The sequence below is a fragment of the Brienomyrus brachyistius genome, chromosome 12 (assembly GCF_023856365.1).
Source record: "Brienomyrus brachyistius isolate T26 chromosome 12, BBRACH_0.4, whole genome shotgun sequence".
NCBI classification, from domain to species: domain Eukaryota; kingdom Metazoa; phylum Chordata; class Actinopteri; order Osteoglossiformes; family Mormyridae; genus Brienomyrus; species Brienomyrus brachyistius.
The window spans coordinates 27,561,888-27,706,066 of record NC_064544.1 but is presented as its reverse complement, the minus strand read 5'-3'; the positions used below and the strand labels follow the sequence as shown (position 1 = coordinate 27,706,066).

At 42.8% G+C, this 144,179-nt stretch overlaps 1 protein-coding gene across 9 annotated transcripts; it reads right to left on the bottom strand.

The window, feature by feature from the left end:
• Nucleotides 1-59,963: 59,963 nt before the first annotated feature.
• On the bottom strand, nt 59,964-143,953 carry dysf (dysferlin, limb girdle muscular dystrophy 2B (autosomal recessive)). 9 transcript variants are annotated; one of them, XM_048970251.1, is made up of 58 exons: nt 143,532-143,953; nt 132,712-132,767; nt 131,314-131,405; nt 128,583-128,688; nt 126,165-126,279; nt 125,144-125,355; nt 124,174-124,302; nt 123,937-123,999; nt 123,240-123,290; nt 122,993-123,023; nt 122,421-122,536; nt 122,068-122,194; nt 120,902-121,005; nt 120,734-120,802; nt 120,613-120,656; nt 120,334-120,416; nt 118,215-118,247; nt 116,868-116,983; nt 116,544-116,657; nt 115,640-115,817; nt 114,777-114,901; nt 114,568-114,674; nt 114,224-114,419; nt 112,375-112,521; nt 112,010-112,141; nt 111,545-111,711; nt 111,287-111,401; nt 110,469-110,574; nt 109,033-109,175; nt 107,210-107,383; nt 105,676-105,763; nt 104,609-104,686; nt 99,173-99,354; nt 98,393-98,533; nt 97,678-97,707; nt 95,990-96,025; nt 95,625-95,666; nt 92,593-92,694; nt 92,057-92,218; nt 90,626-90,791; nt 90,259-90,332; nt 80,741-80,800; nt 74,855-74,866; nt 73,324-73,422; nt 72,637-72,765; nt 72,381-72,536; nt 72,016-72,107; nt 71,167-71,337; nt 70,911-71,053; nt 68,284-68,423; nt 67,497-67,585; nt 67,291-67,386; nt 67,031-67,172; nt 66,780-66,879; nt 65,103-65,275; nt 64,357-64,466; nt 64,093-64,240; nt 59,964-62,258 (listed from the first exon to the last, which is right to left on the bottom strand). In XM_048970251.1, the coding sequence occupies exons 1-58, from the start codon at nt 143,617-143,619 to the stop codon at nt 62,205-62,207; spliced, it is 6,354 nt and encodes a 2,117-aa protein (XP_048826208.1). In that variant the 5' UTR covers nt 143,620-143,953; the 3' UTR covers nt 59,964-62,204. The 9 variants fall into 9 exon arrangements, with proteins under 9 accessions (XP_048826208.1, XP_048826203.1, XP_048826200.1 ...); XM_048970246.1 differs by lacking the exons at nt 74,855-74,866; nt 80,741-80,800 and having other exon boundaries at nt 143,532-143,952; XM_048970243.1 differs by lacking the exons at nt 74,855-74,866; nt 80,741-80,800; nt 143,532-143,953 and adding an exon at nt 138,933-139,198.
• Nucleotides 143,954-144,179: the final 226 nt, after the last annotated feature.

The following is a 144,179-nucleotide window of genomic DNA, read 5'->3' as shown; positions in this document are numbered from 1 at the left end:
GCCACTGAATTCAAGCTTTAAACCAGAGCTAGCCAATTTTATTCAGAATGAGCCGTTGGGTATGCAGATTTTCGCTGTAACGCCATAATTAAGTTACTAATTAGAGTATCTGATTGGCTGAAGAGTCCTCACACCTGGGTTTGAACAGCTTACCTAAAAGTTATCCCAAAATCCTGCATACACACTGGCCCTATGTGGATACGATTGACCACTATTCACTGTATCACTGTATCCCACTCTAGCAAACAGAAACCCTGTTAATCTGAATGCTGGTGATTTGATGTTATCACTAACATCATGCATGCATTGTGTTGCTTTTCCTCTGATGTGAATAAGAAATATTGATTCTCTGGTTTTACCTATTATACACCTGAATGCTAGCTGGAATCCATCCATCCATCCATTTTCCAAACCGCTTACCCTACAGGGTCGCGGGAGGTCCGGAGCCTATCCTGGAAGCAATGGGCACAAGGCTCACACATGCACACCTATAGGCAATTTAGCAAGTGCAATTAGCCTCAGCATGTCTTTGGACTGTGGTGGGAAACCGGAGTACCTGGAGGAAACCCCCAACGACATGGGGAGAACATGCAAACTCCGCACACATGTGACCCAGGCGGAGACTTGAACCTGGGTCCCAGAGGTGTGAGGAAACAGTGCTAACCACTGCACCATCATGACGTCCCAATTAGTAAACCAATCACTATAATGCATTATAATATATATAAGACGTAATTAATAATACTATGAATAATTTATATTTTTTTGCAAACTGCAGCCTGGTTCTTCTCTTTCTTCCTTGCTTTATGGGACTTCAGTCCTAGTCCTAGATATGAACTGTCCTACGAGTAGCAGTGCACTTTACACCACTTAATGCTTCCCATTCCCTTTGAAGGTCACTTGATGTCTTCCTCTGATTCATGAGAAACTGTTGGATAAGCTAATGGTCATCTCTCGCATTAGGAAGTCACTTCTGCCCTTTACCTAGATGGTTTCTGGGAATTGCTAGCCACAGACTATTTTTCATATTAGAGACGATGACTTGGATCATAGTAGGATGCTTGGCAGGTATCTATTTTTCAACCTTTCCAGGCATTAGACAGTGGTATACTATATTTTGGCAATATTTTAAAAAGGAACACTATTGTATTTTGAAATTTTCCCCCATGATGCAGTTTCACAGAAAGGAAATACAGCAGTATGCTAGGCCTAGTTCTACTAATAAATACATTTTTGATTTGTAAATGTGAATATAATATCTTCAAGCACAGAAATGTAAGCCGAATGTGTGGGAGCTGTTCTGTAAGTGCGGGTGATTTTTCACATTTAAAAACATATAATGCATGGTTTGCTGTGGATTCATTTCTGCATAATGCACATTGCAAAAATAAAAATTGTTAAAAGTTATTTTGGGACATCAGTTAAATTCCTCTTTTCCTTCAGAAAGCAAAGATATGACTGAATTAAACATCGATACTGGTTTGATGAGGCAGCTGTGAGACAGTGATGAAAAGTGTTCTCTACGGAGATTGACTTCCAAACAGGATCCAATGGCATGTTCCTAGCTTCTTCGAGCCAATGGGAAAGATCTCCTGAATTAACAAACAAACACAGCTGTTTCACAGGGAAAAAAAAATTACTTCTATAAATATTATCACTGCTTAAAAGTAACTGTCACCGCAAAAATGGCTATTCAGAATTGATTTATCAAAATCATCACCTTTGGCATGATCATGATCATCATCATAATCATCATCATCGTCCAAGTACATTGTGTATTTTAAATATTTTGCAAGTGGCATATGGCTTTGAAAAATCACATTCATGTCATCATTCTTCATTTCGCTGCTTATTCCTAATCAGGGCTGTCATAAACGTTCTTTTGTCCTCATTCCAAAGTTGGCCGTTCTGGCTGATGAACGTGTCTGTGTTTCTCCAGCAGACTAGACCTTGCTGGAGACGGTCATTTATGTGTTTCACAGGGAATGATTTATGCCTTTCTGACTGAAGTTCTAGATCACCCTCAGAACTGAGTGAGTTACTTTCAACATTTCCCCCCTCTCCCCCATCCTTCAGTGGCTTTTGTTATGTGTATTTTCCATGTTCATTTACTGTACAATCCCCATCAAATACATACTCAGTGGTACAAGCGTGAATGTCCTCTTTGTTTAAAGGTCTGGTCCTTGACAAAAAGCCCGGCGCTAAGATTTACGTATGAATTACGATTCAAAGTTGGCGATCGGTTGAAGGGAAAAGAAACTGGATGAAGACAATAAAACACATTGTAGTACTCAGTGAGCTGTGTGATATTCAGAAAAACTGTAGGTATTTAAAACATACATGGGGAAATTGCTTTCTATGGCCAACAGCACTGGAAATATTTTTATTAAGGGATTTATGTATGGTGCAGAAAATAAGCAGATCTAATATATGTGTGCATTATTTTGGGGCTTCAGGCTGCTCAGGGGGATGTGGGGTGCTGTAATTGTTCTGTATGCAGCCGCTTTAAACATTCAGAAGACATCAAGGTCCCTGGTAGCAGAAAGCATGTCCTGCAGCTACTTGACGCATTACTCTCCTAAATGGACTGTGGATTATAAGTGGCCAGTGACCACTGTCATAGGGAGAGAAGAATGTTAAACTTTGTGAAGACCCAGAGACTAGTGCGTGTTCAAGCACTGTGTGTTTATAAGAAATAAATTGAAAAAACTGAACTGTCAAAGGACCTATAGTCATGAACAAGTAGTAGAGATTCAGATTCTACAGCATGCCATTCAGGCCTTTTAAAATCCACTACCATCACTGGAAATTTACTGTCTCCATCTTGATGTTTCCTGACATGTGTCTGTAGATATTAGTTATTAAATTATTCAAGATTATTACTAATCATGGAATGTCCACAGATTGTAAATACATTATAAGATTAGCCAAAATAGAACCATGACTACATATGGTTGGTATTTTCCTTGCATCAGATTGCATGTAGGAACCAGTGCCAGGTACCAGTAGGCTAGAAAAGTGTCCAGGGACGGGACTATATACCAGCTGGGATAAAACTGGAAATAGGGAAATCAGCTGTGTGAATTAATTTCATAACATGGGTTATTTGTTTGGGAAATGCCTAGATATTGGGTGGATGGAAGGAAATGTGTCATTCAATAAACTGAATACAGGTATAACCTGTTTATGTTATGTATACTCATTTTATCTGTATAATTGATATTTACAATACTTGCAATTGTTTCATTATATTTACAGAGGGACTATAAGTGGAGTTTTACTAATGAAGAGTTTATTAATTCATATTCTGTGCCACCTCCTGCACCACTTGTCCTATTCAGGGTTATGGGAGTCCAGAAGCAAAATGAGGAAGAACCCAGGATGGATTTGGCAAGCGACTCCAGTTCACCCTAGCATGTCTTCAGAAAGGAAGGGAACCCAGAGGAAACCCCACAACAACCATACCATGTCATCCCTAATAATACTGTATATATACTCTGTGACAAAAAGAAGTTAAGCACCCAGACGAAGTGGTGGAAATGAAATAAATCTGCGCACCGTGAATATGACTGTATCACAATGATTATAATATCAGATCAAATGAACCACAGAGTGGTCAGAATGGGCACAGTGCTGGTCCCATGTCAGTAAGGTGTGGCTCCCCCCCTGGCCTGGATACATGTGGCGATACGGTGTGGAAGGGAGTCGGACAGCAGTTCTATCCTCTCCTGTGGAAAATCAGCCCACAGCTGTTGTAACTGGCCCTCAAGATCCTGCAGATTGGCACTGGGTCTGAGTTGACATCTGAGCTGATCCCACACATGTTTAATTGGGGAACGATCGGGGGACCTGGCTGGTCACGGGACAATTGGTGATGTCTTGCTGATAGAATGTACCAGGGTGCTGTCTCAGGAGGGGTAAGACATGTGGCCACAGGATGTCACTGACGTAGCAGCATGATGCCAGGAGTAACGTCAGTGTCTCTCTCCACAACATTGGCAGGTTCGGTCTTGGTCCTCTCCGTTCAGCGCCGCCATATGCACACATGATGGTCATCCATAGTAATGCAGAACCAAGATTCATCGCTGAACATGGGACTATGCCAACAGTCATCAGTCCACGCCTCCCAGTTACGGCACCACTCCAAACCCAGCTGTCTCTGCGCTGGTGTTAATGGCAGCCTGCGCATGGGACAGCGAACCCGTAGTACAGCTGATGCCCATCGTTGAGACACGGTGTGGGATGACACTGCGGTGTGGTGTGTCTTGGGCGACCGGAACATTCACGACGCGTGTGGGTGCCCTCATGTGCCCATTGTTTCCAACATTAGGTGACTGTGACATCTGCATGGCCCACAGTTAAATGTTAAACCACCAACCGACCTCATGCAAACCCACAATATGTCAAGTGCTGCTAATGCTGTCTAATGCGTCTACAAGGCATCTTCTCTGTCTGGTGACTAGACATGCCAGCTCCTTGGAAATCGAACCATTTACATACTCTGTCGCTGGTCTGCACATGTTCCAAATTACATCCAGATCGAACCATTACTTCTGGGTGCTTAACTTTTTTTGTCACTGAGTATATTTATATTAAAATATAATCATGTGTTTTAATTAAGGACACCCGGAACAGCTAAGAAAGATGGAATTTCAAGATCTTGACTCCATTGTGTTTTGAGGGTTTAAAAAATGTCAAAGTGTCACTGTATTGATGGGATCCATGAATTTAAGTTAATGACTCGTCCTTCCTGTGTCCAAGGAACAGGCTGACGCAATACCATGTGCTGGCTGTACAGGATGGTGACTCACAAGCTGTTGGTTTGTTGTTGCATTTCTTATAGCTGTAATAAACAAATCCTTTGTACAGGAAAATCACCCTATGGGTCTTGTTATTAGACAGGTCTTAAAACATCCTCGTTCTTGCCTCCGTGTCAGGCCAGTTGATGTAAAGCAGAGAGTTCTTCAGAACGTTGGCATGCATATCGTAATCATTCAGCTCGACACTGCTGGCCAGAGCTTTGAAACATCCAAAAGCTTCTGACCCTTTTCCACAAACACAAAGCAGCCCATGTGTGAAGCCAGTTGTTGTGCAAGCGAGGTGAACCAGAGTGCGTGGATCCCTGTGCGATTCCAACGAGAAGTGAAAAAAAGACAATTGATTTGGTCTTGATTATAAAATGGACCACAGACAGAGAAATCTCTCCTCACCGCCCCCCCCCCCCCCCCAGCGACTCCCACTCCATCCGCGACCTCTCCCCACCTTCTCCAGCCAGCTCCCTCCTGGATCCACACTGGCCTGCCTTTCCCTGGGTTTATTGTTTCTCTCTTTTCCACTGCTGGCACACGCTCATCATTTCTCTACAGAGGTGCTCAGACATCCAGCCCGAGCGACTTGACAGCAATTTGCTCCCCTTTTCATTCCCCCGCCTGGCGACATACCAAGAAGTGGCTTTCAGGGCTTGTAATAAACCAGAGGTTTCCATCACATACACGCGTACATGCAGAAACACACACACACACACACACTGCGGTGTGTGGAGCGCCTTGCCCAGGGCAGGCCGGCGGAGCTGCTTGGCAGGCCCACCGGGCCCTGGGCACTACTCTGAGGTTCTTGCCGCCGCCCAGTCTCCACTGGATTGCATCGGTGGGGCACTGGCTCCGCCCTGCTCTCTGACACTATTCCGGAAAAGTGACCAATCACAGGAATAAGGCACTCCCTTTTCACGGCTTATTATTTGTGTCCTCGTCTGTCATTTTGGACGTTCCGCCTTGTATACAAAGAAAACCACCCTCTTCTTTTTTCCACTCTCAGTTAAATGTTAAACCACGTTTTTTTTTTTCCTGACAGATAATTGAGGCTTTGTTGTATGGTGTTTTGCTTGCCACATGGCAAGTTTTCATTTCAGAGTCCATGGTACATCATATTGTGGGACACTGAAATGAAACCAATCACATTTCCCGTACCAGAAAGCCATGGTGGGAGCTGGAGCCAATCAAATCTGACGATGCAGGACTGTGATTAAGATGACGGTAAGAGTTTGAATGCGATCAAGAACAGACTTTGAAATGCAGTTCAATGCACTGCTGTTGTGTCACAGATGCAAATCGGGATCGAAAAATGTATATAATTGAAAATAACGAGCAAATACAAATATAGTGAACTATGATAACAATAACATAACAATATGACAAGAAAAACAATTATCTTAAAAATATATCTGTACATATAATTGTGATTATTTTCAGCAATAAAGATTAATTACATTTTCTGACAGTAGTGATAATTACAAGATTTCATAAACAATGTATATTTCTGCTTTTCTTTTATTTAGATGGTAAATTCACAAAGAAAATCCCATGAATGCAGCAGAACAGTTATGCCATGTTTATAAACCAGACCAAGAAGCCTATGTTATTAAAAGGTGATTCAATACTGCAGATGATTTTGATTAGACCAATATTGGCTCTGAGATAACTGCACTAACACTGTTTTCTTTGAATCTAAATGTATGCAGGGAGATTGGTTACTATGGAAACCATAATAAACAAACACAAGGTATACTGCTTTTCTAAGTTTCACTTTGGGTGTTTTGCGTTCAATTTCTTTGCAAAAAATAACATCAGCGAGTTCACGATATGAGACAATTGTAAAACTTAACTTAAACTAGTGATTCAAACTCTCAAATTGTGCATACAAATCAGTGTCTTTCCAAAAATGACAGATGGATGAGAATCCAACATGTCTCCACAGAAACTGTAACAGCCTTGAAAACCGTCATCGGTCAAGGGTGAGAATGCGGTAGCTCAGTCAGAAATGGCTGGATGGAACACTCTGCACGGGCAGAGGCTCCTCGGGCCCAAGATCAACACCAGACATTGTGGAGAGCCTTCATAATAGTGCAGGGGCAAAGGGTAGCACTTGTACAGGGCGTACAGAAAGTCAGCAGGGCATGAAATTCTGTGGCAACTTGACAGATTCAGCAAGGTCCAGAACCCAAGACTACTGGGTATTTCGGTGTTGTGGGCGATCCAGTAATGCAGACTTACTGGAGCTGTTTGATCATGCCAAGCTGGGCCAACTCTGCCAACCTCAACCCCACAAATCGAATTTGTTTAGTCTCCACTCTCGCCATGTTCCTCTGGATCCTGACTCACTCCCTTCATTTACTGCCCAGTTCTCTCTCTCTCTCTCTCTCTGGCTTCTACATTCTTCTTATTTTTCTACATTTTTTACTTTTTAAAATATAATTGCGGTGGTTTGTGAATGAAGTGAATGAAGTCACTACTTGTTTGCACGAGTCACAACACATCCTGAAACTCAGCATTCATCATTGCGATGCGTTATCTGCCACTGGGGCTACTGAGGACTCCAGAGGTGGAAAGTTCTGGTCCAGAAAGTACAAATCCAGACCAAGATTTTGTTTCAACTAATCAGTTGAGCATAAAGAGTCACATTCACAGAGTAATCAACTGGTTGGTTGAAACAAAACGTGTCATCTGTTGGGCCATAGAATTATAACTTGGTGATCAGTGTTGACATACAACAACAAAAGGTGTCCATTTAACTCATATGTGACATCATACATAGCAAGGGGCAGTTTACTCAGCACCCAAGGAGCAGTCTTTGGGACAGTACCTTCTTCAGCGTACCTCTGTAGGGCCTTGCTGGTCAAGGATTCAAACCAGCAATCTTTCAATTACAAGAGCGCTTCCCTAACCATTAAGCCACTACTGCCCATGAATGCTGGTCATATGGAATCGAAATAGAAAGTAAGTTAATCTACTCTAGTTTGTCCTAGTAAACCGCGTCACGGACTTGGGGCATTCACGGCTGAAGCCCCGGATGAATCGGAATGTGCCCCGAATGATTCCTTTAGCTCAGATGTTTTAACAACTATGCTTTCAGTTTCCTGAATCCTAAGACCGATCAGGTCTCTGGGCTTAAGCCCCAGGTGTTTTAATATCCTAGGAATGCCCCAGGTCTGCTGTCTTCCTGGTGTCCAAAATGTAGCTGGAAAACTTTTTCAGTTTTCAAAGGCATCATATCTTTGAGAAGATCTAGCTGAAAACATCTTTGCCTGCTTTCACATTTCAGAAAGCTACTTAACATGAATTCCTTCAATACATACCCATTTTAATAAATGGACAAAGGAGGAAAAACCATAGCGTATCTATGGCCCTTTGGATGAAAGTGACTACACAGCAAATAAATAATGCAGACTGACGTTACATGAAGATATCAAAAAGCAGCAGTGAAAATATCGAAACACTGCAAAATTCCATCTATGTCGGTTGGTCAGTTCTGTCAGGGTTGCCAGTGGAGAAACCCAAAACGGGGGCCCAGTGTCAGACTTCGCAGGCAACAACTCCACCCACAAATTCTAGCTTATAGAGAGCCCACGAACTTGATCAGATCCATCTGAATGGCAGAATATCTGGTGGAGTTTAGCTGGATCCATCTCAGATGGCCCTGTGTTCCTCACTGTCTCAGTGGATCAATGAGTCAGTGGATTGCCCTTCCAGTGCTGCAGGACCCCAGGCTGTGGCAACCGCAGAGATCAGGACCTCAGCGTGTGTTACTCAGCCCCACGGGCGTCTGCTGAGCTGCCTGATAAGGTGCGCCTTGCATTCACAAACAGAAGCTCCTTTATTCCATGTAGAGTGGAACCAGTTGTGGAACAGCTGTATCCAACTATGTCTATCCCTTATGTTTTACATTGTTGAAGGGGGAGGGTCCTTTTCTGGAGATCACCCAAGTAAAATACCGAAAGAATTGTACAGTAGAGCGGTAGCAAAAACTAGCCTTGTTTATGTCCCAATGGGTGAAAAACTGATTAAACTGTCAGGCTAATTTATTATGCGAAATGTTTCAAGAACCCCTATCTGTCACACAGTCTGTTTGGGAAACGTGTCATCTGCTTCCCTCTCTTGTCACAGCGCAGCATCAGGAACATTCAATGCTTTCCTCAGCTGGCGCTACCTAGCACTGCGTGAGCCGGCCTCTGGATCTGTATTTTGACACCAAGATGTTAGCATTTGCCAGTATCATTCATCCCCCAGATGGTGTGGCGTTCTAGAAGAAGGACTGCCTGTGTATGGAGGCGGGAGTGTGTAGTTCAGGACCTGTTCAGGAATCTTTGAGGTAACACTACTGGAGTAGAACTAGAGACTGATTTGACAAAATGATTATAAGAAAAGTAAGATAAAACATGAAAAAGATAAAAACAAGACGGAGTGATCAATAATCAACAAAAATACTACTAAAAATAATCTAAAAATAGTACTTTCAATAAAAATACTTCTACTAACACAGCATACTCAAAATTAAATTAGAGATCACTACTGCATCTTATTCCAGATTTAGAAATTAAAAAAGTAAAAAAAAGTAGAAGTTGAAATTAGAATTGAAAGTATTATTGCACTATTTGACCTATTTAATTTAGTTGTAACTTTGTGGAGCTACAGTATCTGAATCACTTTCACTGGAAGGATGTTTCGGATCTCAGATTTCACATACCCAATCAGGCAGATACCCATCCAGGCAGGTACCCATTTAGTTATGTACCCACCCAGTCAGGTACCCACCCAGTCAGGTACCCACCCAGTCAGGTACCCACCCAAGCATGTACCCATCCAAGTAGATATTGATCCAGGCAGGTACCCAACTTCGCAGGTACCCACCCAGACAGGTACCCATCCAATTATGTACCCACCCAGGCAGGTACCCAACCAGGCAGAAACCCAGCCAAACAGGTACCCATCCTGGCATATACTCAGCCATGCAGGAAACAATTCGGGAATGTGCTCATCCAGGAATGTGCTCATCCAGGCAGGTACCCATCCAGGCATATACACATCTAGACATGTACCTGACCAGGCAGGTACCCATCCATGCAGATACATATTCATGTATGTACCCATCCAGGCAGGTACCCAACCAGGCAGAAACCCAGCCAAACAGGTACCCATCCTGGCATATACTCAGCCATGCAGGAAACAATTCGGGAATGTGCTCATCCAGGAATGTGCTCATCCAGGCAGGTACCCATCCAGGCATATACACATCTAGACATGTACCTGACCAGGCAGGTACCCATCCATGCAGATACATATTCATGTATGTACCCATCCAGGCAGGTACCCAACCAGGCAGGTACCAATACAGGCAGCTACCCACCCAGACAGGTATCCATCTAGTTATGTACCCATTCAAGCAGGATCCCATTCAAGCAGTGACCTCTACAGGCATGTACCCAGCTATGCAGGAACTTAGCCAGAAGGTACCCATCCCGGCATGTATCCAACCAGGCGGGACCCCATCTAGGCAGGTTCCCATCCAGGAAAATACTCATCCAGGTAGATATCAATTTTGGAATGTGCCCATCCAGGCTGGTGCCAATTCAGGCAGGTACCCAATGAGGCAGGTACCTTTCCATACAGGTACCCGTCCAGGCAGGTACCTTTCCATACAGGTACCCATCCAGACAGGTACCCAATTGGGCATGTACCCATCCAGGCAAGTATTCAACCAAGCTGGAACCCATCCAGACAGGTACCCCTCCAGGTGTATGCCCATCCAGGAATGTACACAACTCAACAGGAACCCAGCCAGACAGGTACCTTTTCTTGCATGTATCCAACCAGGTAGAAACCCATCTAGGCAGGTAACTATCCAGGCATGTATTCATCCAGACAAGTAACAATTCAAGAATGTGCCCCTTCAGGCTGGTGCCCATCCAGGCAAGTACCCATCCAGGCATGTACACATCTATACACATACCCAAAATGGCTGGTACCCAGTGAGGCAGGTACCCATCCAGGCAGGTACTCCATGAGGCAAGTACCCATCCAGACAGGTACCCAACCAGGCAGGAACCCATCCAGTCAGGTACCCATCCAAGCATGTACCCATCCAGACAGGTACCCAACCAGGCAGGAACCCATCCAGTCAGGTACCCATCCAAGCATGTACCCATCCAGACAGGTACCCAACCAGGCAGGAACCCATCCAGTCAGGTACCCATCCAAGCATGTACCTATCCAGACAGGTACCCAACCAGGTGGGGAACCACCCAGGCAGGAACCCATCAATCCTTGTACCTAACTCGGCATGTACTCATCCAAGCAAGTATAAATTCAGGAATGTGCCAGTCCAGGCTGGTACCCAACCAGTCAGGTACCCATCCAGGCAATTACCAATCAAGCAGGTATCCATCCCGGCAGGTTCCGGGCACTGGCGACCCCTGAAAGAGGCCCAGAGCTCCAGGAGCTGCAGGCACCTGCAGTTTAAGGCCTCATACTCCAACCTGGCTCTTCTCTTCAATGTTTCTTCTCCTCCGCGGCTCGTCTTACTGCTAAAACAACAGACTTCAGTGATTGGCCCATTCCCCCCAGGCATACTCCTCTGCTCCCAGTTTTAGAGTTTTTCCATGGCATTCTCATTGGAAAGAATAGCTTCAGACAATCCATCAAAAGAATGTTGGACAAATATAATTTGGCTACTAGGAAAATGAGACGGAGTGACTGTTTCGGCGCAATTATTTATTTACATATCCATTCAATGTTATAGTCAATAACAAGGTAATAGTCTGCATTCACCTGGCTCATATACATAATTTAGATTTCATTTGCAAGACACTTGTCTTGCTTTTATGTTGGTATTTTGGATTTAAGGTAATATTCCACAATAAAATGATTTAAAGAAAAAAACTAAAATGGTCACTTTTAAAGCAAGACAACCTCAATGAGACCATGTCTCCCCCTAGAGCTGCATTTAGAGCACTGGTTGTAAATCTGAGAATCAAAGAAACTTCACAGATTGCTTTTTAATCTAGCCTATGTGACCACTGCTGCAGCTTTGAGGTTAAATGCACTGTTGTTATTACTACAATTACTTGTTATTACTACTATTATTTGTTACTGTGACTTGCACTGTTGTTATTACTACAATTACTTGTTATTACTCCTATTATTTGTTACTGCGACTTGCACTGTTGTTATTACTACAATAACTTGTTATTACTACTATTATTTGTTACTGTGACTTGCACTGTTGTTATTACTACAATAACTTGTTATTACTACTATTATTTGTTACTGTGACTTGCACTGTTGTTATTACAATTGTTATTACTACTATTATTTATTTCTGTGACTTGCACTGTTGTTATTACTACAATTACTTGTTATTACTACTATTATTATTTGTTACTGTGACTTGAACTGTTGTTATTACTACAATTACTTGTTATTACTATTATTATTTGTTACTGTGACTTGCACTGTTGTTATTACTACAATTACTTGTTATTACTACTATTATTTGTTACTGTGACTTGCACTACTGTTACTTGTTATTACTACTATTATTTGTTACTGTGACTTGCACTGTTGTTATTACAATTACTTGTTATTACAACTATTATTTGTTACTATGACTTACACTGTTGTTATTACTATTGTTACTTTCTACTACCATTTCAACCACCCTTAAAAATGATTACTTTCACTGATTATTATAATTACTAACCATTTGAAAACTTAATAGCTGAAGACAACTGTAACGTCCATTCCCACAGCTCTACCGCTATTTGCCTGAGAAGAATAAATAAAAACAAAGTGTATGCATATGTTTCTGAGGCTCTTCTATGAAGCCCCACTTCGTAACATTTTGGGGGTTCTATATTTGTTACACTGTGGGGATCAAATGTCTACACAATGCGATAGAATCCTGGTATTTTGACGTAATGGGGACTATTTTTCTGGTCCCCACAAGGGGAAACTCAATTTAATAAAAATCTGTGACTGCAATCACAAACTAACAGTGCCACAAGTCTTGTATTTTTTTTGATTACTTATGGTTAAGGTTAGGGCTGGGTAGGGGTTAGGGTTGTCATTGTTGGCATTAGAGTTTTAGCCATAGAAATGAATGGATGGTCCCACAAAGATATGAATATGTGTGTGTGTGTGTGTGTGTATAAATTCCAGGTGGGTCCATGGGAGGGGCTGTGTATTTGGGGTTTGAATCCAATCCTCACTTTGTTGTGTGGTTTTTGGAGTTTGCATGCTTTCCTTGTGTCACGCATGTTTCCTTCTGCAGTGCAAGTAGGCTGACTGATGTCTCTAAGTAGCCATATGATTGTTTGTCTCCAACGAACCTGCTCTGGATAAACATCGGGAGGATGGATGACTGAAATATGCCGTTAGCTGGGGGAAGCACCTCACCTATTGCAAGCCTTTGAAGGATCGTCTGCACTGACCACTCACCAACATGAGCCAAACCTGCCTCTTTTCACTCTGAATCTGTAGGGAAACTTGGCAAAAAAAAGAGGAGAACCTCACACATCAGTTTATGTTATAGGCATGATTATGTACTGTATGTTATATGCGTAATACATATTATTCTGAGGGGAGAAAATGCATTTTTAGAAGGTGATGCACTCTACTTCCATAGAATGCGTGAAATTTGAAAAGCAGACACAAGATCTCCGCACGGCTCCCTTCTATTAAGGAACGAAGAAGGAGAAAGAACAGCAATTGTAGGATGTGGTGATGCAGCCCCAACTTCAAACAGCTCAACTCTCAGTGGAGTCATTACGTTTTATGCATTTAGGCAAGGTCCTGGATTTTCCTTCCCTCAGAACAGGACCTACACATCTTAATCAAGTTTACAACAGAACATTTCAAACCTATCAGATAAATCTGTAATAAATTTTGGTTAGTGATTTTTTATTTTTTTTTTACCTCTAATCAGATTAGATATATGCAATGGAAGCCTTGACTGAACGCATTTTCATTGGTAAATTTTAGACCAGATTCGCAAAGTGAGTTTATGTAATTTGTTCCTGCCATTCATGTACAGCTTTTGCAACTGATTCATCTGTTTTGCATCTTCCTCAAGTTTCACTCATACACATAGATACACATATACGCACAAATGCATATTTTAGGAGGAAAACCTTAATCAGTTTAAACATGTACAGAATCCGTGCTTGAGACACATGATATAGGTTTGAAAAATTCAGAACGGTATGGAAAATGCCATTTGCTAAAGCAATAATTTTGAATGTAAGATCACTCAGGCTGCAACCAAAGGAAAGCACAGCAGCATTTTGGTAATTAAAACTGAAGCGAATATAAGTCTCAGTAGATCATTTCAAAAGAGAACAAAGAAAGAACTCATTTGCAGTGGATATCTCCTCAAAAATCTAAGTGCAATGTGGAATATTTATTTCATAAAATCCACTGTCTACCTGACTGTCCTAATATGATATTTTTTCGGATTTCCCATGTCATATTACAGTGAAATATCTTATGCCTTCGACATTTTCCCCACATTTATACATTTTTCACTGGCAGAAACTTTTAAATAAGTGCCTTATTTTGTAATCTTTTTAACGGACTCGGTATATTTTATTGAAATTGCAATTTAAAAATCACATAATATGTAGGCGAACTGCATTGAATGTCCAACACTCAGAATGACCTTCTGCATCCTTATCAGTGTGGTTTTAAACCTTGAGACTTAGACCACTGTCTTGACCGTTGTGGATACCGTGCGATCTGCAAGAGGCAGTTCTCTGGTCTCTTTCTTCTGGACCAATCTGCAACCTTCAACACTGCAGGCTATCAGATCCTATCCAATACTGTCCAGTTTGTCTGATCCTTATAAGTCTTGTCTTGAGGTGCAGAGGTCATATCAGATAAAAACTAGTATGCCTCAAGGTCCAGTCCTTGGCCCCCTCCTCTTCTTCCATATACAGACACTCCCCTACTTATGAACTTTCAACTCACAAACTTTCAGACATACGAACAAAGAGGACTGTAAGTCCAAATTGAGTTCCTTGGGCTCCCGTTTCCTGTCCGAAACTCCAGCCGCGCAGCAGCGTAGCGTTTGCACTCCCAGCATCCTAGTTCTTTGCACTTGCACATACCCTTAAAATGATGTTGAATGACGACTTACGAACATTTCGAGTTGTGATCGGCCATCCGGAAAGTATCTCATTCGTAAGTAGAGGAGCTTGTGTACTACCTCTCTAGGTCCATTCATATAGCTACACAGCCTCTCCTAACACTACTACGACATATCCAGCTCCGCCAAACCTTCCCTCCAGAGGGTACAACAATCTCAGGCCTCATGTTTTGTTGACACAAGCAGTGCCTGTACCTAAGTCGGCACCTTGATAGCTGTAGCACTTGTATGTACTGTATTATCTGCCACATATGTGACCCATCACCACGAAATGAGTCTTAAGTTGCACTGGTAGAAATACACCCATAAGACTCATTTCGTGGTGATGGGTCACATATATACATTGCTTTGGATAAGAGTGTCTGTAAAATAAATTAACGTAATTGAACCGTCTTTTTATTATGATGGTATTTTTGTTGTTTATATGGTGATAATGTTGTCGTGTATTTGGTGATAATAGTATCACTAATAAGCATTCAAAACTGGGCTAAAAACACAAGCTTGTGTTTTCCAGACAATTATAAATTGTGTAAATGTTTTCCTTTTTTGTGCTAAAGAATAAAGCATACTTTAAAATCAAGCACAGCAAGGGATACTTATAAAAGGAAAAAATCTAGACATTTTCCTAGTGTGGCTGTGAAAGCAACTTGTTTCTTCGTAAAGGCAGAAATGTGAACATATTGCTGTTGGGGTGTAATATGAAATGACAAAGAAACCACACGAGAGGGTGGCTGCTTTCTTTGCAGTCTTTGGGGCTATAGTGTCTGTCACTCTTTTATTTACAGCTCTGTCTTTTTATTTGTTCAGTTTTCCGGTTGTGTTTGTAAGTAGACATATTTTTTAATATGCATTTTGGCGCTTGTCTGATAATAAACAAACACAAACAAATAGACAAATAGGCAAAGAAATTTTAAAAAATCCTTTTTCTTTAACAGTATTTTTCTGCATTGAGTGTCTTCTTCCTTCAAAGGCTGATCTACGGAGACACAGACGGGAATGTAAAGTCAAAGAACAATGGAAGAGCAGAGACTCAGAGGGCTGGTGTGAAGATGAAGGGATCTAGGAGGAAGATCTCAGTGCAGGAGCAAGCGGCCTGATGCTCCTCTCAACATGTGAAACCAATCCTCCTGCAATCCTCCTGCCGACAGCCATGATTAATGGCACAGAGGAAAAAAAACTTTAGGTTCTTTATTTTGCAACATTTACAAAAGATTAATGATCCAATTAAGGCCCTCGAATCCCTGCTAACGGGCAGTTGTCTGAACATCCACATCTGCTGGTGTTTACAATGTTTAAGGCAGGAAAAAAGGAAAGACATGGAAAAGGGTTGGATTAATATAAGATTACAGTTATAAATATGGCATAGCAATTTTAAGCACTGCCTTAATCAGTATTGGTTTGTTTTTCAGCTGAGTCCATAAAAGAAGCATTTGTCTGTGCCACTTCTTTCTTGGGCTGCCAATTACAGTATACACAAATTCTTTTCCAAGGGATCGTTTACAAACTCCCCTGTTTATCCTTAGAATTAGGGACTGTCATAAAATATTCACCATACCACAAACCATGATGATCTGTTAGATTATGGTAAATAGACCAATATTTACTTTGGCAAATGTAGGTCACATGATAAATCAATATTCCTTGTGATGGTCCAGCAGTATTACAGTAATTCTAATTTTAAATTAAAAAGTTCTTTTATTTTGTTTATTTAGGGAAAACAATACGAAGATCTCACAACAGAGGAATTTCTGGAAAAACAAATTAAAATGCAGCAGTGTAATAAACAGGAATATGGAAAATGGATAAGGTTTTACTAACTGTAAAATGCTGAAACACTATAAAATATGATAAATGCATATTGTAATTCAAAAGGATCTACAGTAAACCACACTGAGGATTGATGCTAATCTATGATTGCAGTGTTTTCATAGTGAGGTGGCCCACAGAACAGATGATGCAATTTCAGTGACATCACAGGTCATTGTGGGGTCATGGAAAGTGAAAGCACACACACATGTCCTGATTCTAAGGTGATCTCTATGATCACAAGGAGGTGTTTGATAGTCTTCTCCCCAGCAGATATTCCACCTACATGGTATTATCAGAAGAAGTGGAGATGTTTTAAAGATGTGGTAAGCTCCAGAACTTTTTATGGTACCATGGAAAATACACGAAAATATGTCAAAAGGGACCATTACAGAAGGCAGGGGCTTTATTATTGAGTCATTTTGAACGTTTCAACCCCAAACCATGGACAAATGCCTGTGTCACTGCCTTTGTTGTTGACTGATGTGGCTCCTTGAATTACTGTTTATTTTCCTATATAATTACAGACACGGACGAAGGGCAGGGGAGCACCGGGGGGAGGAGGAGGCTGAGGCAGGGCTATCGAGGCTGTTGAATCCAAGGCCATCTGTGTTACATACTCTCCCGTCCCTGTATGTGTGATGCCTGGCAGGACATCTGAATTCACACTGTAGTATGAAAGGAAGGCTTTTCCATCTCCTTGATGTGGATCAGAAATTTCCTGCAGGACTGAACCAATAAGGAAGGAGGTGGAATTTTGATTTGAATGAGGAATTCCCAGCACCATTGTTACGGTCTGATTTCGGCAGAAAGGTTTAGCAACCCAGTGTCCTTATCTTGGGGTCTCTCCAGCCCTGAAGAGAAAATGTTTCCAATACAGCTTTCTTTCTTTATGTCATATTGTTGTGTAAAAAAACTATTCCCCCCAGAATAGGAAAATGGGCGTGGCTGAGGAATAACTCACCAAACGATCAACTTTCTATTAGATAGAATAAGACCATTAAGCTTTGCCCAACAGGCTGAAAGAGTCTGAATACTGAGCCAAAACATGGAGAATATCAGTTCATAACTCTATTGGCACTTTATTTGGCTCATAGGTTTTAGCAAACTCAAACGAAAAATGTGGAAAAAGTCAAACAATGAGAAAAATTATATATCTGAATAATAGCATTTCTTGTAAGCCTAAAGAAGCTGAAAAGAGTAATGATTTGTTGCGGAATTCTAGTGTGCGCTGAGACATTTTCCTTCACCGTCGAGTCTTCTGAGGGTAGCCGTGTTTTGGAATCCCTTAACGTGTGCTTATGATGAATTCCCCTCATTCCCATCCGACATAATCCCTGCCCATAAACCTGAATGCTGGACACGCAAGTAACGGCATTCAGGCAGGAAATATGGCCTGTTTGATGGAGCTGGCTTTGGCATCACGCTGTTAAAGACTTGTTTCTGTACAGAATTTGAGCTGGTCCAGTGTGCTAGAACCTGGCATGCATGCTGTCAGGAGGGTGCTGGTCTTCTCAGACCTTTACAGTCCACTCCATGGCCCCTGTAGAGGTAACGCCCTACAGGCAGTGTCCTTACCAGCCTTCATATATAATTTTATTGCTCATTAGGGGTCTTGTTGACCCCACAGCCCACTTGTCTACCTGCTGATCCACCTTCTCATGGGTACCTCTTCTGATCTCTTGATGCCAAATACTTCCTGGTTGAAAGTTCAGGAAAGGAGAGCCATCACACTCAGTTGCTACAACATGAGTAAATATACAGCTGTCTATACATAAGTATGAATATAAATCCATGTTACAGAATTTCTATATATTTTTTTAAACGATACACTGTGAGTCTCTGAAGGAGTCATGTATGTTAAAACATAGAAAGTGAAATGCATAGATTACAGACAGTCTTGTATTGTTTTATTTATGGAAATATATTGCAAAACTAAATTCATGCCACCTCCTCAAAAATCACTTCCTGAGACATTCTTTTCAGTGGTAACTTTCCCAAATAAGGCAGAACAAGAATGAGGAGAGCTGAGTCCCACTTGAGTCGTTACCCATCAGCCCCGCCGTGTCATACACTGGGTTCCGCCAGATGACCTCTGACCCCGGACTTGGCGTGTCAGATGAGTTGCCATAACAAACAACTACTGAGACGTTTTGGGAAGTAAGAGCTGTTCTCTTGATGGACATTTAGTGTGCTTATGAATAAAGGTAACTGGGCTGTTGTGCTGGAGAGCTGCGGTTTACATGGTAACTATCATAACATTTCACACAGATGCAATTATAGCAAAATCATAATCATGTGATGAAAAAAAAAACAAGCTTCTAGCAAGGCTTTAAGTACTATACTTAGGGCTAATCATCCTATAATAAGCTTTGTATTATGTATTTCTTCCTGCCTCTTTCCTGATCTGGAAGTTGATATCCATCAAGCACTTGTTTCCCTTGTAATTTGTTGGGAAACAGAAGCCAATACATTACAGATAGCTCCTGGACTGATTTCTCCCATGCATGTCCAACACGGCCCCGAGCAGCACCACGGGTTTGACGCAGGCTGCTGGCCTGGCCCAGGCCTTTCAGGGCATTGCTGTATACATTGACCACTCCTTAATTGCTATTTTTGGATGTTAGCGCTGCTTGTTACAGGACATTGGTTACACGTGACTGCAGATAACCCTTACTGCATATTTCTCCCCACTTTAAAATCCATATCAATCTGTAGCCTTTGAGGATACAAATGTGATTCTGCCTCTCTGACTTACACTTTGGTAAACCAAGACACCACAGCCTTCACAGAGGGAGAGAGAGAGAAAGAGGGAGAAAATCTGCTCCCTTTAAACAACATTTCGAATCTGATCACCATTTGCAGGCCTTTATACATTTTAGTCAGAGTGATCAGGTATCAGAAGCGGACAAATTTCAGGCTCAGCGCAAAAGAGATGGGATTAATTCTGCAATGTCTACAATGTGCATATAAAAGCGTATGACAGTGGCTATGACTGCCTTAGGCGTATGCATTTTAGGCGTATGACAGTAGATATGAATGCCTTAGGAGTATGCATTTAAGGCGTATGACAGTGGCTATGACTGCCTTAGGCGTATGCATTTAAGGCGTATGACAGTGGCTATGACTGCCTTAGGCGTATGCATTTAAGGCGTATGACAGCAGTCTTCAGCCTCACCTGTAGCATAACATACCCATGAAGACCACCGAGCACAAACCAGTGCTGATAAGGTCAGGCGTGTGTGCATGTATAAAATTCACACAAACAAGTGCACTCAAACTCCACCGGCTTTGAGAACCTAGGAAATAGATGAGTAAAGTACACAGAGAATCCCTGGCATGTGAGCATTTGCTTGCAGGTAACAGTGTGTAGTTTTGTATGTGCGTTCTACAGTGTAACCCCCTTCCAACCACTGGTAAAAAATGACAAAATAACAACTCACTGCCTTACATAATGGCATAAAAGTATGCAGGACTGAGTTTGCACCGCAGTAAATCCTTGGAAGAGCGGTTCATGCCTCTCCTCAGGATGTGAGGTGTGGGATGGAGATCTCCCCCATGCCCGGAACGGAAGATTAAAGAGGCAGAAGACTGAGGGTGGAGAAGACAGATACAGATTCAGGGAAATGGAAGGATTCAAACTCAGAACACTGAAACCAGAAAGTCACATGGGGATAATGCTGCAAGATAGGTCTGCAGCTCCTGATTTATGGCTGAATCAAGGTTTCCGTCTTAATCCCAAGCCAGTAATTACAAGGACTTCCATCATGTGCCAGAAGGACACCCAGTCTCGCCACTCGCGTACACACAGTAGTCTTGACCAAATGCCTCTGTTTCAAGGCCTCTATACACTGGGGGAGGTCCAGATCAAATATTAGCTTTGAATCCCCCTCTCAGTACAGAGCTTGATTCATGTCGTCCGGGTTCCTTTCCTATTGAGAAACAAGGGAAGATCTAACAAGAACGGCATGGAGTAATATCCAAAATACACTTCTTGGAATATTATGGTAGGTCCTTATTGTGTTAACTACTGGGTATACCGATCTCACAGCCAAGGCCCTGGGTGCCTTGAGTGGCTAACCATCCAGGAAGGTGATATCCATCGTTTGCTATTGGTGAGAAGTGCAAAACCATGACAGACAGTGTAAATTCAACAGTCATTTTCATGCCATCACTATGTATATGTGCCCCGGCCTTGTGCTCTGTGCTGCCTGAGAGGCTCCCCCAGCAACCCTGAGCAGTACGTGCGGTTTGAAGATGGATGGACTGATGGACTGTTGGATAAAAGACTGATGGACTGTTGGAAACTGTTTTTCCAACAAGTGAGAAGATTCCTGCACATGCCTCTGTGTCAGAGGATGTGTTCAGTGTTTAAACACTGAAAGTAGCAACTTTTTTCTTAATAAGCCTGATTACTGTATGTATATGATATTTTAACGTGCAGTTAGGTGGAATACAGTATATCGTATTAAAGTGAAAGTGAAGAGCCCACTGCCAGTTAAGTAAATGTGTGTGCGTGTGCATGAATGCGAATCATCGCGTACCAATGGCTCTCCCAGGCACTTGCACCACTAGCGAAAACAGCAGCCGGTTATGCGAGCCCCCCGGGGGGCTGCAGAAGCTGACTCTTTCACCTCGGCCCCTTTTCCAGCAACCCCTATTTTAACTGCTCCTGTAGTAAAACTTCCTGCATATTCCTTGTTGGCATACAAGTCCCTTGCCAGTATCCAATCCTGTTTATATATCCTTTGGTCTAAAGACCAAAGCCTTGGGTGGTGGTGGTGGGGTGGGGGGGGGTGCAGTCTTTTGCTACTGTGGCTGAGAAGGGGTAGGGGTTGCATCCTTTCGACGGCCTTGGTAGGTTGGGGTCAATGACTCGACACGAGGAACTTGCTAGGACTCTTCTATATTCTACTTCGGTCAGTGATGGAGTAACTTGGAAAATTCTCTTGCCACCCGGATAAATCTCGACGGCTGTTATTATACAGGACGCTGTTGTGCTGCTGGAGAAAGCCTGCGCTGCACAGTCTACATCTGGAAACCTAAAGCTAACAGACAATATAATTCTGCACTTCTATTTCCTGTACGAAGAAAAACTCCTTTTTTGTTTTCTGAAAAAACAAGCTGTAATGCATTCTCCCCCGGCTATGTGCAGTCATGGCCGTCTGCAGTGAGTCACGTTCCTTTTTTCAGCCAGTGTACCGGGAAAGAGGGGGACACTGGTTGTGGATCTATCTATAGGGATTGGAGAGGTTCTGGAATGTTTTGTGGCCTGAGTCTGGTTATCTGTCGAGTCCAGACACGTTCCATTTGGCCTGAGAGCACACGCTCCACACCCATAGCCATGAAGAAAGAGAGAGAGAAGAGAATAAAACAAACGAACTTCCCGTCATTGACGGTTGACCCTAATGATCCGTTTCCAATTGGCTAGGCCGGTCATGTTTTCTTACCCTCTCCTCTGTTCTTCAGGCATGCACTGACAGCCTCTGAGTGATTGTAGTGGATGGCTGATGTCCATGGTGCTGAGGTGAGGGTGATGGACCCAAAGGGTCCCAAGCCAACTTAGCAGAGGAGCAAAGCCTGCGGCGATGCTGACAGCACTTGGCCATGTCCGTGACCAGGTCACATTGCCTCCAAGGACTGTGTGGTATGGATGGCGCAGTGACCAGAGGGCAAAGGCCACTTGCGGTCAGACATTGGTTCAGTTCTTAAACTGTGAGGGAGCTGAAACAGTATATAGTCTGACCACATGTTCAGACAGGGTGAGTGCAACTGAACTGCCTTGCCCACAAGCTTTGGATACAGGCTGAATTGTCCTTTATTGATCTGAATTGGCCAAAAGTAAGGCACAAGTTTTTAAACCCCATTTTGGTCTGCTGGCATAGCTATGGACGTAAGTAACGGTACAGATTTATGGCGCAGGTGGATTAGGAAGTGAAAGAACCCTCTAAGAAAAACGCCCTGCAAGGTGAAATGTGCTTCCCAAGGCAGATTTAGACAGAGGAAAGTGGGATTTTCACTTTACAACTTACAGCAAAATATAGAGCCGTTCAACAATGCTGAGATAGACACCCCCAACCCCATCCATCCATTTTCCAAACTGCTTATCCTTCTGGGTCGTGGGGAGTCCGGAGCCTATCCTGGAAGCTATGGGCATGAGTCAGGGAACAGCCCAGGATACGGGGTCAGCCCATCGCAGGGGACACTCACTCGGACAATTTAGTAACTCCAATTAGCCTTAGCATGTTTTTGGACTGTGGGGGGGGACTGGAGTACCTGGAGGAAATCCCACGACAACATAGGGAGAACATGCAAACTCCACACGCATGTAACCCAGGCGGAGACTCGAACCCCGGTCCCAGACGTGTTAAGGAACAATGCTAACCACTGCACCACCATGCCGCCCCCCTGCACCCCTATTGACATGCTAAATCAACGAAATATGCAACAGTTCTATTGCAGGTGAAATATACATTGCATTAAGTCATTTACAATTGAGAAAATACTTGCTTGCAAGCAATGCAACAATAATTTAGCAATCTGATATTTCCCCTGTCCTGTTAAATCATTGGAAAAGCTCAACCCTCTGCAAAATACAGCTGCAAAACAAAGGTTTCTAAGTTATCTTCATGTTGATTTTTTTTTGTCTAATATGAGTGATGTTCTAAGGCTTCATGAGGAGCATCAATCCTAGCTGAAATGCTGAAACAATATCTTGGCTGAGGGTCTGGCGACACTAATCATATCCGGCCGTTGGAGTAAGGTTGTTGATTCCCCTTTAGGGTATGAAAACAGAAAATAGTTTGAGATGGGATGGATGCTGTTTGCCATAAAGGTATGCTGTAAGGGTTTGTAGGATTGGAATGTTCCTTGGCTAGGTTTGATTAGAGGTCTAAAACTCCCCTCATGGTGTTCAGTTAAGTGTTTCCAGGAAACTAAACAAAATTGAAACAAATCAATTTTCAGTGAGCGGTAATTTGACTAAACATCTGTTTTCTTAAGTCGACAGCATGTGGTTTATAAGTGGCAACGTTATACATATTTGCGTTTAACAGCGGCTGCCGGCACACAAGAGAGTACTCAAGCTCTCAACTCTGGGGTCTCCTTTGTGTTGTATCTCCAGAATTTTCCGTCGTGCTCATGACTTGAGAAACGCATCATACAGGCACCCGCAAAAAAAGGATGGAATACCACATTACCTAATCCAAGACTTATCACACTTCGTCCATAATTTAACTGGACGTGGGTCAATTTTTTTTTTCCCTCTTGCGGTACAGAGTCGACTACTTTAACCAAACAATAACTGGAAAACCGTGAGCTGTAACTTCAATAACAAAGTTCTCCTTCACATAAAACTTACAGTAAAAAAAAATGAGCTTTGATGTGTTGCCACCGTATGTTATACATTTGGTTACTAGATTGTTATAACAATTTAAAAAGCAAATTGAAAACCTTTGTGCGGTGCTGCTTAAAATATGTTTGGATTCAGCAGAACCTTAGAATCCCGCTCCAGCATGCAGGCCAGCAATGACGCTGGCATCCCTGATTACATCTGAGCTGCTTATTTACAGACTTGACCTGACATTGATGCTTCATTTGGAGGTAAAGCGTGTATTTTTAAGACAGAAGGACAGACGTGAAAAGGAAACGATGCAAACCCGTCAATAGAAGACCTGTTCGTCATCCCATTTAACATTATTAAAGATGATTTAGATCTTGCATCAGGGCTTGTGGTTCACTGGTTTTTGTTGCTTTAGTTCTGTTCTTGAACTAACTGTCATGCCCTGTCGGAAAATTATTACCAGACAGACCTTTCAAAATCAATCCAATGTCTCGTATGAAATCTTAGAATATAAAATACCATACGGATAACACCCAATCCTTACAAAGTAACACAGTCTTATTAGCCAAGTCGCTTCCCGCCAAGTCTGATGTGACCTTCTTTTTGACGACAGCTAAAGGAATCAGGTAACAAAATAAGCTGAATTGTTCACAGCGATTTGTTACAATGACTAAAGACCGGAGGTAATAAAATCATGAGAACAGAGACATGGAGAAGATGCCCTCCCCCAACATTTTTGCTTCTTGCGTTATCTAGCTGACTCTTCTGTCCAAAATGACATACAAGTGAGGAAAGTTTGGGGTCAGAGAGCAGGACGAGCTGGCCTTCAGTACTCCTGGAGCAGTTGGGGTTATGGGTTTTGCTCAAGGGCCCTAGAGGGGATGGGATTCGAACACAGGCACAGAATCCAAATTCGCACCACTTCAATTGGCTTACCGCTTTAGGCAGGACTGTTAGCAGTTTTGTAATGATTATATTGGCATTTGATGTTCAATTGTGCCCTGCGAAGGGCCCATCCCTGACACCCCCAACCTGCGGTCCTGGGCTACTGTAGCTCCAGTCTCAACCCATGCATGTCCTGCACAGATATTACTCTTAGATGTTCATTATCCATGGGTCAATGAAGAATTCCAGCACTGTACGGAAGTTTGATAATAAAAGTACTAAAAGTAATAAAAGTACTAAAAGTAATAAAAGTACTAAAAGTACTAAAAGTACTCTGATTCTAATTCCGATTCTGAAATGGATAAATATTGAGCCGCTTTACACACTGAAGCCCTTCGAGTCTCCCAAGTGCTGAGGTTTCTGAGTGACTGGTCACTTTTTCTGAGCCTCGTTGCCGCACATGACGAGCGCAGTGCATTGGAGACGGAATCCGGGGAACTTCCGCCTCAGTGGGACGGTGCCCGGCTTCCGTAGGCAAGCTGTGAACAGGACCACGCAGAGGAGCAGGGCCTGAAGTCATGAATGGCAGAAATAAGGAAACTGGACAGCATTATGGGAAAAAGTGAGCGGTCAGGATCACAGAGGGACATTAATACGTCACCACTGGCAAAGGCTGAACTCATTAGATGAGCAACTAGTAAAACGCCTTTCTGCAAAGTTGTGTGTGTGTGTGTGTGGGGGGGGGGGATTCACTGGCACTGGACTGTCTGTGTAACTGGGCGTAACTCAGCTTTTATTAGATCTTCCTGGATACCACTGCGTCGCCACACCACTGCGCAGAAATGTCAGCCCAGTGGCACTGTCGCCAGGTGAAGCCCCTGACCCGTCTCTTATGAAAACAGCTCCCCCAATCATCCCCCGCCTCTGTGCGGTGAATGGTCACAACCATTAACTGGATAATTAATGCAGTGGCACTCTGACAGCCCCCATGCCACTCAGACACCTCCAGGTACACCTCAGACTCTGGTGTAAACCTCTTAAAAACGACTCAGTTGCTATTTACAAAAAACAGTTCAATTATTCAATAAATCCAGCACCTCACCCAGCCCCCACTCAGCCCCCATCCTCCTTCCTTTGATTCCCTTTCCTTTTTTTTCTAACATGCACAGGGTGAAAAGTGCAAAAACATACCACAACAGAGCAGGAAAGTATTTACTATGAGAGTAAAGCCCATTATTTTCATGTAGAGAGGCCTGTGAAATCCTGCCAGGGAGACCTGATTTACAGCAAGAGCCGAGCAGAGAGGCTCTCATTAGCTTGGGCCCTCCTCGAGAGCTGCATAGCACACGCTCTCACCCCCCAATCCCCCTCCCCCACCTCAACACCACCCCCCGACACTCCACCCGGCCATCTGATCGCTTTAACAGAATCGTCTACGAGGCTCGCGAGGGACGCCCCAGTTCAGAGGGCAAACAAATTTTCTGTCAGATTTATAGAGGCACAAGGTTGGTGGCAGCCCAGTAAACATTCGTCCTGGTTTATCAGCACAAGCGTGTCTGGAAAACAGACTGTGGGGCACGTGAGGTTCACCAGAATCCCCTTTCTGTCCTTTTAGGAAAATGAATTCAAATCGTGCATTTTGTTACTCCTACTTCCTTTAGAGAAAATCTAAACAGTGAATATTGAATATACACCTTGCACAATAATTATAAGAATATAACCATTCAAGCAAAAATATTCTTTTAAAATGCTATCTGTTCCTACTACAGTGGTAATATATTGATTGACCGATTACTCCAAAAGTAAAATAAACTGGGTAAATATAACTGTAAGAACACGGTTTAAAAAGATTAAAATTAAATATTATGAGACGTATCAATGATCCACTGTTACTGTATACTATTTAGCATGATACGAGTCCCTTAAGTCACATGTAGTGTTTAGTCACATACACTGTGTTTCTGTGGCTAAGCATTTAACCTCTTTAAACCACAGGGTATTTTGCTAAAGCTAATCGTGTCCACTTGGGAAGTCCAGTTGCTGAATGGCCGTGCTGCCCTAGTAACCTGCCTTTAACCCTGCCTCTGCGCGGAGCATGGCAGCTTCAGCCTGCCGGAAAGGCCACGCACTCGGGCTGCTGACCGATTCACACAGTGCACTTCACCCCTGCACCACAAGACCTTGACATCCCCCAGGCCAAAGGTCAGAGGCCTGTGGCCTATAGCGGCTTTGTCCCCCATTCCTACAAGAGGTGGAGCACAAATATATGAGATAACCGTGAGGGTGGATGGAAGATCTTTATCGTTCAAATGCTGTTTGTGCCATTTTAGCAGTTTAATCTGAAAGACGACTTATTAATCACAGTCTCCGCATAAAGAAAAGAAAAAAAAAAAAAACTTTATAGATCCCAGAGGGAAATTCTTGCGGGAATTCAAGGTACACAGAGAACCGCTAAAAGTACATACAATACAGACAAGGAAGCAAGTGGAAGCAAATTTAAAAATGCACAATACACAAATAGAATTACAGGAAAACAATATTATGTAATATTAATGGAATAAATATTAAGAAAAATAAAATAATAACTTAGCGAATGGCAATGTGTAATTAAAAAATGGACAGCATCTGACTTTTCCGGTTGGGGAAGCTGGGATGCTTCGCGGCTTATGGCTCGGGTGGGGAATGTCACATCGCGGTATCTGTCTCCTTGATGTATATATTTGCAATTTTCTTCTTTCCTTCTTTTGATTTGATTAATTTTTATAGACTTTTTTATCCTTGGATGAAATTACTAATGATTTCTTTGTGTTACAGCTCAACGCACATATTACTTGTATTTTAACATAATTAGCCAATATTATCATTTCATAATTCCCTTATTATTAGCTGTAAATATTCAAAACAAATGTTTTCGGTACCACCAAGCAGATGTGCCAAAGTAATGATAGATTAAGGAGAGACAGTGTAGCTGAGTAGAGATCAAAACAGCCCTGAAACAAAATGATGTGTGAAAATGATCTATTTATGTTACCAACATAAATAACACGGAATCTGCTAAGAAATTCCATTCATTTTTTCTTGGAAAAAAAACATAATTAGAAAAAGAAATTAGCCAAGAAAGCAAGTCCCACTGGTCTGTAATTGTAGACACATTCATATGTTGCACACAATGTTATTTAAATATTCTACCTACGGCGCTCCAGCCAGCTAGTGGAATATTCTGCTAAAATACTTAGATTTTTTTTTTTTAAATATTGAGGCTTCATTCCATTTTTTCAGGGGTATGTTTTGAAAGTGATGGTAACAGCCCCATGCTCTCAATCATCCCGTATCGAATAATTCTTGTGTCACAACTGAGAAAATTCCTTTTTTTATGATGGAAGGTGGCTCTCAGAGATTGGCTATCTGGGATTGGCTCCCTGGGATTGGCTCCCTGGGATTGGCTCTCTGGGATTGGCTCCCTGGGATTACTCTGTCTGCCCATGTGGTTCAACCTTCAGTGATCATTAAACGAAGCTCTGGAAGCTCCTGCCATCTTACGTAACATTCAATTCAGGGCCTATTAAATATACTTAAGAAAAATAAAGGACAGAAGACAGATGAATATGTGTAGAGAATCCACCCCCCCCCCCTCCCCCCCGGGTCGCTAAAACCCCTACTATTATGCAATTCCTTTGGCCAAAATAAAGACAGGAAACACATTTCCATTGACGTCAGAATAAGTATCTTACCCGCAAATAGTACAAGTATGTGTGCGGTTTTCAAAGTCAAATTACTGTATGCCATCATTATCAAAAAGAAAATCTTAAATTCACAGATCCACAACAAAGACTTTCTGCAAATCAAATCAAATCAAATCAAATCAAATCAAATAAATAAATAAATAAATAAATAAAAACAAGCAAAAAAGATGTCGACTTCCCTTAACTGTGGGACTTGGTCTTCTTAGACCATGGGCCAGGGAATCATTAGCACTATGTCATTGTTCACGAATAGCGAAGCAAACAAAACAGAACAAAAAATCTAAATCAATATAAGATGTTTAGAATGAGATCTGTAAAAATGTGGCCTTTCTAAAGCTGACCATGGAGCCACGGGGTGATCGCCGACAGCTGGTGAGTGAACACTGACTTCCGTCAGACCCGTCCCATATGACAGCAGTAATGAGACCATTGCTCTCTTGTCCTGCAGGGATTCAGATGCAGCAAGACGACCTCCTCGGACTAGCTATGGTCGGTACGCAACAGCTCACAGCTATGATCGCAAAATCAACAGGACATCGACCATATGGATGGCCTTTTTTCATTGACTGTTTTGCTTTGTAATACAGCTTTAGTAAAGTAAACATTTCATACATTTGCCCATATATATATATATATATATATATATAAACAGCAGATCTATTTTTGGATGTCACTTAAGGGGACAAAAGCAGTTCCCCAGACTCCAGTTAAACCAGCATCATTTTGGAGGAGACCTTAAGCACCATTTCAATGCTTTCAGAACTTTTAGTTATTATCACCCGAATAATGGGACAGATTCAGAATGAGGGTTAGATCCATTAGAAGGTTAAACAGCCAAGTACATACAGTACAGACACAAATGCTAATATTTAATGAAAGTGCCAGTAGCTTGTGCACCATCGTGCGTCTTGCCTGCACCTTTGCCTGTCCTCACCACATGTTAAATCATTCCAGACACCCACCACTACTGAGAAATTTAACCATCTGCTCAAGTCAAACCAACTAATCATTTTATTTGGTTTGGAAGAAACGGCTTATGGTTTCATCGTATAAGACGAATGAGAGTAATTGTGCGAGTTAGAACGATGCCTTCACGTTACCGCTGCACGGAGGACGGCGTTTTCATTGCTGGCCCTTCTACAGTACAGCATGGACTGACAGCAGTTCAGGTTTAGGAACATCTATCCCCAGTCTCTAGGAGGTTAGGCACACCGTGAACGTCAGAGGCATGTGTAGCGATTGGCATGAATCTGAATGACCAGGTCTGTTTGCCATCAGATCAAACTTGGGTATGAAAATGTAAGGCCCCCCCCCACATGTCTCTGCGTCTAACTCTGGGGGGAACTCCGAAGCCACCCTCCACGTATCCCTCTTTTGATCTCTAAGAAGACTTTGGCTTCCGCGCACCACTCCGTCCTCCGACTGACCCACGTAACATCATCGCTCCTCGTCCTAAAACCCGAGTGCGATCACTCCTTAAAAGGTGTTGATATGAAAGCGATGATGTTCGCATCTGGAGGCGGCTCTTTTATTTATTTTTACTACAAACACATGCACAGAAATAATTGGATTGAGGTACAAAGATGTGGAGAAAATAAATAACGGGCAGGCGAGCCCCAGGGCTGTTAGTAAATTGAAAAGCAGTGTTGTTGGGGGGCGGGGGCGGGCGGGGGGGGGGGGGGGGGGGTTACTCATGCTGCGTTCCGAACACATGTATGACTGTTCCCTCTAGTGCAGAAAACAACCAGGGCGATTTTACACAAACAGACCAGTGCTGATACTTGACACCCGCAGAAACAGGCTTTCCGAGATGAAAAGGGGCAAATGGCAAGGTGCGATGGGAAGGCGTGGGGGCTGTTTTCAGAGGGGCACAGAGAGGAGTGCCTTCCCTTCCGCAGGTGGGTCAGCGGCCGGTGGGACAGTGTTGTCCAGCTGAAAGAGGAACCTTGCGAGCAGACTTCAGCCACCTGCCAGAGGCAGCCTTCTGGGACACTATTTTCCCTTGACCTTTCTCAGACCTTTCTGGTTAAGGACACTCATTCTCAACCAAAAGGTCGTGGATTTCAAGCTCCGGGAGGCGCTGACTGTTGTACCTTTCAGCGGCGTTCTAAAACTTAACTACTTCATTTTAAAAAATGCCATATAAATGGGTACGATTGTAAGCTGCTTTCAATAAAAGCGTCAGCTAGGCGGTAAAATGGTAACAGAAATAATAATGACAATAAAATCATCTTACACGGCCGTGAAGGCTAACACATGCCTAACATGCAGCGCAAATGTTCAGTTCCGTCATTTCGGTGGCAGATGTGTGTGGCTGCCGTTGTGTCGCTTGTCACGATACCCCTAAAAATCAATAAGTGAAATACATAAAGAAATAAAGGCATCGACAGGACTAATGTTAGTTGTGTGCATTTTAAATCACCACGGATAAGAACATCTGGCCCAACAGAGCATATCTAAATGTCTACAAAGCAGATAATTGGGCAGGTTTTTGGTGCCTGTTTTCAGCTTTTTTTTCCATGAATTCAAAGTACTGGAGGCACAAGTTAAAAAAAAAAAAAAAACATGATTAAAAAGAGGAAATAAAAAGAAATGTGTTGTAAGTGACCAGAACGTTACAATTACACTGGTGTGATTGGGTGGTAATGATACCGAAACATAATATTATCCCTGGCAGCAGGTCAAAGCGCCGATGACCTAATCTTGAGCCTTTATTTACTTGTCTAATTTCTGGGAGGGTGTGCGGGTGGAGGCGGGGGCAGAAGGGTCACCGTCGGAAGCGTGTCGGCATCTGGATCACAGAGCCCAAAACCACAACAAACAGAGGCTCAGGAAGAGGCTGTGACAGTGTCAGGAAGCCTTACAGTAGAGGGCGTCCTGGCTGAAGCCCCAAGGGCTGATCCTGAGGCACAGACCACTGACGAACTGCAGGACCCCCCCGAAACCCAAGCTCTGTCCAACCAGGTCCTGCCTTCCGGTGCCAGTCCTGGTCGGAAAACAGGCGAAGAGCAAAATGGAACTGATTGCCATGGCAGAGCTGAAGTGTTTGCTTGGTAACGCCACCCATGAAGGTGCCCAAAGCTTAGACAGGACTGACAACAGGGGTAAATTTGCCGGTTATTTTTTCCACAGACCATAATTTTTGTCTACTGGCATTAATGCTGCTATTCCGTGGATAAACAGCACGTTAGATTCGAAGCCAGATACACAACTTCAATTGTCGCTGCCATTTTTTCCTAACAGGAACTATGTAAAGAACAAAGAAAACGTGAATGTAAATGACTGAATAATGACCTTCTTCATGCCATCTTTAAGCTTAGGGAGTCGGCTGACGGCATAAACGATGAAGACGTCACAGCTGAAAGTGAAGCAGTGGATTTTGAATTTAGTTGGCCAAATATCGGGATGACAGAGCATGATTGTATTTAATCTGTCTGACCACTTTAGCTTCATGTAATATCGCTTAGATTGTTCGTATTGAAACTATTTTTGTAATTTTTGTTACATAGCAGTGTTATTTATGGTTTTGTTTGGAACAATAAAATAAATAAGTTTATGCAAATATGGTCTAAGTGCATAAAAAATGACTTTTTGGGATGACAGAGCGTGATTGTATTTAATCTGTCTGACCACTTTAGCTTCATGTAATATCGCTTAGATTGTTTGTATTGAAACTATTTTTGTAATTTTTGTTACATAGCAGTGTTATTTATGGTTTTGTTTGGAACAATAAAATAAATAAGTTTATGCAAATATGGTCTAAGTGCATAAAAAAATGACTTTTTGGGTGGCTGACACTCTATGGCTTAAGGAAAATGTCTATGGCAGGATTGGGGAACCTGATGGGCTGGTGTGGAGGGTCGGTGTGGGTGTGGAGGGCCGATGTGGGTGTGGAGGGCCGATGTGGGTGTGGAGGGCCAGTGTGGGTGTGGAGGGTCAGTGTGGGTGTGGAGGGCCGATGTGGGTGTGGAGGGCCAGTGTGGGTGTGGAGGGCCGGTGTGGGTGTGGAGGGTCGGTGTGGGTGTGGAGGGTCGGTGTGGGTGTGGAGGGTCGGTGTGGGTGTGGAGGGCCGATGTGGGTTTGGAGGGCAGGTGTGAGTGTGGAGGGCCAGTGTGGGTGTGGAGGGCCGGTGTGGGTGTGGAGGGCCGGTGTGGGTGTGGAGGGCCAGTGTGGGTTTGGAGGGCAGGTGTGGGTGTGGAGGGTCGGTGTGGGTGTGGAGGGCCGATGTGGGTTTGGAGGGCCGGTGTGGGTGTGGAGGGCCAGTGTGGGTTTGGAGGGCAGGTGTGGGTGTGGAGGGTCGGTGTGGGTGTGGAGGGCCGATGTGGGTTTGGAGGGCAGGTGTGAGTGTGGAGGGCCAGTGTGGGTGTGGAGGGCCGGTGTGGGTGTGGAGGGCCGGTGTGGGTGTGGAGGGCCAGTGTGGGTTTGGAGGGCAGGTGTGAGTGTGGAGGGCCAGTGTGGGTGTGGAGGGCCGATGTGGGTTTGGAGGGCAGGTGTGAGTGTGGAGGGCCAGTGTGGGTGTGGAGGGCAGGTGTGGGTGTGGAGGGTCGGTGTGGGTGTGGAGGGCAGGTGTGGGTGTGGAGGGTCGGTGTGGGTGTGGAGGGCCAGTGTGGGTATGGGGGGCCGGTGTGGGTGTGGAGGGCCGATGTGGGTTTGGAGGGCAGGTGTGAGTGTGGAGGGCCGGTGTGGGTGTGGGTATGGGGGGCCGGTGTGGGTGTGGAGGGCCGGTGTGGGTGTGGAGGGCCGGTGTGGGTGTGGGTATGGGGGGCCGGTGTGGGTGTGGAGGGCCGGTGTGGGTGTGGAGGGCCGGTGTGGGTGTGGAGGGCCAGTGTGGGTGTGGAGGGCCGGTGTGGGTGTGGGTATGGGGGGCCGGTGTGGGTGTGGAGGGCCGGTGTGGGTGTGGAGGGCCGGTGTGGGTGTGGGTATGGAGGGCCGATGTGGGTGTGGAGGGCCAGTGTGGGTGTGGAGGGCCGGTGTGGGTGTGGGTATGGGGGGCCGGTGTGGGTGTGGAGGGCCGGTGTGGGTGTGGAGGGCCGGTGTGGGTGTGGGTATGGAGGGCCGATGTGGGTGTGGAGGGCCGGTGTGGGTGTGGGTGTGGAGGGCCGGTGTGGGTGTGGAGGGCCAGTGTGGGTGTGGAGGGCCGGTGTGGGTGTGGGTGTGGAGGGCAGGTGTGGGTGTGGAGGGTCGGTGTGGGTGTGGAGGGCCAGTGTGGGTATGGGGGGCCGGTGTGGGTGTGGAGGGCCGATGTGGGTTTGGAGGGCAGGTGTGAGTGTGGAGGGCCGGTGTGGGTGTGGGTATGGGGGGCCGGTGTGGGTGTGGAGGGCCGGTGTGGGTGTGGAGGGCCGGTGTGGGTGTGGGTATGGGGGGCCGGTGTGGGTGTGGAGGGCCGGTGTGGGTGTGGAGGGCCGGTGTGGGTGTGGAGGGCCAGTGTGGGTGTGGAGGGCCGGTGTGGGTGTGGGTATGGGGGGGCCGGTGTGGGTGTGGAGGGCCGGTGTGGGTGTGGAGGGCCGGTGTGGGTGTGGGTATGGAGGGCCGATGTGGGTGTGGGTTTTTGGTTTTCAAAGGGGGGGGGGGGGGGAGAGATGTGGCCAGGTGTGAATGGCTCATGCATACACATGAAGGCTGCTACATATTCAATAATAGGATCCCAGAAATAGTGACATGAGTTCGGTTTTTCTTATTTATCCAACTGAATGTTGCAACTACACCATTTAGTCATCTTCATGTAGCCAAGACTTTGGTGATCAGATATCTGGGATCAAAACAAACTGCCACCATTGCTTACTATGTACTTTTATAATGTTTCTGCAAGTGTTCTAAACTGCATTTTTAAATGTCTATACTGTGATGTCAAATTACGAAATTAACAAAAATCTGACATATTTACAATATACATTAAAATAAAGATGAGTGTAAAAACAAATATATAAGAAATAATTTATTTGCCATGAATTACGTTTATGATACTGAATGAAATGTGTGACCATGCCCCAGTCAGTGAAAGTGTGCCCCCTACCCCTAGACCCCAGAGGGTTAACCCCCGGCTCCCTAGGTGCCCCAACAGGTGGCTGCCCTTTGTGGACAGCTTACTCTACAAAAAAAAGATCAAGATGAGGGAGGTGTAAAGATAATTTCCCCATGGGGATCAATAAAGTATCTATTATTATTATTATTATTGGCTGATTGAGAGGTCATGCCAAAACCCCCACACACAGTGGCTCTCCTGGGAACAGGATCTCCACGCCTGCTCTGTGTTTTCATGCATTAAGATGCGTTAATTTTGTTTTTCTTGTAGATGTAACCACCACTGTGTATTCTTAAAGTCAACCAGAATCTCTTTAACAGTGGTGCGTGGTTATTCTGCCAGTTAGTGCATGTTAGCCAGTTTCTTCTGTTATATTGGCAAGTATGTCACCTTGAAATCAGAAGACAAAAATGGGGGTGGGGGGTTAATAAAGTTGTCGGGCTGTGGTCTGGTTGCATAATATGACCTGTTTAATGTGGGGGTGGCATCTGAATTCAAACTAGCCTTTTGACTTAAAATCACAGTGAATATTGTTTTTACGTTTCTCCATCTTATTCAACAGAATAGCTGGAGAATTAAGTATATATTGACAGCAGATGTGTTAGTAACAGCTAAGTTTTTATGCTTTTCTGACTTAATTTATAAAATGAGTAATTAAACGAATCACTTAATGAATAAGCAAATAGCTGAACAAAATGTGTCCAAGCGATTCTGGTAACTGTGACTCAGGATCTGTGGCTTTGAAAGTCATCTTGAAGCAATTGGTTGAAACTGATTTTCCCTGGGATGGAACTCAACCCCAAATCCTTCACTCCTGGAAGCTTCACTCACATGTCCTTAAGTTCTTTCCAACTTATTGTAACTTATAATTGGAATTCTTTTTCAATGGACTCCAAACACTTGTTAAATCACAAATATTGCAGATTCTACTGCAGCTTTTAAATTTCCCACAGCACAGAACTTGCCAACAGTTAATACTGTTAATATTTTACTGTTGTCAAAAAAAGAATGACTGGAAATGGAATGAAACTACGCATTCAATGAAATTTCTACTGCAGGATATGATTCAGATCATAGCACTACATTCTCCCAATAAAGAAAGAGGGAAAAATAAGCTGAATTTAAGGTTGATCATTCTGTGTGTCTCTGAAAAATCCTAGGATTCCAAATCCTACAGTTGTCCCGCCCCCCCCCCCCCCCCCCCCCCCCTCGTGCCCTGTGCTTTCTGGGACAGTCTCCAGGATTTCCATGATCCTGAACTGGATAAGCAGTTATGGAAGATGGATGAATGGATAAACATTATTATGTAAAACAATAACATAATTTACTCCTTGAGTGTTTATAGACAAGATGTATAAAAGGAAAAAATCACCATGCCACTGTATAGTATATTATACATACATACAGTAAGTGCAAAATAATCATAAAATAAACTGAAAAAAAAATCATAGACTTCTCATTAACTACTGTCTCCCCAAAAGTAAATGGTTCATGAATTTTCAGTGAAAATTCAGTGAATTTTTGGTCCAGTTAATTGAGCATTAATAAAATATATCACTGGCCTCCTGTCAAAATATCACCTCGGGTCCCCCTTTCTCAGTTGAACATACAATGTTGCATATTCAAGGACCCCTGTCAAGTGCTGGGACCTCTGGATATACTATGGTATCCCTGCCCCTCCGACACCCATAGCTAGCACACATGACCGAAGCTCATATATCAAGCCAGTATGTAGGTTGAGGTTCTTAAGGAGAAGGAAGCTTTCATTGATAGCTATAGTATAGTATAGTATAGTATAGTAAGCTATAGTAGTTTAAATAGTTTATATTTATTATTACTTGCACTTTTCCACAACCCACTATCCATATTTCATACGGTGTATGAGTGTACATAGGCATTATTACTACTATTGTATTAGTGTTCTATCTTATTTTGTATTATTTTTATTCTGTATTCTTATTCTTGTATTTTTATATTCTTTACTCTTGTAACTCTTTCTTGCTATCTGTCTGGAGCTGCGTTAACACACAAATTTCCCCACTGTGGGATCAATAAAGTCCTATCTTGAGGTAGCATTGGTGTAGCATTAAAAGTGTAGCCTTGAGTGGGAGACGGGGTGTCACTGTTTCATTAAGGGAGTCATACTTCAAATTTACTTCTGTTTATAAACCATCTCTCAAATCCTTAATTGTAAATTACATAACTAAAATGCGGTGACTTTCTGTCAAGATCTTTCATGGCTGATGCACACTAGGGAACTTCCGGTACGGTACTTTCACTTTTTCATTGACTTCCGGTCGAGAACCACTACTGAAAGTTCCAGTATCGAAAGTGCCAAACCAGCTGGGGTACTTTGGTACTTTGGGGTGGGACTGGCAAACGTATTTGCTGTCGATTGGTTGTGCAAATAACCTGCTTCAGAAACACAAAATACAACATCTTTGGAAACACACAGTGAACAGCGAGAAACAAAATAAAAAGCAGTAGAAACAAAAATATTAAAAAAGGAAAATGGAAGGATGGACAAACACAGGCTTTAATCGCCATATGGTCAGATGAACAGATCCAGCGGGATTTGGATGGCACGACTCGAAATTAAAAAAAATTGCCGTAATAGCAAGCCGCTTGGAAGAAATGGGGCACACGCGAAACACCCAACAATGCCGCTTGAAAATAAAAAAACTTAAGCAGGACTACAGGAAAGTGAAGGATCATAATAGCATATTTAAATACAGCGAAAGAAATACCACACAGCGCTCTGTGATGATGTCATTCAGGGGCGGTCACTGATGATGTCATTTGGCAACGGTACCAGTTTTTACACCAGTGAAAAACCGACACAAAAGAAGTACCATACTTTTGGTGCTTTTTGGAAGTACCGAAAGTACGGTACCTGGTGCGGCGGAAAAGCGTTTTAGGTTCTCATTCTCATGACGTAATCACACAAATAAATTTGTGGCTGTTTTAACTAAAAAGTACACAGTTGAAAATGTTTAAAACTTTTTTTGTTTTTTTGCTAATTTACTTAAAAATCTGAAGTTACCACAAAGTTATCCAGAGGACTTGCCATTTAGCGACATATATTTGCAGTATACATGCTTGCAGTTAGCTCTCCTTCAGGTGCAGTCTGCTCCAGTATTGTAAAGCTGCATATCTGAAACCATTCTGAGGTCGAGTCCCAGCAGCTATGGGACGTGCTCTCATTTACGCCCGCGCAAAATCAAACCAGACGGCTAATTTGCCCAGGACTGTTGATTTTAATCTGCAACAGCTTTTGTAATTTTCTCTTTCTTACAAGGCCACGTTTATTTATATATTTACTTATTTACTCACTTAGCTAAGCAACATGCCTCTGCTTTATAAACTCTCTTGGTTTCCTGGCTGTTGTTTTGAACTCAACAGGGATGCCTTAGAAAAGTGTTTTTTTATGGCAGAACATGCCCAAAGCACATTGTTAGTGGACAAGACTTAAAATGCCTAGCTAATGAATCCCAGAAGGTGGTTCACGCCAGGGTCAGCCCTCCCCCACTGTAACTGTGTCACCTGACAGAACGTGAACCCCCTCCCCCCACCCCCACACACTACCCTCCACGTGGCTTCCCCCATGGCGACGTCTGGGAGAGCAAAGGTGACCGAGAGAGGCACAGACCCGCCGGGCTGCTGGTGTCTGACCGGCGAGGCTTAATCTCTCTGCTGGATGGGGCAGACGCTGAGACACAAAATATGTTTGTACAGGAGTGGCAGAATCAAGAATCTGAAGGTTTTGGCAAATGCAGAAATTGCTGCATGCAAAATGTTACACATGTAGCACACCAGGTATGAATGCATAAAAGAAAACAAACAAGGATGTATGTGCAACAGCAAATTATTACCATTTTACAGTAAACTCTGCCATATATTATAAATATTAGCTGACTATTATATTATATTATAATAGTTGGTCATATTGACCGTGATTATTCTACTAAAAGCAAACACAACTTCACAGCTAGAAGTTTCACATTCTCCTTCCATTTCACTGCCACCTTGTTCTGATTTCTTGCTTACTTTGAGCATTTGTGTGTAATACCGGTGATCCTTAACCCTGCCGCACTCTGACGGCTCCTGTCGCACCGCTTGTGTCGCCCCTGCACACAGCTGACATTTCCAAGCGAGCCACGTCCTCATTAGCTGCCTCCACAGTTACCAGAAGCATCTGGAAAGCTTTGCCATTGCAATCAAGCTATTATCCAAGCGAGTCGCTTGTCTCTCACTGCTTGATAAATGTGCTTGGTTTTCAGAAAGCTCTGTTCCACCTTCTAAATACTGGACTAGCTAATCAGGAAATTGCAATATCAGTAGTTATATTATTATGTACTTAAGTGTGTGGGTGTATCCAAATAGCTTCCTTAGGGTCACCGGTCCACTATTATGCTAAAACTAGCCATATGCAACAGAGCAAAGGCAGCCAGGACACGTTATATAAGCCATTATGCAAGAAATTTTATAAAACCAAAAGAAAAAAAAAAACAATCTGTTTTGTGTAACTGCCTATCTATTCCCATTACACTTCATGTTTCTGTTTTGGGTTTTTTCCCCTTCCCACTAACTTGTTGCACAATTAATTTCTTAGTACAGCTACTTCTTTGCCGCACAAGCAAATGTATTACAATGCACTGAAAGATCTGTTACGTTAAAAAGACAACGCCGCTGTCAGTTTTGTTTGAGCTATGGATGCATGTGCGCTTTACGCATACTTCCTGAAGTCACCAGCCCTCCCATGGATGGACTTTATGGCAGCATTAAATATCAGCACCGATATGGAAACCGACTACAGCAGCAACCCCACAGAGACAGAGACGTTAGGGCACACAGTAAAAGCTACAGCAACACACTTGTAAAACAGTTAAGCAACACCTCAATGAATGGGGAGGGACGTGTCGGTCGGGGCCCCGGATCCAATCACCAAACAAAGGGACCCCTCTTTGGGACTGACTGGCTATCTGTGTGTAGCCTTCTAACCAATGGCAAATATTTGCCCCCCCCCCCAGGGAAAAGGCGTGAGGTACAAAATCCATGGTCCTATAAATGAGAAAACCTCCTCCAATACAACCCCCTCCATCCGGAGCACTTTCCTTACCCCCCCAAACTTCTGCTTCCTGCTCTAGGAGATGTTAGCCTCTCTGTGAACCAGATGCTTGGGAGCTGCTGAAATGGAGAGGATTCTGCAGCAGGCTTGGCTGAGTGGAGGCACTGGGGGGGGGGGGGGGGGTCAGGACAAGGTATCACTGGGCCCCCGGTATCACATAGGTAGTCAGGGGTAACCAAAAAACCTCAATGACTGCAGCGTGTTCTCAGAACATTACCGTAGCATTAAAGTAGCAAAACAGAATTACTGCATGGAAACAAGTATGTGTTTGTTTTGTTTTGTGACGTCATCACATTGGATAGCTTAAGTATTATCTAGCGGAGAAAATGCTGGGCGTTTTTTAAGGCTCCTCTCTGCGGTTGGCTTTATATTTATATCCAAGTTATTGCACTCGATCAATCTCAGGGTGATACCTATCCTGCAATGCACAAAAAAAGTCACGTATGAATGCCTTCTGGTCATATAACATCTGTCCTCCAGAAATTCTGAAGAGAGACAAAACTTGATATTACTATAGTCTGAGGATTTAAATTCACTCTGCAAAGGAGTCTGTCAAGCGGCCAAAAGGCAGAGGAACCCAAAGGCAAGCAAAGCCTCATTGGGGTAAGTCATAGGTAGATCTGTACTCACAAAGGAGAATCATAAGCCTCATTTATTTATGCCATATTCCTGCATTGCGCCATTGATGTTTTGCAGATGGCACTGGAGGGAGAACAATCTGACCACCATAAAGGAGGATTAATAATAATCGTAGCTTTTGCTGCTATTTCAAAGAAAGAATGCCAATTTTCAGCTCACTGTGCAAACGCATGTCTAACTCTGAATGGGCCGTCTGACTTTCAGGACGGGGTTCACTCAGGCAGGCGCGAACAGTCCTCTGCCCTGCAACGGAGATTTTTTTCCGGCCCGCTACCCAGTACTGAGAGCTGGTGGATGACCCGTACTTCCCTCAACCATCGAGACTGTAGACAGATCCAGCAGCTCCACTGAGAATGGGTAGTTTTTGTGTAAAATAGCCCAAGTTTGATGCACCATTCACTGCAATATTGGCTGATTTACCATTTCTCTTCATATAGAGATCCTCATGCACTACTTCTGACAAGCAGGCTGGACTTATGAGAATGAACCATGAGGCAACATTTACTGCAAGGTATGTCGGTCAGGCTGTTATACTCACGAGCAACCCAGGGAAGGCAAGTCTACTTTGTTATCGCCTTTGAATAACGGTGTGTTTGCTTTGAATGACGATATAAACTTTGTTATCTTTTCATTGAAATCTTTCAAGCTGCAGGCCCATGAATGCCCAATGCTCCACGATGGTAATTAGCAGAGGGAGTGGCTGACTGGAGAGGGTGACTTTCCCTGGTGTTCATCCAGGCCTCGCTTATGCCCCATCTACACGCCTGGGTTCGGGGGGGGGGGGATAGGCCAAATGCTACCTGCAGACAGGAAACACTTAAATTCATCGCTGCGGTTCTGATGTGACCCGTGAAATTAGCTGATCGATACTGTTCCTCAACCGTGTGTGATATTATCCCCGGTGGGGGACTCTGTCACAAAAGGAGAAGGGAACAATCCGTAATGAGTGTTTTGTCCTCTTGCGTGAACCCAGGCAGAGTGCCGTGACCCCTCACATCCTGCTTTAGATCAGTGATCCCCTCTAGTGTGATACCATACATGGTGTGGTCTGGGTCACTCAGCTTTCTACTTAGAACTCACCAGCTAATGCTTACTCACATGAAAGTTCCTCCCAGCAGGCCGGGCTGACTCACCATAGGTCTCTTGCCCTGTAGTGCAAGATGCATGAGACGACAGAAACTACTTGCTGAGTGTGGGGATATGAGGTGCTGCAAGGTGGGGGGTGGGGGGTTGTTAGGTAAAAACCATCCTCGTTGTGCAACCATTGAGTCACACCTGGGGAGCATTAAGTTATAGGATGTTTGATGAGCCTGAAAAATCCCTCTGACGTAGGAGGTAGACTAAGAGGTTCTCAGATAATTATACTCCCTAACCAGACCACTAACAAATGTTTGCTGTGCAGTCATGTGACAGACGGTTCCAATGATTATTTATTAATCTCTCTCTTTTTATTTTACCCCTGAGGTGATCAGCAGCTCTACTGAATGCTTCAGGTTCCAGATGTGATAAGTGTATAATTTACTTCTGAATCACTGCTGAGTAATGAAAGTACTAAGCTGCAGAGACGTATAACCAGTAAAAGGCTAAACTTAACCCATATTGCTTGGACGGTGGATCATGCCTGGACCCAGTTTGGATCCACAGATTCTGTAGCAGCGGAAGACCATTGTTTAGGTGGGAAAATAACCTGTTCAGTTTCTGGGAAAGTTTAATTAGGATCTTCAGTTATTTAAAGCAGTGTTTGTAAATCTGTGTGTGAAAAATGTGGATTATTCAGTTCTCAAGGAGCAAAATACTTTGACTGGATTTTTTCACTTTTAATATTTGTTTTCTCTTCACAATATCCAATAATGGCTTGTTAATCACCAGCATCATTCATCTCTGCAATACTTGGTCAACAGCCAAATATAGTTTGATTAGAGAGTGATTAAAAACATGAAGCCTTTTTAAACATAGATCTGACCTGGAAACTGTCTGTGATTTTTTTTAGGAGTAGAAAAGTAAACACTGTAGGTCTGAAGCCTGATTTGGTTCTTTTCATGGTGCTATATTGACCTTTTCAGCAGTGGAATAATCATTCAAATCTTTTTTTTTCTACAGATGTCTTGAAATCCCAAAATGTTTGTATCAGCGCCAAGAATTTGGCCAGATTCTCCTGTCTATCACGTCCGCCTTGGTCACCCACTAGGTGTGCATGGCTCGTGTTTGGCTTACCAGTGCTTGATGAAACCTTGTTTGCTAGAGAGGGTGAATGCATCAGTCACTTTCTGTATCTGTTCTCCTGAGGTCCAAGACAGATCTCTGATCTCCACCTTCAAATACAAGAAAAAAATCAAAATATATATATTTTTTATGATTTTGTTATTACATTATACAAATACATAAATTTTCATATGCATTGTACAATTATTGTGTATAATATATTTTATGTGTTTCCTACTGCACTATAGCTTAATATTGTGTCCAATAGCTTGATCTGTGTCAACTGGGCCAGACTAAACATGCAGAGTAAGATTTTCATTATACGGTGTAACTTACTGTTTGACTTTGCAACTTCTTAATCTTAGTGGCAAACCATCATCTCAACTGGTAACGCTTTACCTGAGCGGGCACAAATAATGTAATGTAGTATACTGTATTAATTAAACCAGTAACTAAGTATTAGTTATGTACTTACAGTATCCCACGTTCGTTAAATCATGATGGTTCATGTATTTCATGCAGTTACTGTATTTCTTCAAGACTTGTTCTCAAGTAGTTACTTAGCTGCTGATTTACTTGAGGCTCCTAAAGTAAAGTTTGCCTTATTAATTCAAAATGTAAACCATAAGAAAGGTAGCAAGAGCCCCCAACATGGTGAAACCGGAACAACAATGAAAATAACTAGTTAGTAGCACATATGCACTCAGAAGAATATAAAAAATAAAAATTAAACCACTAAACAAGCATACAGTAACGACACTAGATACAATGGATAACAGTAATTTTAACATTTCTTTTAATTGTTATTAAAAGTTACAGGGAAGCCCAACTTTGTGTGTGTGTTTCCTCATCCAAATCAGGCTTGGCCAGGCTGTTTTTCAAAAGGATATTGTTTTCCATTTTGATCTCTCCCAAAATTGGTGGCTAATAACCTTTGAATAAGAACTTCATTATTCAGGATTACCACAATGACCTTAAAGTCACTTTGTAATGAATACTCAGGTCTTCCACCATGTGCAGCCTTTCCAGGAATCGATTTGTCTGATGCGTGGTCAAACATTTTTGGTTGCCCTGACTTGTCTTTTGAAATAAAAAAGTTCTGCTTCATGTCTGGTGGCCATATGGGGCAGCGTGAGCTTACATTGTCAGCCTTTCAGAAGGCCTGCATGTACACAACACTCAGATCACACTTACAGTAAAAGCCAGAGAGGGTAAAACTGCCCTTAGCTTTTGAGAGCCAAGCATTCTAAGCTCATTATATCACGGTGTTTAAGGTAACAGGATGTGCTCACTTTGATTTTTTAATGTTCAAGTGGAATCCAAAGGTCATGCCTAAACCTGGCTCACCTGTTTGTGTCCATCTGAAATGTTCTATGTTGTGGAAAGGTAGAAATTGGACATTTTAGTTGTGTTTATTTCAAAGTTCTGCCATCAGTTCGCTGTCTCGATTCTGTGCCAGGTACAGTACTGCTCCACGTAATAAAATTCTTCAGGAAACCAAAAATATGCAAGCTACCATAACTGAATGGTAATTTACTGTGCCTGTATTTTATGACCCTGCGAAAAAGGACAATTTCAACGTTAAATATGGACTGAAGTCCTGTGACAGCTTGGAACTGCACAGAAGTAGTTTTTTCCATGCGCTTCTCAGGCGGATTGGCGCGGGTCTGCCTTCCCGTCCCAGGGGCGTCTCGGGACGGACGGTGTGTGCGGCACTGTTGGCGTGGGGGCGGCCAGACGCCAGTGGCAGCCGTTCTATCAATATCTAAACATAAAAGTTTACGAAGCAGTGTTTCCTCCCCTCATGCCTTCTCCCTGTATTCCCCAAATGGAATCCCCCCCCCAGGGACCTGGCAGGGCTTTGGATCAAACTGTCCGCCGTATTTATATAGCAGTAGCGGGGTAGATACAGACCCCGCCCCCCTCCCTCCCTGCACGCGCGTCCCAGCTCTCCACTGTGACGGTGAGCTCGCCGTTTACCGCGGTGCATGCTCGGAGATCCGCTGTAAATCAGGCCCCTAAAATCTCGACAGGCTTTATGTGGCAGAGAGGATGCGTAACTCAAAGAGGAACGCTTTCTGCTTTTTGGCTGCCAATATCAATCATATATCTCTGCTGGAGGACATGAAATTCCCAGTGCAGGGCCAGGAGAGTAGAGCGAGAAGCCTGAGGCAGTGTCCTCTCTGGGGCCAAGGATCCATCCTCCGGGACGTTTTTTGGTCCTATCATTTATCGCATTACACTCATCAGTATTTCAGCCTTTGTCTTGTAGCTCTCTTGTTCTCCTGTAAACATTTTAGTTCTCTTCTGCTAGTTCTTCCTGCAGCCTTTTGTATGGCTGCCTATTAAAGGAGCCGTGACATATTTCAGGCTGGAATACAGAGTCGGAATGTATTATGTAGGGAATGCAACCGATGTTTCTGACAAAAATGTTTCCTGGTGATTTTAGAAGGGGAACAGGGAATTTCCGCATGTTTACTTTCTGGTCACAAACTCTGGGGAATCCTGGTCAAGCTTGGCCAACGTTCTGATTTGTTATCAGCAAATGACAATAAGTCATATACTAATACTCCTCTGATTGCTGCTATTACAGTAATTATAAACTATATCTAGTTCTGGTGGTGTGAGTGGCAGAGAAGTTAGTCATGGATAAATGTGACACGCTTGTAAAAATACAAAAAAAAAGACTTTGATTCCCGACTGAGGGGTTTCACATCCAGCATGGAAATAAAACATCTGACAGCAGTGAACTTAGGACCTCATGTTGGAAGGCTGCTGCTCCGGGGTCATTCTGGTGCCATATGACTTTCATAAGTATGTCGCCCCTGGCACAGGCTGAAAGCTACATTAAAAGAAAGAAGAAACAGACTCGCGATACCAAGATGAGAAAAAATAAAATAGATGTGCCAGCGGCTGCAACCGTGCCTCAGTATTTATGCGAATCTTTGGGCTGGCCTCCCAGTACGGCTCACAGGGCTTTCCTGGTCCACGGAGCACTCGATTCTGGTTCTGGAGGGGCGGCCCCATTGGTGGAACCGGGTCCAGGCGGGGCCTGGGGGTCACCGCGACACTTTGAAGCGTTTCCCTTTAGCGTCACTCCAATATGGAAAAAGCATTGCTGTGGCAGCGGGGCGCAGCGGCCACAAAGAAAAGCTCAAAAAATCCAATAAAAAAGGGAAATGCAGGGGAGGACTCCGCGCCTACGTGGGAAAATGTCCTTTTTTTGATTGGAAACAGCTCCTTACGAGCCACTGTAATGGGTTTACAAGAGTCACATAAACCCAGCAAAGCAAGGGGGGAAAATGCGTGAAAAAAGTGTTAGAATAATGACATGCTTTCGGCACTTCTTGCTCAGTGGGGGGGTAAGTGGCCCGATCTACTGTGAGTGAAGGGTGGGTGTGGGGGTCCTGGTAGGTATGAAAATAATTGTTGGTCCTAATTAGAGACTTGAGTGGAAAATGAACACTGTACATGGAAATAGGACTAAAGAGCCCCCCCCTTCCAAGCCTGTCTTTCTACTGGAGCGATTAATTCATCCCTCTTTACAGCAGCATTTAATGCGACATCAAAGGCTAGGACACGTTCCCTCTCTAGTCAAGCTGGCCCGGTAGCACCATGACTCAACAGTAAGTCCGTGTTCTGTTCCCTTACACAGGAAATGATGATTTTGATGCTAACAATAATAATAGTAACACACTACTACTACTATTACTAATAATAATAATAATAAGAAGAAGAATATTAATCATTATGAAACATTTTACAGCTGAATTTACCTTTCGTACCCCCACCCACTCCACATATACACATACACATATTGGATCTTTAAAAATCACCAGCAAATCGAATTCCTTCAAACACGAAACCCATTCATTTTCAGTAATTCTTTAAAATCTTCCCACGCTATTTCGAGCCGTACTTTCCGTTGCTGTGTTTTCAGTCTTACAGGTGGGTCTCCGTTCGACATAATGGTCAGGCCTAAATATTTACTGAATTGGAACAAACCTGGGGGCCGATGTGGCACTTTAGGCGAGCATCCTCACTGGCGCCCCCTGTCTGAGGCAAATGAAATTGGCTGGCAAGTCGGCGCCCCTCAGATGTTGCCGCTTGCAGTATGTCGCCCATAGGATGGACCAGACCTGGACTGAGGCCCAATTTTAAAGAAAGAAAACCATTCAGAACTAAGCAGAGCGCACAAGTCATCGCTAAGGGAAAGAACATTGACTATATATTTTGACTATATACAAATATAAAGTATAAATTTGTTCAGCATATCTGCCTGTCCATTCATATTCTGTACTGCTATGCCAACAGAGGGTCGTGTTGGGCAGGGAGCCAATCCCAGGAAGTGCAGGTCACCCGGCTGGGGAACACCCCGGAAAGCATGCCAGGTCACTGCTGGATGCCAGAACAGCACTGGGTTCTGTGCAGAAACCTGACTGTGTCAGTGCTGCTCTTTCCAAACAGGCCGAAAATGAAGCGTTTGTAGGGCCATAGTGTGGGTGTCTGGCTGTGTCTCCCACACCCTCTGCCTCTTAGCAGAACGTATAAAAACATTACTCTTTAACGTACTAGTAGGCTGTGGCATAAACCAGAAACAGAAAAGCATAAATGGGGGCTTGGGGGGGGGCGTGGGGGTTGACAACAAAAACAATAGTAAAAGACGTCCAATTCTATAGCATCAGGCTGACAGATTTTGGGCTCTGGCATCAAGCGGCACGAACGTAAAAACGTCAAGTCGGTTAATTTTTTTCCAGGGTTTTATTCCTGCAGAAGGACGAAATGAAGGGATTGAGCTTTACATAATTGTCTGTGAGGCGAGCCTTTGGCAAATCAGCACAGCGTGGACTGGGGCTTTTATTATAAAGCTGCGTTTGAATCATATGAATGGGCCCCGCCCCTTGCGGCAAGCTGGGCCCACACAATGGCATCATTGTCTTTTACAGCTAAAAATAACACTCAGGTATTCGCCTTACATGTGGCTTTGATTGGGGCTGACAAAGGCTACCATTGTGAGCTGGGACCCAGCCCTTCGCCTGTCACCACGGTGGCAGAGGCGGTCTGCCGGCTTCTCTCCTCTGGATGCACGCAAACCGCGAGGACCCAAGAGGGCGGGAAAACGCAGCAGAAACGTCATGCGGATGTTCACTGGATCCGGTGAGGGGGTTGAGCTAAGATCCGGACACATAAAGGTGGTTGAAGATGTGGCCCGGGAGGCTGCCAATCATCACGTCAGCCAATCAGTGGGAGGCATCTCTATGGGCGATTGGGCTTCTGATCTTTGCTTCTGGCTATGCAGACGCTGCCGGCAAGTCCAGACTCATAAAAGTTACTCCGAGCCACTGGCAAACTAATTGTGATGCTGACCGGTTAGGCCTAAGGCTGGCTGCCCATTTAATTAGCATTAACCTCCCCTTAAATCAATTTACGCTATCTGACACGCCTATTCGCATTGGTCATTAACCATAAGCGTTTAAAGGAAATGGCTACACACATTCTGACATTTCATTTCAACATTTATTAAAGAGACTCTCCTTAAGTCGTATTTATTCATTCATTCTTCGATAAGAGATAGAACATTAGTATATATCCTGAATTTCAAGTGGTATATGATAAATACAAGTCACAACTCCTTAACGTTTCATACTCTTTGTCAAAAACAATTAATAAAACACCCCAAGCCTCTTAGGCAATGATTTCCTCTCCTGCGGCGTAACCTTAACAGAATTAGACCCAGTGCCTCACTTTTATGAACTAAAGTCTTCCATATTTAATGTGATTTTTTGTTGATAACATAACCCCCTTGGCGACCATTTCATTCTTTTTCCTTTTTCTGTTTCTCTCTGTTTGTTTTTCGGCATTTGTTTAAAGAGTCCAGAGAAAACTATTTCTTGAATTTCCGGCTACTGGGCCTGTTTCCTTGCGCATATATGCGTGTTTTTGCTGTTTTGGTTTTTTTCGTTTAATAAAATCACATCAGTTGTTAAAAGTATAAAAACTATAAATCTTTGTTTTTATTAAAGTGCCTTTAATGAAGGTAAGATTTAGACATTAAAAAAAAATGTTAAGTCAGTTTTGTTAGCAGGTCCGGATTTCGTTTGGTCAGAAAGGGATGAGAAGATGGATGAAAAATGGAAAATGTGGGGTTTCCTTTTTTTCTTAGATGCATCTATGGAAAAATCAATTAATTTTTCAAACCAAAAGAGTTCAAAAGCTCACCAACAAAAATACGTTGAGGATTGTCCACTAAATTACAGCCTAGCCGGATCAACAGCCTCCGTAAATGTGGAATTTATTTTATCATAGGGATTGAAAGGACATTAAAAATTTGAAGGTTGGCTGCTCAGAATATTTACAGCTGAAATTACACAGAAGTTGATCTCCAAAACCACAACACATACAGCTTTCAGGGGGTCATCCAAAATCAGCGTGTGGGGAGTCTGCAACTGCCTGAGAGGAACGCGAATGTAGGATGGGTTGTGGGGATGATGGCAAGGTGGGAGGTCGGCAGAGGGGGTGCTGTCTGTCAAGTGATGAGGTCACAGTTTTCTTGAAGATTGTGGAAACTGCAGAAATCCAGTGGGGCCAGTTTGTATTAATGAGGAATAACAGGCCCACCAAAGTAAACAGCACTCTCACAGGCCAGAGAGGTTTCCCTGACCTTCCAGATGACCTTGAAATGAGTTTTTCTAAATGCTCTAAATGCTACTCAATATAAAAACGTACCAGGGCTTTCTGATTGCTGTACCTGTGTAGGACACCATGATAATTTAAGCCGTCCCAAGGCGAAGCACTGTCTAGTTTAATTAGAAAGAGATTAGAAATGCATGTTTTGAACAATCCAAAAGAGTTGTGATGTTGGACCTTCCTGCATTTCATCTAGCTGGGGGATTGGGTAGCAGCATGTGGCTCTGTGGGCTAAGCCTGTGTGCCTGTAATCAGAAGGTCGCAGGTTCAAACCCTGCCTCAGCCTGTGGGTCCTTGAGCAAGGCCCTTAACCCCCAGCTCCCTGGGCGCTGCTACGAGTGGCAGCCCTTTGCAGACAACTTCCTCTATGAAAAAAAAAGAGGAAGTTGTGGGAGGCGTAAAGACAATTTCCCTACAGGGATCAATAAAGTACCGATTATTATTATTATTATTAGAGCAATAAAGATCAGCGGGTTTGCGAGTAGAAGCTGTGAGCTGAGGTGTAGATAGATAAGCATCAACCCGAGGGCTGTGTAGCTATAATGTCTCCTAATGTCCCATGTGGTCAATGCATCCAGCACCAAACAGAACAAATGTAAACACAGAAACTACTATACAGCTTCAGGTTCTACAGCCGAGTTCCCCAGTTCTGGTCCAGGAGGACCAGAATCGAACACATACTGCAGATTTCCGTCCTCAAACACGTTTAATTACCAGCTTTAGTTGATGTGTCTGAGCAGGGAAATCTGCAGTCTGTGTTGTAAACTTACCCTCCAGTACCGGAACTGGGGAACCGTTTTCCAGAGCTTGGCACAGCTGGCCTACGTCCTCTCTGTTCTCTGCACGTTTCCATTCCCCGAATTTTTGTGGACCGTCCAAAGCCATGTGGGGCTGATGAATTGGTGATAGTTAGTTGCCCTTGCGTTGAATGTATGAGTGGTATGCAATAGACCAGGGTCCTTTCCAGTGCCCTGCGCTGTAGATCAGCATGACCTTGACAGTATAATCAGTTCCATTAAGCAGAACAGAAAAATGCGTAGTGGAGTTTGGTCCAACATTTATGTCTAAATCTGTTTTGATCATTGAGCTAATCAGAACCAAATCCTATGTAAAACAAGAAATATCTGCTTTTTCTTTAATAGCCATGGTAATCTTTATATGTCTACCTCATAACACAAGTATTATGACACGCCAATAAAACAGTACCTTGCTGTAACGATGGCCCTAATAAAGGATCAACGGATTCAGATCTTGGCGGAGTGCCGTGCCCGCATAGCAACCTAATTAAAAGATTGCTAGTTGCGAACCACAAAACTTTACCACCCAGCAAACCAATGATGTAAGGACAATTTTTGGGGGCTTTAGCGCAGACCTGGTACCACTCTTTGGCTTGCCCTGGCGATCTCCCAGCGCGCAAGGGCCACGGCCCTTAAATAATGCTGACATTTATCACCATCTGAGAGGAGGCAGGCTGAAAAAGGCCACCAGGAACGAGGGAGAAGGAAGGGCTAAACCGGGCAAAGCTTCTTCGGCTGGGTCTACAAAGGCAACCATAAAGGAACTCTGTGGAATATGGCAGCAAAACCTTTTACTGCTGTTATTTAGGTTAATTTTCTTTTTCCTTTAGACTGTGCCTAATTTCTGTTCCTCAGTTCAGGAGCTCAGTATTGTTGAATTCCTGGCACAAGAAAACTTTTTCCCTCAACTCATTAAAAATACAGGTAGGTTTGTCCTGGAGGTTTTTTTGCCAGAGAGGGGTGCTCATACACCCGACTAAGAGTGAAATTCGTACAATGATCAGACCCGTTTGTATATATATGTATATGTGTGTGTGTGTATAGAGAGAGTGTTATGTGTGTAGGTGCAATGTTAAAAAAACCAAGGCCACAGTTTTTGAATTCCAGTGCCACATTAAACATTGTGGGTTTAAGAGCCTTTAACTTGTTTTGACATGTTACAATTTATAAAACTCGCGTTCACAATACTGTTCTCAAACCCCAATAACCCATTAAATAGACATTTTGCTGACATTAGCAACTGCAAATGATTATTTCAAATGAAAACTATTCATACTTTTGGCTAATATTTGAGTAGCTTGTTTTTATGAACATTTTCGAAAATATATCACAAAGACTTTCTCAGTTTAATACACAATCACACTGCACTCCTGTCGCTTATTTGCACTGCATGGCTGTAACATCAGTAGTTGTAATACTTGCAATGACTTTTACTGGAAATGTCACCGCAAGCCTCTTGGTTGAATCACTGAGTATAAAAATGGATATGCACTAAGACTAAGGCGCCCAGGTATGAAATGTACGATAGTCTGACTCATTGTGCGCAATCAGCTCTGAAAAGGTTCCGGTGTCCCAGTTCTCACTAATTACGTTTCCTTCCAGTTAGAAAAGGTCTTAAAAGTGCGAAAGAAACTCAGGACTGTTCTAAAGGGAACCATGGCTACCAAGGCAACTTGGTGAGAGGCTAGAGCTGTCAGGGCGTGTGTTGGTCTTTGCCGTCTGTTTACTGGTGATCGGAACAGGAATAATTCTGCAATGGGACATTAAAAGGGAGGAAACTTAGAAAGACAGAGTTTTAGATGAGTATAAGACCCGTGAGAGTTACAAATGATACAAATGTCATCATCTTATGGCACAAGATTAAACATGAGAAATCATATAAAATTCTAATAAAAATGCATCATATCGTAATTATAGCATAATATAATTTGCCGTGAGGTTTTTCAAACAATCACTGTGTTTTGTTTACGTCTGTATCTAGGCAGACCAATAGACCTCCCTGGCTTTGTGCCCACGTGGGGCATTAGATGAAAGACTTAGGAAAGTCTTGGGAATCAGCGTAAGCCCTAATCACAGTGGTTGGCCTAACAGAGAACCTGCTGTGAGTGAACCTCAGCTGATCTTGGGTACTATCAAACTTCAAATCTGCACCTGCTAGCTTAACCTTATGGTTACAGTATGCATCGTAACACAATCTATTTATGTGTATATTAGAATGTCAAGAGATTATGAGTCCATTGGAATTACAGCACAAGTCAAAAGGTTGAGCACATTCACACGCAGAAAGGTTTATTTGTACTATGTAAATTCCAGAAGAATCATAAAGGTCATATAACAGCATAACTATAAAACAACATATTCGGAATTATGTACTGATCAAAAAAGTACTAAACAAAAAAAACTGTACTTTGAGAAAACGCGGGTTGTTGGTTCAAATCACGCAGTCGCCATAGTGACGCCACCACTGGGCCCTTGCGCAAGGCCGTTAACCCCAATTAATCAAGGGACCGGCTGGCCCTACTGCCTCCTCTATGCCAAGTTCCTGAGGTGGCCTCCTCGGATGCTTTTTCCACTCTCCTGAAGGAGTTGCCACATGCAGCCACTTATTCTTCACTCTCTGGTCAAACTCCACCAAAACCATTTCTGCTGAGTTTGGTCAGGTGGCCAAGTCATGTGATGCGACACTATCGCTCTCCTTTGTAGGCAGCGTGGCGTATCCAAACTTTTGACCGGCACTGCACATATTTCCTTTTTCTCAAATCATGGTCGTCAAAAATAGCAGCTGATATTCATCCTTCAAACTTTTGTTCAGCCCTATTATCATTAAAATGAAAATCTCAGTCAATGAATGAGCAATTATAAATGAAGAATTTTATGAAAACAGGATGTGATTTGAGGTATAAAATGTAAAAGTTAATAACGATATTGTGATTATGTATTCCTTGAAAATGTTACAGTGACCATAATTCACATAACTTGCAAACCTACCCTGAAGTCTGGAAATTATCTATGGTCTGAAACATTAGAAATATGTTCTTTTAAGAAAATAAGTCAAAAAACGTAGAGTTTATAAGGTCACAAAACTGCATTATGGAAATAATGAAAGGAAACCAGGTTAGTAATGAAATGAGTAAAACAGTGAGAGGAAGACTGCAGCCTTTCTTTAATACACCCATGTAAACGAATTTGTTTTATGAAAAACATTAATCATGGCCATAAAGATGAACAATATTATTTTTGACATTTCTTCAATGTATTCCTTCTGGTTTTGTTTTTTATAGAGGTGAAATAAAGGATATTGTGTTTTTTTCTTTTTCTTTCTTAAATATTGAGCCTCATTAGTGGACTGGACACAAAAATGAAAAAAGTTCAATAGGACTTCAAATGACCGGGGATGTTAAATCACAAAATGCAAAGGACTGTGGCAGTTTGATTTTATTTTTTCAAATCGTGTTTTAAAACATTTATTTTAAGCCATGTCCTTTTTTTTATGGAGAGGACACGATAAACTGAGAATATAAAATAAAATTTAGTAAAAAGATGCCAGAAGGAGGGGAAAACAATTACTGGCAAACTAGAGAAAATATTTTTCAGTCTGCAATCTGTATGAATCCTATGTTACAGTGGCTCACAAGGTTTCACTGAAAGGTAAGAAGATGTAAACCACATTATTACCAGAAAAAAATAGATGTATTAATTGCCTTGGAAAAGGTCTCATACAAGTTAGAAAACAATTATTAATTAGAGATTATTTATGAAAAATAAGTGTAGCAGCTTCTCTCATCTCTGACTGCACTAGTGAAAAAGGCACTACAATTTCAGTGGTGGTGAGAGATGTTTCAGCTGTGAATGCATTACAGCAGCCCAGCTTGTGCAAAATTGCCTTTTGAGTTGGAGTTTGGTTATATTACTTTACCGAGCCCTTAACATTGTCAGTTAGTGACAGCTGTGACAGTAGAAATCATGTCACAAAAAACAATGGTTTTTCTATAAAGAATCATTTAATCAATGTCGGGATCATAATGGAGCCAAAATGGTAAATGGGTTCATGTATCTTTCAGGACTATGAAGCAGCAGGTTGTCAATTATCGCCCATCTCGAAGGCCATGTGGTTTTTTTGCATTTGTGGGTGAGATTGTCTGTGCTCTCCATGCCATACTTCATAAGTTGGGGTCTCAAGAGAACCTGTCAGTTGTCATTGGGTTTATTGCCAAATTCCCCCAAAAGACACTAAAATGGGTGAAGAGAGGCAATAGTAGCAGGATGCTAACAGGAGTTCTGTGAGGCAAACATGATTCATAGCCTTAGACTTAGGGTAATGTTTAAAATTTCCCTCTCAAATTCTCATTTTGGACTTCATTGGACTTCAACATAAAAGAAAGTGGATCTACAGTAACATTTTTCTGTTTAAGATCAATAAGTTTCATTTGTGTATGTTGGAAATGCCAAGGGAAATATGTGAATTTGGATAACGCTCTTCAGCATTGTGAACAGGAAGTTACCCATGCAGAGCAGAAGCATAGCTGAACAGAATTTAGCTAAACAGGATTCAACAGCAAAGTCGGGGCTAAAGACCTACATGGAAGTAGTACGCAGGCATCATGTGAGGCCCATGCTTTCCTTCCAGTAATCATGCTGGCATGTCATGGCTGTGCATGGAGCTGAGTCACAGGTACATCTGACTTGTGAATCCTGTTTAGTTACTGCTGTTTTTTTTTGTTATGAAAGTTGAGTAGAATGACTGCAAATTTATCCTGTGTTTCATCTGGAATTTAAGGAGAAGGAATACATCTGAAACATAAAACGGTCACGATTCATATTATGATGTAGAGCCCCCACTGCTGTGAAACGTCTGCACCCACGGCCTAAAAAAAGGGGTAGAATCTAATGAAATCCTGTAGCTGTTGAGAGAGTTTGGTTCTACACTTCTGCTGGACGCTCGGCAGGAGTGAGACAACTAAGGCAGATAGCAACCACGGGAAACACAGCACTGAATATAAGAAGCAGGAGAAGGCTTTGAAAAAGTGGCTCTCATCTTCTTTTCAAAAGAACATAAAAATCATTGTTAGATCTCATAAAACAAACAAACAGAAAAGACAGGATAGGGGTAGGACAGGTTGAACGGAAGTTACCAGATTCTCACCCCTATTAATAGCCTCTCCTTCTCTCCATCCAACCATGTAAATTCAACTTTTTCCTGTTCATACATTGCATTCTTCCTGCCTCAGTGCCTAACTGGATATCTAACCCTACTTCAGACCAGTGTTTCTCAGCCCAGTCCCCACACACCTGTACCAGGTATTCAGTCTCCTTGACCATCTGGTTCAGGTGTGCTGGGACCCTCTGGACTGGGTTGAGAAGCACCGCCTTAGACTAGAGCTTGTCCACGGAACAGGCGACTGATCCAGTCATTATCTTTAAAATGCAGCTATGATGTCAGCACAGATGGCCAGAAAAGTTCAGTCACCTGCGTGTACTTCCAGTCAGGAATGAGAAGAGGTGGCAAAGAAGCAATCAGAGCATCTCACCCAGCTCCGCTGCGGAGAAGGCTAAGCAATGTGGGAGCAATACTGTCAAAACAAGAGAGAGCAAATAAAGGTGACTCAATGCATCAAAAATTTAATGATTGCACTCGTTAAATTATATAGCTTTTTCCATTTCGCTATTCAAAATTCCATCTTGTTTATTTTTTGATAATTATGTGTAAAATGAGTTAATACATATGTATAAGCCTGCAAAAAGGCTTTAAGAGGCTATTTAAGTCTGTTATTATGTAATTTGCCATAATAAAGCCAGGAACTAAGCACGCACAAGAGCAGAACCTTAGATGGATAATTATATCTTTACGGGAAGAGAAGTCCTAAAACATATTTTAATTAAAGAATAACTTTACAGAACTAGAGTGGCAGCAACTGCACTCACATTTATATATTTATTTGTTAATTTTTCTCTTTGGTTCACTGCAAAACAGCAGGAATGATGTGTAAAATGAATGTCGGTTGTGAATTCTAAGGTCAGTCTTATGCTGAAGGAGACTCATGACCGTCTTGGTGTTCTTCCCAGTTTCTGTTTTGGAATATTGCATTTGGAAATCTGTGAATGTAATGTAATGTAATGTCATTTATACGTCAAGACAGGAGATTCAGCACTGCATTGTCACCCCCCACCCCCCGCAAATTCACCCCTGAAAAATGATTGAATAATGAATTTATAATGCTGACACACAGCTTCCTGCGTGAAAGCTACCATCACGAAATGAATACATGACAGGAAAAACTGAATGCAAGCAGCAGTACTTAAGCAATCTAAATTTAAAAAGCTGAGTCACCATTCGGCGTGTCCACATCCTTCAGGAATAAAAGCAGAATGGGGAACGTAAATATGTTTTATGAACAAATGAGTAATTATTACCAATTATTATAATCACTTTGACAATCATTGACAAGTACCAACCTCCTCTGTGGCATTGTGTACCGCAGTTACATTGTATTGTTTAAAAGAAGGATGTCAGCATTTTAACCCCCTTCAGAAACAGTGATGGGAGAAACAAGACTCTGCAATGGATGGAATTACGGTCAAATGTGTTCTTGCTTCTCATTGGCCATTCCTTATTAGCTACTTCATCAAAGGGTTAAAGCAGGTAGTGTTTGTTAGCCAGAGGTAAATTGTACTTAGTATGGTTTTTGAAGCCTTGTTTCTCTCATTGTAATAGAGTGTGCAAGCTCCCCCCCCCCCCCCCCCGCCAGCCGCAGACCGAGCCTCCCAGTCCCCCCCACGTCCCTGGAAAAAGGGTGCTGCTCGCACGCGCCGTGAATGTTTGCTTTACGCGCTTCATAGACAGTGGGTGCGAAGGCCACCTGGTGGGCGAGGCGCAGTGGAGCGTAACGCACCGCGAGCCACGGCCGCAGCCCCAGCCCGCCACCCACGCGGCGCGGGGGGGCTGTGGGGGTCAGGGGAAGTTGATCCAGTCTGGAATAACAGCAAGTGAGGGTCCCCACATCCCCGAGCTGCCTTCCCACCCACGCTGAGCGCTAAGCGAAGGGAGTGGCGGACAGGAGCAGGCCAGCAGTGAAACTGGAAACACGTCTCAGGTGTCGGCCCGCTGGACAGGTTCCGACGTGGCTCGCGGGCCCAAAGGTCCGCTTTCGGGGAAGCTGGGTCAGGTCAGCAGGCTAAATGAGCCAAAATCACTGTGTTCTGTGCTGGGGAGTGGGGGGGAATCAGCTACGGAAAACCAGTGTGCCAGTGAGACCTAGTATAAAGGCAGATCCAAAATATTGAAGGCTTTTCGCACTGTCCTCACCCTGACCACAAAGCCCTTATATACAGCTACACTGCAGCACACAAGTTTGTGCAAACAATTTATCTCTTACTTGAAAGAACTGACGGATCACAATTTTATTTAAGAATTATATTCAGTTGTTTAATTATATGCACTTTTGTACATTAATTCTTCAGATGGAAAAAATTTATTTTCAAATTTCAAGGTAGCATTTTTGTAAAACCTGACCTCTCCGCCGTCTTGCAGCAGCGGAATAATATGAGTTTTTTGTTTGCACATCGCCACATTCTAGTTTTCATTCGAATATCACCAGACCTTCATCAGCCCGAGGTGTTGATTGTTACCTCGGCCTTAATTCCCCCCGCCGAATCACACGGAAAAGTAGCGCCCATCTGCATTAAGTCACTGGGCTTTTATGATAAACACTCCCATGATTTATGACGTAGTAACATGGAACATTTCCGCCCCTTTCCAGTTAGAGGCAAAATTAACAAGCCTCACGTCAGAAGAAATGTATCGCCACTTCAGAAGAGAATGGTCTAAGCTCATTGGGATTACAAAGTAATTATGGGCCAATTACAAGATAATTATGCCACAAATACCACACTGGCTGCCATGTCTTTCGCAGAGCGGGGCCAGGCGTGCAGGGGGATGCAGTCGACGCCAGTCTTCACTTAGTGGCATTTATTCAGTTTGAGAATGTGAACTTTATTGAACATTTAAGGGGAAGCCGCTGGGACGCTCATTAAACGTTTAGACGCATGACCAGGAGGTGACATTCCAGGTTGGATACCATTTTTGCACCATTGAGCCGTCATCGAGGAGACAGTCTGCGTTACAAATCAGAGAAAACACTGGACCGCTGTGCACAGAAGCATCTGCTAAATTAATAAAGATCATGTACTAATAATCGATTAATGAAAGAAGGCAGAACTGGCATTCTCAGGGTTTAGATGTCCCACCCATATACTCCACGCTGTGATGAGGGCCCAGAGGTTAGTCCTGAGCGACTGGGCCCGCCTAGGACCCCGTGCCAGGCTGCCCTCTCTGCAGCCCGTCAAAATGACAAGGTTAACAAGCCGCTCTTGACCTGGCAGATCCCAAAGCCGTAATTACCGGCCAGGCGTCACGTTACGTGCTGTTGGATTCTTTTATTTAAGGAAAATCTGACTGAATTCCCTCTACACTCCCCCCTCCCCCTCCCCCATCTCTCCCGCATGGCTGTTCTATTAATACATGCTAGTGTGTGATGGAGAAGTAGAGGTTGACTTTACTGTGTCTCTTTTCTTCCTTTTTTTGTGTTTTCCCCAGTGTGTTTTTTTCTTTCTACAGTGCTTCACTTCACCGTCTGGAAAAAAAAAAAATAGGATTGAAAGGTCCAGGCTTTCCTGTTGGACTCCAGTGAAATAAACAGGGAAGGAGGCGGAGACAGTAGAGTGAGGGGAAACCCGGACAGCAGCCAAATAGGAGGTCCTGCCTCAAAACGGGGTCTGCGGGGAGGAAAGGTAAGGAGGGGCTCGCAGGAGTGAGGCCACGCGGAGCCCCTCTGTCATTCCCATCATTTCCTTACATCGGTCCCTTTGCTGAGAAAAATGGAAGGTAATCGTGCGTGTGCCGGGACAGCCCCCCTCACCCCATAGTGACCAATGGCTCCCCGGGAACCTGGAGATTAATTAAAAGCTGACGTTTCTTTCATTTCCCACTTTATTGAATCATGATTCACGCTCAATTAAAAAACTGCTGCACTTAAACGCCTGCCAGAGAAACTGACGTTTTCGTGTCGAGTCTTCGGAGGAACCCGGGCCAGACGCTGAGAGTCAGATCCCGGCCCGGCCCGGCCTGAACACAGTACCCGTAACAGAACATGCCGTTCTACGTGCACCCCGTAGTGGGACATAACAGTTTATTTTATTAAGAGAATGGTGCCCTTTTCTACAGTTTTATTCCATGGCCACATATCGAGGAGCGTGAGATCACCCAGTAGGGTCAACCAATCATAAATCTTTATTTAGCTTCAAAACCGCAGCGGCAAAACAAGAGAGGGGTCATTGTTAACTCAGAAGACTGACCGGTCAATCTGCAGATCAAAACGTCACTACAGGCAAAACATTATGCATACAGCATCATTTTTCTTACCTGAAGAAATTACAACATTTGGAATAATTGAAAATGTATATAGCCCAGTCAAAAAGATTCATCTCATACCCAGATTCAGCATCCAACCAGTCCCTCACCTTCCTCTGCAGTCTCAAGGAGCAGATTTATCTATATTCGATTTATGCGTGTTTCTGTTTCGGTGGTAGTGCCAGGTAAAGACTGGATGAATTTAATATCCGTGAAAACGGAAGAACGTGACAGATACAAATGGGTGGGGTCAGTCTCTCGCTGGGTTTCCACCATCTGGATCCGAACAAAGAACGACACAATGATGCAAACACCACACTTGCCATGAAAATCGACGTTGTCAAATCCAGTTTATTCTGCACCTGGTTATCCCTCATCAAGCGTTCACCCCTGCCGACAATCAGTGCAAAAAGATAACATGAAATTTTATTGTATTACGGCTCATTTTCAAGAAAGAATGCGAAGAGAACCTGAATAAAATAGCAGACAATTATTTTAAGGCGTGATAAAAATTTATCAGCAGGAAAATACATCATACATATTCATAATCGTTATACACATATATAAAGTAAGTGCACAGAATATAACAGCGGAAAGCACAAGTGAATCCTTGTATAGGCCACAAAGAAGGCATCTTTGGTTTTACATTTTCAGCTGAGATGCACACCTGCTTTATTAAAAATATATATATAAAAATAAGAACAATAATAAAAATAATAAAACTAGCAAACGGAATTTCCCCATAATTATGTCAAACTGCAACATATTAATGCTTTCCAGTGAACAGCGTCACGCATCCAGCTCTCAGCCCTGTGCCTTGACATCCAGTGCCCCGCACTGTCCTGGGTGACATCAAACCACTGCACATCACCTCTCCAAAAAGCGGCCAAAAAAATGTTTGTTGCGATTCACCACATACTGGCAGAGGAAATCGCCTCCTCTTCTCCAGGCAAACTTAAAACCCTTGGACATTCTTGCACAGAAGGTGTGTCAAACCATATGTTTTCCCTGTGTGCCGCATGCACTACCCTTAGATCCAACACTTAATGTCATTTAAATATATTTATTTGGTTCGCTGTTATTTAGTAAAGGAATCCTGGCTTTCACTAGTCTGAAACCTTTTAGGTAATTGCCGACATCTGATTCTGTGGTTGACAGGGGCTGAGGTCAGAGCAATAAAATATAAGAAAATGGCACATAAACACAACCATAAATGAACAAGGCTCTCCACCTTACGGCTGGAAGTTTTCGATTTTGCCTCCATTCTCAAAACACATTTGTGCACAAACCTATTGCCATATTTTCTTTACTTAATGTAGATATTGTTATCTTTCTACTGCGTACGTGGCTTCAAAAAAGAGGAAAAGAACAAACACGCATAGTACTTTGTTACTTTGATTCAATGTGTCTGTCTTTCATCTTGCCCTGTGAGCTTTTGGTTACGTGGATGAAGCTCTTGCTGTAAATATAACATGCTAACAAGCTAGCTCTCGGTTCCCATCACTGGGACTCTAGTCTGCACTCTGCAGTTATGCCAATGGGGACAGTTTAAAGATCAAAGGGCTTCGCTTTCCTTTTTTCTCTTTCCTAAAAAATGTACACACTCCAGGAAATCCAGGGGATCTGAAAGGATTAGCCAGACAGATGACCTTTCCCAGTCTCAGAAGGCATGGCGTAGAGCCGGAGGGCCAGACAAACACAGCGGCACTGCTGCACACGCAAAGCACGCCTCCATAAGAAGCCACTCATGATACACGACAAGCTAGCTAAGGTCCCCAGCGTGACCTTGCGGCGACCCAGCCATGATCCTGGATACACCTGACTCCGTGTTCCGCTAATATGCTGGAACTCAACAGCAGGATTACGGGCCTCACCTGCAGTTTACCTTTTCTTATATTTAATTTTTTCCGTCACGCATTCTCATGCAGAAATTCCTGCTACGTACGCTACCCCTGCCCTACCCGGGGAATTTCTTTAAAACCAAATATCCCTTGCCCCCGTCCACTGGCATGTACTTCTTACTGATGACGAAGTTTCGCCCAGGACGTGTGATGACAGCACAGAACTCCAGGTTGGAAGCTGAGGGGACGTGCAGTTATTGAAAGCACCCGAGCGAGCGATGAGACACTGTACTATCGCGCCTGCTGCGTCCAGGAAGAAGGAAGCCGCATCTTACTGTGAAGGAAAGACTGCAGCTTTTACAGGAGACATGAAAAGGGATTAAACCGAGGAGAGATTAAAGACAAGCTGCAAATCAAACAGAATAGAGAGCAGGTTCACTGTCGGTTCATGGCCAGGGCAGCAGTTCAGTAGAAATGCGGAGCTGCACTGAAGGCCCAACAATTTCCTTCTGCAAGAGCTAGTGGAACTCAGCCTTTTAAGTGCAGTGACTCTGAAGAGCACTATGCAAGATTATTCTGGTCAACTAGCTGAGCGTTTGGGTTCAAAGCACTGCAGAGCTGTGGCGTAATGTCAGGTCAGGCACGGGGTTGGTGTCATCATGCACTATATAGAGTCTGATGAGGTTAGCAGGGCACTGGGGTACAGTCTGGTAAGGATCTCCTCCAGAGGCGATTAGGACTGATCACGACGACCGAAGGGAGACACCAGCTTCATCGCAACATAATTCTACAAGACAGACAAAGAGAGACAGGAGAGAGGGTGACCATCAAGATGGTGGAATGGATTTTACACATTTCAGGAGAATAATACATAATAATACATAAGTTCAAAGTAAAATCATCAGGCTTGAGGAGTAACAGAATACCTGGAATGCCACTACGTATTCAAAATACAAAAAAAAAAATGGAACTGAATTTTCTTCAGATTAATCAAAAGATTTATGCTACATTTAGAAAAAATTTAGATTATTACCAGGATTACACTTACAATAAATTTTAAAGCAAAGAATGATATTCTGCACATACAGCACATCAGGCAACACCTGTCTCAAGACATCAGCTATTTCATGTCTATTTTTAGAATGCAGATGCTCCTCTACTTACGAACTATTAACTTACGAACTTTCAGACATACGAACGAAGAGGACTAAGTCCAAATTGAGTTCCTTGGGCTCCCGTTTCCGGTCCGCCACAAAAATTTTTTTTTCTGCGCGCCAACTCCACCTAGTAAGATTTCTGGCTGCTACTCCAACCACGCAGCAGCGTAGCGTGCGTACTCCCAGCATCCTAGTTCTTTGTACTCATGTATACCCTTAAAATGATGTTGAATTACGACTTAAGAACATTTCAAGTTACGAACGCTGTTCGGAATGTATCTCGTTCGTAAGTAGAGAAGTGCATTTTTTTTTTGCACGTTGATTTGATATTTAATATTGACAACAGTGTAGTAGCCATGAAAAACCCAAGGAATAAGATAGATTTAGGAAATGAAAAGATGGTCAATGTTCTGTATATTATCTGTTAACAAAACACTATGATCACTCTTAAACCGTGTACTGAAAGAGATTGGATGTGTGCATTCTGCATCTTACCGTACATTGTTTGGTTGACTTACAGAATACTTACAGAAGTAAAAGTAATCTTATTGATATTTCTTTTCTCTTATGTTTGTGTGCACATTTAGCATAGAGGTAATCCGAAATAATCAGGTTATGTTTCTTAAATATTGGGATTTTTGGATTAAGTTACTGACTACATTTTTTAACAGGTATATTTCAAAAGTAATCTGCTCAACCCTAAAAATCATCCTGGCTTCAACAAAGATATCACAGTCTGTAATTTGTAGTCTGAAACGATATATAGAGTTATTAAAGAATGAAAGTACACTGTAAAATGTTGTTTTATTCAATGTATTTGGACAGACAAATGTTCATTTGAAGAGTTTTGGTAGACAGAGATGATGTAATCAACAAAACAACAAAATTTTAATTTTGAATTCACCCAAGGGGCGGCATGGTGGTGCAGTGGTTAGCACTGTTGCCACACCTCTGGGACTCGGGTTCAAGTCTCTGCCTGGGTCACATGTGTGTGGAGTTTGCATGTTCTCCCCATGTCGTCGTGGGGTTTCCTCCGGGTACTCCGGTTTCCCCCCACAGTCCAAAAACATGCTGAGGCTAATTGAAGTTGCTAAATTGCCCGTAGGAGTGTGTGTGTGAGGGAGGGGTGTGTGTGTGTGCCCGGCGATGGGCTGGCCCCCCAACCTGGGTTGTTCCCTGCCTCGTGCCCATTGCTTCCAAGATAGGCTCCGGACCCCCCCCCCCCCCCCGTGACCCAGAAGGATAAGCAGTTTGGAAAATGGATGGATGAATGGATGAGTGGAATTAAAACAGAAATTACTACCGCATTGATTGGTTCAGGGAAACAGTACTGTAGCAGAATGAGAGCATTACAATCCAGAGTCTATGTTACTCGCCGCAATTTCCTCTGTCAAATCCTATGTTGCCCCATACGGGCTTGTCATTCATATCAAGCTATACAGCAGCAAGGAAAATAAGACTTACCGGAAAGGAGTAGAGGAAGACACCGAGGAAGAGAAGCAATAGGAATAGGAAGAGGAGGCCGAGGAAGACCCACTTGAACCTTCTCCACAGGATGAACTTGCAGGTCTTGAAAGGTGAGGAGAACCAGAGGAAAGATGTGTCAGGACGCCTGCAGGGTGAGACAGAGAAATTTGACATTAAACTGCTTCAGTCGAGGCAGAGAATCCCAGGCATTTCTTACTCTGGTCACAAGAGAATTTTTCATTGGTTATATTCGGCACGTACTGAGGTGGCTCCAGGTGGGGATTCATGTTGGGATCTTCCCTCCCCAGGCCAGCAGGTCTCTCCTCTTGCTCCTCCTCTGATACAACCTCTAGGGACATCTCTACTTTCCCCTTTGGGGGAAAATGACAGTAAGTAATAAATACATCAATACTTTTCAAAACAGCTAAACACTCATTATTCATTGTTTTTGCATTCCCTGTTATTTGAATGAGCCTGGCCATTCTTACCTGACCTTGTTAATTAGCAAGGTGCATGCAATTGACTGGATGATTTTTGTTTATCACATAAATACTGCACTATGTGAAAATCCCAGGAAGGTGGTGGTTCCTGACACTACTGAACTACCACATCCAGCACAATTATTCCCCAATTCAAATTTGCCTAGATCAAGCATCGTAGTTATTTCAGCCCCTTTGTTGAACAGTGACTGAACCTCTTGACCCCATCTGCATGCAATTGTACAAGGAACAGAAAGACATCATAAAGAGATACGCATAAAAATTACAGAGAAACCAGCTGTGAAACATGGAAAATGGTAACATATAACATGAATATATAAAAATATATTGACATATATTAGTAACACAAGTGGTGAAACAGAAATAAATTGAGGAGAGAAAACTGATGACAGACTGTGGTAAAAAGAAACAGCAGAGCGATGGCCAAAAAAGGGCAGGGGGAGGATGAGGAGGAATGGTAAGATAGGGAGAAGATTAAGGGTGAGGAGGTTCATGTGGTGGACCCACAGCAAGGATCTTCTCCCCGCTGTTCTCGCACACGCAAGGCCACCAGCCCTTCACAGTCTTCTGCTCAAACAGGGAAACCAGCTTCTCTGGAGGTTGACTCAAGAGGTCTAGGCTGCATTTCTCCGCCGTCTTGGCTGGGCGAAGCATGTGATTCAGGTCCAGCTCCAGACATCCTGCGGATGGGAGACGCCAAATAAGAGATAAGCAGAACGACAGCATGAGAAGATGGAACTGTCACTGTCAGCCCCGCTTAACCAGCTCATACCAGCATGACCAACTGGTGACCCATGCAGCTAAACCATCAAAGAGCAGCAAGAGCTGAGACATGTCCGTCTAAGACCATCTTAGACTGGTTAAAACCAGCTAAAACCAGCATAGTACTTTGTTACTTTGATTGTATCTGTGTATCTGTCTTTCATCTTACCCTGTGAGCTTTTGGTTACGTGGATGAGGCTCTTGCTGTAAATATAACATGCTGACAAGCTAGCTCTCAGTTTCGATCACTGGGACTCTAGTCTGTACTCTGCAGTTATGCCAATGGGGACAGTGCATGGTAGCCAGTCAGTTACAGGAGAGATACGCGTCATTGGATTGCAGTTCATGCACTAGAAGGCCATTTTACAGAGAGAAATAGAATGCTGTGGATTGCTATGCTATGCTGTAGGTAAAGTACATACATGCCTGCCCAGCCTGAGACAGGTTACTAAAATCGATGCGCTTGGCCCTGTCGCTTGTGTATCATAAATACCGCTCACAGAGTATGTGACCTGAGAGTTTGGCTAGTTGAAGACCAACCAGGTGGTTCTTCGAGTTTATGCACACATACCACACACACATATATGAAGTACACATGAAATCTAAACTGTTAACCTCAAAGATTTGCTTATATGCTGAAAAACAATGTGTGTTAAGTCACCCGGAGTGACTGATGTGTTTTTAGACAGGCTACGGGGCTCTGGAATACGCTGACTGCGTGGTTACACGGCTCTGTGTGTGGCTTTACTGCAGCAGCGTCAGGCTGCAGCTCGGAGGCCTGCGATTAGCCCCTCTGGTTCACTCCCCATCCGTTCAAACATCAGGATCCCATCAGTGCGATCCATGGAATATTTTTATTGTTTCTACATGTGACATGTCAAGGCTGAGAAAGGAGGAATAAAAATAGCATGCAGGTTTTGCGGGGGTGGCTGGAGGGTGAGCGGCGGGGGTTGGCGGTTTTGGGGCGGGGTAACGGGGTGAACAGTAGGGCCTCGGGGTTCGAGAGAAGCAAAGGTGAGCCACAGGGTCTAGGAACTTGTGTGTAAAATGATCATCTCCAGCAACCTGGCCATGGGCATGGAGAGTAGCTGGCGGAGGGGAAGGGGGGGTGGTTACTCTGTGGGGGGCAAGCATTACACATATACTAGCATTTCTGGAATTATTGTGGCTGGTGGCATGTGATCAAATGCAATGGCATAGATTTGGGTATGGACAGTAGAGACATGACCCTAGTAATATTTTGGGAGTACTGTGTGGGTTTGGGGGGGGGAGCTGATTTGGCCCCTACCAATGCTGAAAAAACCTAAGGTCTTAGTCTAATGGCTTGATTTCATTGTATTGACTGTATTGACATTATATTGTATTGACAAGGCTGGAATGGATGGACAGTATCTGCAAAGGGAGTGTGCAGAGTGTCATTACCGAGGTAGTCATCAAAGGAGAACTTGTCATTATCCCAGATCTGGAGAGTAAGCCTTGGTGGCAGCTTTGTCTCAGTTTTGTCCAGGCTCCAGAAGTGCTCCTGGGTACAGTAGGATGGAGGCCAATGTTTTCAGACCAACGCTTGGCCACATTCATTCACAAAATGATGAGTTGTAAATGTTGACATGCTCAGTTGAAAAGCCATTTTGGGAGAGACTGGTGTATTCACACGTGTCATTGTTATTGCCAACCTTCTTATTGAAGGTGCAGAGCTGCTCAGCAGGAAGGTAATGGAATGGGAAGAGGAAGCGCCAGTTGAAATTCCCCTCTCCCCCCAGGGAACGATAGTGCACATCGGTCTTCTGTTTGTTGTCCTCATGTCCCTGCAACCAGCTGAGAGCCACGAAGAATTATTCAATGAATGTGTGCCTCTAGCAATTGCATTTCAGATACTCATAGATATAACTCAGGAATAACGAATGATCGACAATTAGCCAAAGTCTCTGCTCACCCTTTGACATATATATCACTCATCTTCTCCCCCGTGACACTGGTGTCATCCAGGATGACATCATTGGTATTCCATACAATGCACCGGAGGAAGAACCTGTCCAGAAATGGAGGGATGGTGAGGAGATGCCAACAGCCAGGATGGGGAGATATGAGAACCAGAGCTGGAGGTCGATGTTTGCATCCTCATGCCAGACCATTGCTTACTTTTTGGCCTTGCGTGGACAGATGTTGAAAGGTGGCCCTGGTGGTCCTAGGGACTTGGGGAACAGGTCTACCCACAGCTGCAGACGTCCCTGAAAAGGAATAAATGCACAAAACTACCAGTGAGAGAAAGAACCAATCAAAGCACAGAGAGACAGCTGAACACAGGCAAGCAAAAATTATCCCAGTGATTGTGGCTTGTCATATATATGCAGATGTTTGATATGTTTATGCAGATGTTATGAATAATAAGGCAATGAATGCTTGCTTTAGTCATTTTACCAGTGACTGTAATTAGACATTGCAAGTACAGTTACATTTTTATTGTACTAACACAAATGAAAAGAAGACATTTTTGTTTAAATTATTCTACACACAAATCACGTTTTTCTTTATATTTCATTGGCTAGTGGTTAGGGGTGGGATGATGGTTTAGTGGGTATCACTACTACCTGGCACCTCCAGGGCTGGTGGTTGAAATCCTACCTTTATTCTATGCATGTGAAATTTGCCTATTCTCTCCTTGTCGTGTGGGTTGTTCCTGCAGCTGTTAGGCTAATTGACGTGCCTAGATCACTGGTAGACTATATGTGCCCTTTAAGTGTTCCTTAGTTTTATCCATAACCAAGATAAGTGTTTGGAAGTTGGATGCCTGGGTTTCCATATGCAGATGAATTTGGAGCCCTTCATTAGAGAATGACTGTTTATGAGTACACAGAAATTAGCAACAACAATTCCAAGAGTGTCCTTTCTTATGGGTTTTCTAAGCAATTCCCCAGGGAGGTCATGCCTGCTCGATTTCCTGCTGAAGGGGGCTGTATAGTGGGCGTGTCTCCACATGCTCGGGCACAAGGTCCTGTCTGCGCAGGATCAAAAGTGCCAAGCGCTCTTCCAGTGGTCCCAGGTGTGGGTTGGGTGGCTTGGCCTCATCTATGTGGCACAGAACAGAGTCAGCAGGCTCAGGCATGGAAAGAGGCAGGCACGCAGAAACACACACAGATGCTAACCACCACCAGAGGGCAGTGTTATACACACACACAAAGACACACACACATACACAGTCTATACCAGGGGTGGCCAATCTTATCCGCAAAGGGCCAGTGTGTATGCAGGTTTTCACTGCAACTCCCTAATTAGGTCACTAACTAGAGGACTGATTGGCTGAAGAGTCCACACACCTGGGTTTGAACAGCTGACCTAAAGGTTACCCCAAAAACCTGCCTACACACTGGCCCTTTGCAGACAAGATTGGAGACCCCTGGTCTATACCCTTCTGCCCAACATGCAAAAACCCTCATATATGTTTGCACACATCTACTTGGGTGTTCAATGACAGGAAGGAACATTCAGAGAGACAACAGAAGTTTGACAGTATTATTCAATTTTGCAGAGCATTTTATAGCGACACAAGAGGCGGATAGAAATACATATTTTCACCCAAAAAGAAACACTATCAAGATCATCTTCCTTTCCAGTCAGTGAGAAATGTTCTCAGCTCTGCATCAACTCTTAAAGATAATGGTTGCTCCAATACCTCCGGAGAAAACCATAAGCAATCAGACATTACAATTGAACACTCCGGGTTTCATTTTCATAATCCAATCCAGTCCAGTTGGCTTTTCAATGGATGAAGTCATCAATGGGATAGGAAAGACTGTAAAATAAACTTTAAAGTATTTTATTTCCAGTACTTGAAACTATTTCTAGTTCTTCAAACAGTCCATTCATTCAAGTATTGTTGCTCTTAAAGGAAAATCATTCTGGGAAACCCCCTCCCAAAAAAGTCAAATTAAAGAATCCTAATGAGTTTGTTATGTCGAACAAGGCATGGCACCACCTAGTCTATTGGAATTTACACAAAGGGGACATCTGGGAGCGAGGAAGAAGAGGAAGACGATGGATTCCAGGAACGCAGTTGGATTCGGACGATCCACGCCTCTGTTGACAATCGTGCGAGCATAGCCGCGGTTTTCCGAGAAACAAAGAGCAGCAGTATTCTAGTCCAGTAAAACACGGTCGCGGTCCGCCGCAGTATTGACGTTGGCTTGGGTCTTTGCAACAGCGTGCAATAAATCACGGGGATCTCGCCGAGCGTGCCACTTCAATGTGGGGGGAATATCACTGTTATTGCACTCAGAAGCCATAGTCGGTGTGTGGCAGGACTGTGACTAAGGGGAGTTCTCGTTATTTATCTCCATTTCGGGGCAAGACAAAGTGGGAGTGCACGGTCGGCTGGGGGAATACTGTGGCAGACGCCGATCCACCTCCGGGGTTGCTGAGAAACATAGAGCAGTGGCGTGACGAGTGATATATTTGCCACAAATTTACGGAATGTGTGTACGCCGTTGTACATTTACGTAGCCTTTCTCTCCTTTAAATTACCTGCTGTTATTCTTCAGACGCGAGCCATTCTTTATCGTCCAAGGAGGAATAGCAAAATGCCTCCCATCAGCTTTTTAGGCCGAGCACGTGCTGGAGATGCGTGCCGAAGATATGCACTGCAGTGAGCTTTTTCCAAAGGAGACACTACAGTCCAGTGCTAAATGGCTGGTCACAATGTCAGTTATCTAAGACCTGTCTGTATCTTCTAGACACAAGTTCACCCAATGAGGGATTCAGAAATGAGGGGTGGGGTGTGACTCAATGGATTAAGCATCAGGACCTGAAATTAGAAGGTCATTGGTTTGAATCCGGGGCGGCATGGAGGTGCAGTGGTTAGCACTGTCGCCTCACACCTCTGGGTCCCGGGTTTGAGTCTTGCATGTTCTCCCCATATAATCGTGGGGTTTCCTCTGGGTACTCCGGTTTCCCCCCACAGTCCAAAAACATGCTGAGGCTAATTGGAGATGCTAAATTGCCTGTAGGTGTGCATGCGTGACTGAATGGTGTGTGAGTGTGCCCTGCGATGGGCTGGCCCCCCATCTTGGGTTGTTCCCTGCCTCGTGCCCATTGCTTCTGGGATAAGCCCCGGACCCCCCGTGACCCAGTAGGATAAGCGGTTTGGAAAATGGATGGATGGATGGTTTGAATCACATGTCCATTAAGCCCATGAACAAGGACCTTGAACACCCTTAAAAAAATTCTCTAGGGCCAAGTCTTTGCCCATAGATGTGTGTAGTTCTCAATGTAAAGAATATGGGGTGTTCAAAACTCTAACTATTTCAATGTATTTGCTCAAATGGCAAAAAAGCATCATTTAATGTCAAATGTCGACAAAATGCTGACTTTCGGCGAAAAAGAGAGCAAAAATGTGAACCGACTATGGGTCCTCGAGGACTGGATTGGGAAACACTGCCTTAAAGCTTAAACACCATCCACCCCAAGGTGTAATCAACATGGATTTCTGTCTTTCCATCTCCCTTCATCGCCTTTTTTTCGTGTCCCTGTCCACGCTAAGCAGGTACAGCATCACCTCACCCAGATCAGTGGCTGTGTACTCATGACCCCTGAAGATCACTCGATCCGGCTTGTAAACAGGCTGCCTATAGCTCCGCTGCTCACAGAGTTTCTTCAGGAGCTGTGAGGGCTTCAGCTGATCCCGCCACCTGTTGACCCCTGACCTGGAAGGAGAATTCAGCAAATGAGCACAAGAGAGGTGTGGCCTAGTATTTATTTCAAAGAGGGTTTGCTTTCAGAGGTCGACTGAATGTCAATGATTCTACATATCACTCACAGACAATAAGACTGGGGAAGCCCACATCGAGCTCCATAGCAGGACAAGAAGCGGTTCTCTAGGTCAATCACTGTCTCCCCAATCTTCTCATCCTTAGACAGCATGTCATAATCGTATAGCATGATCTTTAGATCCTTCTCCAGAGGTAAGGCACAGGTCAACTCGAACATCCTAGGGTTTAGAAAGTACATAATATCACTGCTTAGAAATGGGTGTTTATCCAACATGCTTTATTTCATTCATTTATATAGCTGGATGCGTCACTAGGCTTATTCGGTTAGCAAGCGTATTGCCACCAAATCACACATAAGGTCTGACCAAGCAGCTTTCAAGCTACCTGCCTATGTGTGCAAATACTCAGATGCTGGCTGAGACAGATTCCTCATAAACAGTCTGCTTTGTTAGATTAAAACTAAATTAAAAAAAGAATATCCACATCTTCACAAAGGGTTATCCAATGGAAGAATTGTGCAAGAAATCCTGTGCTTGTAATTACCAAGACCATAGGAGATTATTTAACTTGCTTGAGCAGATCAACGTAAATCTACGTGCACAGGACTTCACTGTAGGACTGATGTATAGCCTTACTTTTCAGGGAGCAATGGAAAAACGGGGAAAAAAAATCAGTCAAAGCAAGAAATTGGCGTTAAACATGGTCCTTTAAGTAATGGTGCACTTTCTTGTTTTCCTCTGTCAAGTTATTTCTTGGCCTCTTCCCTATTTCTGAGAATATCCTGACCCCTGCTGGTTACTGACATCCTGCAATGTTTTTGTACTGCTAGTCCTCAGGACACAAGAGATTACAGTCAGCTTCTTTTTAAAGGCAAGCAGTGAGAAGAGAAGACATACTTTCCAAATATGGGATCCAGTGTGCAAGGGATGTAGTTGTCATGGTCACTGATGGACTTTTTGCCCAAGATGATCTTCACGTATGGGTCACACTGCACACAGAAACACATGGAAGAAGTAGAAGCATGGAACAAGGACCTTTTTTATCGATTTCTTGTAGTTTCTAGCATTAAATCATGCGAGTGAAATTGTGGAAAGAGATGCCACGGGAGTCAACAACCTGACAGAACGATCTTTTCTCTTGTTACTTCACTGTTTTACCATGAGTTGAACTATGATAACATTGAAAAGTGAGTCTTTATTTATTTTGACCTGTTCATGAATGGATCCAATATTACAGTATTGCAGGCTGCTGGAGAGCCCACCTTGCCGTTGGAATCTTTGGGCTGAAGTCCCATGGCCTGGATAATGTAGATGCGAACCAGGCACTCCTCAGTGCCATTTGCGGGAAGCTGAGCAAATTGCCGTGGTGGCAAAGGCAGGGAGGGGTCATCAGGTAGGGTGTAGATCTTAAACATTCCCTATAAGAAAGGAAAAGTGTCCAAGAAAACATAACCGGGATTGCATGCCACTTAGGGCTGGAGTATATAGAGCAATATATTATGATATTACGTGACTTACTTTAAACTCTCCAATGACAGAAGGGTCCTCACTCTCATTCTGGGTCTTTCCCCTGTACAGCTTAAAAGTTTGGCAGAAGTCCACCAGTCCATGAAACCCATCCACGTTTTCCAGTTCGCAGTCATACACCTGTAGGGGGAGGGGAGATTCCGATAGGGACGGAGGGCTGTGGTGTGACTGAATACTCCCGTCACAGATTGTGAGTTATAGAATAGCATGACAATACAGTAAGAAAATGTATCCGACAATTTCAGAGGGAAAGGGAAATAAAAAATAAATGTCCCACTGGTTCTGACTTTAAAGATGACTGTTGACATCAGCACGCTAATTTACACTGAAATATCCATTTACTGATCTGAATATGTCATCAAATTACATTTTGTACCAGAAACAGACAAAGGGACCCTGTAATATATATCACTGGAATTATTAGATCCTGAGACAAGGCTTGGAAACCATTGTTGGGCGGGGCTGGTTGATGATGCCATCGCTTTCGTCTGTCTAGACTCCCGTGGAATTCCACCATTGATCAGAATTTTGCTGCCACCGGCTTCCCACGTGTGACACCGGCAGGGTTTTGGGGCCTCACAGAGCCAGACCTTGCATGTTGCCTTGGAAGGCAAAGTTCAGCTCAAATAGAGTTATTATGAATCGCAAGTCATACAGAGTCACGGATGGTTTTTCTACCTGCAGTGTGTCAAATCCCTTCTCAAGATATGTTCCACATTTTTTCATCTCTCCTGTTGAGGCATAGAATTTGCTCCACCAGTCAATGAACTCTTCTTCCTGCAAACAGAGAAACTGGTAAAATGCTACTGCAACATCCAAGCGGCTTTACTGGGTCATGAATCCATCAAATTAGATACAAAATTCCAACCGCAATTCAGCAGAATTTCTCTGTTCTTACTGAAATCATGATACATCAGATCAACACTTTATTCTCTTTCAAGAAGTGAAAACCAAAAATATTTTGAACAAATATTAACAATTGAATGTGGTCCAACAAACGTTCTGGGATATAATAATGTAAATTTAAATAGAAAACAATTTGTTTTTCAAATACAATCACTATATTAAGATATTTATCTGAACTATGAGAAATATGCACCATCTATCCAGCTCCTAGCAGCTTATCTGGGGCAAAGCTGCAGGAGGCCCTGGAGGCTATGTCACGGAGTGCCAGTCCATCAAAAGGCACATACAGTTACTTAAATGTATTTTACTTAGTAGACAATTTCATCCAAAGCGAAGAACAAATGATGCAAGCAGCAGACAATAGGTGATTCATAGATACAAGTTAGCCTAAATGCAGGTTGTTCAAGTACAGGGGGGAACCTAAAGAACCCAAAGAAACCTGCAAAACCTGAGAAGAATGTGAGAACCCTAACCCCTCTAACCCTAAACCTAACTTTTCACGTTATTTATCTGTTCAATCACAAGAATTCACATGTTTTGACACCCAGACCTCACTTTTCTTGCCTATATTAGACGACATACATTGATACTGTCAACAACAGCATTGATTTTACAAAACACATGTCAATTGTATACGCACACTGAACTACCATCAATTAATTCAATTCAAAATTAGGCTCATTGATGTGAAGAGGCATCCACACGTCTTGACAGGTTTTTTACCTGAACTAGCAAACTATTCAAGCAGAGTTTAATTAAACAAGAATCACGTTATGAAGAGTTCAGAAAGAAATCATACAATATACTCAATAACTTTTGAATTTGAAATTTAACCATCAAAACGGTACACCATGACAGTAGCTACGTCTGAATATGGATATAATTTATGTGAATGAATCACTGATGTAAAATGTTATACTCAGCCTGTTGCTACAACCGCAACCATCAATAAGGGGTTACAGAAAATGGATGGATGATTGAATAGACTGTCTGTGCTTTCACATCTAATTAATTTGAATTAATTTTACCCTATATGTTTTCCTAAACGACTTTCTGTACACTGCTCAAATTTTCAATGCTGCTGTATTCATTTTTGTGCGGATAGTCTGCCCTCATGTAGCTAATTAATCTGAAAAGCATTAGCAACATTCTAAGCAGGGAATTATCTAGATACTACACAGAAAAGGAAACAGCTGTTTTGCATGACCACAATCAATTCAGCTATAAAATATGAATTATAATCACTTGCAACAAAATAACATAACAGTGCAATATTTAGGATTTTCTGTCCAATTCAACTTACCCACTTCACCATCTTTGTCAAGCGGAATAAGGGTGAACAAGATAGGAAATGGTTAAATGACTCTTAACAACACTTTTCTTAGAATTAGATCAAATAAATTAAAAAAACATATTTGCACAAAGTGAACGTATCATGCACATGCATTGTGGATTGCCCCAAGGCATCCAAACATGCAAAAACAGAAACTTTGGATGTGGCTGAATTATTATACGCATAAATTTCTGGCATCTCATGCTAAATCAGAATATGATTTTACAATTTTCAACTAAATTAAAGTAAAAGAACCTTGGAGGGACCAGAGCAGCGGGCACTAGCCTCTATGGAATACACAAGCTGTGTATTAGGTAGGACATGTTCAAGATATACGTACACTTCAATGTCAGTGACCTCAAAGTAAACAATTGTGTGTTCATACTGGCAAAATTGCTTTTAGAGGATGTTAGAGTGGAAATAGAGAAAAAAAACTGTGAGAAATTACAGCTATGTACCAAAACCTCAGTTGAAACCGCAGTGAAAACCTGGGATATAACCATAGTCCTTAAGGGATTCATTTTAATCATCATGTCACTGGTATTGTCCGAAATGATATATTATACAAATAATTGCTTCACTAGGGCATTTGAGGCATCAGGCCTGCAGTCAGGTCTAAACCATTATGTAAGTACTTATGCATATCATGGGAACCCATTCTGGGGTATTTACCCAAAGAAGGCTACTGTGATCCAGTCTATCCTGGGAAGAGAAGGGTGTTCAGGGAATAATGCCAAACAAATCCAACTGGCCTGGCACTTGTACACCTCACGCACTGCATGGCAGTTGCAGATTCACCTGACGAGCAGTAGCCTGTGGCCAGATTCGGGCTCGCGCTTTATCGCGGCGCCTGCTTACGCTGCTCCGAACAAGCCGAGTTTCTGTTCAGTTTGTCAGTCCGCTGATTAGCCTGACGAAACAGCAGGGTAACTCCGCGCTCCCCGCCGGGCGAGTCACGCTCCAACCCCTCCGCCAGGCCAGACGCTCTGACTTGCTGTGCCAAGGAGGAAACGCTGCACACACCGCGCCACTGGCACGCGCTGGCAGCCAGGACCTGGAGGGACGTGGACGGGCTCGCCCCGGGCCGGCTAAACAAGCATCACTGTGGGGGAGAGCCATCCGTCTCCCGCCCTATGAGGGGCGGTGTCCGAAAAATCCATTACATCACCTCAGAGGAGTGTTGTACTAAAACAAAAAGTGAACGGGGCCCTTTTTTACACACAAACTGCGCATTGTTAACGGAGCACTGGCATGTAAGCCTCGTAATGGGCTCGCGGGCGCCGTTTCCATGGAGCGCTTACGGGAAAGGCGGCGCGGCGCTCCGCGTGCGGCGAGTACGGTTCCTTGGCAAGCGCTGCGCTTCTCACAGACAAAATACAAAAGAGCAGCTAGCCCCGGCCGCCAGGCGCGGCGTGGAAGCCGCCAAGAAGGCAGGAAAGTCGCGGAGGCCCCTGAGCAAACAGCGAGGGACACATCGCCCAACCGCAGCCCCCTGCTCCACAATTACCCCAGCCGGTGACCTTCGGGCCCCGCAGGAAGGGTGCTTAAAAAGCAGCCATGACGCAATGAAGGCCGTCACCCCAAGAGCAGAAGAAAGGTCTGTGGCATGGAAGGAGCGAGGCGGGACGTTTGTGTGCGTTGCCGAGGAGCGGAGCCAGTCCGGGGATCTCACGCGTTCCCACATCTACGGCCCCTGTTGATGCTGGACAACCTTAAAAAAAGGGGTTTTCAGCTAAATTGTGAGAGTGGCTAGGAAAAGGTCTGGAGTATGGAGACATGTAAGGAAGGGGGTAGATCACCACATGCTTTGGCACGGGAACGGCAGGAGGCTGGAGCCACCCGAAATCTGTCGAGGGAGATTTGACTGGCAGTGGCTGGGTGGCTCCCATTAAACCTGTTAGGGCTCAGACTAAAAATCTTCACTCAGCCATGAAGCCTGGCACCAGTCTGCCTGGCCCTACAGTCAAAGTCGCACTCAATGCAGCAATTCACCACTCATCAACAAGTCTCGGACATGCGGCCACACCCTTCCAGAAACGACCGCGCTTAAGCCTGGGATGCTGAGAGTGCATGGGGGCAGAGAATGAAATGAAAGGACAATGCGAGGAGGTAATGTGCAGGAAAGATGCGGGGATGGAGAGTTAAAGAGTTACTTGGAGTGTGTATATGAGGAAAGATAGACCCATCGATGAGTAGTGCACCCTGGTGGCACAGAGAGAATACAGGGGGCAGGAGATGGCACTGCCTGTAGCCCACTGTTGGGCTCTTAGGAGGCAGAGTAGGCACTGGTACCAGCAGAGCACTGTTCCCAGTCAGCCAAGGAGATCAATCCAGAAATAAAATTGTCTGGGCAGTCTCTGCTGGTTACTGAAGAATGTCTGTAGAATATAAATTTGCCATTGCTATTCATTTATGTATTCATATAAACAGAGATCTGAAATGTTTCATTATTTAATTGGTCATCAGAAGCTTTTATCCAAGACCTGCTTCTGTTTAGCTGCCTTAGATTTGTACTTTTATCCATATTAAGACCTTGGACATTTACTGAAGCATATCAGGTAACTATGAAAGTATTTACTGCCTATTACCACATTTTTCAAACAAAACCATGATATAGCAAAAGTTCATAGACAAAACTGGGGATGAAGAAGTGAAGGAGAACCATAAACATAATTAAAAATATGCGCTACGAACCTCTACTGTATGAGACCATAGTGTTTTTGTCTTTCAAAAAAGATGAATGACTTGTCGCACAAGAAGTATCAGAATATTTTTTTTATTTGTTTATATTTCATCCCAGACTAGGAATATCTTAAAATGCTTAGTAAAATCATTTTTTAAAACACCAGAAATAGTTGAGAAACTCCAAGTGGAGGGCGCAGAGCTGGCAGGCTCAATGTTAAATTTAATATTTCAGTCTGTTATTAATTAAATAAAATACTAAACTATTCCAAATAAAACACTGAGAACTTGTAACTTAGATATTATGTATAAATCTGGAAACACGTGCAGGTTGAAGTCCAGGCAGAATCGTGCACCCAGTTTCCTCGTCTCCCTGTGGGTTCCTGTGGGCGATGTGACTTTTAGTGGTGCAGTCGACTGCCAGCACCTGCACGTTACATTCTTTGTTATTCGGGAGCCAAATGCAAGGAAGAATCCAACTGCATTGTGGTCTGTGTAAATCAAGTGCTAATTCAAATAACACCATGCACAGGACTGTGTTTTTCCAGGCTTCTCTGCTGCCCCAGGCTGGGTCAACAATGAAAACCACGAGGAGGATGACCAGGAGCTCTAAGGCTGGGGACAGTGGATCAGGTGGTTTCATGCTATGACCTTGCTTGGACTTCATGGAGAATGCTCAATAAAGCAAGATGGACACATGTTCTTTTATGGGATGATTGATTCCCATTTTCAGCTTCATCTTTTCTTAAACCAGCTGGACGTTCTGAATATTGTTTAAAAGCAAAAGCGGGAGGGAAAACTCATTTACAGGTTTTACTCTTCGAGCTTCTGCCACTAGCTTGGGGTCACCATCAGCCTCTACATTTTTGCGGGTTTGTGAGAAATGCTTTCGCCTTCATCCTTGTACGCCTCATTGCCGTGCTGCCTTGGGTCATTAACTTGCACGCACACTGTCAACGGTGCACATCACTGATGAAAAATAGTCATATATGCACAAGTATGAGTAATGTGTTTAACTGGTAATTTCATGCTGATTCTCAGAGAACGAGATAGTATTGTGGCATACTGACTCATTAGGAGTCAAAAGTGTGCTCAGCTGTGGCTGTCATATTTAGGGGTACTGTTTCACACGTGGCGTTGCTGCAGGAGGGGTAGCGATGAGTGTGAGCAGAGGTGCATCACCTCATCGATCTCTCTAGCGTTGAATACCGTCCTGAAGACTCCTTCCCGATGATAGATTTTGTCTCTAGCTGGCCATGACTAATACAGTTAAATTCTTTGTTAAGAGGAATATGTTTTGATGAGGAAGGACTTAACATACATACAGGCTACTGTAGGAAGAGGGCCAGAAACAAAGAATTTCTGGAAGATCATATTTTTTTCTCAAACCTCAAAAAGCACATTCCTATGTCTCCACATTGCACTGACCAGGCGAAAAAAAAAATTGAGTGCAGAAGACCAGCACCAGAGCATTTTCCCTCGACCCTTGTAAAGTCTGAATATTGAACATTTAATTAAAGGAAAACTGATTAAACACACGTTTCTTTAATCTTCCATTCCTTTTCTTTTGCGTTTTGACGTCTGGTTTAGGGACATATGACAGGAATCTCTTAACGGTCCTATTTACTTTGGCTGAAGTGAGAGAGAAAATTTTGGTTTTTATCATCTGGTTTAAATATTTTCTAATAAAATAAATATCTTTGTTTGCAGAAAAGAAACCTCCGTATCTTGGCCCGAGAGGCAAAGTCAGTGCTACACTTGGAGCGTGATACAAACAAATCAATATCAAAGGGCCTAATAGAGTCTCAGGCTGGGACAATTCACAGCGACCATTCTGTGGTACTGGCACTTACCAAACCAGATCGCATGTGGCCGATTGGTCTCCTATAGTCCAAACCCCCCCGTCATCTCCTTGACTTTGAGTCTGAACACACATATGTATACACACGCACACATGACTGTGGATTCCAATACCGCCTCAAGAATAATAATAAAAAAATAATCTCATAGCAATGTTTGATTCAATTAGGCTCATAGGAGCTTAATGTGAAACAGCATACATCTCACCAGCCTTACAGAAGAGCTTTTCTGCAAACATTCTAAACCAAAACACAAGATGGTTTCGGCTTGGATATGAATTGGAGAGCAAATTCAGTTTACTGCTGGAAATCAGCCCTTTAATTAGTCCAGAGGGAGTGCTAGAGGGTACGACAGACAGCAGCCTTGGTTACAAGGCCATTTTCAATCAGAGTCCGTCCCTCATCCAAAGGGCAAGAGGGGAGGGAAACGCCCCCCCGTTTCCAGACAGAAATATTCTGGGTCTTGTGCTCGCTGTCCCAACTGCATTCGGGAGAGTATTTAATGAAGACCCATTCCCTAAGTACTAAATCCTCCAGCTCAGTGTAGCCAAGCAGTGGAAAACGCTTCGGAGCCATGAAATCTGAGAATATCATCCTGGCTCAAGAAGCCTAAATGCACTTAAAGGAAAACTTCTCGAGTGCCCCAAAAAGCGGTTGATAGACCAAAAAATGCAGTCTGTGTTCTTACAGTGTTTCTCATCTTTTATAATGCCAATTTCAATTAGATTTAAGGTATTTATACCCCTTCTGGGAAAGAAGAGAACAGAGAATGGAGCCAAAATATGCCACAGAATTTGCGGAGCCCACCAGATACAGCCTAATGGGGAATCTGTCATCTCTGCTACCACAAATCTGACATCTTTTGCACCAGCTGATACACACTCTGAAAAATATCTTTTACATGCTGTGGGTTGCTTGTGCACAATTGAACACGATTTTAAGGAAACACAGTACCTATAACAAGAGAACAACACAGACGATCTAATACACTCTCTGAAGCACGTCATGTTCAATTTCATCTACTTCCCCATAACAACCCAATGATTGGTTGCCAGCATGAACACAGTGTCACAGAAGAACTAGATCCTCATTTATCCCAGCTGCAGTATTCATAAGGAACAAGTATTTTCTATAAGGATACCAGATACACCCAGATCGTTGAAGGCACAGAGTCTCATGCATCAGTATTTAGTTGCTAGATAACATATGTCCTTTTTCAGGGTCTTGTCAGACAACCTGCACTAAACATTACAGAAAACAGGGTTTTTTTTCACTACACAGACTGGTGAGATAATGAAAAGAGGATCATACGTACATTGAGACTGGAGAAAGATGATGAGATGTTAATTATGGCAGAGCTGGTGCCATCTGCAAGCTACAAACCAAAACCACTGGGTTAGCAGGTTAAAGTTAGACATGACCAAAGCTGTTAATGTGACACCAGAAAGAGAAGCATACATTTCGTGTTGTACATTTTTGTTTTTTTTCAGCTGAAGACAGTTTACTACTTTGATTTATCTTCTGGCTTGTGAAACTCAGTTACACACAGGAAAAGGCCAACATCCTATCATGCTAAGGGTTTTGTATTAAAACACTTGAACGGTGCTGCTTGCAATGAGCTTCAGTGCTAGCGATTGAGCAGATTCTTGCAGGGAAGCATGACTGGCATGCATGTCTGTGGGGAAGACACTGTCAAGAGAGAGGCAACTTGTGAACAAAGTTCATACTGTGAGATACCGATGCACTGGTTCAAGTTGCAAGACATCAGCAGCTCTGAATCAGCCTGAGCATGGAGTTTCATCAAGTGCAGTCTGTCAAGAACCTCATGCAGATGGACGCTAAGGTTTCAACACAAAAATATTGAATTACACCTAAAAATGAGTCAAGTGGTGCAAAGAACACAGACAGTGGTCTACTGAGCAGTGGAAGAAAGTTATATAGTTAGGTGAGTCATCTTCTACCCTGTTCTCAACAAGAGGACTAGTACAAGAATGTCACATGGCAAAAGAAGCCTACAGAGTCGAGTGCTTGTTTTCCACACTGACGGTCAGGGGTTCGGTTGTGGTGTGGGGTGCATTTTCCATGCTTAACATCCACTCAATTCCTTCAAGGGCAAATGCTAATGAACGCAAACCCATTTTGAGGGATCAGTTTCATAATGAAGCATTTCTATCCTGCTGGGGGTGGGATGTTCTACAATGATATTGCTCCCCTCCCACAGGACATAACCAGTGAGCCATATGCCAACCGAATCATTGGATCTCAACCTGACTGAGAGAGGGAGATGTTTGGAGCTGAAGAAAGCTTCTTCCAGCACCTTCAACAATAAAACAAATAATGGAATTTCTCATGCCATAATGGCATTAGTTCATTCCAATAAATTTCCAGACACTGAACCCAGACCAAGTCATATTCAGGTTGTTCTCATGGCCTGTGGCTGTCCAACACCCATTAAGATACTTTAAACTAGTCGTTTCTTTATTTTGCCAGTTACCTGTACATATATAACATTCAATAATTACTCAATAAGCACTGAAGAATAATATCAAATGGAAACCATTCAAATGTGCTTATATCCCCTAAGTATGACCAAGGAGCAAATCTTGAAAGAAAGGAAACAATAGCAATATAGTTTTCAGTCATCCTGTTCTAAAAGCAATGAGAAAATGTGAATGAATCTCTTTCTTTGTATTCTGTCGATGAAATCGATTTTTGAGCTGATATTGCACGCATAATTAGTGGTGACAACCTGATCCCAGACACCCAGAGTCTAGGAATCTGGTAAACTCTGCCAATCTGTTTTAGGGTCCTGAATTTAATGTTGTTAGTGGGTGTGGACTGTATTTGAAGTTAAATGTTATCTGAGCTTGTAGCAGGGCAATGTCTTTCCTTTCTTTACATGAGGCATTTATAGAGAGAAACATATGCTACCACCCAAGTAGTTATACCCCGGTACCAGTCACCCCTCCCTCTTTATCCTTTTTCAGCCTGCCTTACTCCCGCAAACCCACATTCCCCCACCCTTGCTCCGGCTTCTCCTTCAGGACCTATAGATGGAGGCAGGATACCACAACACAGCAATAAATACACAGCTTAACCACAGAGCTCTGAACTGTGGCCAGTAGTTATCTTCAGAAAGGTTCCTGTCTCTACAAGTTTGGACCCGGGGAGGGTGCAGTGGTACCACTGGGTACAGTACGCAGCACAATTGTTAGTGGGATGCAGAACCCTGGTGTTAGGATTATATGGAATGCAATGTGCAAAAATCTCATGTTCTGAAAAGGTTCCTCATACAGAAGATACTGTAATGCTTTATTAATTCTTATTCTGACCATTATAATGCATTATGATGGCACCTACTGTCATGACCCGGCTCGTCGGCTCCTCGTGTGTGCCACGCCCCCTGATCACCCACGTGTGCTTCCCTGATCGTCTCCAGCTTTGTCCATTTACTATGATTGGTCCTGTCTTATTTAAGTCCTGGTCTTACCTGTTTCCCTTGTCTGTCATTGATGTTAGTCGTCGTGAGATGTTCCCTGTTCCCAGCACTTTAAATAAATCCCCGTTTACCCTTCTTTTGCCTGCTCGCCTGTTACCTGCCCGCTCGCCTGCCAGCGCACTCGCCTGCTTCTCGGGCGATCGTGACACCTACAATGCATTGTACATGACCGCTTTAAGTAAAGTATTACCCAAATGTATTCCCTGTGGCGAGTATAATAATTCTAAATTCTAAAACATCAGCTAAATGTGCACAACCAACACAGCCCAAAAACATTAACATTATAATGAGCTTTACAATGTTCATAAGACTTTTTATGGATAAGGACACTGAAATAAATGTCCGGCTAAAAATAAGGCTTACATGTCAAACCTTCCGTATTTTCTGTTAAATAACCATGAATACTGGTTATGGGTCAAAATACCTGTCTTCTTTTTGGTGGTGTACAAGACACATCCATGCATAAATAAATAAGGAAAACCACCAGTTCTTAATTACCATGCCAAATTGGATCTGTGGGAGTCATAGGTCAGTTCTGGGGTGAATTCACTTATGTCTCGATTCACTTGAACCACACAGAGTTATGTCTCAGATTATGTCTTTAACAAATTTACCAAAGTGGTCCTTCACCTCATTAAACGACATTATGAGGTCGCCATACATGGAAAGACATTAAAAACATTCCATAGCTGCCAAAAAACATTAATGTCTAAATTTATCGGTCAACATTAAGGCCAAACTTTATTATGGTGGCTTTAAATCAGGCTCCCAGTTTGGGCTCCTGTTTCCTCTAAACTGTGGCTCTCCTCCCATGGTGCGGACGCAGTGTTCTCCGTAAGGCAGCCATGGCTATAATCCTCAGGGTCTTTGGCCAATAAATCACGCAGGTCCATCCTATGAAACTCAAATCCCTAGCAGAGAATAAATCCCAAGTTTTATTTTTATTGGATACTTTTCAAGAATTAGTTTTTTAATATGTCTCCAATAATAATCTTTTTACCAGATTCACTGGAGAAGGACAGAACCATTGTCCTGCCATGTTAAGATATTCAGTAATAAGCTACAGACTTGGCCCCATGCAGATCAGTGCTAGAATGTGTATTCAGCAAACACACCATTCAAATCTCTGTAAGTTGCCTCGTATGAAAGTGGTGGCCCTGTAAAATAACTATTACATCCAGGCCAATTAGGTAAACAAAATCCCAGCTTGCGATTTCCTCAGGGACCAATATGACTCTTAGTAATAAGTTAAAATTTTGTATAAAGGTTTTGTCACACTTGAGAAACCTGTAAGGTCACTGCCATTTAAAGAGATTGAAGGTGTTGGTGACATACTGCGTTTGGGGCCCTACCTGGCTTGTCTCAGTCTTATATATGTATTACTATATATATATATATATGCTTTGCAGACACTTATCTAAAGCAGTTGGATGGTTGAAAATATTCAGGTTAATTACCTTACTTAAAGGAACAGCTTCTTGCACCTTTGGGCTTTTTTAGACAAAAGTTGTTTTTTATTGTAACCCCCATGCTGTTACTGAAGGCTACTGACATTCTTACCGTGTAACCCAGACAATGAGGCACTTCATGGAAGACAGAGTTGATAGAGAGCATGTGAAGAGTTTCACAAGATCTATCAAGGGACTCATGTCTGGCTAGTCTCTAACAAACACCAGATAAACAGTCTCTAAGCCAAACAAGGGGCAGGACTGCCATGTCCGTCATGTTCTGACCTCAGTAACAGAGGCAGTCATACGCAGTCATCCTGTGAAGTGCGCTCACCTCTTACTGCAAGCTATCTTAGTCAGGTATCTCTTCTTCAACCTCTCAGGTAACTCACAGTGCAACCACAGGTCTGCCAGGAAATAAGGAAGAGCACAGCTTACCTGCCCCAATTCCAGATTCCCTAAACACAGGCATGATAACGCACTGGGTGTATTAAGGCTGCTACCATCCTACTGTGGGAGTCCCTGGCCCCTTACCCCACCCCCCCAACCCCCTGGGGGTCAATCACTGGAGGGGGGCAGCAGTGAAGAAACTCATGTGGCGCCTGTGGTGAGGAGAACGTGGGCCGGCTGGGCGCACTCGGCCTACGGCGGTCCGCCACATCAGACAGCGGCCCCGCCGGTTTCAGCGCCTGCCATGGTGCTGTGCCAGGCTGTTATGCATGCACAGCGATGCAGACTTCAACATGAAATAAATTAGTTTAAATGCACCCACTCCAGTGTGCTCTAATTGAGAGCAGGCCTTCGTTTCAATTGTCTTTTACACCAGAGCTGCCTCACATTACCCCCGGGGCACTAAAGATTTCCTTGCCCACTGAAGGAAACTTAGCAGAGAAATAAGCGGAGATTGTCAGATGCCAAGACGCTCAACTAACACTTATGCCCAACTCTGACCTCTTAGTCTAAGATGATTGTCTATTAAACTGTGTGGAAGAATCAATAAATTCCAATCATTTTGCCGTTCATACTGTTTTACAGGGAATCCTAACATCATGGTCCATATATCATGTGCTGAAAATGTTTGGTCTGGAGACACAAGAAGCTGCATCTGGTTGAGGACAACAGTGCGGAGTGGAAGGAGTAGTTCCACCTAATCCACCATAGGCTACTTTGCAGTAGTTTTTGTTCGTTAAATATTTGGAATTAGAAAATAGGGCACTGGCCCAGAAAATGGTCTTTCTGCTGCATCTGCTGACATTGTTAGTGAAATACACACCTCTATATATTTTCAATTACTGCATATCTAGTCAGGGTCATCACGATATGAAGACTGGGAAATGGTACAATCTAAAGTATGGTTCACTCTATATGGAACTCAAACACACACTATGGACAACGTGGAGTCATCAGTTCATCTCAGCATATATTTGGATTGTGGGAGGAAGCTGGCTGAAACCAAACACATAAACTAGGGGACAACCTGCAAATTTGAGCCCACAGCCCTGAGTCACCAAACCCCCAGTGCCTTCAGTCATGACTCTAAGCTCACAAAACCTGAATTAGAACCTGGGACAAATCCTTTAGATCCCACAAGACTCTATAATGCCAGGCCTTCCTCCACCAAGGCAAACAACAGGACTGACCACGGGATCTCCGCGTGATGGAAAAATCTCACTGACCTTTAAATACAGTGGCTGCTACTGCTTGGAGGAAGAAAAGAAGCAGAACATCTGGCTGCACTGAAGACACCATCTCAACCTCATCTTTGGCTAGAGAAAGCCAACGGTATGACAGCTTGCTCCAAGCCTTCAGACGGAATCTCAGCGGAATCTTATTTTCCCCTCGGTTTGCCACTCGCTGCCCAGGCAGAATCAGGCAGGCATGATGGGAATGTGTGCAAATGAAATGGTGCAGTCTGTTCTCGTCCGACAGCCAATCCACAGTTTGACCCCCCCAATCAATTGATGAGATATTAGACCTAAGAGAAATATGTGCACTTAGTATCTCCTACATCAACTTAAGTAACAGACTTACCACATGCCGGGCAGTGAATCCAGCCTCACTGGGACATTACATAGCAAACCAACCATTTGAGGCTTTGGAGCGTCCTGTGACCACTCCGGGGGGTGCTAAACTTGCGCAGCAGGGACTTTAAGCAAACTGAGCCGGCACAAGGTCTGGGGTTTCACAGAGGCACGTTTCACTCTGGATCAAACCACTCTCGCGCTAGAGGGGTCATTCATCTTGTCACGTTTATGGGGTCTGCTACCTCTTCCCTGCCCATTTCGGCATGAGATCCGAGGGGGAGCGAGCGAGTGAGTGGGGGGGGCGAGCAAGGGGCACGCCCACAAAACCAAAGACCCAGGGCAAATTTTCACATGGATTTCTGCGGTTGTGGTCGTTTGCTTACGCCGACCCAGTTGCAGTGTTCAGTGTGCGACGGTGCCAGGAAACAAATTAGACAAAAAGGTCACTCAAACAGATACCGTTATAAGCACATTTTGCAGTCATCATTCATGGGTAATTATAATGTACTCCGAGATTACAAAAAATATACGTACAATAATTTTTCATTATTGTATTATTGAGTTTACTTTTTTAAATCAGATGAATGGATTACATGTATGCACACACACACACACACACACACACACACACACACACATAGGTGTGTAATCGTATCTTTATGGGGCCCGCTCATTCATTTCTATGGGAAAAATGCTAACGCTAACTATGACAACCTTAAGCCCTACCCAGCCATAACCATAACCATAAGTAACCAAGTAAAATGCAAGAGTTTTTGAATTTTTTGTTTTTTTCATTGCAGTCAAAGATTTTTATTGAATTGAGTTTTCCCTCAATTTTTCACACACACACACACACACACATACACACACACACACAATGATGCATACACACACACATATATATATTAATTAATATAGTAGAATATATACAGACCACTCTAAATTTTTAAACAAATCTGCATTTGTAAATCCTGGTTTAATCACAGTTCTGCTGACAGACGGCTATGCTGAGCAGCAGGTTACTTCCAGGTTCAGAATTTCTAAGACAGCAGTAACAAGAATAAGGTGAAGCAGGAGACACTGGGAACGACCAGAAACCAGGCAGATAAAGGGTGGAAGCAACTTTCTAATGCCAGAGATGATCATTATTTTATCTGACAGTCTCTCATGAATCAGAGGATGACAAGTGACCTTCAAAAGGAATGGGAAGCATTAAGTGCTGGTGTGAGGTGCACTGCTAGGACAGTGTGTATCAGGCTCCTAGAAGCAGGACTGAAGTCCCATAAAGCAAGGAAGAAGCCCTTCATTAATGAGGAACAGGGAAGACCCAAGACTGCAGTTTGCAAAAAAAAAAATGCATTATTCACGGACGCACACCCTTAAATTCAGAAATGAGTTAAATAAAAAACTGTGCTGTGGTCTCTTCATTTCTTCTGTGGCTGTAGGTGTCAACCTCTGTTAACAGGATAAAATTGCACATAAAACCTCCAAATGCTTCACCTACTTTAACTCCCATACAGACCAAATACAAGAAAAAACTATATTATCCAAAACATTTTATGTTATAATGGGAGGTTAAAGCTATTTTACAGGTAATCATTTGCTAAAAGTGATAAAGGTAGTTATTAGAAATTTGAGCTATGTTATTAGCTAAAAACCAGTCTTGTACCCAGTTTCCATTGCAAGCTTTGCCAATTTGTGAGTTACCACTAATTGTTTAGTAATACTTTTTAATCTATTAGTCTAAAAGACATACATAACAAAACTTAATAGCTAAAGGACAAAATAAACTTGTTAAATAGAAAGGCTCTTTACACAACTGTATAATTCCAATGAGGGAAAATCATACTGTACATATTGCTCTTTCCACTTTAAGAACAAGGCTTTTCGATCACATACCACAGAGTTCTGCAGGTCAGCATGGAAGGTCAAGCAACGCAAAAAAATGCAGAATGCAGCCACAACACGAGCTGCATTTTTGTGGCTGTCACCACGGCAACACAGCGGCCTGCGGTCCCTCGTATTATTGTTTTTATTTTGTGACTAAACAAATAAAGGCTGAAAGGTTACAGCTGGAACATGGAAACAATTTTCCAATTTCCATAATCTCCTCATTAAAAAAAATAGAAAAAACATTGTTTTTATTTATTTTTGATATTTTTAGACTGTAGCTATGACAGGGAATTGATGGGATCTCGTGCTGAAATTTTTCCTGTTTCCACTTTCTGCATTGTTTTTATTATTATTATTATAATTATTGCTATAAGTTGTGGATTTTTTTTGTTACAGCACTGTTGCTGTGCTCAGACTGTACAGTATGGGTCTGAGTAAATGAATCTCAGTATTTCGAACTTTCAAAATATTCAGACCAAGAGTATGTGTCTGTCCATGTGAGATAACGGACAAATGAATGACCAGAAATTAAGTGATGGGGTACTTTCCACTCAAGGTGTTTACTCAAAATGTGGGGTTCTAAGAGCTCTTGGTAACCGTGCCAACCCAGAAACGCCTTTCAGGCAATGCATACATACCAAAAGCCTGATATTGTGAGCCTTGTACCTGGCATACTTATCCATGGCAATCGTGACTGGTTTACTTAAATGACCTGAGTAGTCATTCATCTTTAATCAACTCTTGCAATTCTGAGTACATAGAGATGGATTTGATCTCATAAAATATACAGCTTTGGGTAGGTAACACCTTGGATGGGATGTCATTGAAGAACATGGATCCAAATTACATACAAATGTATGGAATTTAATGTACAAAATTCCCTCTGAATAATGTTATTCTAGAACAAAAATTGGAAGAGCATAGACAGTCACCTCCCAGCCCTACTGACGCCATTGTGGGACTGTAATTCAGTAAAGGTACAGTACACTGGGCATGGCTTTTGAGGAGAACCAAACGATAACATACACAACCTCGCCTATTTGAAACGAGAGACTCACACACCCTGTGCTGTGTGACCTTCAATAAACGTTACCCATGTGCCCATGAGTGCTGAATGAAGCCATCCCTTCGCGGAATGCACAAAGCACAGTTCACCCAAGAGTCCCAGTGACCTTCCTCTGCATTTTTTCCCACCAAACCATAATGAGTATTATTGTTCTGATGAACACAATAAAGTTTTTTAAAGCCTTTTGTCAAATTAATGTGCAATTATTTCAATACTCAAAGTACGCTTAACATTAGCTATTGCCACTGTGGCTACGGAAAAAAAAACACACGTGCCCTGCCCTCTGTGGGTTGACTTGAAGAGTACTTTATAATTTATACCATCAACGCTGAATTCCAAAACTATTATATGTGCGCGTTCAGCTTTAATTGCTTTTTTTGAGTAAATGAAGTGAGGACCCTGTTTATTGCTCTCTCTGTTTTTGGCAGTAGACGGTAATAATTTAGACTTAAGCAAAAGTATGCACTTGTTTACTTATTGTAAGTGCTACAAAATGTGCCCTGGTTGCACATTGGGCTACACAGAGGAACAGGATCAGCCACATGTGCTGCGGAGGAGCAGGCCCAGAACCGAGCTTGGCTGTCCTGAACTGCATTAACCTTTGCCCCCATGCAAAGAGTCCCTCCTTTTTCTATGCTACATGGCCTTAGGAAAAGGCAGAGAAATTACCCATGAACGATCAACTCTGTCGTCAACTTAAATCGAGCTCGACTATGAGAACCAAAGCACTATGCAGCGTATCCTCATATCTATAGGAAACCTGGGAAGTCAAGAGTAGCGCCTTCTTCTAGTAGCCTTACATCTTTGCCACATGTAGAAGCACAAACAAGCGAGGGATGTTGTAATTGTACATAAAAGGTCTATAGACACTCTCAACCTCCTTAAAGCTACAAATACACCTACCTGACCAGGAATGAGAGGCTCTTTGTCATCAATGTCAATCAGAACTTCATCACGGGGCGTTTGGCATCTATCATCTGGGAATATACAAATAATTCTTTTTGTTTATTCATTTACCACCAGATCATCCCTCGAAACGGCAACCTTGCTGCATCAATTACATGTTTGACCACAGTTATTTGCAGGTTGGTGTTGAGGTGCTGCACTTTTATTTAATTATAATCATTTCTTCCTTAGTTCACTTCCCTTCTACACTATTCTTTTAGATTATTGTTTTCCCATATATGTTACCTATCTGGTCCATATAACTGCTCAACTGCAACTATATTCAGTTACACCCTGGCTGTTCCACCATTCTTGTCCAGCTTACCCAGTTGTTCCTCATCAGCATGCCCATCCAGGTCCTGAGGCACACAACGAAACTCCTCCAGCGAGCGAATAGTGCACTGTCCCACCACAGGTTTACGGCCAAACTGCCGGTTGTCAATCACCTTCACCACGATGGGGGGCATGTACAGTTCCTCCCGTGGCAAGTGCTTTCATTGCGCAGTGGCATCATTTTGACATTAGGAATACAGGAAAACATTATCATTAGTCTTCTGCATGGAAATTACACAAGGGGTGGGATAAATAAAGGGGGAATCACATGAAGATGGACTTCAATTTCAAAAGTCATTATCATAAGCACACCTACAAAAGTGGGATGTATTAGGCTGAATACCAATTAGTGGCATGTATCAAAATATATTAGGTCAGACAGTTAGTATATTTGTATGAGTATGAGTTTTCAAAGCTAACAGAATTCCAAAGGGGGCAGATAGTCACTGCATGAAATGCAGCCACATTGGTTACAAAAAAATTAATGGGTCAATAGGCACAGCTTCAAAAATGATAAGAATGTATGTCAAACATGCAAACTGCATAAGCACAGAGTTACAGTGACCTCCGAAGTTTACAGAAAGGGGCAGATGGACCCTTAACGGCATCTCTGATCACCACAAAAGTACAGCCCCAAAAACGACCACAAAACTGAATCAGCACCTTTGTAACCCAGTCTCAGCAAAAATGTTGCACGTTGCAAGTTTCACTAAACTGAAATTTATGGCAGGGCTGCCGTTCGAAAACCACTTGCATCCAAGGCTAATGCATAACCTGGTACAGTATAAGTAACACAAAACCTTGGCTCGTATGATGGCAATAGCAAGACAGAGTGCAGCTGTTCAGAAGGCAAACTATGGCCTTTCTCTTTATTAGATATGTAATCTTAATATGTTGTTGGGAGCTTCTGTCACTTTGTCCATCCATCCATCCATCCATCACTGTAACTGCTTAATCCAAACCGGGGTCATGGGGATGACTGGAGCCTACCCCAGGAACAACGGGCGCAGGCAGGAACCAACCCTGGGCAGGCGCCAACACACCGCAGTGACTTAGAGTCACCGGTTAATCTACTGCACACACTTTTGGACTGTGGGAGGAAGCCAAAGCCCCTAGTGGAAACCTACACAAACACAGGGAGAGCATGCAAACTCCACACAGAAAGGTCCTACACCAGATCCAGCGACCGAACCCAGGACCTTCTTACTGTCAGGCAGCAGCGCTAACCACTGTGCCACCACACCGCCCTCATTGTTTCCACCCCCTGTGTATTAAGTAGAAGTAGTCCTTATAACACCCAAAGACACCTGGGCTTATTTGGTTCACATAACACAATCTTGAATAGAAAACACTAAATCCTTCCTTTGTAATGGCTTTAACAGCGTTAACAAAGAGAAGGTTAAGAGAGGAAATGTTGGCTCACCACGTCAATGAAAAGCGTGTTGATATCAAAGTTGGGCTTCTTCTTAGCGTTACGGATGACACAGGACTGTACCATGCTGCCTCCACACTCCACCTGAAGGCTGGGAGATGTCACGCTGGCCAGCTGGAAGCTCTTCAGGTTCCGGACTCCCCATGCCAGGATCTGAAGCGGGGAACCACCAAAAGGAGAGTTAAGGAGAACGGAAGGGAGGAGGGTGACAGAGGGGAGTGGCAGGGCACAGTTGGCAGTAGAAGATTACAATGATGACTTGTAGTACAGGCCAGAAGAGAGGGGATACAGGTTCAGTGTAGCAAGTGACCAGAGGTATACAGTCAAGTGAAACACAGGAAATTACATGGTTGTTAAGTCAGGTATCATGAGAGCAACTTAGTTTACATTTGGATGACTCCATTTTACTGTTTCCATTCCCAAGAACATAAAAGTGGCAGAAGGAGACCAGTCAGTACTGAGAGAGAATCCAAGGGGCAGTCAGAAGTGAAGCGAACGCTGTCAGGCAGCGTGTAGCTCCATCTCACCTCGATAGCTGTGCGCTGCAGGACAGGCTTTATACCCTGGGGCACCATGTAGACATTGGGCTCCCGCTGGGGGGGTGGGTAGGGCAGGTCTGAGTCCGTGGGCTGAGGCAGGAAAACACAGGGAGGTCAAAACCACAAGGTCCCCCTGAAAATGTATATAAGCCACATCTTCACCTTAGCCTGAGCTCAACTAGTTCACTGACGTATATTTATTTTATTATTTAATATATTTTTGCTATTTCTAACTTAAACCAACACACAAATAAGACACCAAAATATATTAAAAGAATAAGGTGTAACTCTTTAATAGAAGGAGGAATGATCTTGTTAGCAGTGAGATTCCTCTTTGTTTGGTTAAAAACAATGTCACCATATACGTCTGTCTCAGTGTGTACGTAACCCTTTTTAAAGCACAAAATAACACAGACAATGGCAGTTAATTTGTTAAATGCATCAACAGCATACTCTGGCTTAGTTTCAACCCCAAATCACAACACATTGCATAATGCATGTTTTTGATTTATTCATGCAATTACCAAAAATATTACACTTAGGTTTTGGAATTCATTTATGGCAATATGCATATGGTTAAAACGTCCAACTGCAGACAGATAACGTTTTTTAATTACAGACGAGACAGATGCTGTGAAGCGAAATGCCAAGATGCCAACATCGAATGCTGAAAGGAACCAGTAAAGGCAGCAGTTCATTTAAAGATCATTCTCATGATTTCCCCACAAGAGGCAGCATACTTAGAAAAGGTTACATGGTACATGCAGGTTGGAAAGCAGAAGCAATTTAAGCTCTGGAAATGAATTTATAAGCCAATTGAGCCACATGGATAACAACATAGACGTTTTCACTATTGGACCAGGATTCCCCAGTTCTCATCCTGGCCAGATTCCAACACATCTCGTAGATTTTCCTGCTCAGACACATCTTATTCAGCTAATTACCAGCTTTAGTGGATGTGCCTGAGGAGGGAAATCTGCAAATTGTGTTGCAAACTGATCCTCGAGAACCGGAATTGGGGAACCCTATGCTAGACAATTCCATAAACAAATTAAAAGCTTATTGTGATATATTAACTGGGATTTAATTACAGTCATGCACAGCATAACAATATTTTGAATAATAATATGGTATACTATTGGGATTCTATTAGATTATAATTCTTGTTAATGATTATAAACACCTACATTACTGGTTTATGTTGTTACTATACTGTACTTTTTATCGTTATTTTGGAGTGCACTCTTTCTACTTATATAAAAGTTTACTTTGTAACAGTATGACGTATTACATATAGTGTGTAAGTATACTCCATGATGTTCGCATAATGAAAAAATCGCATCATCATGCATTTCTCAGAATGTATCTCTGTAAATGTATGATACACGATTGTTCAGTCGTGGCCAAAAGTTTTGAGAATGACACTAGTATTGGCTTTCACAAAGTTTGCTGCTTCAACGTGTGTAGATCTTTTTGTCAGCTGTCAATCAACTTCTGGGCCAAATCCTGACTGATGGCAGGCCATTCTTGCATAATCAATGCTTAGAGTTTGTCAGAATTTGTGGGTTTTTGTTTGTCCACCAGCTTCTTGAGGATTGACCACAAGTTCTCACTGGGATTAAGAACTGGGGAGTTTCCTGGCCATAGACCCTAAATGTCGATGTTTTGTTCCCCGAGCCACTTAGTTATCACTTTTGCCTTATGGCACGGTGCTCCATCATTTTTAGTCACCAAACTCTTCTTGGATGGTTGGGAGAAGTTACTCTTGGAGGATGTTTTGGTATCATTCTTTATTCATGGTTGTGTTCTTAGGCTTTACTGTTGGCGTGACACAGGACTGATGGTAGGGCTCACCTTCTCTTCACTGGACAATCATTTTTCCAGATGCCCCAGACAATCGGAAAGGGGATTCATCAGAGAAACTGACTTTACCCCAGTCCTCAGCAGTCCAATCCCTGTATCTTTTGCAGAATATCAGTCTATCCCTGATGTTTCTCATGGAGAGAAGTGGCTTCTTTGCTGCCCTTTTTGACACCAGGCCATCCTCCAAAAGATGCAGCTGCCTGCTGCTATTCCTGTGCCAGCTCTGCACTGGTGGTGCCCCGATCCCGCAGCTGAGTCAACATTAGGAGATGGTCCTGGCCCTTGCTGGACTTTCTTGGGAGCCCGGAAGCTTTCTTCACAACAACTGAACCTCTCTCCTTGATATTCTTGATTATCCAATAAATGGTTGATGTAGGTGCAATCTCACTAGCAGCAAAATCCTTGCCTGTGAAGCCCTTTTTGTGCAAAGCACTGCAGGAAACCATGGTTAACAGAGGAAGAACAATGATTTCAAGCACCTTTTAAAGCATCCAGTCTGCTATTCTAACTCAGTCAGCATGACAGAGTGATCTCCAGCCTTGTCCTCATCAACACTCTCACCTGTGTTAACTGGAGAATCACTGAAATGATGTCGTTTTGTGGCAGGGCTGAAATGCAGTGGAAATAGTTTTTTTTTTGGGATTAAGTGGATTTTCATGGCAGAGAGGGACTTTGCAATTAATTTCAATTCATCTGATCACTCCTCAAAACATTCTGGAGTATATGCAAATTGCCATCATAAAAACTGAAGCAGCAGTCTTTGTGAAAATTAATATTTGTGTCATTCTCAAAACTTCTGGCCACGGCTGTACAATGGAATTACAGAATGTTGATGCAAATTTTGTCGCATACGCATGTGTGTCTGGGTTAGAGCATGCGCTTAGGTATAAATGGTGCTTAGACACTGCGTTTAGTCTCTGAGCTGATGCAGAGGTTCAGCCCCTCTATAGTGTCTATAGTGCCCCGTCAGCTCCGAAACTGAGTTACAGAATCAGGCAGAGTAAGTGTCCTTGGCGTGGATGGGGTAGGTACTGAGCAGTACGGTTAGATAATGTTATAGGTGGGTATTTTTTAGATAACAAGCATATGGAGACAACATAGGCAGTGCAATTTATGATTTTCTTCTTTTTTTTGGTGGGGGGGGGGTTGTGCTGTACCCATTGCTGCAGATTCTCAGAGAGGAATCCGGGGAAGATGAGCTAGGATACACCCCCCCAGGACAGAGCGCAGATGGAGAAGCAGAGGATAGTGGAGAGAGAGGTACAGAGCAGGTTAAAACACTCATAAAATCCAGCAAATACTAACAACTAAGAAGAACACACCTTCACTGAAAAGTATATACTGTATAGTTATGCAAATTAAGTCTATGGGATTAATAAATACATGAAAAAATATTCCACATTTCATACTTCTTTAGGTTCATTATAGTGGAAGCTAATTCTAGTTTTAGAATGTATCCCTGAGTCTTGGATGAGTCAACGAACAGCATAGAACTAGTAGCTCAGTCTTTGGTGGTACTAACCTCATCCATGGTGTGAGTGGTAAGCAAGGGCTCTCCCTGAAGAGAAGTAAGGAGTAAAACGCAGGTTAATTAACAGACAGAACAAGAACAATATCACAGCCTTTATATTTCCATCTAATTCATTCCGTGACCAACAACCCATCCCAATTCCAAGAACTAGGAGTAACAGGATTGGTCTGGGTTGGGGGGCCAATAAGAAATGCTTTCAGGGGGCCCAAAATCTCTAGCGGTGCCCCTGCCAGGAACTCTGATGGAGTGAGAATAATATTCTACTAGACATATCTCTTCATTAATGAGATTATAATGCGAAAGGCCAGCTGTGCTCTTCTTCTTCAAGATCCAATTATCAGCAGAAAATTTCAACATGAACATGTTATCACAGTGTTTTCATAGCATCAGCTGGCACAGTCACACTTTGGAAAATACCCCACAAATGGTCCTTCTGAAGAACTTTGGCACGGGAAACACATACAATACGAGTCCCATCCATCAAGCAGACCAAGCCAATGGCACAGAGTCAAACTGAAATAACAGGAAACCGCAAATTACATAATCCACCTATATAGCCAGATTATTAATTGGAGTGGCTCCGATTTATTTCTCTCATTACCCTAACATCCTTTTGAATACGTAATAATGGCACTTTGTTTTAAACACCCTGATATCCTGTGAACTTGGGGTCTGGGGTTCAGCATGTTTTCAATTAGCCCTCCATCCCTTCAGCAGGCACCAGACCTTCTGGGAATATTAATGGGTGTGAGATGATTGGGTCCACTCCAGTAGGGCTGAAACCCAGAAACAGAGCTACATAAAAACGCCCCACGAAATCAAAGCAGTGGAAACATTAGCATGAATCAACATAAGATCATAGACCAGAAAGGTCTAATTATAATCAGATTGTAGCTTTATCTGTGTGACAATCAAAGCAATAGTGACCAGTCTGCAATGCCATATAACAGAACTACAGTACATTTTAGCCTGGTCCAGTTATGCTTGGTAGCTAAGGCAAGTTGTGATGCTGTTGCACCCAATCGCAAGATATAGAGCTTGAATGCTTCAGTGAGGTGGAAATACTTATGTAGCGTAAAGTAACTAGAGAAAAAACTAAATGTGTCCACTACAAGTTTATGGAGTTCCACTCCCAGAAAGTATAAGCTTGTGTAGGAAGTGGGTCCTCATCGACAGAGTCATCAGCGGAAACTGGGTCTCCAAGAATGTGAACATATGCACTCCTGTGCCAGTTGCCTGTGGTGATGGGGTTTTATCCAGAGATCTCTAGGTATAAGCACAGCCACGGCCTTAAGCAAGTCACTGTGGGTGGCTAGACCAAGGTATAAGTGTACAGTTTAATTAGATTTCCTCATGATTATTCCACTTTAACCCAAGCCAGCTGGGTCAGTTGTGGAGAGGGGCCTGTCTTTGGAAGTCTTTAGCAAAGACCATCTTGTTGCTCCCAGCACAACAGTTGACATTCTGTAGCAAGCCTGATCAGCAAATCGGAGAGATCCAAGTATGATGGATTTGTTTGATTTTTAGGGATTGGACCTAATTATCCCATGACAGGAGTATAGACCCGTGTCCACAGGGAAGACAGTCACAGACAAGCGGACTGGGTGGGGCTACCCAGGACAGGATGGAACAGAGTGGGATGAGATGGGATGGGCTGAAGCCACCATAACGGGACTAACCTCCTGACCAGGGATGTGATGGATTGCGGGCTGTGGGAAAATAGACAGAGAAAGAGAGAGCAGTTAATGAGTCTCAAATGAAGGGAATTACATCATAGGACATTATTAAATTAGCCCATAACTTCTGGGAAAGAAGCCTGTTCACATGTGAATGCAAACTCGTCAAAAAGCAAGGGGCAAGCCCCCGGGGAACCCCAGCTCGCTTGGGACAATATGGGCTTCATCTGACAGTGGTTTGGCCCTCACACTTTCACCTACTACTCATGCTACGCTCATGCCAAATGAATCCAAATTTAAGACTAAGCGGTTTCCATAAATGTAAACAGGTACATCTACAGATCCCATTTCGTGGTACACCATTTTGCAGACAAATCCAATAACATCAATGCAGTTGAGTGATGCTACAGGATGACTCAGTACGGAATGCCGTACTATCAAAGAATAATGAATAATTGACAATGGTCAACTTGTTACAGGTGAATGGATCCCTTTTTTAGACTTGCATAGCATTGGCATACCCATCTACCCTCATCAATCCTGTGTCATGAATATCAAGGATACAAAAAGTACTTAGAGTATAATATTCAATTAACCGGGAACCAAGCATTTGGCTGGAGATAAATATCACTCCTGCAATCTAAAACCATCCTTTGATTGATCGACTACTGTGTTTATCTCCAGCATTCCCCTGAGGTTAAACCAGCGCCGCTCTCACCTTTTCTCTCTGGATTAGCTCAAATGCTGCCAGCAGCTCCCCAGCAGGCTTCCCGTTCCTCAGAATGGGGTACCAGGCAAGGCGTGGTGGGGGCACCATGGAAGGCTGACACACACAGTGGCCCAGAAATTCATCTGCCCCCTAATGCATATGGTTAGCAGGCTTAGTCAAGATCAACCAGCACAGTCTGAGCATCACCCATCATGTAATGTCTATTTCCATTTTTTTTTGCAGACTTGAAATCAACTTGCTGTATTGATTTTGCACATAATGGAAGGTAAAGCATGTATCAAATCAATAGTCTTCATTGTTATCCCATTTAAAAACAAGTCTACAATGAGACAAAACTGCAACTCGTACAAGAACTACAGGAACCACAAATACACCGCACCCATGCAGATAATATGGAGAAGTAGACAAGTGCAGTGTGATGCAAGAAATACAGCGCATTACAAATAACTACACCTTGGATGTTATTGTTTCAGGACAGCAAGAACTGAGCTTGTCCAGACTATATATGACTCTAAACCATGATGTAGCATCATGAGTAATATACAGACACTCTGTACTACTGTAGGCACTTCATTAATGGTGCTAAAGGACTTATTATAAACAGAATGCTCTACACACGGGTAATAAATTGCTTTAGACACCAGTTCAGCTTCAATTCTATTTCTTTTGATTTTTTTCAGATTAAGACAAAACAAGTTGATACTAGCAGACAGTGAAAATATTGCCCTCAGAGGATTGGCATCATGCCGTAAGGAGTTGGCAACTCACATAGGTGTCTTGGTCAAAGAGTTCCACCATAATCTTTGGGGGGTCACGCTCTGTCACACGCAAGTCCCCGAAGATTTCAATTTCATAAAATATGAGAGTCTGGTCCCATGTAGGGTTGAGTGTGTTGCGAATGGTCACAGTCTTCTGACTCTGATGGAGAAAGGACACAATGGCATAGGGGTCTGCAGAAGAACACACAGAATCGGGTGGTTAGATATTTGTACCGGATGTATTGGTATTGGTTAGCATAATCATCTATGAGCCCCACTAACATCTACATAAGCGCTCACCCCGGAAGCTGCACACCTAAGTGAAGTCACATGATCTGTGATGTGCCACATGCCATCACTGTGTGCCACATTGTACGAATTGAAGTAAACTAGAATGAACATTTCTTCAGACTGCTTTGATGTGCAAGCAGAATGGGATTCTCAAAAAGAACACATCTTAATCTTCTCATGTTCAATTCCATCGCTAAAATCAGAAATTCCCATACATTTTTTGGCACACAGGAGTGTATGAGTGTTTTCTGTTTTAAGAGAAATGGGAAACAGTTTTTTAGACTTATATGTACCAAAAAAGGAGAATAAAGAATAATGACATCAACAGCTTAGGAATGCCTAAAATCAGAGGGACGGTCTCCAAAGTTTATTATTTCGAGCTACCTAAAGAGGCTCGACGGGAACATTTAGTTTGGAAGCCAAAAGAGACACTATTCCCAGCTCTGGGCGACCTTCGCTCCTTTGAAAAAATATATTACTTCAAATAAACACAGAAACAAACAAAAGCTTCTACGAGGAGGTTCTGTTCTGCAGAGGTCAGTTAAGAGCAGAGGGGAAATAAACATGGAGTAGAGTTCACTGAATCATGACATGTAAATAGATATGATGGGACAGCTGTACGTCAACACTCCTGCTGCAAGTAGGAAAGACAGGAGAGGCAGGGACACTGGGGGTGAGATGAAGGATGAGGAATGGAGGCCAGTATCTCCTCTTGGCTGAGAGCTGGACAGAGCAGCTGTAAGGTGCTATACACCAATGTACCAATGTTTCCCAACTTGGTGCTGGGGCACCTCCAGACATTCCACATTTTGCTGAGAGCTGGGAGGGATTCCCCGAGGACCAGGTTGGGAAGCACTACCCTACACCACATCAAGGTCAGGGGTTCCCATCCTAGCTGATTTAGCTGCATCTGTTTCAAAAAGCCCCAAATTACTAACAATAACATTAAACAAAAAAATAAGTATGATTTCGTATAAATAACTCTTACATTTAAATCTGCATTTTCTAAACTTAGCAAAGGTCTTTATCCCCCTGAAAAACAATTGTGCATCGCTAAAGCGGCAAGATGGAATGGTACCCGCAGGAACAAATGTTCACTGACACAACATGTCATGAGGTCACAATTAATAATGCAGCCTATGACTGAGTAGTGCTAATCCTGTTAGTGGCTGCAGTGCCGGGTGGATTTAGGTCTTGCATTAGTGGAACACAGTTTTTCACTTATGACAAGTGCTGAGGTGTATATAATCTATTTTTGCCAGTGATCTGAGAAAATTCCCATAAGGGCAGCTCCAGGCTACATGACAATTGTTGCATTATATTAAATTGTATTTAATATAAAGTATTACACCTCTGGCTTCAGCAGCTAATTTACATTATATATGGCTAAGCCAAGTGAAAAAATAACTATTTAACAAAGGCATTCGATGTAGTTCTTGTATGAAGTCCTGAAGGCGTGGAATATTAAACTCAGCTAATACCCCGCGGATCACACTATAGAGAGAATTGTTCTCTTTTAACAGTATTTTTCTTACTTGTTTGATACATAATGAGAACTGGCCATTCCATGTCTTTTGTGATTTATACTTTTTAACTGCAAACTGTGGTAATTAAGGGGCTGGATAAGCAATCCAAGCATGAGAGATTTGTAATCAGTGTGTTTCATAGCCTTGTGTGATTTATAAAGGGATCTGGTATGTCTTTTATCTGCATTTGTGGAATTGCAATCAGATTCTAATGGCAAACCACTGTGGCTGTACTTTACTCTCCCTGATCTCCTCAGAAGTCTGATGCATATAATACTCTGTCTCTTCGATACCCCCACCCCCCAAAAGGAATAAAAAAGAATTTCCACAGGCTAGCCTACTGGTCCGTCCAGCTGGAACACACATCCAGCGAATGCATGCTTATACACCATGATTTTGTTCTGTCACATGCTATAGTATCTCCGGATTGTGGAACGCAGCCTAAGTCTTACGCTTTGGGTTTCGGATGCAGAGTAGACAGTGGGTTCCTTGTGCTAACATGACTGAGCTTGTAATGGGGCTGAACGCACGGGGACTGGGGCAAACAGCCTGGCTAGAGCCAGCGGCCTTGGGGTTCAATGGTGGATGGGCATTTTCACTGGAAACTGCCGGTTAATGTGTTTCCACAGTGGCTCCTCCAACATCTATAAAAATTCAGTCCCACAAAGCTTCTCCTAAATGCTTCATGCAGTCAGCAGGGGGCGCACCAATTATTCATATCTAGACCTGAGAGCAGCTTCCCGTGTGGGATGCTCTTGTTGGACTCATGAGAATCTGGCTGTTATCGGACTTTCTCTGGTGAATTTTCAGCTGTGTAAATGTTTAGACTTAGCTGTGAAAGCTGCCTGATTTAAGATGCTGAGCAAATAAATAATGTAATGCAATAAGTCACTGCTTAAGCGGGCATTACGTTCCAAGGACATGTTCACACCTAAGTCTTACAACGTGATACATTCTGCAAGAAATCCCGAATCCTTGCTTCGCTGCCCATGTGATCCAGGCAGGGCGCTTAGCTTAAGCCCTCCGGGCCGGACCATGACCCAGCGGGCCTCTTCACACTGGCCAACCTCTGGAACGCAAACGACACGCATGAAACACTGTGTTCGTTCCTGATCCCAGCGGCTTGCTTTCTGCCCTAAAACGAGAAGCCCGCCACAGACCTCACCCAGCCTTTTCCAGGCTGGGAGAAATGACTCAGATGCGGGGCGTACGGTCGCTCGCTTGCCCCTCTGCTGCGGCTTCTCCCTGTCCGTGGCCATAAATCACCCATCCCCCCCCCCCACCCCCGAGCTCCCAGCAGCCCCTGCGGTTTTTTCCCTCGGCATCGGCCACGTGCTGCCAGGCTCGTATTTTACACCCTCTAACGTCACTGCTACGCGTTCATTAAGTCCTGTTTTTAAAGAGCCGCTGCAACGCATCGCCCTGACCTTCTCGCAGGTGATTAATAAAAACATTCTTCAAACACCATAAAGTTATTTTTTTCAGTATGTGTGCGACTCCTTTTCTCACAGGTTCCCATGAGAGTCACCCCTTGACTGCTCTCCAGGAATTACCCTGGCAGTAGGGAAAAAAAAACTATACTTGTATAAAGTTAACAGGTACCAAGAGGACGTGTTACGCTGAAGCCCTTTTCTTGGCTTTTGTTCAGGGATAAAATCCATGGCAGGGGAGGCAGTCTGCAATGTGGAACTTGTAGGAAAGGATCTGCAGGGTTCAAATCCCACATGAGGGGCAATGCTCATATGTACGCAACGGGTGATTGAACTTAGTAAAATGTCGCTAACCTGAAATGCCAACCATATATATGAAAACTATAAATACCGCGCCCAGAAATATGACTTCAAAGAGAGCCCTCATATGCAGTTGAGCATAAACAGTGCTGGAGACGTAAGTCACAGACAAACTGAGTACCTGTCCAATTAAATTAGACTTGCATGGACAGGCATCTGAGCCACTTTTGAGGGAAAACGGCCAATGCCGTACAACTGCATTTGTGCAGATTGAGTTTCCCTTGCGTCTCTGGAGAAAGCCAAGCGCAGGCTGAGTAAGGAGACCGAGGGAACATGCCTGCACAGCTTTGGTAAGCGTCAGTAACAACTTGAATCTAAGTCAAAGAGCACACTTGAGGTTGAATAGAAAACAGAGGTGCCATGATTGTGTGTCACGGAGATGCCATGAAGCATTCAGACAAACTGGATTTGATCATTTCCCCATGGGGGGCAGTACTCCCGGTGGGCTGGTATTTCTTATATAGTCTGCATTCTAGGGGTGCCCAACCCGTCGGTCCATCTGGGCGTGTTTCCAGGATCGCAGGAGATAACTGATGGATAATATTTAATGATATATACCCCACCACACCCCAGCTGGTGGCATAACACACCAACCCCCAACTCCCAGTGACAAATTCCCAGGTTGCTTTTTGCTGCTAGTCTGCCCCTGCACAATAATAAATATGAACAGTGTTCCCGACACATTACATTATCTACAGTATTTGCTTATTGACAAAGCCATTAACAGCACTTGCAGTTACTCATTCTGTACAGCTGCATATATGCTGCCTCAATCAGGATAGGTGAAGGGGACCCTTCTAAAGCAAGAGTTGGCAATCTGATCCGCAAAGGGCCAGTGTGTATGCAGGATTTTGGGGTAACCTTTAGCTCAGCTGTTCAAAGCCAGGTGCGAGGACTCTTCAGCCAATCAGTCCTCTAATTAGTAATCCTGCTTCCCCCTCTGGCCCTTTCTGGATAAGATTGCCCTCTACAGGCTTAACAACTACATCCCTTATACTGCACTAGCAACCTACATGTGTGTTTCCACTGTTCCCCCACTTTTTCCAGCTTACAGATCCAGCCTCGACCCACGGGATCCCGATGAGCCAGCAAAGGCCCATCCACTACGCGAGTTCGAATTTTGCCTACAAAACTCACACTGTTCTTTATAAATTGTATACTGTTAGCAAGCCCAAGAGTTCTGGATGACCAGATTGTCTTGGATCTTGGAGATTTTCCTTTCTGCCCTTTATCTACCCTATTCATTACTACTCATCTGTCACTGTCCGGCTTTTTCCGCATTACAGTGTAACACTGTACACCTATTGTCTATTGAAAGTATCTATAATGCTAATACTAAACTAAATTGCTGCTTGTTGTAGTTACTACATCCATCCATTTTCCAAACCACTTATCCTACTGGGTCGCGGGGGGTCCGGAGCCTATCCCGGAAGCAATGGGCACGAGGCAGGGAACAACCCAGGATGGGGGGCCAGCCCATCGCAGGGCACAGACACACACCATTCAGTCAGGCATGCACACCTACGGGCAATTTAGCATCTCCAATTAGCCTCAGCATGTTTTTGGACTGTGGGCGGAAACCGGAGTACCCGGAGGAAACCCCACGACGACATTGGGAGAACATGAAAACTCCACACACATGTGACCCAGGCGGAGACTCGAACCCGGGTCCCAGAGGTGCGAGGCAACAGTGCTAACCACTGCACCACCATGCCATCCGTAGTTACTACATGTTACATTAAATACTCAAATGAGGCAACGATGCTGGCAGGATTGTTAGGATAAATCACACAGAAATCAAGGAAGTTACGTTAACTCAAAGTCCATAGTTATCCTCACCTGAGAAGCTGTCTTTATCCAAGGCGATGAGCTCCCTTGCCTGGTACAGGTAACAGCGCAGGTGATAGCGGGTGCCACCTGACAGTAATAATACATATAATAATAATAATAACTCATGTTATCCAGAAAACCATTTATATTACGGTATGTGTTTTGAGGCAATCGGACGAAAGTTTGCAGGCTCCCAGTTCGTCCCAAGGGTTCTTTGAGTAGGAGGTTGCTGGACAGATGGGCTGTTAAGAGCACAACCCAAAAAATGAATTTATATGTGGATCCTGCTCACGGTTGAGGGGTTTAATAAGAGAACCCATGTTTGCCATGATGTTATGCAGTATGAATAAAGAAAAGTACGTCAACACAAGCGTCCAATTGGAACATTATGCTGGGCCAGATTAATGATATTGTCACTTGGGCAAGTGCCCTGAGGCATCATACCCTTGGGGGCCCCAAAGCAGAGCACCCCCCTCCCATTCATGAATGTATTTTAATAAGCTAATGTAACTTAATATCTAATATATTTAATATGAGTGTATATTGTCCTTTTGATAAGGCAGCCACTGAAAAATCAATGTGACATTTCTGAATATCACAGGCCACCAATCATCTCACCAATCATTTCTTTCTGCTACCCAAGGTCACTTAATACTCTCAATTCAGGCCTGACATTACATCTTTGGGGTTTATGACCCTAAATAACAGACATAACCATTATTCTACAAAGTTAACTGCTTTTCTCTCATTCAGTTCTATCTCTTTTTCCTCTGCTCCACTCTTTCTGCCACCTCTGTTCTACTCCACACCCCTTATAGTTCATATTCAGCTTCACTTGCCAGACAGTGACTGGGACTAGGAATGTAGTGCAGGAGAAGGATGGTTAACAATTGACAGGGATGTAAGCAGCTTGGCTAGAATTCACATTTGAATATATTGCAATGTTCCAGAATGTCCCACTGGCCAGTTTACTCTGCACTGTGAAAGAAGCCTCTAGCTCCTCTTCTATCCCTTTCAGAAGGTTATTTGTCTCGTGGAAAAATGACCCCGTGATGCAATGTGGGCCACTGACTTACATTCAAAGAAGCAGGAGATGGTGGGCCTGTTCACTCCAAAGGCTGTCGTTACTGACTTGTCATCGTTCTTGTCTTCGGTCACGCTTGTCTGTTATAAGAAGCACATCCATATTTTGGGGGTAAAGACCCACATACAGTATAGCGTCAATGGAGCATTTTGAGTGGATGGATTTCGGTCCATTTGTGAGAATTTTACCCCACTTTCTTCCTAAGTCAATTCATGCTATAGCTGTAGCAGACGTTTTCTTGTATGGTGAGATAAAAAAATTCCGAAGAAACTAAGAACTGTCACCTTTCAAGCTGGGAAACAACATAGTCAGAGTGTATGAAAATGCCAAGCACAAAGACGCGATTGTCTGTCTTTTGCAAATCTCCCAAAGAAGAGCCCAGAACTTTCCATCAGGAACAGCAACAACAGCCTGCCAAGCCTGACAGCTAAAGCACAATTAACAGAATAAGTTCTTGTCTAGTGGAATATAAATAGGAGCTTATATCATGTCGGAGGAAATAAATCAACAAAAAACACTCATTGTGGCTTTCTGAACAGTACAGGACACAAAAACGGAGGAAAAACACATTTGTCACAAAAAAACTCTCGAGGATACACTCAAGTTCTCACAAAGAAAACACGGCGTATCTTCCATAGGAATGGGGAAAAACATTTCAAATCCACCAAACATTTTACTCTGCATGGAACATGGAAAGTTGAAACAGTGCCCCATCCATTAATGGCTGGCAATGCTGCCAGCTCCTTGCACCTTTGATGCAACCGCCCGACTGAAGTTCAGACGCTCCCTTTCAAAGCCCCGCCCCCCCAGGAACCCCGGTGTCTGCCTGTTGGCTGAGCTCCACCTGTCAGTCACGGCAGTGGTGAGGTCACGTCTGAGGCTCTCCTTGCCAGCACAGGAGCCCAAGCCTGGAAGGCAATGTAGCCGAGCTACAAACAGAACACTAATCTTATCTAAAACTCTCTGGAACTCAATGTGTTACACTCATAACACCTACGTCAACATGTATTCCTCAAAACTGACTATGAACATACTACCACATTATCCAGAGCACATTTTACACCTAAGGGACTATGACCTCTAAAAGCAGTTTTCAAAGACTAGTTCACAGTCACCGCATCATGTACCAGACCTCAAAATAACACAAAGTTCCAGGCAATCATCTTGTGATGATTTTTATCTCCAACTCTTTCTAGGTGTTCTGGACAAACTAAAAAATACTGTTCTTACTCTTGCCCATGCATGTCTCGTATAACCAATGAGTGGTACTGAACCCAGGATAAAGTTCTCTACAGCAGACTCGCACAGCCAAGCCAGCGCTAAATTAACATGCCAAGAGATCCTAGCCAGGAACTCTGCAAAGACCAGTGCCTTTTACATTCTCATTTTCCTTCTCCTTTCTCCATCTTATGGACAAAACAAATCACCACCAAACTCTGCAATCCTGACACATATCACCATCTCCTCTCTGTCCCACCCGATGGTCTGTCACCTCTCACCACCCACCCCAGGCCCCGGCGCCTCACCAGGGAACACTCCAGGGCAAAAATGGCCGCCGGCCCAGTCTTGTCCAGCGGCTCCATCCGGCAGCGCCAGCGGCGGCGGCGGAAGGAGTCAGTCTTCCGCTGCTTGAGGTGGAACTTCCAGCCAAACAGAGAAGCATACTCCCAGCCCTCCCGCTCCGACTCGTCCGGCCTTTGCTGTGGGGAGACGACCCAAGGCGTGAGCTGAGTCTATGCAGGCCCAGTTGTGGGACAGCATTTAGGATATGTTCTGCACATAGGGAAGGCTATCACACTTCCTCAATACTACAGCATGTCTTACTCTTTTCATTTGTTACCTAGAGCCAAGATGTAAGTAGAACTTCTGGGCCCTGATAAAATGTTACCTTGAGTCTCTTGCCCAAATTTATGTATAATTTTACATATTCAAGAGCTCCTGTGTAGTGCTGGACCGCCTGAACCTGCCAGGGTATCGACGCCCCTCTAAAGCCCCTACATGGAGCATTTATAGTTTAAAAATCCCTGAAACCTTACTGTTTTTTAGATGGGATTCCAAAGCAAATAGGACAGATAGGGATCAATTGTCTGCAGAAAAATATATTACATGTGTGTGATGATATCAGTTAGTAGAATTACGACATGTGAATTGTGAGTAAATTTTCAAACAAGCTGGAAAGGTACACAGTACAGACGTGAATCTTTTATTATTATAAAATCAATAAGAGGGAGCCCTTTCTTAAACTCTATGAAGTTCCCATTTTATTCAATGTGTTGTGTTGTTGCTCATCATTGTTGTTGTTATTCTGTGAGCAAAGAGTGCCACCCTGAGGCTTGTATGTAAAATGCAGTCGAGTGAGGAAACCATAGATAGCCCTTGGTTTGTTAGTTTCCATATCTCACAGTCTCCCAAGTTATGTAATATTTTCCAGAGAAATCATTGCCCTAATCTTTTCCATATATCTTCATTAATGTGCATAGATACATTCTCTAAACGTGCCGTTACATTCTGAGCAATTTCTCTTTACCCTCGACCAAATAAAAAAAAAATAGAGGGCATATTTGAGGTTGAAGCAGAATTTGGCCGAAATGCAGGTCTTGCCAAGTCGAAGAGAAACACCGGAGACTGGACTTAGATTTGACTTCAGATTAGCCATGGATGGTGTGATTGATTATATGCTTTCTGGGGCCACCGTGAGAGTGACGAGAGATATGTCTGAAATGGCAGGAACTGTCTCCTCGTAACATGGGAGCATTTCCCAGAACTTCCCAGACCATGAGGTGAAGCGAGGTATAGAGAAAGCAGAGTCTGGTTCATTTTCTTGGGAAATAAACCTCAGGACATCTTCAAAAAGCTCTACTCAACAAACAAGATCCGTCGCCTAAGCCTGTCTTCATGTCGAATTTGTAGGTAAGTCAGACTAATAATAATACTTTAGATAATAGTAGTAATAATACAATAAAAATAAAAGACAGCTACATCAGTACCTTGAGCGGACAAACTGCTGAAGTTGAAGTTGAATGTTTTTTTTTTTGTGGAGATCATCCCCTCATTTCTATACGTAAAATCACTATGCAAACTATGATGACCTCAACCCCTACCCAGGCCAAACCTTAACATCAGTAACCAAACAAAATACAAGACTTTTGGCATGTTTAGTTTTTTGATTTCACTCACAGATTTTTATAACATTCTGTTTCCCCTTGTGGGGACCAAAAATACTCTCCAAAACGTCAAAATAACATGTTTCCATCGCATTGTGATACAGACACACACATTTTCATTTGTAGGATTCACCCTGAAAAATGAATAATCTGATGCAGTGCAAGACGGGCCGCGAGCACCTCACCTTCCGGAGAGCCTCCATCTTCTGCGGGTCTCTGCGTCGGAGGCGAATCCAGCGCCGGCGCCGATTGGTGTGATACATTTTCTCAGATGGGACCCAGGACTTCGGTCGACGGTCTGGAGGGATGGTGAGGCCGTATTCCCAGCCTGACGGTAGCGGGATTTACAAATTAATTTTCAGTATGTTAAATCTGGGTATATTTTAACTTGTGAATTTTCTTATTTCCCAGATCAGCCTGTGGTCAAATCCTTTCAATTCTCATTCAGAGAATTATACCAAATCAGAAAACACTGACATATGCTGCTGTATTGTATAAGTCATAGGGTAACATCAACACTCTTGTGCCAAAATAAGTGAAGACCAAGAGGCATCAGGCAGATGTTGATGTATATATAGAAACCACCACAGTCAACATACACTAAACTATATATTGAACTCCAGCAGTGGTTTCTGGCCCAGAGAACATGCATGTACCCGCTTTTTTCATGTGTGTGTAAGCCACCGCCTTCCTGTAACGGAACCTGCACTGGGTCAGTGATTCATGTGGCTGCCTCCAGCATATCCAGTGTGAAAAGTCTGCTCAAGCCAGCGCAGTGTCAAGGTGATGGACAGGCAGCGTCATTCCTGGTTAACCAGGCAGATCTTGGTAACCTGGTAACGCTGCCGTGGTGATCAACATAGCTTGTGTCTGTTGTTGTTCTTGGAGAGAGCTGAAATGCTGTCGGGATAAGGCTGGTGACTCCATGTCATTCATGGTTTTGAAGCTTCTGCGTGCAGATGTTACCAACAGACTCTGACCTGCCCCTGACCAGACACTGAACAAGATCTGAACATCAGATCGTCATCTCTGATATTAATTATTATTTTTTTTGCACTACAATAATACCACTGAGGAATTCGGTAGGTCTACCATGCATGCGAAGAACTAATGAGCTCAAGTCTTTCACAAAAAAAAAAAATCACCACTCATTTTACCAATGGTCTATCATAAAATATAACTTTTCTTAAGCCTTGTCATTTCTGAGACATTTTGGACTTCAGTACTAGACAGGATAAGTGCAAAGAAAGCAGAAAATCATGTTTTAGGCAGAAGGAATAAAGAGCACGGCTGTTTGTCTGAAGCAGTGCTTTGCTGGAGGAACTGAAGAGGAATCCAGCTCTGAAGATGCGTAAGCATCCTAGAATGTGCTGGTGCTTTTATGGAACTGGTGTGGCTCAACCTGGAAGAAAAATCTAAACATTCAAAAACCTCACCCTGCACAATTAGACTTGCTGGTAGCCCAGAACACTAGGCCCGTCTATGCCAAATATTTTGCCTTGTTTCTTGGTGAGGGGTCAAAATAGTAACCTCTGTTCCGAAGCATTTACAGTATTCCAGTAGCTGAAGTGTTTCTCCAGGGCAGAAGGACAATAGCATGATGTGTGACGCGAGGCTGTACCTTGATCATCCACAGCACGGTTCAGGTCTTCACTCCACTCCACATCTTCCCACACCCATCCCGGGGGGCACTCCACCTCGTCCTTGGGGACGGCCTTTTCTCCATTCTACAAAAGCACACACACACACGCTGACAAGATTTGCTAAAGCTCTAGTTCCTGGGTAGGGAACCTGATCCATGGACACCTGATGTGACTTAGGGGTTTTGGCGTGATCTCTCAATCAGCCAATGACAGTGGACCCGCAGGATTGGAACTTCTTTATTATTGGTTGAGTGAGAGGTCATCCCAAAAACCCACACCCACACCGGCTCCCCATGTATCAGCTTCCCCATCCCTGCCCTAGTTAGTATGCATACTTGTGAACGTACAAGTGTATAAAATCCCCAAATATTTTGTTATTTGTTACCAAGCAGAAATATCTGCACAAACAGTTTGAATGGTTTCAACCCGGTTAGGTTTATTACAGGGCAGAGTATGTGGATGCAGGCAGAGGATTGAAGGAGGAGATGTGGTTGAGGCATGGAAGACAGCTCCCCTTACATAGGTTTGCTTTTTTCGTTTGCTATATTTCTTTGAATTTTAGGGGTTAGTTTTCCACTGTTTTCAGTTTTCTGTTCTTAAAGGGGCTTCGCCTCTATACGAGTCAGATTTTTCTTTTCCTGTAATAAACTTGGTTTGACTGACGATCTTCCCACAGAGCAGACCTCTACTCCATAACCTGTCATAACCTGTAATTACATAGTAAATGAAGCAGTGGTCACATTCTAATAAACGGTATTAAATACTATTTCCAGATACTGACTAAAACCATACTGACCACATCAGTGTAGCCTTCAGGCATTGCAATCCACTGTCCTCCCGGCAACCTCATCTGGTTCTCAAACACCTCCTCCATGAAGGTCATGTGACCCGCATCCACGTCATACAGCATACTATAGACCACAAGGGACAATAAAGGATTTTTGTGTTGCATAAATAGCATGGAGACAAACACCATATACAGTAGAACCACCTGGAAAACAGACATGAAAGACGAGGCCTAAATGCCATATCTATCAGAAGATTGGGGACTTACGTCTTCTCTGGGCTGACAAACCAGTCCCCAGCCCAGGCCCAGCCCGGGGACGGGCGAAAGCCGTCTTTGGGCAGCTTCACTCTGCCGGTGACGTCACTGAATTTCGGGTAGGTGAGGCCTGTGGTGCCCCAGCTTCCTAACAATCCCAGCCTGGTCTGGTTCTCATACTTGGAATGGCAAACAGAAGATCATTTAATTCATACAGCATGCCAAAACAATAAGCCAGTTTTGACATTATAAAATAAACACATAAAATTTGGTACATTGCACCAACAGTTACTAGGCACCAGAGTATATATTTGAGTAGATCTGAGGCATAAATGGTTTTGTAAATAAAATCACACCCATCACATTCCACCATATAACAGTGCTAGCACACATTTTGTATTTTGACTTAAGGATTTTAAGGCCTAAAATCCATGGTTCCTGTTCCCACCACACACGCAGCGCAGCGCCGCTCCTCACCGTCTCCGCAAACACAGACAGCTTGCCCTCAGAGAACCGGTTGAATTGTTTGACATCTACTGACAGTCCAAGCCAGATTTTGACACGCAGCTGCGCTGGGATCTTGTTCTTCCCACTGCCATTCTGGGGGTACTGCAAGGGCAGGGATATCGGTTGATATTATTGACTCAAAGACACAGAGATATAAAATATAATCATCGCTAAAAGATGTGTTCAAAAATTAAGGCAGTCTAATAACTCTGTGACAACTGCTCTAGTGAAATTATCAACATTCATCACAGAAAAGTTCATTGCACACACATTCATTAACATGGACATTTAGAGTAACAGTATGAAGCAAACCGGACTTGGAGAGGAAATACCACCTTCATGAAAATGGTTTGCAGCTGGCCGCAGTTTTTCCCACAGTGGCCCTGGGAGAAGAGGACCTCGTGGGCAGGGATGCGGTAGTAGGAGATCCTCCGGTCACCCTGCAGCATCCAGATGACTATGTCTGGGAGGCTGTTCTGTGGCTGTCGGAGGAGGAAAAAGGTGGCGAGAAAGATGAAGAGGAAAAGAAGGGCAGGCTGACATCCATGTAGATATGGTTGAGAGACATCCTGGGAAATGCATTCAAATTCAGAGACAGACACAGAAACAGGACCATGTGTCCTCAGATTGGAGCACTCCATGGTTTCTTTGTACACCAAATGGCTACATTTACTGGCACAGGAGTCCAATTAAATTCACAAGTAAATGTTCAACACGGAAAATATGCTAACTGTGGCTGCGGGTTGGTTCTGGCTAATACTGGTAACAGTCAGTCATAATAAGTGGTTTGGGAACATTTTCGTTTCCCAGTTAATATCACCAACATCAGAGAGAGAGTAGTTGATAAGATCAAGACTGTCTATCAGCTCTTACAGGGAATAACTTGGGGGTTGGTGGCAGGATTGGTACTCCAGCCATAGGAAAAAAAATTGACATTGGTCCATTCGGACTAATGTGGTGCTGAGGTATTGCCTGCCGCATGGCTGCACTCTGGTTCTCATCCCTGAGGTGGTTTGCCATGTGGTGGGTGCAGCAACACGCTGTACCAGTGCATGTTCCTTAGCTTATGTTTACAATTTGCAAATAAGCATCAGTTAGGTTTTGTTTTTCAGCCACGTCGACAGGTAAACAGGTACTAGCACAGCAGTCCTTTCGTTTACATCTGTTTTTAATTTTACTAGTGTTTGCATATTTAATAATTAATTTCAAAATAAATTCTGTTTTCCCCGCTGTACTGAAATTGCACTTAACCTTGAATTTTGTGTACCATTACACCCCTAATGCATCAACAAGAAAAACCATATAAGCAAATACAGATCGATGAGCAAAAATACCCATTCTCAAACACGTATTGGCAAACAGACACTCAGACTGACACTGTCAAATACTGTCAGAAATATACACAGATACATTTTCCAACAGCAGAATATGTTCAGGCAAACAGGCACATACGCATAGACTCAACGCAGGCTTGCATATTCATTTTGGTGTAGACAAACGAGCAAATCTCCATCCATGAGCATATTGAAACACAACCTAGTCACACAAATAAAACCTCATACGCACACACATTTAGAAAATAAACATACCATAATACACCCATAAAACAATAACACTGCACTGTACAGGACACCAAGAAAAGAAATGTGTACAAGACCAAGCAAGAAATCTGGTGTCTATGATATAATAGGTAAGGTCTTAGTTGCCTAATAACACAGGCATGATAAAAAGCCCCTCTTCTTTTAGGTTCTGCTTTCCCCCATGACAGAAGGGACACACAGTCGTGAAAGCACACGGCCCCACTGCCTAGTATGAAATGCAATTAAGTTCAATTGTACGGCAGTTGTGAAAGATAATAATTATGTGGCATAATTTGCGTCTGTCAGCGAAGTGCCTAAAATACAGTTCAAATACATAAATATATACATATATATGGTTTTAATAATGAAAGAAAAAGTTTGTAATGGAAACGTTTTACCCCAAAAATAACAGATACTATTATTGACTCTGAAATTCATCTTGTCCAATGTGTTTCCTTGCCTGATGCACTGTGCTGCCTAGGCTAGGATACAGTCCCCCCCAAACCCACTTCTGGGGAAGGAGTTAGAAAATGGTTGTCTGGGTAGATGGACGGATGGACGGATGGATGAATGATTCTAGCTCAGGAGACAAATTCTTACTTACCTCCACAGAAAGCGAGCGCAGCCGTACAATCCAGTCCTCAGCTTGGTCCAGGACAGCCTCCGGCTCAGTGGAGTCGCTATGCTTCAGCGCTAGGGCGGCCTGCTCGATCTGCTGCAGGATGACCTCGCGCTGGTGCCGCATGGCCCGGTCCAGAGGCGTGGCACACGGCCAGTCTTTCAGCTCTGGCAGCTCCTGACTGCTCCACGGTGGGACAGGACATTAAGTTCAGCCCCCTGACATAGGAACTTTATATTGAATGCATAAAACCACAGAAAAAATGGCTTCTTAGATGGTAATAATATAATAATGGAAAATTAAGGGTCCAAAGACCCTTAAAGAGACACCTGCAGTCAGCAATGACGTCATCAAGCAGATCCTCCACCTTGCCATTCACCTCCTCCAGGTCACTGGCTGCTTTCAGCAACAGCTGCAGCTCTGTCAGGTTAGCCTCCTGCAAGAAGCAGACCAGCATCAGACTGTGAGCCAAGCAGCTGGCAAACAGCAGTGCTAAAGTGGCATATATCGCAGTACACAGTAAGTCAGTAATGCTGACCAGGCGCTCCAGGGCGCACAACAGCATGTTCAGGGCCTCGAGGCGGGGACTGATGTCTTCCCACTCCGAAGACAGCACAACCACGGGCTTGATGCTCCCCCAGGGAAGGTAGTAGTAGTGGCAACCTGGAGTGACAAGATGAAGCATTCCTCCTCAGAAGGGAACTAAGGACGTAGCTGATCCAGGACCAGCACATCCTTTCAAAGGGAATGCACAACGTCCAATCACACCCTTTAACTCGAAGCATTGCACTTCCTGTCTGTTGAACACAACCATCATAGCATTCATACTTTCTGCAGGACATTATGGGTAAACAGTGGGTGAGGTAGAACTAAGAGGAATAGTTCTATCAGGAAATTGATGTAGTTCAGCATAAGATACTTAAACTAAAACAATGGGATTCAATAAAATACATTTTCCGAGACTTTTGCCACAAAAGTACAGTAAACAAAAGAACACAAATACAAGAAAATAATAAGAGAATCTGCCCAGCGATGGGCTGGCCCCCCATCCTGGGTTATTCCCTGCCTCGTGCCCATTGCTTCAGGGATAGGCTCCGGACACCCCGCGACCCAGTAGGATAAGCGGTTTGGAAAATGGATGGATGGATGGATGGAATAAGAGATTCAGGGTTATAATTTTAATTGACTTTAAAAGTCACACAAGACCCTTATGCTTAATGTCATAAAATTAATAACAATATTAACAAGTTATTAATTTTAGTTTTAATTTACTCATCTAAATCAGTGTCTCACGTTTTGAAACGTAATTGATGAATATTGCAGTGACATTTACGCCAGCTAGACCTTGACAGTGATGGAGGTATAAGAGAAGGCAGGGGCCAGTGTTGGCGTGTTTCTCACCGTCAAAGACGGCCCGGCTGTACTGCGTGGTGGAGGCCAGCGGGAGGCACGTACAGTCAAACTTGTTGCCGTAGTTGCCGATGCTGACCTCAAACTGAATGGCATCGTCCACGTCCTGCAGCATGGTCGCCGAGTAGAAGGCCGCGAACAGGTAGTACTTTCGCTTACGCATAAATTTCTACAGGAGACAGAATATCGCAGACTTGCCATTCTTCATTTCGTTTGATGATACATCATACTCAGACCGACTCAGACATTTCCCATAGGTACTGTGTAAGTTATGTAGTATAGGTTAAAACAGAAGATAAAAAGTGCATGCATGTCATTAAAAAAGGACATTTCAGAGCAAATAACATTATAACAACATATTCTGTACAGCAATGTCTCCCAATCCGGTCCTAAGGGACCCATAGCTGGTCCACTTTTTTGCTCCCTCAAAGCTCCCTGTCAGACAGTCCATATTTTTGCTCCCTAGCACTGCCAGATGCAGCCACTGGAGAAAACTGTGCCAGCAGCAAAATCATGAACTGTCTGTGGGTCCGCAAGGTACGGGGTCACAATGGGCCTGGAGCCAATCCCAGAGAGCACTGGACATACGGCAGGACACACTCTGGATGAGATACCAGCTCATCACAGGGTACACATGCGATGGGGAATTCAGGAACATCAACTTTCCTAAGTACATGTCTTTGGACTATGGGTGGAGACCAGAGAAAACCCACACAATATGGGAAGAACACAAGAAAACCACAGAGGGAGAGCATGGGTGGGATTTGAACCACTAATCATGAGTTACATCCACCGATCTACCATGTCATCCCCTAAAACTTCTAAACCCAAAGCATATTACGGTATAATATGTATTACAACGTCATGTACAATGTAAGCTTCCATATGGACTCACCTCCACCACTAGGAGGTCATCTGAATGGATATCCTCCACCTTCTGTTCAACCCGCTCCACTAGCTTGGTGTTGAGCTCCAGGAGAACCCTCCCACGGTAGGATACACCCTCACCCTGCCAACAACATGTCACAGTTAAAGAGCAACAAAATCGCATTTTAGAGTGTAACTTAGTTTGTATTTTAAATGATTTGTTGGTGCTGTAATATATAAGATTGGACTCAAAATATGATGGATCATAATTACATAGAAACACTACAGTCAGTAATGAAATCCTGAAAAAAATCCAGCTCATAAAAGACATTGTTTATGCAGAGGCACAAACCTTTCCTAGGTTCAGCACCTCATAGGGGTCGGAGAAGGAAGTGAACTCTCTAGGGCTCCCATAGAGGTTGATGAAGCAGGGCCCAAATGTAGGGAGAAAGCCAAGGCTATCATCTACTGCAAGAAAGGGGAGTGGTTGGGTATGAAAAGGGAAAAAGTGGGTGATGGACCTTTGTCAGGATGACAAACCCAAGTTTGACAGAGGAGGAGGCAAAAGAACATCCTATTCCGGTCTAGCTAACAAAAGTATAAAGTTCACTATACCAGTTTGGGAAGGGATTAAATTTTTTATTATTGCTAAGGATGAGTGTACAAATGCTGTCATGAAATAATTTTGCAACCCAGTCATATGATTTACTGTCCCTTAGAACCCTGCTTGGCTTTTGTCAAAGTATATTGTATAAATTATATATAAATTATTGCACCCCACACCTAACATACTGCATAAAGAATCCCACAGACACAAGTCTATTAGACATAAAATGTCTGTAAACTCTGATGCAGAGGAAAGAAAGTTATGATCTTTTTATGCTCCTGAGACAGTAGCACCTGATCCAAACCCTTGATAATATGACACAGTCACAGGTCTATGACAGATGGGCAGCTTAGTAACTGCGCTTTGCTTATTTATGTACGACTCAAGAAACGCCAAGAATCAGGGAGCACTGCCACCTGCTGGTGAGTTCCTAACAGTGCAGTAGGCTTGTAGTAACCGTACCCATCCTTATCACCCCCTTGTGAAACACAGACATCCACACCCACTCACAGGTTCCGACGGAAACCCACTTGTTCCTCTGAGCACTGTCATTGACCCAACAGATGCTAATTATGGGTGTTTGTTAGTCTTGCTCTTGTATGACAATAATTATATTGGGATGTATGAATCAGTAAGATGGATCACAGCTTCCAAAGATTTCATAAAGAGAGCTATCTGAAATATCACGAGATGTTGCCACATTTGAGGGCAAGAAATAGAGCTGAGGGTGGCATACAGGACACTGGACAGCCAGAAAACCCCCCACAAATAAAGAACAGCAGCAAGATAATGATTGTTCTATGAGATTCAACACATAATTATACCAAAACCAACAGATACCTACAAAAACTTTATAAGCTAAAGGAAAGGACACAGAGAGAAGGACTTTAGCTATGATGCCCAGCCCGATTATACTATCATCCATGGAGTAATAGGCAATCATAAAAAAGATATTAGTTCCCGAGATACGATGCAAATTAAAAACAATAAAATACTAGCAGAGTAGTGCAACAAATTTTGTACTATTGAACTATTGAAGCTACGCAAAGTGCACTTGAATGTCACAGGAGAGAAGCAGGATACCCAACGTACTGCTGTTTGTGTGGCTCCCCGACGGCAAGTCATCTGGATGCATGAAGAAACGATGGAAATTCATTAGAACACTGTTTGAAGCCTGTTACGATGGCCAGACCCAAATCTCATGCTTAAAGATGAACACTGTCTAGCAAAGACCATGCCTTTGAAGTGGGGTTCCATTCGTTTTCTGACAGCAGGCAAGGTTAGAGCACAATCTTTTAAGTGAGCCGTTAGTGTCGCCACATTCCTTCCACACGGTGGTGCTATTCAGTCCCAATGCATGACCGCCACACTAATTCACGCAATTACTGTCATGCAGCAGCACTATTCACTAAAAATAGATGCTGGAAATTAATATTGCCGCCTGTTTGCACTGCACCAAAATAACAACAGGAAAATTTTAAGGGACTGAGCTGATTTTTTATTTTTTTATGTGTTCTTTTATCTCAGTAATTTGCAGAGCCGTATTCCTGAAATTTACCAAACAATAAAAATGATTAAACATGAATTTCAAGAAGGAAGATGAAGCTGGGATCTTCTTGGAGTCACATTGAAAAATATAATGAAGCAGACACAGAGTTCTTAGGAGGACCTGCCCCCCCGTGCTGAAAGTACAATGACAGTGAGATCCCACAAACACCTCAGACTGAGCTCCAGATCAAAGTGATCTGCTACACAGCAGATGTGTTAGCAGAGAAGAACATGGACACTCATCTGAAAACACTGGGAATCGACCGTTATGTCAACATTAGTTAAATCGTACTTGTGGCTTTGGATTATGAGCTTGTTTAATTTTCACCTAACAAAACTGCTTTAAAATAAGTTGTGGTCAGCTTCAGAATTAATTTTTAAAAAATCATATAGATTATCATTGTCTTTAGGGCTTTTGCATTAATCTCATACTGCAGTGCAGCAGCCCCAAAGAAAAGCGCATGAAAATTAGCCATAACCCTGTGGTAGAAATTTTGCTGAAGTCGATTTGTTTAAGAGTCTGACGACCTTTATTCTTTCGCGAAGCTTCAGGGGACAGACACTCAGCAGTCTGTACCTACAGCTCTTACCTACAATAATGAAAACCTATTACTTAAGAAAGCTTGCATTACATGTTTAGTATATTAAATGTTTCAGGGCAGGAATTAATTGTTACAATCATCATATTTGAATCAACAGTGTTATCATAAGTTTCATTATTAATTACTGATTGAATCTGCATTGAATTTGCATAATCATGGATTTTTCTTCCACAGCCAATAATGAGGCCAATCTAAAGTTCAGCGCACACTGGCATTTCAGCAGGATACATAAGATTCTTTAAAGGGGTCCTGTTATGCTTTTACAGTTTTTTGCTTCCCTTTAACGTGTTATATAGCTTTATGTGCAAGTAAACAGTCTGCAAAGACTTAAGGCCAAAAATACACACCAAAGGAAGTAGCTCTCATCATAGAAACCATTTTTTTCTAATCTGCCTGAAACGCTTCCTTGGAACTCCACCCCTTACTTCCGTAACATGGTGAGGTCACCTCATAACACAATCCTTATTGGCCGCCTACCTGCAAACATCTGTCTGCAGACTGCAAGACAGGGGCGGAATGTATAGGGCAAGCTGATCAGTCAGAGCACACTGGGCACACTGGGGCTGGGGCTTAAAGCTATAAGACACTGTTTCAGACAGAGGGTGAATTGAGATGTACAGACTGAGAAAAGGTATGTGTTTTTGGAACTGAAGTATGAAGGTTTCAACTCTAGAAGGCCTCAAATATAAAATTATGAACAGTGAAAATGAGCATAACAGGTGCCCTTTACAGAGGTCACTGGCAAATACAAACCCACAACTAATCACTGAACACACAGAACACAAAGTAACATGCAAGAAATTGTCTACTTGTCTCAATATCAATTTCTTCTGTTAATTTCTTTCCTCTATTAATAACCATGTAAATATGCTGCATTCTGTTACACCCAGTAGAAATAGATCTGAACCCCTTTGCCCAGCCCTTTGTTCTATCAGTCATCCTAGTACAGCACTACACCATCTCTCTCCTTATCCCAGTGCCTCATCCTCAACCTACCCGGTACCCTGCTTATCTGGTCTTTCCTTTGTCATGCCTTTTCTCGATCCATCTTATCGCCCTACCTTCAATCTCACCACCAGGGGCAGAAATCCGGGACATGCACAGGTGAGTGGTGCCAATGACATCATTGTGACTGGCTCTGTCCCTGTGAGAGAGGAATTGCGCTCAGGAGAGTCACTGTCTGAGCCGAAGACACTAGCAACACAGTTTAAACTGTATTTTTTTTGATGAACTGCATTTAGGTATATCTATGGTGTGTGGCCGAATCTAAACCTTAGATCTAGGCTTAGTAAAAACTGAATCAGCATCCGGATTTCAATATAGTGGGTATGTGGACTCACCAGTCCATGACTCTGATTCTCATCTTCTCACACATGGAGGGAAACTAAAGGGAACGAGTAGAGACAACATGAGTGCATGAAGAAGATCCACAAGCAAGGCTGTGATCTATCGCATGCTTACCCTGATGGGGATAGTCAGGCTTTGATTCCACTGGGGGTTAGCATTCTTCTCCAGAATCTTAGTGCTGATCTGCAGAGATCAGCATGGACAAGCACTCAGGTCCACAGCAGCACAACATGTGCTTATGAGTATGTGTATGCAGTGGAATGCAGTGACTAATATACATACCATTTTGCCTGCAAAGGTGACTTCCACCAGGGGATCCACCAAATTCTTCTTGTTACTATCAAAACCCAGAATCTGCTTCACACCATCCAAGAAAGCATCATCCACTATGGAGGGAAAAAGAGGAGATAATGCTACTCAAGCATATGCTATCAGTCAAAAATTTGGATACACCAAGCTGCCTGCAAAGGAGAGTGATAGTGTCGCATCACAGGACACCTGACCAAATGCAGCAGAAATGGTTTTGGGGGAGTTTGACCAGAGAGTGAAGGAAAAGCGGTCAATCAGTGCTCAGCATATATGTGGGACCCCCTTCAGGTGAGCTGGGAAAGCATCTCAGGAGGCCACCACATGAACCTGGCATAGAGGAGACAGTAGGATTATCCAGTACCTGAAGCAGTTGGGGTTAAGGGCCTTGCTCAAGGGCGCAATGGTGGAATCGCTCTGCCAACCCAGGGATTTGAACCAACAACCTTCTGAGTCCGAGCTGCTCCCCCCGACATATTTTTTAATACTTTTTGGTGAGTGAATAATTCCATATATGGCTGGCCCCCCCATCCTGGGTTGTTCCCTGCCTCGTGCGCATTGCTTCCGGGATAGGCTCCGGACCCCCCGCGACCCAGTAGGGTAAGCGGTTTGGAAAATGGATGGATGGATGTCATTTAATAGTTTTGACAACTTTATAATTATTCTAAGATGCAGAGAATATTACAAATAAACCTTTATTTCGGTAGGTGTGTCCAAACTTTTGACTACTACTGCATATGTACATAAAATGTTAGATATTTTTCTCTTCACCTAGGAGGAAAGCAATAAAATCCCCAAGGGACTTTCCACATTTAAAGAACATTTTAAAATTGTACACGTATGGACTGACATCCCCTGGGATAGATACAGCTCAAGCGAATTAGCAGCATATTAAATAAAATATTCATGTGTTATAAATTACTTTCACATAGCAGGGCATAGCTAAGTTTCAAAACTGCTGATTGCAGCTCGAGAGATTCCAGAATCAAATCCCAGCATTCCGCAAACTTACACATTCTATATACAGAGCCTGTTATAGCAGTGTTCATAAATGTCTTGGTTGCATTTTTGTTTCGCTACGTGCTTTGCAATGATCCCAGCGGACTCTCATCACATAACCTGAGAGGCATCTCCAAACTCACTCTGAGGCAGGTCCTCTGCCCTGAAGACCTTCAGGGTGAATGTGGCCCCCCTCAGGCTCAGCCCTGCAGGTCGCAGCAGGTTTCCCTCAATGTCTTCCTTCTCTTCTGCTCCCTCCTTCTTGTCCATCTGAAATATAACCATCATTTCATCTCAAGTCCTCATGCCATGTAGCCTGTCCTCGATGGCTGCGTTATATCTACGTTTTCTATAACGTTAGCAATGACGTTGGACTATATTACACCTTAATGCAGCCCTATCATTTAAGGTGCTACATAAAGATACACTAAATTATTTAGATTTTTTTTAATGACAAATTTATCTGGAGTTCCCATGTGGCCCTCGACAGACTCACCGGAGCCTCGTCACCAGCCGCTAGCACATACAGGCTGACTTTCAGGTAGCCCTTGGCCCCCGCAGACAAGTCTTCTGGGTCAGACAGCAGCAGCCACTTCCTGAGGAAAGCATGTCCTAAGGCACACAGAAGGTGATCACTCTACAGGAGGGTGAAGCAACGCTAAACATCATGCTGCTTGCATGTAATCATGATCGTTTTTGCTAGATTTTTAATTTTATTTCAGTGCTGTGTTTTCATATCACGATAGAATATTGTCATATTCATACGACCATTTTTGTATTAATTTGGCAATTTTGGTATTCATGTGGCAGACACACTTATCTAGAACTTCAAACCAGCAAAAGACAATAAACAATAATCCATTATCCACCACATTGGTCAACAATTCACAGTGAAATGCCTGATTTACATAGCATTAACATTTTAACCTAGTCTGTAAAGATACTGGACAGCCTATAAAATAATAATTAGTCCAATAAAGTAAAAGATCAAAATAAGACTCAATATCACTTCTTGGTTTGCTTTTAGGATCTAATTTTATTATTATTTTTTTTAAATGAGTGGCTTACTGTTTTCTGTGTATATTGTTCCCACATCAAGCTGTAAGTGAATAACAGCAAATAGTTAATATCCTTCCATGCAAAACATATGCTTTGCCAGGACTAAGCGTGAAAGGTAATGACTACAGAAGGTTTTGGATCATAACGATAAGCACATCATATGGTCTGGGAGAACAGGTTTACTACGAAATGAAGACAAAGCAATTTAAGTGGTCAATGCTGGTCAAACCTCCAGTTCACAGTGGGACGATGTTACCTTAAACTCTCCAATCACAGAATCAGTACGAAGGGACTTGGAGTTAAACACCTAAGAGTACAGGAGGGAAGCAGTCAGCAGTCTGCTAGTGTGGAATGTAGCTCTCAGGCTCCTGCAGAACCTTCCCTCAGTCATCAAGCTACACTGTTACACTCTAAGCATGATGTTCCTACTTATAGGACTGATAAGTTATTTATGACATAAGATTAGTATTTGAACAGCGATTAATCTTCATTTTCATTTATTGTCTGTGTATGCTAGGCTACTGTTTCTGCTTTACTTTCTATCCAGTTTTACTGATTCTGTGGCAATTTTTAAATGTCCTTCTATGAGTTCTGTAAAAACGATTATTAGTTCTGGGAAATTTATTATGCTAACGTATTGCATTAATTTTGAAGTTATTACACCTTTTTATTTCTTTAATCGAATTATTGTGTACATCAATTTTATGATAAGAAGGGACAATATTATCATTAAATATTTATAATAAAGAGCAATAATATTCCATCCTGTTTGTAGACAACATGAGAGTGTAGGTTATAACTTTATCCCAGAATTCAAAGCTAATATTAAAACATTTAGTTAGGGTCTCACCAGGACGTTTATCTTAAGTTATGTATTTCTTTTACAAAAAAGTGGTACACACACACACACACACACAGACACAGACACAGATTTTTTATATATACAGACTTACTGTAATAAAGACGGTTTCATCAAAAAGTGCTGAGGGAGTCTCAAAGAAGTTAAAGAAGAAGGTCTGAAACATCAAAAGCATCACTATCACCATCACCAACAATTACTGCAGCACAGCAAGATTGCAGAACTGAACTTGCAGAATGCATACTATGGCTGTGAGTATGTTTGTAAAATACATATATTTATTAAATTTGTAATTCAATGCAATGTTGCTGGTGTATCTATTGTTGTTTACCTCATCAAAATAGGGACTGTTGCCTTTTTGAATCCGGGTTGTCTTTGTTTTTCCTGCAATGGTCACCTTGACGACCGGTTTTATGTTGACTCCTGGCAGCTGTCTTGCTTCTATGATCCTCACCCGTGCCTGAAATAATTAAAAATTTATTCTGAAAAATTTCCAGTTACAATAGTAATATTAGATGTCATAATGCTGCCCTGCGATGGGCTGGCCCCCCATCCTGGGTTGTTCCCTGCCTCGTGCCCATTGCTTCCGGGATAGGCTCCGGACCCCCCGCGACCCAGTAGGATAAGCGGTTTGGAAAATGGATGGATGGATGTCATAATGCAAAATAAAATCTGCAATATGTAAGTAAACAATAATTGCCTGTAAATGATTGTGTTTAGAGGATGTCACCTCAAGATAGGGTTAAATAACATTTTACATGCAAACTCACATTATATTTTTTGCTGAAGTTCATTTTTCTCTCTTCATTGAAACAAGCAAATCATTTTGAAGAATCACTTTGCAGCTCAGCCACATGTATGAAATATTATACGCTAAATTTATCCATGCATCAATTTTCTGTAACTGCTTGTCCTATTCAGGGTCGCGGGGGGTCCGGAGCCTATCAGACGGGGGCTACGGGCACAAGGCAGGGAACAACCCAGGATGGGGGGCCAGCCCGTCGCAGGGCACAAGGCAGGGAACAACCCAGGATGGGGGGCCAGCCCGTCGCAGGGCACACTCACACACCATTCACTCACACATGCACACCTACGGGCAGTTTGGTAACTCCAATTAGCCTCAGCATGTTTTGGGACTGTGGGGGGAAATCGGAGTACCCGGAGGAAACCCCACGACGACACTGGAAGAACATGCAAAATCTACACATATGAAACCCTGGTGGAAATATGTGCCAAAGCTTGTGTAAATTGTAGGTAGATGAATTTGTCCATATTTCTGTTCAAAATGCATGAATACACACCTGTAGGTCCTGGGGTCTGTCAGGTAACGGAGGTCTGTTTGGCTGACGCTTCTTCTTTTTCATGCCCTGGTACATATTTGGGGGTGTTTTCTTGGGTGGGGAAGTGGGCGCCTCCGGTCCCTGGGGTCCTGTCACGGGCTCCGGGTCCTCAGTGGTTTCTATAGTGATCATGCTCTCCGTGTCTTCCTCCCCGATGGTGTCCATGGAAAACACTGCAAGGCAGAGAAAGGTTAGGGAAAGAACAGGATGCAGAAGAGCGCACACCATGAAGATGGGCGTGGACGGCTCTGAACACCAAAGACAGGAAGAGAAACCCTACAGAGAAAGCAGAAGCATCTAATTCAGCACTGTGCAGCATAGCAGATGTGATTCCTTCAAAAGAAAACAAAGCACTTTATTGTCTTATCTATATATTTAAAATGACATATTATCTATCTCTAATGTAAGAAGAATGTAATTTGTGTGACTTTAACTAGCGAACTAGTTCTCCAAGCAGCGGCAGATTTCTGCAGTCTACTTTTGTATTTAGGCAGCTTGGCACAGTCAATCAGTGCTCCAGACAAGAAGATATATAGACTATGCAACTAAGTAGTGCAGACAAAGTCAGACAGGATGAAAGATAACGTCAAATTACTAGGAAGCACATCCCCTCTCCATCCAGCCTGATACAGAACATGATGTTCACCTTATTTCACATCCAGAATCTTCTAGAAAGGTTGGATTTTTCAACAAGATATATTATTTCTGTTTCATATATTATTTTGCAATTCTTATGCAGTTTTTCTTTCTCTTTTCTTCCCTGGTCCCGCCTACGTGAGCCTGCCACTGTTTGACTATTGTGTCATTCCAGAGCGTAAAGCAAAATGCACAGAATGTGTCTGGCACAGACTTGAGCGCTGAATGTTGTGATTGTTTGCACAATGCCACTGTGTGTCCAGACCACTGGAGTTTTACCACGTTGCGATTCCCTTCATGACCACAAGTACAGCTCAGAATGACTAAGGTTACACAATTTCCCTACCTGTGACGGTGTCCAGCTCCTGAGGGGTATGCTGGGGCTCAGGTTGAGGGAGGGGCTGGAAAATAGGTGCCATGCCTGGGGGAGCTATGTAGCAAACGTGCAAGGACACCGTAGCCTACGAGGAGGGGGGGGGGGGGGGGTTCAAGACATCAGAGGACCATACATTAGTCATACAAATTTTAAGTTTATGGTTTATCTATTCACATTTCTACCTTGATCTGTGTCATCCGTCTAGCAAACAGGGACTATAGTTTAGCTACAATAGATTCTAGCTTATTTAACATGTACACATTGAGGTGCTGACTTACAGAGAGTGAGACAGAGAATGTTAATTAGCACCAAATGAGCTGATGCTCTGTTCATTGTCACATTTTGTATGGACTCTGCTCCAAACCCAATTCTCAACATCCCATGTCCGCTTAGACTGTGCATCTCCATGGAAATGCATAAAATGTTAATTAATAGTCAGACATACGTCTGTCTTCCAAATGGGTGCATTCATTTTTTTTTTCTCGCCGTCTCCCTCTTCCAGTTTTCTCTTTATTCAGGCTAAAGAAGAAGGAGGCTGTGTGTATGACATTGTAGTTGTCGTTCTGTTTAGCATTCATAGCAGCAGAAAGCTTTCATATTCCGGCTGGGATGTGCTCCGACACTGATGAGTATAATTCATAAATTCCTTTTTAGAGTCCTGTTACCACAGTGAATGTGAAGGCTAAGTGGATGCTGTGGCTCGATGCAAGTGATGCTAAGGTGGATCTGAACCTTTTGTGGAGATTAGGTTTAGAGGAGGATGTCTATGAATTTAAAAGCATAAATAATAGCCAACACCCTAAAGTCGGACGAACACAAAAACATTTCTCTACTTGATTTTAGGCTTGTAAATCATTCATTGCATACATTTTTTTTTCTCTGGGGGGGTTGCAATATCTACATTTTATTGAAGGTAGTAAAATTGCAAAAGTGGTCCAATGTGAGGACATCTGCAAGTAGCAATTAACGACTTTTATGTGGACCAGTGTTCGCGAGGGAACCTGGAGCACGAGGTCAATTACTGGAATTAACACAAGTTGTTCTATGTCATTCTGGAGTTAAGGGAGTGATGCCTAAAAGTAGCAGGAATCAGTACGATGAGAAGGACCTGGTGCCAGAGTTACAGCTGTACACTGAGACCCCATCCTACTGCTGGAAAGCAGGACAGAGAATACCCATTTGGGAGTTACCCCTCGCCTGCCTCTCTTTGAGGGTGGAAGGAACAAGCATTGCATTGGCATCTAACCCACCCACCTCCTGCCCAGCTGATACCCAGTGTCTGGGGGACAATTGAAGGAAACCATGTTACAGCCCCAAAAACAGGCTTGTTCTCAGAGAAGGAACAGGAAGAGAGCCTCATAGTTCCACGATTGCCATTGAAGAATGAGGTGTTTACACCAGGGCTCTTGTGTAAGTCGTAAAGGTGGTGAGGAAGTCACTGGCAGGAAGAGGCTGTTTTACTGAATGGAACAACTTTCAAACAAACTAGTATTTAATGTTTATAAAATATCCAACACCAGGTGCAGGTGAACCCTGGCCCACTGACGCTCTGGCATATAAGTCGACCTAAACAGTGTTAATCACCCGATGACCTGATGTGATTGATGTTCATTGTATGAAGCCTGTGCAAATAAGGCTTATATGTGCAAAACCATCAGAAATTGTATACAAGTATGCATTATTAGGCACAAACAGGAACACCGGGAAAAATATCTATCTAAAGAATCTATAGTGCAGTATGAGTTGTAAGTTATATTTACTGAATGTTGCGATTAAGGTATAGAAGTGTTCAAAGTGTCCAGGTTTCCTGATCTTCCCAGAATGTTATCCCATTATTACAACTAATACTGCTATTACTACTATTAATACATGAACAAATGGGTGGCGTGGTAGAGGAACAGGCAGCACTGTGGCATTATAATGCACCTCTAAGGTCATGGGTTCAGGACCTGGCTCGTGTTTTCATGTATACAAATATACAGCATTTTTATAAAATATTAATTTCATTATAAACAAACTTTTTATACATTAATTATATTAGAAGGAAGTCCAGGCAATAATGTTATTGTGGTAACACTGACAGAACCTTTGTTACACTATAACATGTGGAAATAAACATTCCATTAATGTTACAGTACAAATGTTCTCCGCCAGCTTTGAGAGAACCTTCACGTAACGTTAGCTAACGCTCTGGGAATGTTCCCTTATGTCTGGGTTAACAATCGTTGAATTGTGCCTCTGTTTGTGTGCCCAGCTAGTTAACGCCAGAGTATAGAAGAGCCTTCAGCTGTGTATCTTATAGGCCTAGATTAATACTTCATTTTGTGACTGCATCTAGAATTCAATAGTATGATCAGAGTTGTCATGTGATCCGGAGGGGGGGCTCACCCCAGTGTTGTTCCTCTTGGCATCCTGCAGAGTGACAGTAAAGGTTTCTGCTAGATTTGGGGAGTTGAGGACATCCCGCATAGCCACCCAGGTCTCCCCCAGGAATCTGTTTGGGGAAACGGGCAGGAGCATGAAGTGGTCAGGACTGGAGTAGAGGGACACAGGGCTAAGATCTGACCGCTCACTCACTTTGCAGGAGTCCACCTCTCACAAAGCCCAGGCAAATGCAAAGAAAGACACAGAAAAACAATAATTCTCATATGGATAATCATCATCAACCTATCGAGGGCATACAGTATATTGGAGGGGTGACCCAGAGGAAGTGGGCCCGGCTGAAAGCTGATTGGCCGCTAAAGTCCCTTCTCATGCACTGATTCAAAAGATATAAAAAGACAGCCCATATTATTGGCTAATGGTAACGTTGCGCCCCATGTATGAATTATACCCCCTTTTATACCGCCACCTAAAAAAACCCTAGCATCACCCCTGCATTCAATAAATACTGCAAATGCGCAAGCTAGTCCAGAACAGGACTGATGAGAGTTAATATATACGAGTTGCCAACTAACGCAGATGGAGACAGACCAAGTTGAACTAAACGCGATGAGACGATGCTTTGTCCAATGTGACATTCTGCCTGGATTCCTAACCCTGCTGTAACCCCCAGCTCAACATTTGTATTGTAGATAGATCTCCATAGGAACATAAAAAACACTAGCAGAAGTCTATCTTCCAAGTGGCCACATTCATGTTTGTCCTGTCTCACTCTCGCTCTTCCAGTTCTTTCTTTATGGAAGCTGAAGGAGGCTCTGTGTATCATCTGTGTATCATGTTGTTCTTGTGGTTCTGTTAAGCAGTGAAAGTGGCAGGAAGTATGTGCAGGCGGGTAAGTGCTGCATCACAGATGAGCAAAAGCCTTATATTTCATTTTAAAGATGAGTTCTGTTGCCAGTCCCACCAGTACAAGGAGAGAGAGATACAAATAAATGAATGTGAGGGCTAACAGGATTTCATGACTTGTTCCATGGTGGATTTAAGCCTGTAGCAGACCTTAGGTAGATGTGTTAAGTAATAATGAGAATCCAGAAATGGGTGAGGTCACAAAGAAATGGTGTAAAGAGCACAGTGATAAGAATAATGAGAAAGGTATGAGATTTTACATTATAAATATCTTCAAACACTACAAGATGAAAATTATTAACATATTTTGCATTAGCATCAAGCTAATAACTCATTCTAAATTTACAGGAAGTTTAAATTATAAACTTACAGGAAATTTACTGTCAGCAGAATATAGGAATATAATAAGTTCTTAAAGATTTATTACAGTATTATGTTTAGTTTCGCTCCTATTTTTATCCATTTCGTGATGCTCAAATGAGATAATGGGTTTCCCCACTTCTATGGTCCTTAAAGCTAAAGTTACTTCCTGAAAGGCATTAATTATCATATTAAAAATTTGGGTTGAATACAAATGTTCATAATAACGAATGCAAGCGCTACCTGGCAACGCTCATGAAAATGCAGCTTCAAGGGTTGTCAGCTCAAGGTTCCATACAGTGCTGTATGTAGTTACTTTTGTTATTATTATAATTTATTATGTACAGACTTACCTACAAATTCTAATTAAGGACAGACTTAGAGAACGGATCTCGTTTGTGACCTGGGAGATGCCTGTACCTGCAACACTTCTGTAAAATTATATGAATTGTGAATATTTTGGAATATTTTGAAGTATTCAAAAAAAGTTTTAACAAAAGCAAAAACTCCAAGCTGTGTGTCATGATTCATTCTGGTTTTTAAAAACAGTCCATATTCAGTATCCATTCCGCAACACAGACTTTTTTATCTTCTTTCCTGGAATAATTTACTTTATCTGAATGTTTTATTTAATTTCACAGTGCTTAATCCACACCAGCATTCTGCAAAAGCCACATGCCACATTTTTTGCCACGTTTTCCCAATAAGGACACAGAATTCCTTGAAGTGCAGCCATTAATTAAGAGCATTAATAGGCACATACATGTCCTCCAATTCTCTTAACATTTTTGAAATATCCACTTTCATTAATATGCACACATTCACAGAAAAATCATAACCCTTTCTGTGAAATGAGCAAAAAACAGATGCTCCTCTACATACGAATGAGATACATTCCGAACGGCTGTTCGTAACTTAAAATGTTTGTAAGTCATTATTGAACATCATTTTAATAATATACACAAGTACAAAGATCTAGGATGCTGGGAGTGCAAACGCTACGCTGCTGCGCGGCGGGAGTAGCAGCCAGAAGTCGTACTAGGCGGAATTGGTGGGCAGAAAAAAAAAATTGATGTTGCGGACAGGAAACGGGAGCCCAAGGAACTCAATTTGGACTTACAGTCCTCTTCGTTCGTATGTCTGAAAGTTCGGAAGCTGAAAGTTCATAAATAGAGGAGCGTCTGTATATGGGAAATTAATATGTGCCTCATGCAATTTGACCAACTGTCTGCTTTATGTGAAAAGTAACATGAAACCAAGCCTGGATCATTTTCCTCTTTAAGCCCAAAATCATGAGATCAGGGGCTTCTCAAACATATTGAGCAAATATGCTCTTTACTCTCTAGACAACAAGTAACATGGGAGTAGATGAGAAAGTTCCCCCGATTCACCCCTTTCCTGAAACTGTAACATCCCCCTGGGTTTCATACACACTCACACAGCAATATCTCCCAAAGCCCATAAGACAAACCTGTTTCTGCCCATCTTCTCGCGATCCTTGACCACCACATGGAGCTCTGAGCCTGGGTCCAAAGGTCTGCCCTTGAGGTCCCACTCAAATTCCTGGGAGACAGAGCAGGGGGCTTAATACTGTGATTTCAATCTGTTTCGTTTGGCTGTCCTATATCTCATTCATTTGCATATGTAATGATAATTAATGTAACTGTAAACAGTTCAAGTGGTTCAAGAAACATGCAAAAATATTGTCATTGGTTTGTTTCATACAAATATTACATATTCAGAGGAATTTAAAATACAGTAGACTTGAGGTAAGAGATGTATTAGCTAAAAAAAAGTACATGAAATATAGCGAGTGGTAGACTAGTTGGTTGAACATTATAACACCACCCGTATGCAAAAATGGGAAAAGCTCTACCCAGCAAATTTTGAAGAAGATTTGCATGAATCTTGCAGCATTCACCACACACACACCTCTGACAAGACACTGACAAGACACATGGACAATTTGGTAACACCAATTCACCTCAGTATGTTTTGGACTGTGGAGAGAAACTGGAGTACCCTGAAAAACCACACAACAACAAGGGGAGAACATGCAAACTCCTCACACGTGAAGTTGTGGTATCCAGTTATGTGAGGTGACTGCACTAACCACAACAAACAACTACTATATTTTATATACGATAAAATTGATTGATTTCTAGGGGAAATTCTTGTCATAATGCTGTTGTTGTTACTGTGTTGTCATTGTTGTAATAAAATTAGCAAAAATTTGTAGTAATGTTTCATTTATTACTTTCCAAGAACTGGAAAACTGGAACCTAACACAGGAAGCACAGGGCAGGGTACCACCCTGGACAGGATGCTAGTGTAATGCAACGTGCACACACACACACACGCAGACACACACACACACGCACACACACACACGCACACACACCAGTCAAGGTCATGTCCTCATACTTTACAAGGTAATACAGAGAGACCTCCACACAGGAGATACATCATTTTTTGATACACTGAAGATTCTATGAAATAAATGGCATTTTAAAAATATACAAAAAACGAGCCACTGTAGAAAGGGGTGGATTGTACTTCAAATTCCACAAAGAGCATCTACTATATTTTATATACGACAAACTTGATTGATTTCTATGGGAAATTCTTGTCATGATGCACAACTACATTTGAGAAACACTTGATGACATTCTGCAGACTGCCCGGAAATGCGTTTGCGTGCATGAACCTGACTGAAAATAAACCAAGAGAGCGTTACAAAGCTGCAAGCTAGAGAACAAGGGCACAGGATCTAATCTGACATGTATTAGAGACACGCATGCAGGGATTCTTTTATAAAAATGTTGAAACATTTTCAGTCTGTTTAACCTAGTTGATACTTCACACTTACTTCATTCCACACTGGGTTCAAGTTATTCTTGATAACCTTTGTCTTCTTTTTAGACCCTAGAGAAAGAGACAGTTATATTTTAGTACATAGCTAATTTAAAATGACAGTATGAGCTTTTCACAACACATTACAGATTAGTAACTTTTATACATCTTTTCATACATATTGCTTTTACGATACTGTAGACTAGTACCCAAAATTGTGGAAATACTTCCAATTTTTTATTTAATCATCCAGTGTATGATTTTACGGATATCAAACATTGGACAATTAAATAAATAAGTGGGGAAACAGTTGAATAAAGTTCTGCAACCTGTAAAAATCGGAAGTCTTTCCGCAATTTTGGCCGTTAGTGAACTATGTTGTAGAAGCAAATATAAAAGTTACTAAGAAAAGAGTTTTCAAGTGCAAAAGACTTGCAGAGTGGATTTTTCATTTCAGTTCTGAAGGAATGGTTTCCTGGTACAGAAGCACATCTAGTTTCATAAACAACTGAACACTAAAATGGTTTGGATAAAATAGCTGTTTGAATAGTTACTCTACAAAGGAATATGGTCTATATATATATATGGTCTATGACAGAAAGGAAGTCAATGACCAAAATAAAACATTGTTTTATAATAGAGTTGAGCTTCACCCCCCACCCCTTCTATGACAATCTCACAGGAACTGTCGGATTACACAGATACAGGCCTTCACCACAATATTACCAGAGCAGTAGTAAAAATATATATAAATACACACACACACACACACACTTATCAGAGGTATATTTTTATCCCATGAGAACTGGAAGCTAGTCTGAAGGTGGGTGACATGAGACTTTCCTGCTATGTGACAGATACATAATCCTTTGTGAATTATCGGTTGAAGAGTAGATCATAATATGTCCTTACGGGTATATTTCCGATGCAGAATTCTAAAAAGTCAAACAGGAGTCCATAGGGAACTGATAGGGTGTCTCTCTCTCTGTCTATACAGCAAGCTAAGCGATATTTCCAGCAAGCGAGTTTTCGTGACCTAAAAACCGAAAAGTAGCCAAAGGTAAACACATCCTCCACCGAAAATGTGATTGACTTCCGTTGACATGGACTTCCAGGTATACAAAGTGCCCCTTTGGTGGAAAACACAATGATATACCAAAGACACGCCCACTCACTGGATACCGCCACCCTTGCCAGTCAATCTCAATCCAGGCAAAAGGAAACTGTTGTTTATCTTCCTGTTTTCAGCTTTTCCAGGACAAACAAGCTGTGCCCAAATTTACTGGCCGAAAACAAGCAAGCTTTTCCAAAACGTTAACTTCTCCCAAAGGAGTGAAGAGGAAAGAGCTGCAAAGGATCGCTGGTCAGAATAAAGCGCTTGATTAATAATGCCTGAAATAAGTTACCAGAAGCAAGAGCATACACCAAGTTATCAGCCTCAAAATAATGCTGACATCTCCATGAAAAATGTGGGATGTCTATATATAGCTTTAGCCAGACACTGAGTTGGCAGCATTCACAATCACAGCTAAATTAAGAAATCAAAGGCAGAAGTCAAATTTTTCCAAACACCGATCACTGGAACTTTAACAGCATTCTGTGAAGTGCAGAATGCCCTGAGAAAGACCAGTGAGTTTTACTGGCTATAAAGGGGTTCTCATCACTTCAGTACTATTCCCAGTCTTTTTACCTGCTAAAATGTAAAATATACCACATCAAAGGCAGAGTTAAAAATGAATGGATAGGGAGGCTGACTCTTTACTAAGGGGGTGGGGGCGATGGCAAACTATTCATGACTTAAGCCAATAAATACACATTTATTTGGAGGGGCAAAAAAACATTTTAGGGGGGGCGAAAGCCTAACAACGCCCCGCGAGCACATTATGGTTATCGAAATAGCACAGTTTTTAGTCATCCTAGGACACAGGCTTATAGCCATTCCTCTGCCCTGCCTTCATACAACATTTCTTTTCCCTAAGCTCCTCATTTGCAGTTTGCTGCCCAGATTTCTATAAATGGTAATGGCATCTGATTTTGCTGAAAGGAAATGCCACTTTCAAGTGTCTAGGGCTGCTCTATCTCTCTCTCACACACATACACAAACACGCCATATTGTAAACACATCCCCTGCACTCTTAGAGGGAGTGAGCGAACTAAGCAAGACTGAGGCAGGATGGGTAATATCTCTAACATCTGCCTAGACTGACCTTAACAGTCACAGTCGGCTATTAAACCCTTGATGTACATACAGTACCACTTATGTATATTTAATCAAGCAATATAAATAATTTCAATGCAAAGACACATTATTACAATTTATACCAAGGCGTTGGTAAATACTACTTTCTTATTGGTCCAGAGATATCACATGGGTGTTGACTACATGGGTAGTTCAGCAGCCTAATAACAGTTCTATATTAATGTGTTTCAATGTTCAATGAATAAATAAGCAGTCATTCCCATCAGCATAATTTTCCTGGGCTTTCAAAATGCAAGTGCCTGTTTGTTGATGGTTTCTATGGTAACATGCCTACTATCCTTATAGGGGCTATTTTTTAAGACCAAATTGAAACAATATTAAATGTCAATTGAAATAATTTATGAAAAATTAACTATGACAAGTTGATTCTATTATTTTTTGTTTGTTAGCTGTGGTATAACGCGATATAACACTTTGCATCCGGCCGCATTACACCAGGTTGTCGTTGACTATTTTCGTGTAACTGCACACCACGTTGTGGTTTATCCCTTACACAATATGCATCTGGCCTGGGTAGGAACCACAATGAAACTAATTATAAGACATAGCTATCTCTTTGTTATTGTTGACCTGATTATATTCCTTAATTATATGCTTATGTATCTTATGTATCAGCAAAAAAGTTTTTTTCTGTCTCTAAATTACCCATGTGTGTCTATGTACCCTGCAGTGAATTAGTATCACCTCATTTTAAAAATTTAAACTTTTAATCTAATTCTTGGGTAACACTAGTGATGTAATCAAGATCATCTAGACCGAGACCAAGACCAGATGTATCGAGACCAAGACAAGACCAAGACCAAGGCAGGGTGAAACCAAGTCAAGATCAGAATCAGACTAATGTTTGAGTCTACGCAACACTCTATAAAATTTGAAGCATAGACACGATCCTGGCGCTAGGCAGTATGGTCTAAAATTAGTCACAACATGATTTAAACCATGGACATTTAAAAAATATATATATATACAGTCGAACATTGTTACTACGTACAAGACGGGATATCAAAAACATGTACGTTATAAGCATAGAACGTTGTAACCACTTAGTGCAAGATGGATGAAAGAACTCACGAAATATCCATGTAAATGATAAAACTTTAATAGAACAGACCCTTAAGTTGACTACAAAACAAACGAATGCATTATTACTTGTTAAATAATTCAACAAAGCTCATTTGAAATTTTCCTTAAATTACTCACGATTACTTAGTTGCTGGCCGGCGATAAACGGCAATGAAAATACACAACGGCTGGTCAAAATGGATTTTTAAAATAAACATTCGCATCCAAATTGGCATTTGGCCTGAAAATATTAATGAATATTGGTCAAATTAAATCAACGCAATAGCCAAGCAACGCAATAGACAAATGTGCATTGTCGGGTGAAGATCCGGTAGATACAGGTAGATGTAGCGACACAAGTTGTGGTGGGCGGGGAGAGCGCTGTACGTTGTAACGGTGGTTAGTTTTCGTATTTTCTCTAGAAATTTGGATGTTGTATCGAAGTTTACGCTGTAAGGGTGTACGCTGTAAACAATGGCTGCTATTGGAATAATGCATAGGCTAAAAACGGGAATTAGAAACCTGTACATTGAAAAGGTGAAAACGTTGTATCCGGGGTACGTAGTAACGAGGTTCGACTGTATATATATAATGCTTCTATGCAAAAGTGACATTATTTTAAGATACACATTATCAGTGGCATTTGAACTTTAAAGCAGGATGTTTTACACTCAATCACAGTACTATGTCAGTTCATCACTAATGAATCGTGACATGTTTTATCATAAACAGCTATGATATTTGTTACTGTATCTGTTAATTCTGTAGAACTTTGTGAACTACTGAAGGAACCAGTCATGAATAACACAAATTAAATAGTGATCTCATAGTTGTGCATCATTAATGAAACATGATGCGTGTTTTATATCAAGAAGCGTCTATATTTGTTCATGATTTGTACTTCAGTATAGTAACTGAGTTATTGCGAAGTATTTGTGCCCCATCAAGTATAGTGTTAACAGTCTTGTTTTTATAGAAACAGAGGTCTCCCCAAGGTGAACTAAGAGAGATGCTGAGTATTTCATGCTATCCTTGGATCGGAATATCTTGCACTGATTTTCAGGTCCCATGGTGCCACCACTTAGGATTGTCTCGCTTCATTCCTCTCATTGCACATCAGCAGTTATTCAGGTTTTAAGGCAATGCAGTTGCTGCATGATTTTGATTTTAAGAAATATGCTAATGTGCCAACAAATAACAGAGGTAATACGTCTTACCCAGCTGTCTCGTCATGTTGGTCTAATTATCATTTGTGTTTATTTTGAAGGAAAGCGGAGTGTTGCAATGGCTATCAATGCTGGCTCACATGTGCAGGGCTGGGTATGTGAATTCTGCCCCCTACTGTTTGAGTAGAATCTGCATGTTCATCTTATATTCATATAGGGTTTCTTCAGGAACCCCCCCCCCCCCCCCATGCTACCTTAGAATTTATTCTCATTTAAAAAATATATATATTATCATTGCTTTATCATACTTGACTGTTTTATCCTAAGCAACTTAGAGTAGAGGGAAGGGCTAGTGTTTGTATGTGTTGCCTGGGATTTGAGCCAACAACCTTTGCGTCACTGGTCCACTGGTTGAGCTACAAAAACTAATAAAATACTATGGTCATTCACACTGCAAAGGGTAGAATAAATTAATAACTATAGAACTAAATGACATGGACATGTCCAGTAAAACATACTTTTAAGCGATAGACTGCTGGTGAATTTATTAATAAATACATATAAAAATACATAATCTGAGAGTTAGATGATTTGCATTGACCCCCACAGTCTAATGCTTAAACCAGACTCTACCGGACATGTCTGTGTCATTTACTTTATACTTATCAGTCCATTAATTCTATCCTTTTACTTTTAAATACAGAATTACTGGGAGGTCTTTTTCCCTTCCATCAATATTATATATATATTTATTTATTTTTTTTATTTATTTATTTTATTTATTTATTTATTTATTTATTTATTTCCTCTTCCCATATCCTTTTAGGGGCTCCATGGAGTAGATATACTGAAAGACAAAATATTCCATATCTTTCTTAAAGCTAGCAAGTCGTTATTAATGTTAACATGCACAGCCATGTGTCTTGAGTTTCTGTGGGATGAAGCAGGAAGTGCAGACAATGGCAGGAACTGTCACTCACCCCGTGAAGAGGCTGAACACTTATTCGCCAGAACAGCATGCATCGCGACAATGGAAAAGAAGAATGTGTCTTACACCAGTCACTGAGACATAATTATCATTCAAGCTCCCCTTCCTTCCTCCAACAGGGACAACTGTGCGTCACTCTAAGGAAAATTATAAACGGGATCCCAATAAATGAAGTACATGAGGTAAGTCTCTGAACTGTACCTCTGTGTGTGAGGGTGCCTTTACAAAGGATAGCTGGGTTGGATATTCTGGTTCACATGACAAATAAAGCTTCATATCAGCTTCATCATTAATTCATTTCATTTCTTGTTTTCATTTCATGTGGAGTAACTTAATCATCGCAGTCAGTTTAGACGGGTATAACTTATTCTGATAGGAAATCTGACTAATGACTGACGTTTGATACAGATATAACCAGAGTTCTCTTTTCATCGTTTAACCCAACTTATGTACTGATATTATTTCACAAAAACCATCACAAGGAGTATTTAGTGTTTGTGTAATTTCAGAACTTAAATGCACTAAAGGACACTTTGATTGTCCATCTCTGAACATATGAGGAAAAGTGGCAGAAATGTATTAATAACAAGAACCCAATACAACAGGTAGCTCATTCAGCTGTAGCTTTCTCCAGCCGTGTTAGAGAGAGATAACTCTCACCTATCCATCTTCTCTATGAACAAGGTATTAAATCCAACAGCAGCTATGGGGCTCAGCGAGTTCTGCCCCCCCCCAGCAACCACAGCAAACTCGGCCCTTACCTCGGAACGTAACGCTGGCCAGCGGGTCGCTGTGCCGCTCCCCCTTTTCCAGATTGGGCAAGTTATTGGCCCGCTGAAGAATACAACGCAACATTTTTCCCTCAGGACCTGAGACTAAGCACTCAGTGCCTGTGTCACACCGCAGACGTTCCACACATAGCGGGGAGGAAAAGCTGTGTGATTCTATGTGTCAGCTGGCCCATACAGCAGATCAGCAGGAGGTCCACAGTCTGCCTTCACTTTGCTCACAACAGCCTATAATACATGGAGTGGAGCCGACCACAGTGCGCACACACTGCCAAGTGGCACGCCTCTGGAGGAAGTATGGACATTTCCTGCTCTTATGCTTTGCTGCTATGCTCAAGCGACTTGCTGGACCACATCTCCCGATAAAGTGAAATGAATTAAGTTTAGCTAAGAATTAGGCCAGGGTTCCCCAATTGAGGTCCTAGAAGGCATATTTTGCTGATTTTTCTGCTCAAACACATCTTAATCAAGTAATTACCAGGTTTAATATGCGTGTTTTAATGGGGAAACCTGCAAACATTGTAAGATTCTGGTCGTCAAAGACTGGTACTGGGAAATTAGGTGAAGAACAGCAAGAGTTTGGCCTTACAGCCCAGGACTGATTAGTGACATCTCACTATAATGTGAGATACTCTGTCAGAACGAACACCTGGATTTGTTGCAACGTCTAAGGTTAACACTGTAGCAGTATTTCCATCTTTAAATGTTCCGTTACTCTTCCTCGTGACTGAGCCAGCCTTTTCAGTCTGAGGAAACATCAATGGGATCAGTAATAGAATTCTCATTTTTAAGCATGGTAAGTATCGTATGCCGTAACAATCCTTAATTACAGCTAATCACTGGTACAGTAAATTTCCAAGTTAAATAGCGCCACCCACTGTTACAAAATGAAGCAAAACGGCATTGAAATTAAAATGCAGAGATAAGCTATATAGTATTAAATAGCATGTTTCTGTGGAAAGGGGGTTTTGAATAGATATTACATGAACATAATAATCAGTCTTCTGTAGTTGATATGACTGCAGTATATCACTACATATGAAACCTAATACAAAATAATTGAAATTAAAGTAGTTCAAGTAAACTGTTGAAGGTGAAAAAATTCCAAAATATAGGATTGTCATGCCAGGCATAGATGGGGTTTATTTAGAGCCAAAACAGTCAAAAATTAGAAACGAATTAACTGTAGAAAAGCACAGAATAGAACATGCTATTTCCTTTTTTGACCAGAAAAGTGACTGCAGTTTCCGCTAGGCTCTTTATTTATTTATTTATTTTATTAGAATCATTCTCAAATTAAACATCACTGCACCAGTTAGTCGACATGCATAAGTACATTAGACTTTATATATTGTATAAAAACAATAATATGTAAATAATATTCAAGTTAGATGACATCCTGGTTTTCTGAAAAGTTTCTAAAAATATCATGATTCCTCCCCTGTGAAAATTAGACACACACACACTTACATATAAGGTATGAGGTCACCAGCTTCTCCAACATCTCATTCCAAACCCAAAGGTACTGATATGAAGACGGGCTCACTTTCCTACTATAATATCCTTTACTCTTCTAGGAAGACTGTCCATAAGATGTTGGAAGATTTCTTGTGAGATTTGCTGCCATTCAGGTTGGATATTCATGTTGGTCCCTTTCTGTGGATGTATGTGGCTTAACACTTCATAACTGAACCTGCCCCCAGACATGTTGACCTTCACTATCACGGCTGACCAGGGTGGCTTTAGCAGAGTATGAATATGATGAACTGACTTGTTGGACGTTTTGTTGGACCACCAATGAGCGTGCCAAGTGGGAAGTCACTGACCTCTTCTGTATAAGCAGTCATTCCATAGCTTCTGTATGTTGCTAGAGGATTGTATGGTTATATGCATAAGGGTGTGACTTTCTTAGCCAAATCCATTAAGTAAGGAATAATTGACGACGGGCCGTTGAATCTGCTTCGCGTCGTGGCCGCATCACCACCTTGGGTGTGCATTATTTTTCTAATAATTCAACGGTCCGGAGTCAATTATTCCGCTTATACTACGGTTGCCACACCTCAAGACATCGATCAAATGATATATTTCAAGGGATTCTTCCGGTTTTTCTACTTAAATCGCTACTGTGAGTAGGATTATTTCTTCCGCATCTCATCCAACGACTCTTTTGCTAGTTCCAAAATGTCATTTTAAAGCTGGCAATGGAGGCTTGAGCCGTTAATAGCAGACTAATGCAGTTAATAATGAAGTTATTAGAAAGAGAGCGAGAGAGACAGAGACACAGAGAAAGAGAAACAGAGAGAGCTTGTATGAATTAGGCTACCTCTGTGTGTCCCTCAACAGTGGTCTGAAGCACCGTCTCTAAACTGTAAGTCTGCTTTAAGATGCAGCGCTGTTATTACCTCGCTAGTGAGAAATGTCATGTGTAGCCTTTAAGTTGATACACTAGGCTAACTAATACTGCTGCAGCCCAGTTGTTGAAAGTTTCATATTCACCGTAAATATTAAAATTTACTTTCGGAAAATCGTCTGCCATGTTGTTGTTTTTGTTAGTCCTGTGTGCTGTATAGGTACTGTATGCTAACTTCCGTTATTACAGTTAACTATGCGAAGTGATATGGAACTGTAATGCGGTCAAGAGAGCTGCCTGGAACTACGTTCGCCGTGCGTTTCCCTGAAAATAATTGCACACATCAGAACGTTCGTCAGCCAATCAGATTCAAGCATTCAACGGTCCCGTAGTATAATTAATAGCGGTGTCCACACACTTTTGACCGTACAGTGTAGCTCCTTGGGCTTCTGTATGTTTTCCTGAATTGCTAAAGCACAGTTCCTTAGACATTCCATCCTTTGCTCAAACTGTAAACAGAAAACCCAGTTTACAAACTACATTCTCAAACCCTGTGACTCATCTGGCAAAATTAATCGTCTCAAAACGATTTTATCATTACAGTATACAGTAATGTTTTTGCAATGTTGAATTCTGAAAACCTTTCATATTGCTTTAGGTATAATTATATACATACATTTTTGTAAAGAGTTCATTTTCTTTAGTCTAGGGATGCAATTGATTTCTAATACTGCAAATGAACATGCAAAAGACCATATGCACAGTCATTTTCTTTTGTACACAGTAAGAAAAGCTAAGATTAGCGGTGTTTTCATTTTTTTTTAGCTCTTGCATGTAATGAAAGCTCAAAATGTGTTATATTTTGACTGCCTTTGTAAATTACCTAAAAGCAGTGTGTACCTTTGACAGAAGATTAAATAGTTTTGAGTCAAATATTTGAAGGTTTTTGTGAAGTTGAAAAAATGTGAATAATGAGGTTTTCTGGTTATGTTTTAGCAATTCAGAAAAACCCTCATGACTTATTTGTGCTTAAAAATGGTCTATTATTACAGGCTGGACCTGTCTACCTGTAATAGAAACTGTAGCAATGCCATGGTGGTTACAGCATACATCCATCCATCCATCCATTTTCCAAATCGCTTATCCTTCTGGGTTGCGGCGGGTCCGGAGCCTATCCCGGAAGCAATGGGCACGAGGCAGGGAACAACCCAGGATGGGGGCCAGCCTATCACAGTGGTTACAGAATGACTTTGTAAAAACAACAACAAAGGGCCACAATAGTGAAATGGAAAATAAGATTACTTTCTTTCTCTTTTCAGAGTGAAAACTGACACTACGGATGACTGAGGAATCCTCCATATAAGGGCAAGATCCACAGCAGAGACATTTGTACAGCAAAAGGCGTAATGTGCCCATGAGAGGCTACACCATGCCTCACGCTGAGGAATGCTGGGACGAGATGTAAGGGGATCAGCAGCAGGGGCTGGACGAATCGACCGCTCCCTGCAGTCCAGCTTATGGTTACAGCCCTGACTTACTGAACCTGATCTTCCTCTCCTGTCTTGTGACTAAGCTTAAAAGGTCTTCATTCAGCTTCCTCCGCAAAGGCCCTGGGTTACCCCTGGCAACGTCACCCCACTGCAGTCATTATCAAAATCTCTGAAGAGCACAATCTATCCTGCTAGCAGCATCATCACAGGAGCAGCAGTCATGTGTGGTGGAAGCCCACTGGACGCAGGATTTGCTCGTAAGAGTGACAAAGGGCAAAAAAACAACAGTCATGTGAGGAACTCAAAGTAACTGCTGATTAACAGTAAATGCCCCAAGGTACATATTATACTCTACTGCAGTAATGAACTGCATTTTTTACTCATAGTAGCAGAGAAGCAGCATCAACATAACACAGACGCTAACTCACAGACATTAAAATCTGCCCTTTTCAGCTCATTGTGACAGTGCATGAAAGTGTGATGTTTAATTAGGGAATGTCCCAATCGCTGCATGTAACCTCTGAATCACTGCAACCGGACTCCCTCCACACCCAGTTGCCCCCCAGGGAGGAAAGACGGGAAGCACTGCAGAAATAGGGGGCTGACTGGGAAAGCCATTAATAGTCTGAGCAGCTGTTGAGCGGGAGGCAGACAGGGAGGGAATCTCCCCGCTAAGCAGGAGAGCCAGGGGGCCCCTACGTGCGGCCTCCTCGCGCTCATCTTGGCCCCTACCTTGGAAGGTGATGGAGCAGTAGGCATCGCTGACGTCCTCGTCTGGCGTTAACACGCATTGAGCGTGCCGGACGAAGACCCGCAGCATCGGGATGGTTAGGGCAGGCTCCGGTACCTCCTGCAGCCAGCTCCCACTCCAGACAGAGTGTTACGGGACGACCTCGAGGGGTGATGGAGGTTCCCGAGCACATAGAAATCCCTTAAAGACTTCAGTGTGACTTATCCGTCTAACCTTTTCACAGAGTACAGTGGGAGATAGAGGAGGAGAGAGCGAGCACGCAGTCCTGCTGGAGAATGAGCGTGGGGTATGAGGCCTCTGCTGTCTCTGCGCTCAGACTGGCTGGCTTACGCAGACACACACGTGCGCACACACACTGTCCTTTCAATCAGATGAGGCTGCTCTTAAAGGGCCAGCAGCATGTTCCCTCCATAGCCACTCAGGAGGGTCTTCTATTCACACTGAGGCAAAAAGTCAGGCAGAAACCCAAAAAAAAAGAATATATTGCAATTAATATTGCCATAATGTACTGTATGCATGTTTCAATGCAAATTCAATTAATATTTAATTTACTTCAAATATTAGCTGATTAGCCATTCATTGTGTACACAGAGCTTGGATTGTCTTACACAGGTCGTCATTGTACATAG

What these genes read in the sequence shown, in the direction of transcription:
- dysf (XM_048970251.1), bottom strand. Translation starts at nt 143,619, where the DNA reads ATGCTGCGGGTCTTCGTCCGGCACGCTCAATGCGTGTTAACGCCAGAC. An exon ending in TCACCTTTGCAGGCAAAATG is followed by an intron (nt 120,803 to 120,901) that starts GTATGTATATTA and finishes TGATCTCTGCAG; the next exon opens with ATCAGCACTAAGATTCTGGA. An exon ending in CTGAAGGCTACACTGATGTG is followed by an intron (nt 110,575 to 111,286) that starts GTCAGTATGGTT and finishes GTGCTTTTGTAG; the next exon opens with AATGGAGAAAAGGCCGTCCC.